Source organism: Sapajus apella, unplaced genomic scaffold, assembly GCF_009761245.1.
Source record: "Sapajus apella isolate SASKATOON/1434 unplaced genomic scaffold, GSC_monkey_1.0 scaffold1, whole genome shotgun sequence".
NCBI classification, from domain to species: domain Eukaryota; kingdom Metazoa; phylum Chordata; class Mammalia; order Primates; family Cebidae; genus Sapajus; species Sapajus apella.
In genome coordinates this window covers 8,169,236-8,305,781 of record NW_022436941.1, presented here as the reverse complement: position 1 = coordinate 8,305,781, position 136,546 = coordinate 8,169,236, and the positions used below count along the sequence as shown (strand labels likewise).

The 136,546-nt window shown below is 40.6% G+C and overlaps 3 protein-coding genes and 1 long non-coding RNA gene across 7 annotated transcripts; 2 read left to right on the top strand and 2 right to left on the bottom strand.

Annotated features, from left to right (window-relative positions):
- Nucleotides 1-3,090: 3,090 nt before the first annotated feature.
- On the bottom strand, nt 3,091-5,530 carry IL5 (interleukin 5). Its single transcript, XM_032256878.1, has 4 exons — nt 5,322-5,530; nt 5,083-5,115; nt 3,690-3,818; nt 3,091-3,584 (listed from the first exon to the last, which is right to left on the bottom strand). Exons 1-4 carry the CDS (start codon nt 5,463-5,465, stop codon nt 3,486-3,488), a joined length of 405 nt encoding a protein of 134 aa, XP_032112769.1. The 5' UTR covers nt 5,466-5,530; the 3' UTR covers nt 3,091-3,485.
- A 12,153-nt stretch (nt 5,531-17,683) lies between these two features.
- On the top strand, nt 17,684-108,998 carry RAD50 (RAD50 double strand break repair protein). Of its 3 annotated transcripts, XM_032256533.1 has the most exons (25): nt 17,684-18,204; nt 19,696-19,779; nt 40,622-40,773; nt 43,796-43,981; nt 44,342-44,546; nt 53,703-53,831; nt 54,075-54,240; nt 55,432-55,625; nt 56,381-56,587; nt 57,982-58,164; nt 58,626-58,783; nt 61,946-62,121; nt 62,644-62,881; nt 69,626-69,815; nt 70,839-70,965; nt 71,725-71,918; nt 74,465-74,575; nt 74,967-75,059; nt 75,134-75,247; nt 81,921-82,048; nt 84,012-84,236; nt 102,835-102,920; nt 103,782-103,924; nt 106,657-106,790; nt 108,176-108,998. In XM_032256533.1, exons 1-25 carry the CDS (start codon nt 18,076-18,078, stop codon nt 108,360-108,362), a joined length of 3,939 nt encoding a protein of 1,312 aa, XP_032112424.1. In that variant the 5' UTR covers nt 17,684-18,075; the 3' UTR covers nt 108,363-108,998. The 3 variants fall into 3 exon arrangements, with proteins under 3 accessions (XP_032112424.1, XP_032112498.1, XP_032112575.1); XM_032256607.1 differs by lacking the exon at nt 108,176-108,998 and having other exon boundaries at nt 106,643-106,750; XM_032256684.1 differs by lacking the exons at nt 106,657-106,790; nt 108,176-108,998 and having other exon boundaries at nt 103,709-103,920.
- On the bottom strand, nt 90,943-98,466 carry LOC116535594. Its single transcript, XR_004262288.1, has 3 exons — nt 98,454-98,466; nt 97,093-97,094; nt 90,943-91,171 (listed from the first exon to the last, which is right to left on the bottom strand). It is a non-coding gene; the product is annotated as an uncharacterized LOC116535594 (long non-coding RNA).
- Nucleotides 108,999-120,941: 11,943 nt separating the features above from the next.
- IL13 (interleukin 13) lies at nt 120,942-126,628 on the top strand. Of its 2 annotated transcripts, XM_032256417.1 has the most exons (4): nt 120,942-121,364; nt 124,796-124,849; nt 125,100-125,204; nt 125,527-126,628. In XM_032256417.1, exons 2-4 carry the CDS (start codon nt 124,817-124,819, stop codon nt 125,632-125,634), a joined length of 246 nt encoding a protein of 81 aa, XP_032112308.1. In that variant the 5' UTR covers nt 120,942-121,364; nt 124,796-124,816; the 3' UTR covers nt 125,635-126,628. The 2 variants fall into 2 exon arrangements, with proteins under 2 accessions (XP_032112308.1, XP_032112216.1); XM_032256325.1 differs by lacking the exon at nt 120,942-121,364 and having other exon boundaries at nt 122,864-124,849.
- The last annotated feature ends 9,918 nt before the right edge of the window (nt 126,629-136,546 follow it).

Below are 136,546 nucleotides of genomic sequence, written 5' to 3'. Positions count from 1 at the left end.
TCTCTCTCTCTCTCTCTCTCTCTCTCTCTCTCTCTCTCTCTCTCTCTTTTGAAACAGGGCCTCACACTGTTGCCCAGAGTGGCACAATCAGGGCTCATTGCAGCCTCACCTCCTGGACTCAGGTGATCCTCCCACCTCAGCCATCTGTGTAGTTGGGACAACGGGCATGCACCACCATGCCCGGCTACTTTTCTTTCTTTTTGTAGAGATATAGTCTTGCTATGTTGCCCAGGCTAGTCTCGAACTCCTGGACTCAAGCGATCCTCCTGCCTCAGCTTCCCAAGGTGCTGGGATTACAGGCATGAGCCACCACGCCTGGCCTGAACATCTCCACAATTAATGTTTTCCATGTAGAACACTTCTTCATATAATGTGTCTCTCAATACAATGCTTTCCCACCAATATTTATACTGGAAAAATATTTATATCCCCAAACATAACACATTTTTTAACAAAGTAATGGGGGAGTCAATGGATAAAGTCTTTAGGTTTTTTCCAAATACAGTTGGTAGCAAATCAGAGTTCACAGAAGACAATCGGAAAGGCTCTGTATGTTAACGAAGGGGACATGCAGCGCTTTATACAGACAAAGCAACATTATATTAACTGCTGAGTGATCAGGAAGTACTGTTTTAAATATCTTATCTCCTCATTTTACTACAATTAAATAAATGAATGCAAAATATTTGTTTAAATTTTTACACCCTAATGTGTTTGTTGCTTATATATTTACTAAGTTTTATATGCTTTAAGAAGTTGGTTGAAGAGTTTGGGTTGAGACATAATGCATTAAAATTTTTACCACTTAAAATGATGGGAATGAGGCACCTGGTTAATATTTTCTTACCAAGGATGTTACGTGGACGATGCTGGTATTTCTGTATGGCAGAGGTTAGAGGAGGCAGAAGTAGGCCTTGAATGACCTGTGAAGGAGCCTGGACTTCGATGGCAGTGAGTCAGAGGTTTTTATGCACAGCAGTGACATGTGGACGTGTGTGTGTTGTCAACAGGCTTGACACGAGTTTGAGTCGTTTTATTTCAGTTAGTTACAAACAGCCGTGGTTGCTTTTAGCTTCTCTGGTACTTAGCAGATTGGTAAGGGCTCATTAGTGGGAATTTAGATGCGATATTCCAGTCTTGTTTTGTTTGTTTGTTTTGTTTTTGAGTCAGAGTCTTGCTCTGTCACCAGGCTGGAGTTCAGTGAAGGCAATTTCGGCTCACTGCAACCTTTACCTTCTGGGTTCAAGCAATTCTCCTGCCTCAGCCTCCCAAGTAGCTGGGACTACAGGCATGCACCACTACACCCAGCTAATTTTTGTATTTTTAGTAGAGATGGGGTTTCACCACGTTGGCCAGGATGGTCTTGAACTCCTGACCTTGTGATCCACCTGCTTCAGCCTCCCAAAGTGCTGGGATTACAGGCATGAGCGACTGTGCCCGGTGAAAGCAGGGCATAACTTTTTTTTTTTTTTTTTTTGAGATGGGAGTCTCGCTCTGTCACTAGGCTGGAGTGCAGTGGTGTGATTTCGGCTCACTGCAACCTCCATCTCCCGGCTTCAAGCGATTCTTTTGCCTCAGCTTGCCAAGTAGCTGGGATTACAGGCGCCCGCTACCACGCCCAGCCGATTTTTTGTATTTTTAGTAAAGACGGTTTCACCAGGATGGTCTCAATCTGCTGCCCTCGTGATCCATCCGCCTCAGGCTCCCAAAGTGCTGGGATTACAGGCATGAGCCACCGTACCCAGCCCAGTAGTCCAGTCTTAAGTCCTTATTAACTATATTGGACCCTTATAAGGAAGAGGGAAAATGAACTTTTTTGAGAGAATATAAGTGTACAAGGGAAAGGATTTTGCATTTTATTCACTGTTGAATCCTAGCCCCTAGAATAGTCCTGGAGCATACTGGAACTCAGAATCTGCCGAATTGAATTAAGTTGAGATGAAGTCTTTTTGCCAGTTGAGTTTCCTGTTTCTGTCTCCTGCCTTTTTCTAGAGCAGTCAGCATGGTGCTGGGCTCATCCACTTCCTCCCTCACTGGCTCTGCTCCCAATCCTGGGGCTTGGTGTGTGCACAAGTTGGAGACCTGGTGCATGGTCCTGACCACCATGCCTGGGTGTCTGCTGGAAGGAAAACACGTCTTTTTCTTTGGAAGAAGTTGCATTCTCCTGCCTGGGAATCTGTGTCTGACTGCTCAGGCCCCTCTCCCGTGGCCAGAAAGAGCAGGAGCAATTGCTTCACAAAGCAGTGGAGCCCAATACTGCTGCAATCCATTCAGATAAAGCCCAGGCTAGGGGTTCTGGCCTCTAAGGACCTCCAGCACAGGCCCACAGCTGCATCCCACACCCAGCATAGAGCCTGTGATCAATAAATATTTGTTGAATGAAAGAATGACAGAATGGACGATATAGCTGAATATTGGTACTGGGTCTCTTCTCTGGGTCTATATCAGTTTTAAAATATTTTAAAGAGCATATTTTCCAGATCCTTGAGAAGTTTTCTCAAACAGAGGAATCTCTAGTGATGCTACTGATAGTTGTAAGGAGGCAGATTGGAGTGTTGCATGGCCTGCCCCTGGGAATACAGAACTCAACCTTTCTAATGGGACTGCCTTACCAGTGTCTTTCTGCTCCTTTTGTTGTGCTGCAGGGTCAGGTGGGGTAAGAACCTCTGTAGGCCTTGCCAGGGGGTTTCTGGGGTCCTCTCTATACTGGCAATGGGATTGGTCTGCCAAAATTCTTCTCATAGACTCGGAGGGAACCCAGTTACAGGTTCCCACACTGACCTTTTACAAGGGAAAGCCTTACAACTCATTTTAATTCTACAATCAGTCTTAGAAAGCACATTCATTAATTTTTTTTCCCTGCAATTTACCCTGTACCATCCCAGGTTCTGAGTCTACTGTAGAGAGGAAACCAGGTTCACCTCCTGCCTGTGTCCCTGCTCTCCACACCCCCACTAAGTCCTGCTAGATCGCTTCCACCTCTGGTGTGCTTTATAACCCCAAGACTTTTCCAGGGAGATGGGGATGCTCAGCCACATGTGCTCAGACCCTCCCTCCAAACTGGGCATGTGTTCAATGGACCGTGCTACCTTCAACTGCTAAAGCAGAGGCCAGCAGCAAATTGAACAGTTGTCTATTTTTATTTTATTGGAACACAATATAACATGAAATAAATATTAATTTACCAAATTCTTAACAATTTCATAAATATTATTAACAGGCATTTTACAGAATGTTAAGTTAAATAAGAAAAAAAGTATATATCAATTTTCCCTGGAGGAAAATACTTCAATGATTCTGATATCTAAAATATATTTTAAATATTTTATGTTTTCTGGCAAAGTGTCAGTGTGCCTGAAATGTTTACTTTCCCTCTGAAGTTTAATTACACTGAAAATTAAGGCCTAACCCTTCATTGGTCATCATTCTCATTGCCGTAAAATGTCCTCCTCCAAAATCTTTGTCTACAACAAACCAGTTTAGTCTCAACTTTCTATTATCCACTCGGTGTTTATTACACCAAGAAACTCTTGCAGGTAGTCTAGGAATTGCTTTACTCTTCGTCTTTCTTGTCCACACTTTTTCTGTGAAAAAAGAAAAATGACAGTAGGTATTATCAGAAACTGTCAGTTCCATAGAATTAGGCACAGCCAGACAAATACAGCTTCCACTGAATGTGTATAACTTACTTTTTGGCGGTCAATGTGTTCCTTTATTAAAGACAAGTTTTGGAATAGTTTTTCCACAGCACTCCCTTGCACAGTTTGGTTCTCCAGTGTGCCTATTCCCTGAAAGATTTCTTCAGTGCACAGCTGGTGCTAAATGAGGAAAATTTTAAAAATACAAATAATCAAAACAAGGTATAAAGATATGATCCATTGGCCATTCTACAATAAATATATATTTCAAAACATCATATTGTACACAATAAACATATATACATTTTAATTTATCGATGAAAAAATAATTATTTAAAATAATTTGGTCCACAAATTTTGGCTTTGTTTGTGGTATGAATTCCCTTCTCCAAAGAGTTTTTTGTTTGTTTTCTAGGCAACAAACCACCACATAATCAGGCTGGGTGTGGTGGCTCACACCTGTAATCCCAGCACTTTGGGAGGCTGAGGCAGGTGGATCATGAGGTCAGGAGTTCCAGATCGGCCTGGCCAACATGGTGAAACCCTATCTCTACTAAAAATATAAAAATTAGCAGGGCATGGTGGTGGGTGCCTATAATCCCAGCTGCTCAGGAGGCTGAGGCAGGAGAATCACTTGAACCCGGAGGCGGAGGTTGCAGTGAGCCAAGATTGTGCAACTGCACTCCAGTCTGGGCTACAGAGCAAGCCTCTGTCTCAGAAGCAACAATAACAACAACAAAAACCACCACATATTGAGATAAAATTTTCAAAAAGTAGATGAAGCTTGTATGATTACTGAGGAGTTTTATAAAGGATATAACTTAATTATGTAACCAGAAAAAAATGTTTTGGAAGTGTAATACATTATGCATTAAACTCACCTCAATGTGATTTCACAGTTCTAGCCACTGATTTTATTCCATTTAAACTAATAAAATTATATATTTTACATTTTCATATGACCAGGGCATATTCAAATGCATACAATATCATCATATAGTTATAATTAAGTATGCAGAAATTATTAATATAGGGCATTTGTTATATATTTCAATGTCTACTGCCCATGGTTCTAAACATATAGTTCTAAGTTGCTAATACTTTCAGAAAGACATTACAATGAGGAAGACCAGAGTCAGAACTGCACAGAGACTAGCAGGCACCTCTTACTCAGTGTGGAATCCTTCTGGAAAGAATCCCTGACATGAGGCTCTTTGCGAGGCAAACTAACAACATCCCCAAAGAGCCTAAACCACTTGTTGAAAGGATTCTACTTGTTAAAAAGCCATTCCTCATATTTCTAAGTATAGACATTCACAACCACCCATATGAAAACAAAAGTATAGAAAATTAAATAGCTCCAATCATAACTAACGATTTACAGCTTAAAATAGGAAATTTACTTATTCATGCAATCATTTTATTGAATCATAATTTAACTTACATTTTTATGTGCAGGAACAGGAATCCTCAGGGTCTGAAAAGGAAAGAAAATATAATCACTTTTTATAGCACACTGGCATTCATAACTTTTAATGGAATGTTGGCTAATGATACACTTATCACCCATGTACTAACATGCTCAGAATTTTATTTATAACATATCTCTCTGTATAGTAAAGGAACCATCACAAATGATTACCTATGCACTTTAAAGACTGTAGGAATCAGAAAGAAAATTACCTCATTGGCCATCAGCAGAGTTCGATGAGTAGAAAGCAGTGCCAAAGTCTCTTTCACCAAGGCACTTGTGGGACGTGCTGTGGGGTTGGCACACACGTGGGCAGCTCCAAGAGCTAGCAAACTCAAATGCAGAAGCATCCTCATGGCTCTAAAATGTTCTGCGTTCGCCTTTGGCAAAGAAAGTGCATAGTACAAGCCTGCATCCCCAATCAATTTATTCTCTGTCTGTCTTTGAGGAAATGAATAATTTCTAACAATCAGATAGAGAGTGCCTAATAATGGCATATTGTGAAACTAAATGTTTCCAATGCCTTGTATCTTAAAAAATAAATTTACTTTTATCTTTTAATAATAAAAATCCCTATTTTTCCCCTTTAAAAACATTTCCTATTACAAAGAAAATCTTTGGGTTAATACATCATTGCCCCATTTGCATTTCTTAAAATCGGAAGATTGAGTTCCTCTTAAAAGATGTGTACAAAAAGGAGAAGTATAAGGTAAACCACTAAACAGAGTTTTATGCTAAAATATGTAAATATTGGGAATGTTTTTTCAGATCGTCTATGTTCTACCATGACTGTAGCTAGATTAATCTGTCTTAAAAGAAATTGAAAATACTGATGGGAAGATAGTAACTAAAACGGAGACTGCCAAGCCTTGGCAGGGTCAAGTTTGGTTCAGTGGGGTCTTGATTAGGATCCTGTCTGTTGCCAGTGACTAGAAACCTAACCTAAAGTGGTTGAAGATAAACAGGGAACGTATTGTGTCATAGAATCAAACAGTCCAGAAATGGAGGCTCTTTTACATTTTGATGGCCTCAGTGACTCTTCCTTGACTCCATTCTTGGGCAGCTTTCCCACTGAGGTCCCAAGATGATGTCCAGACTCCTAGATCTATATGTATTCTGTTCATGAGCAGCAGAAAAAAGTAAGCTGTGCTTTTCTGATTGTTTAATCAAAAGCTTTCGAATTCAGTCTCTTTCTGACAAGGGTCACATGTTCATCCTTGAACTTTGATCAGGGTGATTAGCTCTCCCTGGAGCTAGAGGTGACCCTCATCTCACCTCAACTGCATAGCTGAGAAATGTGGGGTTCCAGGTAGTAGTAAGACTGACAGATGCTGGGAAGGCAACCAATAAATATCTGTCACATATTCATAACACATGGACATGTCCTCTCCTTTATGTCTCACAAGCATGGGGGTGTCCTTTCACACCTTGGGCGGGCCATCAAATTAGGGGAATCAGCCTTTGTTCCTTAGGCTCAGACCTGTAATCCCAGAAAGGTGCAAATGAGGTCACCTCCTAGACCACACACTTCCTTTTTCCCTGGCCTGAGCAGACATGATGGAGGTGTATGTGGGCCACTGTTTTTAATAGAGTGCTTCTCTGAGCCTCCCAGAGTGGCTCTGTGTTGGCAGCCTAGAAGCCTGACTTTAGGCCTGTCTTGAGTATCGATAACAGATGACACCAAACACAAATTGTTGCCCAGAACACTTTTCCAAAGCTAGGTACAGTTCTGTATGAGTAGAGGCAGCTGGGAAGTAGACACACCTTTAATATACATGCAATCCTAGCTCTGCACTGGAAGGATAGAGATAGTCTTGGGTTTCGGTGGCAGCCTTCTTGTACCATGTCTGGTTTTGTTTGTGCTGAAGTTTTGGGTTCTTGGTTAGACGTGTCTGATTTGCACATTTGAGAAATGTTTTCCTTGAGATTGCAGAAGAAGAAAATCTGTCAGGAGTGAGGTAGGAATCACAATAGGCTTGATCAAAGTGCTCTTAAAATGGTGTTCTCAGAAAAGAAACAAAGTTCTGGCAGGAGCCTTTTCTTCCCAGAGAATATGAGAGAGTTCGCTCTGATTCCCCCTCACACCTTTGTGTTACACTGAGGAAGTTAGAGCTTAGGTGAAAGTTTCAGAGGAATTGCCAAATAACTTGTTCTTTTAGTACCTTAAATACACAAAGTTCTGAATGCTTAAATTATACCGTAGGAGGCGGGGCAAGGTGGCTCCTGCTTGTAATCTCAGCACTTTGGGAGGCTGAAGCAGGAGGATTGCTTGAGCCCAGGAGTTTAAGACCAGCCCGGGCAACATAGTGAGGCGTCACCTGTACAAAAAATTAAAAATTAGGCTGAGCACAGTGGCTCATGCTTATAATCCCAGCACTTTGGTCAACCCAGGCAGTGGATCCCTTGATTTTAGGAGTTCAAGACCAGTGAGTGAAACGGGCAGGGTGTAACACATCAAAGCTGGTGGGGGTCACGTGAAACCACAGTATGCATGATCGGTCTAAAGGTGGCAAGTGCTGCTTAGCTCCAGCTGATGCTTCCCAGGTGACACCCTTGGGCTTACATTACCAGATCATTCAATTTTTCAAAGAAGATTTTACAAAAATTAGCCGAGCATGATGATGTGTGCCGAGTAGTAATCCCAGCTACTCGGGAGGCTAAGGCAGGAGAATTGCTTGAACTCGGGAGGCAGCTTGCAGTGAGCTGAGATCGCACCACTGCCCTCCAGCCTGCACAAGGGTGAAACTCTGTTTCAAAAAAAAAAAAAAGCCTGTTTATTATATATAAAATCTCTGGTACATTTTTTTGCCAACATTTGAAAAATGTTGGCAACTGTATAATGTACCATTTTACAGCCTCTGTTTTATAGTGAAACTGTGGGCTCTTATTGGAAGGCTAGTTATAAAAAATGCTTCTTATTGAAAATTGTATTTCTTTTAGAAATGTTTAATGGTGGCAAAATACACATAACATAAAATTTACTATCTTAACCATTTTTTAAGTGTTACAGCTCAGTAGCCTTAAGTACATTTATAATGTTGTGTGACGAATCTCCAGGATTCTTTTGTTTCATCTTGCAAAACTGAAACTCTGTACCCATTAAACAACAGCTCCCAACCCCTGCCCTCCTTCTCCCAGCACCTTGCAACTACTATTCTACTTTCTGTCTTTATGAATTTGATGACTTTTGGTACCTCATATACGCATACAGTACTTCGCTTTTTGTGACTGGCTTTTATCACTTAGCATAATGTCTGTTCTCAAGATTCCTCCATGTTGTAGCATGTGTCAATTTCCTTCCTTTTAAAGGCTGAATAATATTTCATTGGATGTCTATATCATGTTTTGTTTATCCATGGCTTGTCGATGGACACTAATGTTGCTTCCATCCTTTGGCTATTGTGAATAATGCTGCTATGAACATGGGTGCACAAATTACATTTCTTATAAAGTTGTCATATTATTAACTTTTCCTCTGTAAGTCTGATCTCCCCAACCAGACTTTACACTATCTCAGAGTTGGACCTGTAAAATAATGTATTTGAAAGAGCTTTATTAATGCCAAACATCAAATAAAAGTTAATGATTTTAAACTTCCATGCCCAAGAATTAAAAATAATGTATGTAGCTTCTCCACCCTCAAGGAGATGGAACACAACCCCCTTTCCGTAAGTGTAGGATACACAGAGTGAATTTTTTTTTTTTTTTTTAAAGAGAACTATATGGAAAGGGGAGAATGAGAGGAGTAACTTCACAGTGGAGAAACCTGATCAACGCTACCTCAGCTAGGCGATCCAGGTCAACGGTGGCAGTGAAACATCATGTTAATAGCATGTACCTGGTGACTCACGCCTGTAATCCCAGCACTTTGGGAGGCCAAGGAGGGCAGATCACGAGGTTGGGAGTTCGAGACCAGGCTTACCAACATGGTGAAACCCCGTCTCTACTAAAAATACAAAAAAATTTGCTGGGCATGGTGGTGCATGCCCATAATCCCAGCTACTCAAGAGTCTGAGGCAGGAGAATTGCTTGAATCCAGGAGGTGGAGGTTGCAGTGAGCCAAGATCGTGCCACTGCACTCTAGCCTGGGCAACAGAGTGACTGCCTAAAAAAAAAAAAAAAAAAGCATATACCTTCGATATGATGTGATAAGAATGGAACTTTATCTCTGTCATCTTCCTCTCCCAAACCAGTAGCCTCTGCCTAACCGTGAGACAAACACTACGCATACTCAAATGGAAGGACAAAATGCCGACCAGTGCTCCTTAAAACTGTTAAGGTCATCAAAAACAAGCACAGTCTGAGAAACTGACACAGCCGGAGGCCTCTAAGAGACATGATGACTACATACAATGTGGTATCAAGGATAACACTCAGAAACAGAAAAAGGACAATGAGCACAACTAAGGGAATTAGAAAAAGCCTGGAGTTTAGTAATATACCAATATTAGTAACTTAGTTGTGACAATTTTACCATAGTAATGTTAACAACAGGGGCACACTGGAACTCTCTATAACAGTCTTGAAACTTCTCTATAAAGGTAAAATTACTTAAAATAAAAAGTGTATTAAAAATAATACTGCAGCCCGGCGTGGTGGCTCATGCCTATAACCCCAGCATTTTGGGAGGCCAAGGCAGGCAGATCACAAGGTCAGGAGTTCGAGACCAACCTGGCCAACATGGTAAAATCCTGTCTCTACTAAAATACAAAAATTAGCTGGGCATGGTGGCTGGTGCCTGTAATCCCAGCTACTTGGGAAGCTGATAAAGGAGAATTCTTGAACCCAGGAGGCAGAGATTTCAGTGAGCCGAGATTGCGCCACTGCACTCCAGCCTGGGCAATAGAGTGAGACTCCATCTCAAAAATGATAATAATAATAATACTGCACACTGAAAAAAGTTAATGATTGTTTTTACCATTATTATTAAAAAGGCTTTGTTCAGGAGGCTGAGGCCAGAGGGTCAATTGGGCCCAAGAGTCTAAGACTATCCTGGGCCACATAGCCAGACCCCATCTCACAAAAAAGACTTTGAATTCCATGAGTAAAATGCAGTTGGCACTTTTTTATTTTACCAGTAGATTATGAGCTCCTTGAGAATAAGGTTTTTATTGAATTGATCTCTTTATCCTTGAGGACTAGCCTATTGGAGACAGTAAAATAAAGATTTGTTGAGTAAATAACTGAATGAACAAGCAGGCACTTACAACAGCTGTATTTATCTTTTGTTGTATTCCTTGAACAAATTAATGTGAATAGAGCAGGCCCTTGAATAACTTTGCTTAGTTCTATGTCATTTTATTATATTGTTGATAAGAACAGCAATTGCTTCCCAGCCAAAGCCATTGTCTATGTGAAGTTCGCACAACTTCCCACATCCCAAAGATGTGCACACGAGGTGAATTGGCATGTCTACACGGTCCCAGTCTATGTGAAAGTGTGTGTGTGTGTGTGTGTGTGTGTCTGTTTGTGTGTGTGTCTGTGTGCCCTGCAATGGAATGGTGTTCTATCCAGGACTGGTGCTCACCTTGTACCTCGAGCTACTGGGATAGGCTCTGGTCACCTTCAACCTTCAACTGGAATAGTTGGGTAAATAATTATGTATGTATAGCTCATAATTGTTTCATTGTTTAATAGTAGACATGTTTGGTCTTTATTTAGAAGTTTAATAATGTTTTTGTTACCAGAAATATGCCATAGGAACATAACCTTCATTCATATCAATTCGCCTATGGTAAAATTGGTTTTGTTATACTTTCTTTCCCTTAAAGTTTGTTTCCAAGAACCTATTGATCACATTAAGTGAGGATTACCGTACTGTGGAAACTCAAGAAGTCTTTTACTTGCAGCTGGGAGCCTGAAGTAACAAAAACATCTTTAGCACAACTCCCGGGCGAAAGAGAGCAAAGCTTTAAAGTTCAGAGGCAATGTGAACTACCATTTGGATTTTTAAAAATCCATGTTTTTATAGAGAAATAGAAAGAAATAGGCAATCAGTACTCTGATTTTTAAATAATTATTGGTAATTTTATAATTTAGAAAAAGGACTTTGAATAATATTGAAAAGTTATATTGGTGGGTAACATCCATCCTTTTGTCCTAAAACCTTTATCTCTATTAGCGGGTAACACATTGGCAACATATTTTTAAAACTGATAACTGTGGTTTTTACTGTGCAGTCCTTAAGGTCAAATGACTCTTCCATGAACTGATTCTAATCAACTGGGGATGATGCCCCAAATTATTCATGGTAACTAAATGTAAATTGATAATATCTCTTTTTCTTCTTGACTCTATTCAAACTTCTACACTTTCAATCTCCCTTTAATATGATTTTTTTAATTGAATAAATAACATTATAGGAAAACACAGAACCTCCTGATATAGCAACTATCAGTTTTTTGAAACATCTTCCAATCCATAGTAACATATAGACAGTTTTACAGAGTTTTAATCAGTGAATATATGCAGTTGTATTTCTTTTTTACTTAATATTTCTCTTTCACATATCTATACAGCTTTCCCACTTATTTTAGTGATTACCTGCTATTAGGTGAAATTGATGGCACCATAGTTTCCATCAACATTTCCCAACTTGCAGGCACTAGGGGGGGTTTTAGCATTCCACAATTTTAAACAATGCTACTATAAACACCTGTGTAAAATTTTTAAAAATTTCTTTATGCTAAGAAACTTGTATAATCATTTTTATAGCTTTTGTTACATTTTACCAGATCACTCTCTGAAAATATTCAATGCAGAAAAAAGGAATCTTATATTTTCACAGGGTTTTATAATTTATAAAGTGCTTTCACAAAAATTGTTTTGTTTAATCTTGATATCAGCACTGGGAGTAGATTTCTTTCCCCAAAGGTCTGTTAGCACCAGGCTTTACAGGTTTTTCTGGGAGAGCAAATGAGCCCAGAAGGAAGAAGTGACGCAGAAGCAGTGGGAATCAGTTTGATAAATATGCTGGTAAACCTAAATAAATAATACTGGCTTAAAAATAAATGATTTCACTTATTTTCTTTCTTATTTGAAGACAATGAGGAACAAAAATACTAAACAGTGATAATGTGGAAGGTTGAGGGTGATCAGTTGGCACATTTTACAGTTCTTTTTCAGAAGAATACTAACGATATTAACGTTAGACTTCAAAATGGAAATGTGAAACATATAAGAGTGCCCACTGAAAGAACAGATTGTGTCTCTTCCAAACCAGTAGAGTAAAACAAGGAATAAAGAAAGATCAGTTATTTTACAAAGCAACAAAGGAGACAAAGAAGCAAAGAAAAAGCACAGGAATAAGACATAAGCCTAAATTTACCAGCAATCACAGTAATTGAAAACAGATTAAAATCGTTTATTAGAAGGCAAATACTATAAAATTGCGTTAGCAATCTTCTATCAGCTGTTTTCAAGAGGTACACAACGCAAAATGACATAGGAAGGTTGAATGAAAATCAAGGGAAAGATATATAGTAGGTCAGCCAGGCACGGTGGCTCTGACCTGTAATCCCAGCACTTTGAGAGTCTGAGGCCGGTGGATCACGAGGTCAAGAGATCGAGACCATTCTGGCTAACACGGGGAAAACCCATCTCTACTAAAAAAAAAAAAAAAAAAAAAAAAAAAAAAAAAAAAAAATTAGCTGGGTGCGGTGGCACACACCTGTAGTCTCAGCTACTCAGGAGGCTGAGGCAGGAGAATTGGTTGAACCTGGGAGGCAGAGGTTGCAGTGAGCCAAGATCACGCCACGGCACGCCAGCCTGAATAACAGTTAAGACTCTGTCTCAAACAAACAAACAAAAAAGATATATAACAAGTCCTAGAATAAGTATGTTATAACTTTCATGAGAAAACAATTACTGATTCTTGGCCAGGCCATTGTCTTCGTGGAGTTTACACATCTCCTGATGTCTGTGTGGGATTTCTCTGGGTACTCCAGTTTCTTCCCATATCCAAAAGATGTGCATGTGTGGTGAACTGATGCATCTACACGGTCCCAGTCTGCGTGACTGAGTGAATGAGTGAGTGAGTGAGTGAGTGTGTGTGTGTGTGTGTGTATGTGTTCTGTGATGGAATGGCATCCTGTTCAGGGTTGGTGCTCACCTTTCACCCTGAGCTGATGGGATAAGCTCCAGCCACTTGCAAACTTGAACTGGAATAGCTGGGTAAATATTTATTTTACTTGCTTTTATGACTCTTTCTTAAATGTATCTATTGCTCACATTTGTTTCAATGTTTGATATTGAATAGAAGTGTTTTCATCTTTATTTAGTACTTTAATGATGTTTTTATGACCAAAAATACGACCTATGAACTTGTCTCGTTTATATCAACTAGCCTATGATAAAATTGGTTTCACTTCCCTTAAAATTGTAATTTCCAAGAGCCAATCCATACTATTAAGCAAGGACTTACTTTTGTACTAGAAAAACACTAGTCAAAAGAAAGCTCATGTACCAATATTAACATCAGAAAAAAGGCAGAATTATGTTAGAAAGTATTGTAAGAATAAAGAGGGTCTCAGGATGGGCGGGGTGGCTCACGCCCATAATCCCAGCACTTTGGGAGGCCAAGGTGGGTGGATCACGAGGTCAAGAGATCCAGACCATCCTGGCCAACATGGTAAAACCCCATCTCTACTAGGAATACAAAAATTAGCTGGGCGTGGTGGTGCACTCCTATAGTCCCAGTTACTTGGGAGGCTGAGGCAGGAGAATCGCTTGAACCTGGGAGGTGGAGGTTGCAGTGAGCTGAGATCGTGCCACTGCACTCCAGCCTGGCGAGACTCTGTCTTAGAAAAACAAACAAACAAAAACAAAAAAAAGAGACAGCGAGCGAATAAAGAGGTTCCCTATTAGGTATAAAATAGTATCTCCATAGTAGTTTTATTTTTCATTTCATTAATTTTAGTACCAGTAAAACCAAATATTTTTTGGAAGTAGTAGTTTACTAAGAAGTAGAGACTTAACTGATTTGCCTTTTTATTTTAAGGATTAATCATTTTGAGTACAAATCTTTTCCACCCAGTCCTAGAGCTTTTATCTTAGTTTTATGGTTTCCACAGTTACAGAGTTGAAATTTTGTTTGCAATGGAAACTGGTTACCTTGTCATGTCCATTTTTTTCTTTCAATTCACTTTTTTTTCCAAACTATTTAAAATTACAGACAGCATGATGCACTATCACTAATACTTCCAATGCATCTCAAAAAAGATCATTTTCTTACATAGCAAAGTATTATCACACCTAATACAATAAAATTAACAAGAATTTTTTATTATCTAATTTCCAGTATACATTGAAATTTCCCCACTTATCTCCCAAATTTCCTTCATATGTCTATGACCAAACCGAGTTCCAAAATAGGACCATACTTTCCATTGGGGTGATATATATCTCAAATATTTTAATTTGCAACAATATGTTTTTTAATAACTCTTTTAAAATCTACAACAGTCTTCGCTTTTATGATAATGGTGTCTTGTAAGAGTTTCCACTTTCTGGATTTGCCTTTTCCAACCCTGTAGTGCTGTTAGTTTAATCCTTGTAATTCCTGTGAACTGAAAATTACATCTAAAGGTATGATTAGATTCAAATTCAACTTTTTTCACTTTTTAAAAAAGCAAAACTGCATAAGAGATGATGTTGGGTACTTCATACTGAGACCAAAGACAAGCAATATGTTGTCTCAGTGATTGCTAGTTTTTTCCTTTTCTTTCTTTCTCTAATTTTTTTTCTTTTGAGACAGAGTCTTGTCCTGTCGCCCAGGCTAGAGTGCAATGGTGGGATCTCAGCTCACTGCAATCTCCACTTCCTGGGTTCAAGCGATTCTACTGCCTCAGCCTCCTGAGTAGCTGGGATTACAGGCACCCGCCAACACACTCAGCTAAGTTTTCTTTTTTTTTAAATCTTTTGTAGGGACGGGGTTTCACCATGTTGGCCAGGATGGTCTCAAAGTCCTGACCACATGATCCACCCACCTCTGCCTCCCAAAGTGCTGGGATTACAGGCTTGAGCCACTGTGCCCAGCCTGTGATTGCTACTTTCTTATGCAACTTTGGGTCATAAAATTCTCCTTTAAAAGTAGAGGTAATTACATTTCTCACTTCTTTTATTGCTTTCAGAAATACGTTTCTGAAATTTTATCCGTCAGAACTTACAGTGGTAAGTGAAATAAAGTGTAGATTTGCTTTTTTTCTTCCTATTGATATTGAAGTATCCACAGTATTTATTTAAATGGTCTTGGTGGTTTACACAAATGTTTATATTTGTCAAAACTCATGGAATTGTACCCTCGAAAAGGGTGAATTTTACTGTATGTCAATTATGCTTCAATAAATCTGGCTTTAAAAAAATGATCTCTGCTTGAATAGACAATTCTTCCAAGAAGATATACAAATGGCCAATAAACACATGAAAAGATGCTACTAATCATTATTGAAATGCCAATCAAAATTACAGTGAGATGCCACTTCACACTCATCAGGATGGCTACCATCAAAAAAACATAAAATAATAAGTGTTGGCAAGCATATGTAGAAATTGAAACCCTTATGCACTGTTGGTGAAAATGTAAAATGGTACAACCACTGTGGAAAACTGTATGGCAACTCCTCAGAAAATTAAAAATCAAATTACTGTATGATCTAATAATTCCACTTCTGGATATATGCCCAGAAGAACTGAAAGCAGGATCCAGAAGTGACATTTGTATACCCATGTATATAGCAGCATTATTCACAATAGCTAAAACGTGAAAGCAACCCAAATGTCCACCAACAAATGGATAAGCAAAATGTGATGTTAGTAATGAATCTCATTCAACCTTAAAAATGACCAAAATTCTGATATATGCTACAGCAGTCCCCAACCTTTTTGGCACCAGGGACCAGTTTCATGGAAGACAATTTTTCCACAGATAGGGCTCGGGAGGGTGATGGTTTTGGGATGAAACTGTTTGACCTCAGGTCACCAGGCATTAGACTCTGTGAGGAATGGGCGACCTAATCCTTCTTACAGGCAGTTCAAAATAGGGCTTGTGCGCCTATGACAATCTAATGCCCCCACTTATCTGAAGCCCAGCTTGGGTGGTAATGTTCACTCACCCATTGCTCACCTCCTACTGTGAGACCAGGTTCCTAACAGGCCAGGTATGCCTACCCATCAGCCGTCCCCCATCAGCCATCTGGGGGTTGGGGACCTCTATGTTACAACATGGATGAACTTTGAGGACTATAAGTGAAATGAGCCAGTCACAAAAAGATATATATTGTATGATTCCACCTATATGAGATATTTAGTAAGAAATTATAGACAGTAAGTAGAATGTTGGTTGCCAGGCACTGGAGGATGTGGGGAGGAGAGGGTTATTGTTTAATCGGTAGCATGTTTTGCAAAATGAAAAGATTTGTAGAGGTGAAAGGTGGTGATGGTTGTACATGAGTATACTTAACATCACTGAAATGTACACTAAAAAATGGTAAGGATAGTAAATTTTATGTGTATTTTACAATTTTTAAAATGGAAAAAAAGGTCTTTAGTCTTTTCCCATTGTTTTACTACATTTGCTTTGCGAAGTAAGACATTCCTATATAATTTTAATGTTTTGTTCCATTAGTTATTTTAAGTATTTGTAATAACTGACACTTTCAGGTTTTTTAAACCTGGTACAGCAAGAGACTATTTCTCACTTGTCTTCCCCACTTGCATCATTATTTGCTTGGGATTGTGTGACTGGAGAAAAATTTCCTACATTTTTCCAAGACAGGCAGAGGCAAATTATACCACTACATTAATTCCAAGTTTTTGTTTCATTTAACTGTCTTCAATAAAACTTTACCATTGTTTTAGTAATTTTTATACACGTTCCTTTAGGCCCTTGGATGTGATACCCCTCCATTAAGTTTGTTTCCAAGAAAGCAATATTCTTAGTCACTCCTGAGACAGGTAACTTATTTTCCCCTTATTTTTAAAGGTATCTATTGCTATCCAGTGGCAGCGCTGATCGGAATGGATTACCTCTACATTCTTCCTATTTGCAGAATGCTTTTAGTTTTAGTTCCCAGACTTTAGATCTTAAACGCGCCTTTACACTCAAAAATTACCGAGGACCTCAAAGAGCATGTATGTGTTATAATTATCAACATTTACTCAATTAGAAATTAAAATTGATATTTCTAAGTGCAAGAATACATATGCACACATTCCATTAACCACCACTGCAATGGCGTCATCACATGCGATCACTGGAAATTACCACAGGAACATTAGAGAATGAGAATGAAAACGAAAATAGTTTCGACGTGAACGGACCCCTTTCTTGGGTCTTCAATCCATCCCACCCCTTCTCCCCATTCTAGGAGTCCCAGGATCAAGCTTTGAGAAGCGCCATCCGTCACAGGACTTGATCTTCCCTGCCAAAAGTCAGTGCGTCTCCAGGCTGCCCATCCCCAGCAAAGACCCGGAAGTCTGCGGCCACAGGCGGCAGCGCACGACACCAAACCCTCTGCTAGGCCGTACCGCACCCGGAAATCGGAGCTGCGCACGCACAGCGGGGCTTTGACTTCCTGGCGTGCTCCAGGAGTGCGGCGTGGACCTGCGCGGGTTAGAGGTCCACGTGACCCGCGGGGCGACCGAGGCGGGCGGCAGTGAGTGCGCGTCGTTGCGGGGTCGCTTTGCGGCTACGGCTTTGCGTCCCCAGCAGGCAGCGCGGGGCTCGTCCCCGCCTCCGTTTTCGCCATCTGCGAGAAAAGCAGCTAGTGTGGGAGGAAAGGCTCCATCCCCCGCCGCCCTCCCCCGCCGTTGTCCGGCCGGATCTTTTGGCAGTCCTGTGGCCTCGCTCGCCGCCCGGATCCTCCTGACCCTGAGATTGCCGGGTCCCACGTTCTCTGCACGCCCTGCTTCGGCCTCAGTTAAACCTTAGTGGGCTCCAGGGCCCTGGTGAGATTAACGTTTGCAAACATGTCCCGGATCGAAAAGATGAGCATTCTGGGTGTGAGGAGTTTTGGAATTGAGGACAAAGATAAGCAAATTATCACTTTCTTCAGCCCCCTTACAATTTTGGTTGGACCCAATGGGGCGGGAAAGACGGTAAGTTTACAGGTCGCTACATCTTTCGGAGAATAAAATGTCTGGGGAGTTAAAAACTCTCCTTAGAAACAGAAGCGTCCCTATGTCTCCACAGGTGGAGGCTCTTAAAGTGCTTCGGGGCAGGCCTCGGCGACCTTAGGAGTTAATCTGAAGCAGTACCGGAAGGGTGTCCGGGCATGTCTTGGGTACAGGGTATGCTTAGAATCCCGCGAGACCGGGAGCTGTCGCCACCCACTCACAGTTCACGTCCTACTGGATGGCCTTTGGTCTGTATTGATGTTTTTTAACGCTGTCTCCTTCCTTTCAGAACAAAGCATTCACTTCCCAGTAGTTGTCCCATGCAAGATTTCCTTAAAAAGTTATGATACATATATGACTAAAGAGTTTTTAAGTATGCCAACTGTCCAAGCGTAATGCATGGAAAATAAATGGCTTAGCTTTAAAATGTAACTAATGTAGTGGGGCTGAACTTGGAAAACTTGTTAGGATGTTTTTAAAACCCAGTCAAAAATTTAAAGTTGGCGCACGACTGACTGACTGTGATTATTATTGTTTTAAAAATCCTGGGAATATTTAGAAATTTGAGTGGAAAGAATAACCAAGAGGTGTTCTGGTCAGGAATGGTGACTTAAGAAAAAGCAAGACAATGTCAGTATAGCAGGGAGAAGAGTCTAAAGGAAGGATTTGTGAAGAGCGTAGAAAGAGAGAAGGTTGAGAATTGAATGCCGAACTTGTTTACTTTAGTTTTTGTAAAAATGTTATTTGTTAAATGTTTGTTATGTACTTAGCATTGTGCTAAATACTACCAGAAGGGAGAGTAGTACTGTATAATGTTTATGAGGACTGGCTGCCTCGATAAAATTTTTTGCTTCATCATTTATTAGTTGTCTGACTGTTGGCAAGTGATCGCACTGCTCTGTGCCTTAGTTTTGTCATTTATAAAATGGAGATTAAAAATAGTTTCCGCAGGCGGGGCGCGGTAGCTCACGACTGTAATCCCAGCAGTTTGGGAGGCTGAGGCTGGAGGATTGCTTGAGCCCAGGAGGTCGAGGCTGCAGTAAGTAAGCCATGATCATGCAGCTGCACTCCAACCTGAGCAGCAGAGTGAGACGCTGTCTCTTAAACAAACAAAAAGCTTCTACAGCCTAGAGTTAATGCGAGAGTTGAATAAATGTGTGTAAGAGTGCTTAGTACAATTCAGTACTTAACTGTTTGCCATTCTTATTGAATTAGTTTAAAGGGTTCCAGTTGCAATTTTTTTCCCAAGCAATAATTCTTTATATTAGGATAACTTCTTAGTTATATAGCATTTCTGTGAACTTACAGCAATGATTCTTTAAAAACTTAATCAAATCTTTATTACAGGTTTTATAATGTCAGATTTTATCTTTTATGGTTTCCCTGATAAATAACATTTTTGTAATGAATTCATATTTTATGATAAACTGTGATTCTCTTTTAATGAAATAATATAATTTTCTATTTCTTTAGACCATCATTGAATGTCTAAAATATATTTGTACTGGAGATTTCCCTCCTGGAACCAAAGGAAATACATTTGTTCATGATCCCAAGGTAATGGTGCTAGTAAAATTTTGCATTTTTATAATCATAAAAGTGATAATAGCTTATTGTAGAAAACTTGACATTGGTGAAGTATAAAGAGAAATGCAAGTCAGCCCCACACAGTTTTAGCATCCAGGGATAACCGTGGCTGACATTTTCACGTACAGTATTTTCCTTTTCCTTTAAATACTGTTTTATATACCTGAGGTCATACTCTTAATTTTGTATTCTGGGTTTTTTTTCCCCACTTAACATTATCATGAAGTCCCGTGTCATTAAAAAACCATAATCTGGGTGTTTGGCATTGAGTGCTTCTTTTAATCTTTATACTGTTTGTATATTGGAGATATTAAAGTTTGTGAACACTTTAGTAGTTCTATAATTTTCTTACATTAGATTGCTTTCAGTTTTTCATTAAAATGTACCGTGATAAGCCAGGCATGGGGGTGTGTGTCAGTAGTCACAGATACTCTAGAGGCTGAGATGGGAGGATCACTTCAGCCCAGGAGTTCAAGACTAGACTGGGCAATATAGTGAGACCCACTGTCTAGAAAAAAAGTACCATGAGAAAAATCTTTGTGTATGAATCATTGTTTGAATTATGGTGTTTATACTATTAGTGTGTGTAAAGGTCATAGAATTGGATCTATAGGTTTTGTTTTTGCACATATAGAAATGAAACAACAATACGTATATATATTTGTTTGTTTTGTTTTGTTTTGTTTAGTGGGGTCATGTGCCTCTCTCGCAGCTCCCTGACCCCATTTCCACTATGTTACGAGTTCATTATGTATTCTTCCAAGCTTTTTTCTGCTTATAAAGCCATGCCTATGTAAGGATATAAATATATTTCACACATATATATTTTAGGACATTAGTATAATTTTATACTTCTGTTTTATTGTTTTTAATTACTAAATTGTATTCCATTGAGTTTATATCCTGTAGTTTATTAATTGATCCCCTGTTGATCATTATTTATTTCTACTTTTGTGGGATTAAAGTTAACTCTGTAATTTTGAAAGTATTTATAAATTTTCCTCTAATAGTATTTAGTACATTTACTGAGGCCTCTTTATAATAACTATTTCCCACCTTCTCTCTCCTTAAATCTACCACCTACTCTTCTTAATTGATGATCTTGCTTTGTACTTTATTGAGAAATAGCAAGAATCAAATGAAGATTCCCTCATTTTCCAATTATCAAATCTATGAAAGTACTGTACTTATGTACCCATACTGTTTTTTTCTTGTCTGTTAAGAATAAATTATTTGTTGTTTTATCTAAACATCAATCAGCTCCTTGGAGGCTAGATCTCATTGATCCCTCTTATCCACCCAGGGCTTTTGCCCTTTAGTTTTTCCTTCTCTTTCCTGCATCAACAGTTTCTCTTGATGAATCATTCATATTGGCATATAAACATTCTCTGGTAGCTCTAGTCTTCAAACAAAAAACTCTCCCTTCACTCCAGTTCACTCTTTAGTCATTACCTTTTCTCTGTTCCAATATGTAGCAGAATTCATAAGATTTGTATGTACTCATTTGTGTTCACTTCATTGTCTCCCGTTTTTCCCCCAGTCTACTCCATTCATGTTTTCTTTTTTTCCTCCACTAAAAGTGCTCTTGTAAGGTCACTGATAATTTCCATGTGCCAGATAGAGGGGTCAGTTTCTAATTCTCATTAACATCTTTTCAGATTTGATACAGTTGGCTATTTCTTTTTTAAAAAATATTTCCCCCTTGGCTTTTGTGACACTGTAATATCATAGTTTCCTTCTTTCTTACTGGCTATGCATTAGTCTTTGTTGGGTCTGCTTTTGCTTGATTTTCTTTTCTTTTTGAGACGGAGTCTTGCTCTGTTGCCCAGGCTGGAGTGCAGTGGCACGACCTTGGCTCACTGCAGCCTCTGTCTCCCGGGTTCAAGCAATTCTTGTGCCTCAGTCTCCCAAGTATCTGGGATTATGGGCGTGTGCCACCACATCTGGCTAATTTTTGTGTTTTTAGTAGAGACGGGTTTCATCATGTTGGCCAGGCTAGTCTTGACCTCCTGACCTCAGGTGATCCGCCCGCCTCGGTCTCCCAAAGTGCTGGGATAACAGGTATGAGCCACTGCGCCCAGCATGCTTGATTTTTAAAAGCCAGTGTGACACAGGAGCTGGTCATCTTTGTACTAACCCTTTTCCCTATCTCTCTTGGATGAGCTTATTCAGTCTAATGGCTTTAAGTACTGGTATGTGCTGATAACTCCCATATTTACATATTTGACCCTGACTTCTTTCCTTAACTATAGAGATATATGTCTAGCTGTTTGTTTGAATATTTAATGGCATCTCAAATTTAACGTTTTCAAAACACTACATTCTCAACTCTGTTACTACCCGAGTACTTCCCCCCACTGCCAGTTTTGTAAATCATGTCATCATCCATACATAAGCAATTCTTACCTACCCTTTTAAAATACATTCAGAATTTGTCTACTTCATTCCATTGGCCAATGTGTTCTTGTTCCAAGCCACCATTATATTCCCTTTCAATTATTACAGTAGTCTCCTAACTTGTTTTTCTGCCCTCATTCTTGAAGCTCTCTTTCACAGGGTAATTAGAGTTGTCTTTTAAATATTCGTTCAAGAGGGAATGAGTTGTTCACAATCTGGGAGGAAAACATTCCATTCAGTCTAGGTGCACAGTCCCTGAGCATGGTTGGTGTGTTCAAGGAATCACAAGGAAGAACAAGGGAAAATGGTAGAAAATAGAGTTAGAAAGATAGAAGGGACTAGATCCTGCACGTCCTTGGGTTCTAGCCTTATTTAAGTAGCAATATATCTGTTGGGAGATTTTGAGCAGGGAAAGGACATTATTTGATTTAGGCTTTTAAGCGCTCAGTCTGGTCGCTGAGAAAGACTATATGTAGGTAGCAAAGGTAGGAGGGCAGAGAAATTAAGAGGATTTTATGATGATCCAGGTGAGAAGTATAAGTGGCTTGATTAAGGTAGTGGTACAAGTGGTGAGAAATGTTTGGATTTAGGATGTATTTTGAAGGGAGAATCAACAAATTAGCTAATGGTTTGGATAATGGTGTATGAAAGAAATAAAAGCATCAAGCATAACTCCAAAGTTTTTGGCTAGAACAACTGGATAAAATAGTTTTGCCATTTACTGTAATAGAGACACTTTGGAAAAAGAGATTTGGGTGGATCTGGTTTAAACATGTAAATTAGGGATATGTGTTAAATATCCAAAGGAGATGTCTAGTTGGCAAACAGAATTCTGTTCAGGAAAGAGATTAGGGCTGGAGAAAGAAAATTAGGAATCATTAATGTATGCAGGTAGTTCTGCTTAATTTTTAAAGCCTAATGACATCAAACAGAGAGTAAATATGGAAAATATATTCAAGACCTGAACCTAGAGCACTAGAGCTAATGCCTTTAGAAATTGGGAAGAAGAGGAGACGCTAGCAAAAGATAGTAAAAGAGCACTTAGTTAAGTAATGGAAACTGAGAAGATGGTGTCTTAGAAGACAAGGGAATAGGCTGGGGATGGTGGCTCACACCTGTAATCCTAGCACTTTAGGAGGGCGAGGTGGGTGGATCACGGGGTCGGGAATTCATGACCAGCCTGGCCAATATGGTGAAACTCCGTCTCTATTAAAAATACAAAAATTAGCCAGATGTGGTGGCACATGTCTGTAGTCCCAGCTACTCAGGAGGCTGAGGCAGGAGAATCACTTGAACCTGGGAGGTGGAGGTTGCAGTGTGGCAAGATCATGCCACTGCACTCTAGCCTGGTGACAGAGCGAGATTCCATCTCAGAAAAAAAAAAAAAAAAAAAAAAAAGAAGAAGACAAGTGTTATAAGAAGGAAATAATCAACTGTGTCAAGTAAGTTCATAGCTCAAGAAAGAAGAGGAGTGTTTGGATATGTGGAATCCGTTGTTGCTCTTGACAAACCCAGTTCTGGTAATCAGAGAAAGGGTAAATGAAACCATTATTTTATGAATTTTGTTATAAGTAGAAACAGATAGGACAGTAGCTGATTAGGTTTACAGGATAAAGGAAAGTTTTGTTGTTTTGTTGCGTTTTTAAAGGTGGGATATACTGGAGCATTTATAGACTGTTGGGAATGACTCTGGAGGGAAAAACTGATTCAGGAGAGGGGATAATTACAGAGCAAAATTCTTGAGTAGGCAAAAAGAGATAGGCTCCATTGCTCAACTGGAGGGGATACCAGGAACATGCACGGTTATCCAGTGTAACAGGAATGGCAGGCAGAATATATGATTGGAAACTTTAGTGGTAAAAGAATGAGTAAGTTCTCTTTTGATGCTTCTGTATTCTCAATGAAAAAAAAGAAATGTAATTACTGGTTGAGAATGGGAGAAGGGATTGATGGAGCCTAGGGAACAGGGTAGTTTTTAACCTTGTGAGTAAATTCATTAAGGGAGATGTTCTGGGATTACTTGACAGTGTCAGGGGTTTTGTGAAAATTTAAAAAGAGACCAGCCATCATGGTTATGTATGTTTTTTTGGTCTTGTTCAGGCCAGCTACTGAATAAGTTGGAAAGTTCTATTTATCCACAGTTGGGTATTTGCCTGGTAAATACAATGAAGGTAATGAGAAGCAAGGAATTGAGTTTTGATATGGTTTGGATTTGTGTCTGCCCAAATCTCATGTCGAATTGTAATCTCCAGTGTTAGAGGAGGGGCCTGGTAGGAGGTGATTGAATCATGGGGGTGGTTCCCCCCTTGCTGTTCTTGTGATAGTGAGTTCTCATGAAATCTGGTTGTTTAAAAGTGTGTAAGACCTCCCCCATCACCCTCTTCCTTCTGCTCTAGCTATGAGTTGTGCCAGCTTCCCTTTCGCCTTTTGCCAGGATTGTAAGTTTCCTGAGGCCTCTGCAGTCATGCTTCCTGTACAGCCTGTAGAACCATGAGCCAATTAAACCTCTTTTCTTTATAAATTACCCAATTTCAGGTACTTCTTTATAGCAGTGAGAAAACAGAGTAATACAGGAAGTTGGTACCAAGAGTAGGGTATTGCTATAAAGATAGCTGAAAATGGGGAAGTGATTTTGAAACTGGGTAATGGGCAGAGGTTGGAACGGTTTGGAGGGCTCAATAGAAGACAGGAAGGTGAGGGAAAGTTTGGAACGTCCTAGAGACTTGTTAAATTGTTTTGACTAAAATGCTGACAGTGATATGAACAATGAAGTGTAGGCTGAGGAGGTCTCAGATTGAAATAAGGAACTTACTGAGAACTGGCATAAAGGTCACTCTGGCTCTCTGGCCATGGTTTAGCAAAGAGACTGGTGGCATTGTGCCCCTGCTCTAGGAATCTGGGGAACTTTGAACTTGAAAGATGATTTAGGGTTATTTGATGAAAGAAAGAACATTCAAGAAGTGCCCTGGTTGCTTCTAACAGCATAGGCTCATATGAATGAGCAAAGAGATCTGAAACTGAAACTTAGATTTAAAAGGGAAGCAGAGCGTAACAGTTTGGAAAATTTGCAGCCTGACCATGTGGTAGGAAAGAAAAACCCATTTCTTGGGGAGGCATTCAAGCTGGCTGCAGAAATTTGCATAAGTAAAGACTGTTAATAGCCAAGACAATGAGGAAATTGGCTAGAAGGCATTTCAGAGACCTTCGCAGCAGCCCCTCCCATTACAGGACACTAATCCCTGCGTTTCAGCCACTCCAGCTTCCTCTTACCTCCATCTCAATGCTAAAACCCTTGTCCAGGCTGCCTTCCTATCTCTCCTCAATTACTCCTGCTTCATGTCTTGCTTCAGTTCACTCTGTTCATCCTAAAGACAAAGTAATTCTTCTAAAATGCGTATCTACTTCATGCAGTTCCCCTGGTTCAAGCCCTTTTGTGGCTTGCCTTAAGTCCAAAAGCCTTACCATGTTTAGAAGGTAATTTTTGAAACATTTTATGTACTATACATAAAATGGTACTTCTCTTTTCACTGTTTTCACCCCAGCCATGGCTAAAAAGACCCCAGATACATCTCAGGCTGCTTCTCAGAGTCTGCAAGCTATAAGCTTTGGCAACTTCCATGTGGTGTTAAGCCTGTGGTTGCGCAGAGGACAAGAGTTGAGGCTTGGGAGCCTCCACGTAGATTTCAGAGTAGGTATGGAAATGTCTGTATGACCAGGCAGAAGACTGCTGCAGGGTCAGAGCCCTCATGGAGAAGCTCTAGTAGAATAGTGCAGAGAGGAAATGTGGGGTTGGATCACCCACACAGTGTTCCCAATGGGGCACTGCCTAGTGGAGCTGTGAGAAGAGGGCCACTATCCTCCAGACCCCAGAATGGTAGATCCATCAACAGCTTGCACCGTGTGCCTGGAAAAGCTGCCGGCACTCAACACTAGCCATTGAGAGCACCTATGGGAGCTGACTGCTGCAGAGCCCACCTCTTGCGTCAGTGTGGCCTGGATGTGAGACATGGAGTCAAAGGAGATTATTCTGGAGCTGTAGGATTTAATGACTGACCTGCTGGGTTTCGGACTTGCATGGGGCCTGTAGCCCTTTATTTTGGCTGATTTCTCCCTTTTAGAACAGGTGTATTTACCCAATGCCTGTACCCCTGTTGTATTTTAGAAGTAATAACATGTTTTTGATTTTACAGGCTCATGAACCAAAGTGACTTGCCTTGTCTCAGATGAGACTTTGGGATGTGAACTTTTGAGTTAATGCTGAAATGAGTTAAGACTTGGGGGACTGTCTGGAAGGAATGATTGTATTTTGCGGTATGGGAAGGACATGAGATTTGGGAGGAGCCAGGAGCAGAATTATATAGTTTGGATTTGTGTCCACCCAAATCTCATGTAGAATTGTAATCCCCAGTGTTGGAGGAAGGACCTGGTGGGGGTGATTGGGTCATGGGGGTGGATTTCTCCCTTGTTGTTTTTTTTTTTTTGGAGACGGAATCTTGCACTGTCACCCAGGCTGTAGTGGAGTGTCACGATCTCAGCTCACTGCAGATTTCACCTCCCGGGTTCAAGCACTTCTCCTGCCTCAGCCTCTTGAGTAGCTGGGACTACAGGCATGCACCACCATGCCCAGCTAATTTTTTTGTATTTTTAGAAGAGATGAGGTTTCACCATGTTGGCCAGGTTGGTCTCGATCTCCTGACCTCATGATCCCCCCACCTCAGCCTCCCAAAGTGCTGGGATTACAGGCATGAGCCACCTCGCCCAACCCCCTACCTTTTGCTGTTCTTATGATAGTGAGTGAGTTCTCATGAGATCTGGTTGTTTAAACATCTGTCACAATTCCCCCTTTATTCTTTTTCTCCTGCTCCGGCCATGTAAGATGTGCCATCTTGCCCTTCACCTTCCGTCACAATTGTAAGTTTCCTGAGGCCTCCCCAGTCTTGCTTCCTGTACATCCTGTGGAACTGTGAGCCAATTAAACCTCTTTTCTTTGTAAGTTACCCAGTTGCAGTTATTTCTTAATAGCACTACAAGAATGTCCTAATACAACTATAATCTTAATGCATTGACTTATTTCATCAATCCTCCTGTATGTAATTAATCTCTCATTACTGCATCAGGGCTCTAGCACCCCATATGGGCTGACTCCATCCCTGTATGCCAGCCTTCCTTACCCTGCATAGTCTCTGACTCTTCAGTCTGACTCTCACAGGATGCTTTCCCATTCCGTGTAGGCTTTGACTTCCGGTGCTGGATCATGTCCTCATTCCCCACCCTTCTCTGATACCATGTGGCCTCCTACAGTGATGCCTACTCCACTCTGTGACCTAAATCTCCCAAGATCTGAGTCACTGAGAGCATCACTCTTCTCAGTCTGATAGTTTATACCAGGTGGCTTCCTGCAAGAATGCCCTCTCTACTCTATGATCTCACTTCCCCCTAGCAGACTTATCCTTCATCTGGACCCCATTCTCATCATTATCAGGCTCTGAATCCCCACGTTATTCCCTGGTGTGGACACTCTGCTTCTGAGCTGGATCCTCCCTATTCATGAATTCCCCTTTTGTCCTGCTGGAACCCTGATACCATTGGACTCTTGAAACTCTGTCTGTGCCAAGCTGTTTCCCCATGAGGGTACCCTTCTTAGCCTATTCAAACTCATTTATTTCACTATAGGCTGAGTTATAAGTGCTTTAACCTTCAGCTGGCATGAGCACACACCTTCTTCTGCCCCACCTAATGATTTTAGGACTAGATTGTTTGGAGAAAGAAGAGTTTTTCTTATTTTTTATTTTATTCTTTTTGATAGAAATTGTTCTGAAGTGTAATACACATTTCTTGTTTTAATAACTCAATCTAAATTACACTTTTTGAAGTAATTCTTCAATAATAGTGTCAGCCACAATATAGTGATAGAAATGCTACAGGATAGCCCTTGCTTGAATTCCATTTACTAATTTGATGTTTGACAGGCAGCTAGGTCCTACAAAGGTAGATGCCACGGAGAATGAAGAGAATGAATATGTATATTTGACTTGCTAGTTAGGAACACTATAAACAAATTAATTTTTTGCTGCGTAGATACATAGTTCCTTAGTTTAACTACTGTGGATTAAACCTTCAGCAGATGTTCTCCTTAGGATGAAATGACAGAGTCAAGTCTCTGGGCTTTCAAAGCTTTGTACTGACCTCTGGCCACCTCCTCATTGAAATGTCTGTATCCTAAGACGCTGTTTCTGAATAGCTAGTTCAGCGACTTCTTCCTCTTTACCTCCATCCTCAGTGTTAAAACCCTTGTCCAGGCTGCCTTCCTATCTCTCCTTGATTACTCCTGCTTCATGTCTTGCTTCAGTTCACTCTGTTCACCCTAAAGAGTAAACACTTTTTCTAAAATGCGTATCTAGCTTCATGCAATTCCCCTGGTTCAAGCCCTTTAGTGGCTTACCATCACCTTAAGTCCAAAAGCCTTACCATGTTTAGAAGGCTGTTAATTTCTGGAACATTTTAGGTACTATACATAAAATGGTACTCTTTTCTGCACCAAACATTTAAAATTTCTGTAGTCATGTAGTGACTCAGATATTTTCATCTGGTTAAATCCTACTCATCTGTCAGGTTTCATTTAAACATTCACTTCCTTTAGAATACCTTCCCTGAGCTCTCCTAGATGGGTTAGATGCCCCTGCTTTGTGCTCTCAGATTATCCTGTACTTCACTTATTATGGTGTTTAGCGCACCTTCTCTACATTTAACTTAGCTTTCAAAGCTCCAAAGGAAAAAAAGTCTGTCATTTTGAACCTAAACAACACATGAAACCTATAAAGTGCCTGTAAATATTTTTTCAATGATTAATTGAATTAATATCAAAGTTAAATTTATGCCAAGAAGTTATTAAAAAGTCAACAAAGGCTATTTTATGATTTTTTTTAAAAGCAGAATCATATAATTCTGATTTGGGTTGCAACAAAGTAATGAGTATCACCCTTATACTCTCAAGATGAATAACTGTAACACTGGAAAAGTATGTGAAACAACTATTTGCTGGCATTGGACAACAGATAATTCAGGGCTGTATACTTTGAGAAAGGAGAAACATAAAAGGTGATTCTGCATTCACTCCAGCTTTCTACCCAGGAACATTTTGTAAACTTTGGCACGTGGAATCCAACAGAGAGCTGGGCAGAACTGGGCATCGCTAGGCAGATGAAACAAAGATAGGATTTTAGATTTGCTAAAGTGACTGGCAATTGTGGAGCTGAGTACTGAAGTGGGGTTGCTGTGCAGAGGTGGTATACCAGAAATCTGCATAAGGATCTTTTGAGTCTTTGGCCAAATACTAAGCTATCCATGTAAAGGATAAGATTTAATGAGGGCTAGCAGAGAACAACTACCAAAGTGGGAAGTGGGGCTGTGAGCTGAATGGTGTATCTTAAAGGTCACCCAATGCTGGGAGACATTTGAGTCCTGATAATGCCAGAATGGAGCAACCTTGTAGAACTCTCCAGTATTCACTTGAGACCTCAGAAAGGCCCACCTAACAAATACTGAAACCAAGTTTTGGTAGAATCAAGCTGAGTTACCAGTAAATTAACTGGCTGTTAGAACAAAACTCAAGACATTTTAAAGGAAGTCTCCATAGTCCAACCTCTCAATATAGTGTCTACAATGTGTAGAATACAATTTTTAAAATTAATGGGAATATGCAAAAGAAAATGTGATCTATATGTGAGAAGGGAAAAAAGTAAGTAGAAACAGATCCAGAGATGACAGATTTTGGAATTAGCAGACAGGATTTTTTTTAAGCTCTGATAGAGAAGCTCAAGGATTAAAGGAAAAGATGGACATAATGTGTGGGAAGACATCTAAACAGAGTAAAAAAAATTATAGAAAAGACCCAAGAAGCTGAATGCATCACAAGCAGCATAAACATACCTATGTTGCACATTACATTCAAATCGCTCAAAGCTAAAGATAAAATCTTGAAACAAGCGGAGTAAAAAGTAAAACATTATGCAAAGGGAAAGAAAAATGAGTATGATTACTTCTTAGGAAAACCATCTAAGCCTGAAAATAGTGAGACAGCATCTTTAAAGTGCTGGGGAATGAAAATTAAACTTCTGTATACAGCAAAAATATTCTTTGAAAATTGAAGATGAAATGGAGAACATTTTCAGATTTAAAAAAAATGGTAGAGGTAATTTGTTACAGACAGGCTTACACTATAGTAATTGTTAGAGGAACTTTTTGAGAGTGAAGGAAAATGATTATAACTTAGTACTTCAGTAAAAGCTGCTCTAGGCCCCCCTTTACAAACCCTAAAAACAAAGGTTCAAAAGAATCCACCTGTTGCTCAAAAACTTAACCGCATGCCAGAACAAAGTTCAATACTCATTAAAGGAATAAAACAGTCTTTCACCCAACAATACAAAATTTACAATAAAAAATTAACAAGCATGCAAAGAAGCAGGTAAATAGGATCCATAACCAGAGAAAAACCAATCATATGACAGAAATAATAGAATTAGAAGACAAGAACCCCAAAACCTTATTATAGATCTTATAAATATGTTCACAGGTATAAAGGAAAACATAAGCATAATAAGAAAAATGGAAAATAATAAAAGTAAATAGAATAACTGTTTTTATATATAATGGTACAAATAGGTTAAAAGTGAAAGGATGGAAAAAATATGCTGTGCCAACTAATGAAAGAAAGCTGAAGTGACCATATTAATACCAGACAGAAGATCTCAGAACTAGGTAAAATGAAGCAGTTTATGATGATAAGAGGTTAATTTACAGCAAGGACACAAAAATAAACTTCCAAATATATGAGGCAGAAACCTATGGAACAGAAAGGAGAAATACACAAATCTGCAAGTTTAGTTGGAGATTTCGATACCCCTCTCAGTAGAGAAACAGAAGCAGATGAAATATCAGTAAGGATATAGAAAATTTTAACAACACTATTAACCAAATCAACCTGATTGACATTTATAGGATGTTCCATTGAACGACAACAGAATGCACATTCTTTTTTTTTTTTTTTCCGGCTATTTTGTATTTTTTTAAATTAATTTATTTACTTTAGGTGCATATTATATCTGGCATTTCTCCCCATGTTATCCCTCCCCACCCTCCCCACCCCCCGCTGTCTCTCCCTACCCCCTTCAACTGCCCCCAGTGTGTGATGCTCCTCTCCCTGAGTCTGCATGTTCTCGTTGTTCAACACCCACCTGTGAGTGAGAACATACGGTGTTTGGCTTTCTGTTCTTGTGTTAGTTTGCTGAGAATGATGGTTTCCAGGTTCATCCAAGTCCCTACAAAGGACACAAACTCGTTTTTTATGGCTGCGTAGTATTCCACGGTGTATATGTACCACATTTTCTTTCTTTGCCCAGTCTATCATTGATGGGCATTTGGGTTGATTCTATGGAAGTCTAGTATTTCTTTTGTTTTGAGACAGCATTTCCAGTTGACACTCAGAAACAGGTTGTTCAGTTTCCAAGTGGTTGTGTGGGTTTGTGTGTGTTTCTTGATCCTGTGTCCTAGTCTGACTGCGCTGTGGTCTGATAGACTGTTATGATTTCTGTTCTTTTGCATTTGCTGAGGAGTGATTTGCTTTCAATGATACGGTCAATTTTAGAGTATGTGCAATGTGGATTGCACATTATTTTCAAGTGCATATGAAACATTTTCCAAGATAGACCAACATTCTGGACCATAAAACAAGTGTCAATACATTTATAAGGAGTAAAGTCATAGATAATGTATTCTGTGACTACACCAGAATTAAACTAGATATCAGTAGCAGAAACATATCTGGAAAATCCCCAAATATTGGAAAATTAAGCAGCACACTTCTAAATATTACATGGATCATAAAAGGAATCACAAGGGAAATTAGAAAAAAAAATAAATGAATCAAAAGTGTAGTATGTAAAAATTTGTGGGATGCAGCTAAATAATGCTTAGAGAGATAATATAGAAAAATAAAAAACTAATCAGTATAATTTGCCACATTAACAGATTAAAAAAGAAATATCATATGAGCATCAATAGATACAGAAAAAGCATTTCAATTTAATACACATTCATGATAAAAACTTGCAGCATAACTAATGGAGGAATATTCATTCCTGAATAATTCAGTCCAGAATCCATTAGGTGTGACTGAGTGAGGAAGCCATCCACAAAAACAAACTGTGACAGCCTGGTGGGGATTGAAGCCCAAGTAAGGAGCCCATGAGTTCATACTGATACAAGAAAATGGGAAAAAAACAGAGAAAGTGCAAAGCCTCTTCTTAAAGTAGTATAAAAGGAATAATGAAACTGGAAAATTACTATAGGCATACCCTTAGATATTGCAGGTTAAGTTCTAATGGAAGGTTGTTTTGTCTACATTGAAAATCTATTGTGTAGTGTAGCTACCTTCATCGATTCTCTTAGCTAGATCTTGTGGATATCTTGCTGCAGCTTCTGCATCAGCACTTGCTGCTTCACTTTGCACTTTTGTGTGACAGAGATAGCTTCTTTCCTTAAGCCTCATGAACCAACCATTGCTAGCTTCCAACTTTTCTTTGCAGCTTCTTCACCTCTTTCAGTCTTCACAGAATTGCAGAGCTAGGACCTTGCTCTGAATTAGGCTTTGGCTTGAGGGAATGCTGTGGCTGGTTTAATCTGTCCCAACCACTAAAACTTTCTCCATATCAGCAGTAAGGCTGTGTCACTCACTTATCATTTGTGTGTTCACTAAAGTAGCACTTTTAATTTTCTTCAAGAACTTTTCCTTTGCCCTCACAACTCAGCAAACTGGTACAAAAGGCCTAACTTTCAGCCTGTTTTGGATTTTGACATGCTTTTCTCAACTAAGCTTAATCATTTCTAGCTTTTGATTTAAAACAAGAGACTTTTGACTCTTCTTTCATTTAAACACTTAGGCCATTGTAGGGTTACTAATTGACCTAATTTCCTATCATCGTGTCTTAGGCAATCAGGTTCCAAGGTGAGGGAGAGAGACAGGGGAATGGCAGGTCAGTAAAGCAGTCAGAAAACACATTTATGGATTAAGTTCACCTCTTATGTGAGGATGGCTTGTGGCACACTAAAACAATTACAGAAATAACATCAAAGATCACTGATCACAGATCACTTTAACAGATATAATAGTAATGAAAAAGTTTGAAATATTGTGAGAATTACTAAAATGTGACACAGATAGGAAATGAGCACATGCTGTTGAAAAAAATGACACCAATAGACTTGCTAGATACAGGGTTGCCACAAACCTCTGCAGAGCACAATAAGATGGGGTATGCCTGTATTTGATAGTTATTTTAATAATTCATTCAGGTAAGAAACAGTAGATGCTAAAACTGATGGAAGAAAGTTTGATGAAGTATGGGATAGTTATATGGTCTCAATATATTTCTCCTTCAAATTATTAATTAATTGTAAAGTAAGAAAAATTTTTTGGTAGAAAAGCTAGGAGATACACCTTTATCAAGAGATTGAAGTTAGCTTAGGCAACATGGTGAAACCACATCTCTGTAAAAAATACAAAAATTAGCTGGATGTGGTGGTACGCACCTAGAGTCCCAGCTACTTGGGGGTCTGAGGCAGGAGGATCGCTTGTGACTCGGAAGTTGAGGCTGCAGTGGGCTGTATTCATGGCACTGCGCTCCGGCCTGCGTGACAGAGTGAGACTCTGTCTCAAAAAAAAAAAAAAAAAAAAAAAAAAAGGATTGAAATTAATACCCTCAGTAATTAGATAAATGGAAATAATGTCCTATCTGATGAGATGCAGTAAAAGGAACTCATCCTCACTTGTATAATATTCCTGCCAAAGATATGTAACCTGATTCTAGTCATGAGGAAATATTATAAAGCCAGATTTTGGGAGATAGTATACAAAATAATGGTCTTTACTTTTCAAAATTATCAGTCATGAAAGTCAAGGAAAATCTGAGCAACTATTTCAGGCTGAAAGAAAGTAAAGAGACATAACCACCAAATACAAAATGTAATTCTGAACTGAATCCTTTTGCTATAAAGGGCATACTGGAACAATTGAATTAGGCTGTAGATAAAGAGAAAAACAAATTGTATAATTTGCCACATTAACAGGTTAAAGAAGAAAAATCATATGAGCATCAGTAGATACAGAAAAAACATTTCAATGTAATCCTCATTAATGATTAAAAAAAACCTCTCAGCATAACTAATGGAGGAATTGTTATTCATTTCTGATTAATTCAGTCCAAAAGCCATTAGGTAGGACTGAATGAGGAAGGTATCCACAAAAACTACCCTAGAGATGAAATAGATGATAGAATTAGTAGATAAGAACCTTAAAATATAAATAGAAACAAGCATGAGAAAAATGGAGCACAATAACCAAAAAAACCCCAAGTAAAGTAAAAGGAATAACAGTGTTTTTATATATAACAGTACAGATGGACTAAAAACAAAAGAATGGAAAAAATATACTGTGCCAACTAATCAAAAGAAAGCTGAAGTGACCATATTAATATAAGACAAAAGACATTAGAAAAAAGTAGGTGTTTATGTGATGTTTGAATGTCTGTTCATTGTTAGTCTTTTAGGTATGTACGATGATGGTCATTTTTACTAGTTTAAGGGAGCATATTAAATTCTTTTCAATAGACTTTAAGCTTTATTTTGCAGAGCAGCTTTGGGTTTATAGCAAAATTGAGCAGAAAGTACAGTTTTTGTATACTCCCTACCCCTACACACACAGACTCCTCTACTATTAGCATCTAATTTTTTTGTGGATACTTTGCCTCATTCAAATAATTTAGGATAATCTTTCTACGTTAAGATCAAGGATTGGCACCCTAGTTCCATCCATCATATTAATTCTCTTTTGTCCTGTAATGTAACATTCACAAATTCAAAGGATTAGAATGGACATCTTTGGAGAGCCATTATTTTATATGCCACAGCTGAGTCAATAAGTAATTTGTCACATATTGGAACAACTGGCAAAACTTGAATGGGATTTGTGGACCATGTGGTAGTAATGTATCTATCAGTTTCCTGATTTTTGTGGTTGAAATTGTCCTTGTTTTGTAGGAAATACTGGTGTTGGGATGTCAGATCAGCAACTTACTGTCATGTAGTTTGTGGGGCAGGAAAGCTATGTATACTGTAGTTCTGTGGATTAGTCCATTTTCACACTGCTGATAAAGATATACCCAAGACTGGGCAGTTTACAAAAGAAAGAGGTTTAATGGACTTCAAGTTCCATGTGGCTGGGAAGGCCTCACACAATCTTGGCGGAAGGTGAAACGCATGTCTCACATGGTGGTAGACAAGAGGAGAGCTTGTGCAGGAAAACTACCCCTTGTAATAAACATCAGATCTCATGAAACTTACAAGAATAGCATAGGAAGGATCTGCCTCCATATTACAATTATCTCCCACCCATGGGAATTCAAGATGATATTGGGGTGGGGACACAGCCAAACCATATCATTCCACCCTGGTCCCTCCCAAATCTTATGTCCTAATATTTCAAAACCAATCGTGCCCTCCCAACAGTCCCCCAAAGTCTTAACTCATTTCAGCATTAACTCAAAAAGTCCACAGTCCACAGTCTTATCTGAGACAAGGCAAGTTTCTTCTGCCTATGAGCCTGCAAAATCAAAAGGAAGTTAGTTACTTCTTAGATACAATAGGGATACAGACAGGCATTGGGTAAATATAGCCATTCCAAGTGGGAGAAATTGGCCAAAACAAAGGGGCTACAGGCCTCATGCAAGTCCTAAATTCAGTGGGGAAGGCAAATCTTAAAGGTTCAAAATGAACTTCTTTGACTGCATCTCACATCCAGATCACACTGATGCAAGAGATAGGCTCCCATGGCCTTGGGCAGCTCTGCCTCAGTGGCATTGCAGGGTATAGCCTCCTTCCTGGTTGCTTTCACAGGCTGGTGTTGAGTGCGGCTTTTCCAGGTGCATGGTGCAAGCTGTCAGTGGATCCACCATTCTGGGGGAATCTACCAGTCTGGAGGACAGTGGCTATCTTCTCACAGCTCCACTAGGCAGCCCCTCCATAGGAATGCTGAGTGGGGTCTCCAACCCCACATATCCCTCCCATACTGCCCTAGCAGAGATTTTTCCATGAAGGCCTTGCCCTTGCAGCAAACTGCTGCCTGGGCACCCAGGTGTTTCCATACATCCTCTGAAATCTGAAATCTAGGTGGGGGTTCCCAAACCCCAGTTCTTGACTTCTGTGCACCCACAGGTCAACACCACATGAAAGCTGCCAAGGCTTGGGGCTTCCACCCTCTGAAGCAACAGCCCAAGCTGTACCCTTTTAGTCACAGCTGGAGTGGCTGGGACACAGGGCACCAAGTCCCTAGACTGAACACAGCAGAGGGACCCTGTGCCTGGCCCACAAAACCATTTTTTCCTCATAAGCCTTCAGGCCTTTGATAGGAGGGGCTGTTGCAGAGATCTCTGACATGCCCCTGGAGACATTTTCCTTATTGTCTTGGTAATTAACATTTGGTTCCTCCTTACTTACACAAATTTCTGCAGCTGGCTTGAATTTCTTCTCAGAAAATGGGATTTTTTTTCTATCACATTGTCAGGCTGTGAATTTTCCAAACTTTTATACTCTGTTTCCCTTTTAAAACTGAATGCCATTAACAGCACCCAAGTCATCTCTTGAGAGCTTTGCTGCTTAGAAATTTCTTTTGCCAGATACTCCAAATCACCTCTCTGAAGTTCAAATTTCTACACATTTCTAGGGCAGGGGCAAAATGCTGCCAGTTTCTTTGCTAAAACATAACAAGAGTCACCTTTGCTCCGGTTTCCAACAAGTTCCTCATCTACATCTGAGACCACCTCAGCCTGGATTTCATTGTCCATATCCTTATCAGCATTTTGGTCAAAGCCATTTAACAAGTTTCTAGGGAGTTCCAAACTTTTCCACATTTTCCTGTCTTCTTCTGAGCCCTCCAAACTGTTCCGTCTCCTGCCTGTTACCCAGTTCCAAAGTCACTTTCACATTTTCAGATAACTTTAGCAGTGTTCCACCCCTGGTACCAGTTTATTGTATAGTTCGTTTTCACAGTGCTGATCAGGATATACCTGAGACTGGGCAATTTACAAAAGAAAGAGGTTTAATAGACTACAGTTCCATGTGGCTGAGGCCTCACAATCATGGCGGAAGGCAAGGAGGCGCAAGTCATGTCTTACGTGGACAGCAGTAGGCAAAGAGAGCTTGCGCAGGGAACTCCTTATAAAACCATCATGTTCGTCAGACGTAGTGGCTCACACCTGTATTCCCAGCACGTCGGGAGGCCAAGGTGGGTGGATCATGAGGTCAGGAGATCAAGACCATACTGGCTAACATGGTGAAACTCCATCTCCATTAAAAATACAGGTATTGATCGACTTACGACCTGTGCAACTTACGACCATTTGACTTTACGACCACAATCGCTAGCCATGACTGCTCTGCGTCTGGCAGTGCAAACGTTGCCCAGCTGGGCGTACGACAGTGCGGACCAGCTTCCGGCAGCACTACCATCTCCACCTGCACCATTTCAACTGTTATCCCAGACTCGGTACAGCAATTTGTGTTTTGTGTCTTGGATATTTTTCATCAAACCCCTCCCAAGATGCCTACCAAGAGGAAATTGTCTTTGTCTACGCCTCAGCCTGCCAAGAAGGAAAGAAAGGCCATCGATCTCGACACGAAAATCAGGTAATTAAGCAGTACGAAGGAGGAAAGAAAGTGATCGCACGTGATACGAAGGTATCACACTCGACTGTGTCGACGATTTTGAAAGATAAAGAATTCGTGAAGCTGTGAAAGGTTCTGCACCCATGCGATCAACAGTTATAACAAAGCAACGAAGCGGGCCCATCCACAAAATGGAGAAATTGCTACATATTTGGATGGAAGATCAAATTCAAAAACAGACGCCATTAAGTCTTTTTACTGTGCAGATGAAGGCGAAAAGTCTATTTCAGACTCTGAAGGAGCGTGCTGGAGAAGATTACAGTCAAGAATTTGTAGCAAGCACTGGCTGGTTCCAGAGAATCAAGAAAAGATTCCAAATGCATAGTGTTCGAGTGACTGGAGAAGCAGCGAGTGCGGATGCTCGGAGCAAGGAGCACGTAAGTTTGTTGATAGTTTGGATGAATTAATTACAGAGAGGGATATCTAGCAGAACAGATTTTCAATGTTGATGAAACTGGACTATTTTGGAAATGGATGCCAGCACGCACTTATATTCACAAAGAGGCCAAAAGCATGCCGGGATTTAAAGCATTTAAGGATAGGCTAACTCTGCTGCTTGGCGGGAACATCACAGGGTTTAAGCTGAAGCCATTCTTAATTTATCACTCAGACAACCCGCGTGCGTTGAAGAATGTTAACAAGCACACACTGCCCGTCTACTTTCATTCTCAACGTAAACATGGATGACACAAGGATTGTTTGAAGACTGGTTTATGAACTGTTTTATTCCTCAAGTTCGAGAATATTGTTTGGAGAAAGATATTTCTTTCAAGATTTTATTGCTACTTGATAATGCGCCTGGACACCCACCACATCTAGGCGATCTCCATCCAGATGTAAAATTTGTTTTTCTTCCGCCAAACACGACTCCACTCATCCAGCCTATGGACCAAGGTTCGATTGCTACATTAAAGGCCAACTATCTCTGAACCACCTTAGCTCAAGCAATAATCTGCTATAGATGCTGACTCAGAACTAACATTGCGAGATTTTTGGAAACACTACAACATTTTGATGTGTATCAAGAATATCGCTACCGCCTGGGAGGCTGTGACGACAAAGTGCATGAATCGCATCTGGAAAAATTGTGTTAAGCACTATGTTAATGATTTTGACGGATTTGACAGTGAACATGAACTTGAAACGATTCGGGAAAAAATAGTAAAACTCGCTAAAGCCCTTTCTTTGGAGTGTGAAATGGAAGATGTCGAAGCGTTGCTAGACAAAGATTCCGGAGAACTTACAAATGAAGAGCTAATCGAACTGGAAGAAGAAAGTGGCGGAAGAAGAAAGAAGAGAAGCAGAGAAAGAAGAGGAGGAGCCAGAAAGTTAGTTCACCGCTAAGGGATTATCAGACGGTTTATCTTTACTGAATAAACTTCTTATACATTTCGAAGCAATGGACCCAAACATCGAACGATTTGAACGGATGGCGCACGATGTGTTTCGTCCGTATCGTGAAATTTATGAAGAAAAAAAGAAACATACAATTCAGACAAAACTCACCATGTTTATGAAAAAACCAACTCTGGTAACCCCAACTGCTGCCTCAGATGACAACATCAACGATCCGCAGCCAAGCACCAGTGGCCAATAAAATGTTTCGTACATGTTTATATATTTTGATATGTTTTGCAATTGGGAAAATGTTTCCTATGGTATTTTTTACACCTGTATTTTGTATTTTTATATGCACCTGTATTTTGTAATTTTGTATGTTTTGCAAATATTAAACCAGTTGTACTGGTAATGCAGTGTTTTACTTAAACCTGATGAATGTAAAAATAAGGAACAAAATGGTGTAGAGATGATACAAATGGCATAAAATGAACAAAGAAAATTATATATAACAATGAAAGAAAATTATGATAAAATATGACTTAAAGATTTTTATAACATCATTTCACAGTACTGTATATATAGCCTACTCAACTTAACGACCAAATTGTGTTACGACCGGCCTGTCGGAACCAATCATGGTCGTAAGTCGAGCACTAGCTATACAAAAATTAGCTGGGCATGGTGGTGTGTGCCTGTAGTCTCAGCCACTCGGAAGGCTAAGGCAGGAGAATTGCTTGAACCCAGGAGGCAGAGGTTGCAGTGAGCCGAGATTGCACCACTACACTCCATCCTGGCGACAGAATGAAAGTCTGTTTCAAAGAAAAAGAAAAAAAATCAGACCTCATGAGACTTATTCACTGTCACAAGAACAGCATGGGAAAGACCTGGCCCCATTGATTTAGTTACCTCACACCGGGTCCCTCCTGCAATACTTGGAAATTTAAGATGAGATTTGGGTAGAGACAAAGCCAAACCATGTCATTCTGCCTTTCTATAAACTTGTGATTTTTAATGATAAGAAACATTTGTGATGCTTAAAGAGATAAAATTCATTTATTTGAAAAATCTGCATACCTGATCTAGTGATGCTGAATAAAGGAAGTAGATAATATATCATTTTTATAAATTAAATAGTATTCTTTCCTTCTACATGTTGGATAGAATGTAAAAATGTCACTCACTTAGAATATTTGTCTTTTCTGTCATTGTGGGCAAGTAAGATTGCTTATGCGTTTTTTCTCAGAAGCAACACTCTGGTGCATATTAAAGTAACATAAGTTTTTTCTGTTTTCCTTGAAAGGTTGCTCAAGAAACAGATGTGAGAGCCCAGATTCGTCTGCAATTTCGTGATGTCAATGGAGAACTTATAGCTGTACAAAGATCTATGATATGTACTCAGAAAAGCAAAAAGACAGAATTTAAAACTCTGGAAGGAGTCATTACTAGAACAAAGTAGGTGTTTATATGATATTTGAATTTCTGTTCATTTTCAGTCTATTAGGTCTGTAAATTGGTGGTGGTTTTCTACTGCTTTAAGTTTAGAGGAGCATATTAAATTTTTTTCAACAGACTTTAGACAGTTTTTTTTAGAGCAATTTTGGGTTTATAGCAAAATTGGGCAGAAAGTACTGAGCTTCCATTTTCTCCCTACCCCTGCACACGCACACAGCCTCCTCCACTATCAACATTTGATTTTTGTGGATACTATTTATCAGTTAAATAGAATGCTCCCATTAAAGACTTAGGGTTATGTTCCGTTCTCTTGAGTAATTTCTGAACAATTGCTGAATGACAGTGCGTAATCACTCAAATACAGGTTGAATGAGTAAGAAATTCTAGTGTCATGTGTAAGAATGGGTGAGATGGGAAGCAGACAGATAGGAAAGAATGATAAATTGTTCCTTTCAACCATTATTATTCTGTTAGAGGCAGGTATCATTTTCTAATGGGTATGGATTTGGGGATTAGGCTGCTTTAGATTCAAGTCTCTGTCTTTGTTGAGCAAATTACTTGACTGTTTAGCTTCTTCCCTTCCCCTTATTAAGTAATTCCTTTATTTAACCAAAAATGCGCATCTAGTATGTGCTAGAGGCATTACACTAGCTTCTCAATTAGGTTTTCATCATTGACATTTTAACACACTCAAGTCTGTCTTAGGCCCTGGGATTTCATTCCAAACTCCAGTTACTGCCTGTCTCCTTCTTCCCCTTTATAGCCAGTCTTCTCAAAAGAGTTTTTGATGCTGTCTCCATTTCTTTACCTCCTCTTCACTCCAGCTGCAGTCCCATTTGTCCTCTGAAACACCACTGACTAGAGTTACTAATAACTATTTTTAATTAGGGTAATGCTACACTGCTATACAAGTAGACCTAAGAGTAAGCCCCTGTTTATTTCATTTAGGCATCCATTGTCACTGTACATATCTTAGCAAGATGTTGTCAAAGTTGAGCTAATGCATATAAAATGCTTAATATGTAGTAAGAGTTTATGAATTAGTCTTCTATGACGGCTATAACAAACCACAAACTTAGTGGCATAAACAATACACATTTGTTATCCTACACTTCTGTAGTTTAGAAGTCTGAATTGGGTCTCACTGGGCTAAAACCAAGATTTTAGCAGGGTTGTGTTCCTTTCTGGAGGCCCTAAGGGAGAGTAAGTTCCCTTGTTCTTTTCATCTTTTAGAGGCCACCCATGTGTTTTAGCTCATGACCCTCTTACTCTGTCTTCAAAGCAAGCAATAGTGACCATATTTCTTCTCGTATCAAATCACTGTGACCTCTTCTTCTGCCTTCTTCTGTCACATTAAAGGACCCATATGATTACATTTGCCCCATCCAAATAATCTAGGATAGTCTATTTTGAGGTCAAATGATTAATACCTTAATTTTATCTGTAATCTTAATTCTCTTTTGCTGTGTAACATTCACAAATTCAAGGGATTAAAATGTGAACATCTTGGAGGACCATTGTTCCATGTACCGTAGCTGAGTAAATGCTAGTTTATCACTTCTTATTTGAAAAGTTCTTTTTCTAGACCTTTATGATACATCATTGTTCTCTCTATCATAGCTAAAACCTACTTCATTTACCCCATCAATATAGGTTGGAAGTCTCATTAGGCTCAGTCCTATATCTTCTCCTTTTTTTTTTTGCTCCATATTTTCTTCCTAGGTAATCACATTCTTATCCATAACTCAGACTATTCTGTGTTCATAGATGACTCACAGATTTATATCTCCAAACCAGACGTCTGTTTCCAGACTCATTTATCCAGACCTTTTTACCCATTCTCTGATTTTTTACCAGTTGCTTCAAAGACAGCTTAGATTCAACATGTCCAAAACCAAACTCACAGTCCTTTCTCTCTGACTTTCCCCACTTAAAAAACCTGCGACAACCTGGTCTTATGATATGCCTCACCTTGGCGAATGACACAACTATCCATCCAGTGACAAAAAACAAGAACCTAAGTCTTGGTATCATCCTTGCTTTCCATATTCAGTCTATTACTAAGACCTGTGGATTTAATCTGAATGTCTCTTGAATCTGTTTCATCTCTACAAAAACCATTCTAGTCCAAGCTACTATTGTCTTTCTATGACCTAATGTGATAACCTATTGATCTCTCTGTGTCTATTCTAGCCCTCTACAAAGCATTCTTAATATATCCAGTGCAATATTTTCTTTTTATTTTTTGAGATGGAGTTTCACTCTTGTTGCCCAGGCTGGAGTGTAATGGCATGATCTTGGCTCACTGCAACCTCCACCTCCCGGGTTCAAGTGATTCTTCTGCCTCAGCCTCCCAAGTAGCAGGGATTACAGGCGTCATCTACCACACTTGGCTAATTTTTTTGTATTTTTAATGGAGACGGGGTTTCACCATGTTAGGCTGGTCTCGAACTCCTGACCTGAGGTGATCCGCCTGCCTTGGCCTCCCAAAGTGCTGGGATTACAAGTGTGAGCCACTGTGCTTGACCCAGTGTAATATTTTCAAAATACAAATTGGAATGTATAAAAAACAGTAAAGACAGATAATGCCTCTGCTCCTTGAAGCAGTCTGCTACTGAAGAAAGAACTCTGTTCTAAGATGTTTTTAACTTACCTTTGCCTGTCTACTGTTGATCATCATGTTCAGTTTTATTCTTTAAGTCTCTTATTTTTAAGACAATTAATACTACTGTATGTATTATCTGTAAGTATTCTAAATTATTGTATTTAAAAGTCCAAATATGTAAAAAATAAATTCTGGCTTCCTTTCCTGAACAACTTTGTTTTACATATCTTTTCATCTGTGAAAGTTAAATAGTTTCAGAGTTACAGTTTTTAGCATGATGAAGCCATTTCTAACAGAGGATAGGTGAAGAGCCTTTTTTTTTTTTTTTCCTAAAGAAGTACAGTATGAATTGATTAAACAATAGAATAGGTACAACTGGTTTATTTTACATATGTTCTTGATTTTCATTTTCTGTAGGCATGGTGAAAAAGTCAGTCTAAGCTCTAAGTGTGCAGAAATTGACCGAGAAATGATCAGTTCTCTTGGGGTTTCCAAGGCTGTGCTAAATAATGTCATTTTCTGTCATCAAGAAGATTCTAATTGGCCTTTAAGTGAAGGAAAGGCTTTGAAGCAAAAGTTTGATGAGATTTTTTCAGCAACAAGGTTTGTAACCCTTAAAAAGACTTTGTAGTCCATTAAGTTATTGAACCATGTTTACAATTTGGATGCTTCTTTTTAACAGAAGAAAATTTAAAAAGCAGAATGATCATCAATTATTACCTCTCATCCAGCGGCAACCATTGGGCATATTTTGTTTCACTTGTCTTTCTGTGCATATATTTATTTACCTGATTGACAGTATAAATGTAATTTTTTTCACTTAGCATTATGCCATAGGCATTTTCCAAGTTATTAAAAACTCATTGTAACGGTAATCTTAGTGATACCATAATATCCCAGTGTATGAATATATACCATAGTTTACTTTGCCGGAAATTTGATTTTTATTTTATATCTTCAAAGATACATTAAAGCCTTGGAAACACTTCGGCAAGTTCGTCAGACACAAGGTCAGAAAGTAAAGGAATATCAAATGGAACTCAAATATCTGAAGCAAAATAAGGAAAAAGCTTGTGAGATTCGTGATCAGATTACAAGTAAGGAAGCCCAGTTAACGTCTTCAAAGGAAATTGTTAAGTCCTATGAGAATGAACTTGATCCATTGAAGGTAATTTGATTTTATTTTTAATTGACAAAAATTATATATCTTTATGGTAGACAAGGTGATGTTTTGATGTAAGTGTACATTGTGGAATGGCTAAATCAAGCCATTTAACATGCATTGCTTCAAATTTTTTTGTGGTGAGAACATCTAAAATCTCTTTTAGCAATTAACAATGTTATTAACTAAACATAACTAAAGTAATGTTATTAACTAGGTCATAGTGATATACAGTAGTTAATTTCTTGTATACTAAAGAGTAGTCTTTTTTTTTTTTTAACTATGGTAGCATTCACCCCTTATTTGTATATGAAATTGAATGGCATGTATATTTCTTCAGTTATCAGGGAGCTAATGTTTTAGATCTATATTAGTCTTTAAATTGCTCAAAGAGTTTGGATTTGAAAGAAAACAAATTTGTAGCATCACACTAAATAAGTAGTATAGACCACTAGATGTTAAATAGCAATATTATCACCCAAACTTACAGTCCTGTATTAAGATTTTTAAAAAATTCACAGTTCTAGAGAATTTTTAAAATTTGTGGGATGTTTCTGAAACATTTAAAAATTACGCAGAATTTGGAATTGATCCATAACATGTTGATATATTTGCAAATGAATATAGCTTTTTAAACCCTGTGATTTATATGAAAGGCCTACAGGAAATTCCATTCATTTAATGAGCATTTATAGGGTTCTTCTTTGTGCCAGGATATACTGTGCTTGGGTACAAAGAGGATTACAACAGCACCCCTGTCCTTAAGGTATTCCCAGCCTGAGTAAGTAAGAGCATTCTTAAAAATGGTTGTTTTCTAGGTTTTAGATTTTCAAAAGTCATTTAAAAATGTATTGATGAGAGAGATCCAAGATGGCTGATCACTAGCAGCTCGGGATTGTAGCTCCCAGTGAAAGTGCAGAGAACGAGAGGGAGCCACACTTTCAGACGAATTTTTGTTGCTCACGCACCAGGAGATTCCCAGCGAAGGAGCCCCATGGGTTGCCAGCGCAATTCTTGTGGCCGGCGAGGCGGTTTTGCCCCTGCCTTGGTGCGGCAGTTCTTGTTGCAGAGTCAGAAAAGCACCATCAATCATAACGCCGCTGTTTTGGCCGGCGCAGTGGGTTGCTCAGATTTTAGCACTGGGAATCAACAAGTTGGAAGTCCACTCAGAAACCCAATTATAAAGACCACAGATGGATAAATCTATAAAGAAGGGAAGAAAACAGCCTAAAAAGGCTGAGAATACCCAAAATCAGAATGCTTCTCCCTCTACAGGGGATCACAGTTCCTCATCAGCAACGGAACAAGGCCTGATGGAGAACGAGTGTGTTCCATTAACAGAATCAGCCTTCAAAAGGTGGATGATAAGAAACTTCTGTGAATTAAAAGAACTTGTTCTAACCCAATGCAAAGAAACTAAGAACTTTGAAAAAAGGTTTGACGAAATGTTAACAAGAATACACAATTTAGAGAGGAATATAAGTGAATTAATGGAGCTGAAAAACACAACACGAGAGCTTCGGGAACTATGCACAAGTATTAACAGCCGAATTGATCAAGCAGAAGGAAAGATATCAGAAGTCAAAGACCAACTTAATGAAATAAAACGAGAAGACAAGATTAGAGAAAAAAGGATAAAAAGGAACGAGCAAAGTCTCCAAGAAATATGGGACTATACCAACCCAAATGCCCATCGACGATAGACTGGATAGGGAAAATGTGGCACATATACACCATGGAATATTATGCAGCCATCAAAAACGATGAGTTTGGGTCCTTTGTAGGGACATGGATGAACCTGGAAACCATCATTCTCAGCAAACTGACAGAAGAGCAGAAGGTCAAACACCGCATGTTCTCACTCATAGGCGGGTGTTGAACAGTGAGAACACATGGACACAGGGAGGGGAGCACTACACACTGGGGTCAGTTGGGGGGAAATAGGGGAGGGACGGTGGGGGGTGGGGAGCTGGGGAGAGATGGCAAGGGGAGAAATGCCAGATGTAGGTGATGGGGAGGAAGGCAGCAAATCACACTGCCACGTGTGTACCTATGTAACAATTTTGCATGTTCTTCACATGTACCCCAAAACCTAAAATGCAATAAAATAAATAAACGGGGAGAATAAATAAATAAATAAATATGGGACTATGTGAAAAGACCTAATCTATGCTTGATAGGTGTACCTGAATGTGACAAAGAGAATCAATCCAAGCTGGAAAATATGCTTCAGGATATTATTCAGGAAAACTTTCCTAACCTAGCAAGGCAGGACAATATTCAACTCCAGGTAATACAGAGAACACCACAAAGATATTCCTCAAGAAGACCAACCTCAAGGCATATAATTGCCAGATTCACCAGGGTTGAAATGAAGGAGAAAATACTGAGGGCAGCCAGAGAGAAAGGTCAGGTTACCCATAAGGGGAAGCCTGTCAGACTCACAGCAGATCTCTCAGCAGAAACCCTACAAGCTAGAAGAGAGTGGGGGCCAATATTCAACATCCTTAAAGAAAAGAACTTTCAACCCAGAATTTTACATCCAGCCAAACTAAGCTTCATAAGCGAAGGAAAAATAAAATCTTTTGTGAACAAGCAAGCACTCAGAGATTTCATCACCACCAGGCCTGCTTTACAAGAGCTTCTGAAAGAACCACTACACATAGAAAGGAACAACCAGTATCAGCCTTTCTAAAAAATAATAAAAAGTAAAGAGCATCAACATAATCAAGAATTTACATCATCTAATAGGCAAAACAGCCAGCTAACATTAAATGGCAGTATTAAACTCACATATATTATTATTAATTCTAAATTTTAATTGACTAAATCCCCCAATCTAAAGACACAGACAGGCAAAAAAAGACAAAACCCATTGGTATGCTGCATCCAGACCCAACTCACATGCAAGGATATACAAAGACTCAAAACAAAGGGATGGAGAAAGATTTACCAACCAAATGGAGAGCAAAAATAAATAAATAAAAAGCAGGAGTTGCTTTAAAGCAACAAAGATCAAAAGAAGCAAAGAAGGATATTACATAATGATAAAAGGATCAATGCAACAAGAAGAACTAAAGATCCTAAATATATACACACCCCATACAGGAATACCCACATGTATAAGACTTATAAAGAGACTTAGACTCCCACACAATAATAATGGGAGACTTCAACATCAATATTAGACAGATCAATGAGACAGAAAATTAACAACGATATCTAGGATTTGAACTCAGATCCGGAACAAGTAAACTTAATTAATGTTTATAGAACTCTCCACTTTAAATACACAAAATATACAGTCTTATCAGTACCACATCACATCTGTTTACAGGTTTCAATGAAATATTGGTTGGCTGCTTGTTTGTTATTTTCTTCTCTCATTTTTTTTTTCATGTCTCTATTATTAAGCACAATTATAGGCATACCCATTTTTAGACTGCATTCTAGCCCGGGCAATAAAGCAACACCCTTGTTCTCTCTCCCTCTTCCTCTTTCTCTTTTTTCCTCTCCTTCATTCTTTTTTTTTTCTTTCTTTTTCTTCTTCTTTTTTTTTTTTTAGAAAAAAAAAAAAAAGTATTGATTTGGTTTTTAAAAACTCCCCTATAAATACTAGTATAGATCTTTAAATTGCAAAGTAGAAAAAATATATATTTTTAATGATGGTCATGCATAGAAATATATTGCAAGGGCTTCTGGGAGGAGGCAGGACTGAGATGGGCCTTGAAGAATGGGAAGAAATCAAATCAGCTAACTGGAAGACATTTTATGTATGTTTGTATTTATTTTGACTTTTAAAAGTAATATGCGCCTACAGTGAAGAAGTTATTATATGAAAAGTATGTTAGGTGAAAAGTAAAAGATACTCTCCATTTCTCATCTGTGGCCTTCCAGAGTATATTCTATCTGCAGCTTTTTTTAACTGCATGCATACAGTATATATGTGTATACAAACATTCACTTGTATGTATGTATATATTTACATGTACAAGCTTAAACAGAACAGGATTGTGAGAGGAAGAGTATGTGTTAAGTAAATTAGTATAAAAGGAGTAATGATCAGTATGAATTGGGTCAGATTATAGAGAGCTAATGCATTTCAGACTTAGTTCAATAGAAGAGTGGAAGAGTATGTTACATTTTAGGATGAGTTGTCCTGACAACTCTGTGTGGGTACTGTGGTAATTACTAAGATAATGGAAAAGATTTTTTTTCTTCTTCTTTCCCCCTTCCCCTACTCCACATTTTATTTTCTTGAGAAGCATCCTGGTTGGAGAGATGACAAGCATATGTAATGGTAAGGCAGAAAAAAAAACAAGACCTGTAGGAGCTCCGAGGATAAAGGAAGAGAATTTCTGTCTGAGGTAGCCAGAGAGGATTTCACAGGACTGAATTTGGCCATGACTTTGTTGATCATAAATGAGTAGGTCATTGGAGACATAGAGACAGTGAAATGCAAGCTATCTTTGAACACTATCAAGGAAATCCATATTATTGAAAAGAAGCATTTATGTTAGCAATGATATCAAGGAAGGGCTAAATGATAATACCTAGGATTTAGTGAGTGGTGCCAATATTCTAACCAAGGCTGTAGCAGAGGTTGAGGTATTTATGTACTTTTTGTGTTTAATTGTGAGTAATTATCCAAGGGTTTAATATTCTTTGCTGTATCCTCAGAGCCTAGCCTAGTGCCTGGCACATAGCAGGTGGTTCAATAAATATTTATTAAGTAGATGACTTCCGAAGTCCTTTTTTATCTCTGACTTATGAAGGTTTTTCTCTTCATAGAACCCAATTAAAGTTTGGGTTCACCTTCCCAGAATAGACTGCTTCCTTTCAACCTTGCACTGGAATGCATCCTTTCCAATTTTTTTTTTTTTTTTGAGACGGAGTTTCGCTCTTGTTACCCAGGCTGGAGTGCAATGGTGCGATCTCGGCTCACCGCAACCTCCGCCTCCTGGGTTCAGGCAATTCTCCTACCTCAGCCTCCTGAGTAGCTGGGATTACAGGCATGCACCACCATGCCCAGCTAATTTTTTGTATTTTTAGTAGAGACAGGGTTTCACCATGTTGACCAGGATGGTCTCGATCTCTTGACCTCGTGATCCACCCGCCTCGGCCTCCCAAAGTGCTGGGATTACAGGCGTGAGCCACCGCGCCCGGCCATCCTTTCCCATTTTTACTGATTCCCTCCATCTTCAGGGATTCTCACTCTCTCATAAACGACTTTATTACAGTCCCACCATATCCTGCCCTCTTTTTTTGGCCTACTTAGATCTGTTTTCCTTTCTTGCCTTAAATGGAAATTGCTAGAGGAATATGTTTCTAATTTTTTTTTTCTATACACAAGTTCATGGTCCTTCTATACTTGACAGCCCAGCGGCTCTATTTTTTGGTCTTATTTCACACAGACACCTAAGCTTTAAACACTTGGCTGTTTTTGTCGTTGTTGTCTGTTGGCTTGTCTTAGCTCCTTTTACTAGGTGTGTATTCTGGGGATAGAACCTATGTTTTGTGTTCTGAGATTAGAACCAAAACACAGATGTCAAAGAAGAAATCCAGGGGAATCATCTGGTGACTGGCTGGATTTAAGGAATGAAGCAGGTAGAGATGTCATGAAAGATCCAAGTCTAGATGTTTATCATAATGTTTGTGCTACCAAGAGGCAGTGAAAACACTGATGGAGAGAAACTGAGCACTTTACAGAGTATCATAGTGGAGCTGTCAATATTCATTGCTCTTAAGTATCCATCCAGTTCTCTTTGTTAGAAAATAAGTACAGAATTTTTTTTCCACAAGCAGTGCATGTGGTCTCATTAATTGAATGTTTACTGCCTAACACTGATCCAATTGTTTTAAAATGTATTGTGTAAACCCCATAGGAACTCTGTGAGGTTGCATAGGCAAGAAAACTGAGGCACAGGTGTTCATGGTGGAAATAAGGGTTAGGATTTGAGTCCTCTGGTTCCTAAGTTTATACTTTTTTTTTGAGACAGAGTCTTGTTCCGTTGCCAGGTGCCAAGCTGGAGTGCAGTGGCACGATCTTGGCTCACTGCAACCTCCACCTCCCGGGTTCAAGCAATTCTTCTGCCTCAGCCCCCTGAGTAGCTGGGACTACAGGTGCATGCCACCACGCCCAGCTAATTTTTGTATTTTTAGTAGAGACGGGGTTTCACCATGTTGGCCAGGATGGTCTCGATCTCTTGACCTCGTGATCTGCCCACCTCAGCCTCCCAAAGTGTTGGGATTACAGGCGTGAGCCATCATGCCCAGCCTACTTTTTTTTCTTTTTAGGTCAAATTTATTAAGGTATAATATGTATATGGTAAAATCCACCCTTTTTAGAGTATAAATTCTATGAGTTAGGACATATGCATACAGTAGCATAACCAGCACTACAATGAAGATGTAGAATATTTCAGTCACCCCAAAAAGTTCCTCTCAAAATCCTTGCAGTCAGTCCTCTCCCCCTGTTTTTATCCATAACAAGCACTGATTGTTTTCTGTCATAATTTTGCCTTTTCCATAGAGTGGCACATATATAGACTCATACAGCATGCAGACTTTTATGTCTGGAATTTATCTGTGTTGCTGCATGTGTGAATAATTCATTCTTTTTTATTGCTGAGGAGCATTCCTTCCATTGTATGCATATATTATAATTTTTTTCTTCATCCATTGCCTGCTGATGAACATTAAGTTGTTTTCAGCTTTTGGCTGTTACAGATTAAACTGCTATAAACTTTTGTATACAGTTCTTTGTTTGGACTTGTTTCTATCTCTTTTGGATAACTTTAGGAATGGAGTTGCTAGGTTGTATGGTAAGTGTATGTTTAACCTTCTAAGTTGCCAGATGGCTGCACCACTTTGTAATCCTACACTTTCTCATATGCTTCATAGTGTATGAGATTGTAATTTCTCTGCATTCTCATCCACACTTAGTACTGTCAGTCTTTTTCATTTCATAAGGCTAAAGTGACATAACTGTCACTTTTAGCCATAATGGTAGGTGTGTAGTAGTATCTTATTGTGAGGTTGTAGTTCTTTATAGTTTTAACTTGTGTTTTCCTAGTTGATCAGTCAGTCAATTGATTGACTATTGATTTTGGGCATCTTTTCATGTATTTGCCATCTGAATATCTTTGGTAGTAAAATATAAAAATCTTTTGCCTACTTTTCAATTTTATTTATTTATTGATCTTTTAATTATTGATCTGTGAGAGATTTTTTTTTTTTGTTTTTAGACAGGGTGTCTGTCGCTTTTTCACCCAGGCCTGAGTGCAATGGTGCAATCTTGGCTCGCTGCAGCCTCTGCCTCCCAGGCTCAAGTGATCCTTCCATCTTAGCCTCCTGAGTAGCTGGGACTAGAGGCACACACCACCACACCCGGCTAATGTTTTTTGATTTTTTTGTAGAAGCAAGGTCTCACCAGGGCTCAAGTGATCCACCTGCCTCAGTGTCCCAAAGTGTTGAGATTATAGGTGTGAGCTACAGCGCCAGTCAGAGAGTTCTATGTTCTGGATACATGCCCTTTATCAGATACTTATTTTGCAGATATTTTCTTATCTGCCTTTCAGAGGACAGGCATTTTAAATTCTGATGGGGTACAGTTTATCAACTTTTTTCTCTTATGGTTTATGTTTTTCGTTTCATATTTAGAGAAGTCTGACGCAGTGTCACAAAAATATTCATCAGTGTTCTCCTCTAAAAGTTATATAGTTCGGGTTCTTAAAATTAAGTATATGCTTCATATCAGATTCTTAATGTGACATAAGGTAAATGCTGATGTTTACTTTCTCACATTTAAATGTCCACTTCTAGCATCCACAGTCTAGTAATGATACCCTGCCTCCAAATCTTATCATTATCATCTTATCTCCCAATCTTAACTATATGATTTTCTACAAGTCAGTTAAGTTGTTTGAGTCTCCTGCTTAGTATATAGTTTTGTGAGGATTAGAGAGAATTTATAGCAGCATCTAATACAATATTTAGAACATAGCAGGCATTCAATCAGTGATAGCTGTGACTGTTGTTCTTGGTAAAATTATTTGTTCCAAATCTCTCTTTTATTCAGCTAACATTGAACACCTATTGCATGTTCTGGGGATACCTTAGGGAACAAAGTAAACAAAATTCTTGTTTTTAAGCCATTTACATTCATATACAAATCCTAAGGTATACTATTAGTATAATTTTAATAAACTATTTTAAAGTTGAGGATGCATTTTGGTGCAGTTATGAAAGTTTGCAATTGCTAGCTAAACATTCCAGTAACTTAATATGTTAGTTTAAAATTAGGTTCTGCTGGGCATGGTGGTACATACTTATAGTCTCAGCTACTTGGAGGCTGAGGTGGGAGGAACACTTGAGCCCAGGAGTTCAAGTTGTATTACACTGTTATTGTAACTGTGAATAGCCACTGCACTCCAGTCAGGGCAACAATGCAAGACCCTGTCTCTGCATTTAAAATAATAATAAAACTAGGTTCTAAAAATGTCTTAGAAGAAGAGTTGATCAGCTTTGGAATCATAGAGGCAAATACTGAAAGAATATCCCTAGCATCAACCAGTAAGAGAATGCCCCGAACCAGATCCCAGTATTCCTAGGAGATGAGGCAACCAGCTCTCTCTGGAAGCTAGCCTCAGAGCAGGTCACTGAGCTCATTTGTTGTACTTTACTTGCTCAGAGTCCTCTGTGGTTGAGCAAGCTTTGGATTAAAGTATACTCTTTATGTAAATTTACCTACAGGCTCAGAGTACACTGGTAACTCACTATGAGTTTCTAGCCCTCTCAGTAGTACTGACTTAAAAAAATACATTAAATAGTTACATTCTTAAAATGTGCGCTTTACATATTGTAACTCTAAATGCCCAATGAATGAATGACTTTTGTGGGACATGTTGAGGACAGGGCGTGGTGTTTGGAGTTAGAATTGTAATTTAATTCCTGCTTCTGTCTACTAGCTGTGAGGACTTGGACAAGTTACTTAATGTCTCTGAGCTTCAGTTTTTCTAGGCCTGCTTTACAGTGTTATTGTTAGCATTAAATGAGATCACTTTTACTACATGCCTGGACCTGGAGTATCTTATTTGTCTTCATCTATCAGGCATGTAAGCTATAGTGAGTTTTATTTATGTAGTGTTTCTTTATTTTCAGAATCGTCTAAAAGAAATTGAACATAATCTCTCTAAAATAATGAGACTTGACAATGAAATTAAAGCCTTGGAGAGCCGAAAGAAGCAAATGGAGAAAGATAATAGTGAACTGGAACAGAAAATGGAAAAGGTTTGTGGTGGTAGAATTTTGTTCTACTTCAGAATTTTGGGATTAATGTAATGAATTTTATCTGAATCCATTTTGCCATCCACGTTGGGAAAAAAACAAATACAGATCTTGATCTTTGTATTACTTCTGTGTATATGTTAAAATGAAGGGTATAGAATAAGGTTTGGTTCATATTTCGTACCTCAGAGTGATCCTATTTTCTTATGTTTGTACATTAAAGCTTTTTATTTTTGTGTTACACAGGTTTTTCAAGGGACTGATGAGCAACTAAATGACTTATATCACAATCACCAGAGGACAGTAAGGGAGAAAGAAAGGAAGTTGGTAGACTGTCAGCGTGAACTGGAAAAATTAAATAAAGAATCTAGGCTTCTCAATCAAGAAAAATCAGAACTGCTTGTTGAACAGGGTAGGACAGAATTTTTATTTGGTCTGTTTTCCTACTATCCTATTTTACATTTTCTGTATGAATGAAGAATCTCCAAGAACTTACGCTGACTGAAAAGCCAATCTTAAAAGGTTATACACAGTATGTTTCCATTTATATAACACTATTGTAATGTCAGAATTTTAGAAATAGTGGAGAAATTAGTGGTTGCCAGGGAGACTGGGTAAAAGAAGGGTCAGGAGGGAGATGGGTATGGTTATGATTAGAACAAAGAGAGGGTTCTTATAGTGTTGGAACTATTCAGTAACTTGACTGCCATAGTGGATATATGAATCTTCACAGGTAATGAAATCATATAGAACTTAATACATACACATACACAGGGATACAAATAAAATAGGAGAAATTTGAATAAGATTGATGAATTACATCAACATCAATATCCTGGTTGTGATATTATACTGAAGTTTTGCAGAATGTTATCATTGGGGAAAACTGTGCAAAATGTATAAGAGATCACACTACATTTTTTTTTTTTTTTTGAAATGGGGTCTCCCTCTGTCACCCCGGCTGGAGTGCAGTGGTGTGACCTTGGCTCACTGCAACATACGCCTCCCAGGTTCAAGTGATTCTCCCGCCTTAGCCTTCTGAGTAGCTGAGATTACAGGCGCGCGCCACCACAGCCCGGCTTATTTTTGTATTTTTGGTAGAGATGGGGTTTCACCATATTGGTCAGGCTAGTCTCAAACTCCCAACCTCAAGTGATCCTCCTGCCTCGGCCTCTCAAAGTGCTGGGATTACAGGCATGAGCCACCATTCACACCTGTAATCCCAGCGCTTTGGGAGGCCGAGGCGGGCAGATCACAAGATCAAGAGATCAAGACCGTCCTGGCCAACATGGTGCAACCCCATCTCTACTAAAAATTAGCCAGGCGTGGTGGCATGTGCCTGTAGTCCCAGCTACTTGGGAGGCTGAGGCGGAAGAATCACTTGAACCCAGGAAGCAGAGGTTGCAGTGAGCAGAGATTGTGCTACTCTGCTCCAGCCTGGACAGAGCAAGACTCCGTCTCAAAAACAAAACAACAACAACAACAAAAAAACAGACGTGAGCCACCATACCTGGCCTGCATTATTTTTTATAACTTGTGAATCTACAACTATCTCAACTTTTTAAGCACCAGTTGAAAAAAAATTATTGGATTTTTTTTAAAGGTCGTCTACAGCTACAAGCAGATCGCCATCAAGAGCATATCCGAGCTAGAGATTCATTAATTCAGTCTTTGGCAACACAACTAGAATTGGATGGCTTTGAGCGTGGACCATTCAATGAAAGACAGATTAAAAACTTTCACAAACTTGTGAAAGAGAGACAAGAAAGGGAAACAAAAACTGCCAACCAACTGATGGCAAGTATTTTGAAATACAATGTTTGTTACTTTGTTTGCATCAGATTCTCTACTTGAATTGTTTTAATTTTTGGTTGGACCCTATTTTGGCATATTTTTAGATTAGTGTTAGGATAGAATCTCCACGGCAGAAAAACCTTTATTGAAGCAAATGTTCTAAAGTGTATAAGAATACAAATATGAAGAAAATGTAGACCTACATTTTTTATTTGGTTTTAAGTAAAAAATTTTTTAAAAGCTAATTGCAAAGAAAGCATTTGCTCACAGTTAATGATTATCTCTGGGTAATGGTTTTGACAGTTGTTAAACTATAGTCTTGTACCACATGTTGTGATCGGTGATGGACCACATATTTGACATTGGTCCAATAAAATTATAATATTGTATTTCACTGTATGTTTTCTGTGTTTAGATATGTTTAGATAGGTAAATATTTATCATCATGTTACAATTGCCAGAGTATTCAGCACAGCCATATGCTGTATAGGTTTGTAGCCTGGAAACAATAGGCTTATACCATATAGTCTATGTGTAGTAAGCTATACCATGTAGGCTTATGTAAACACATTCTGATATTCACACAATGATAAAATTGCCCAATGATGCATTCTTGGAATATATCCCTGCTGAGCAATGCATGACTGTACTTTTTAATATTTTGTATTCAGTGTACATATATTCCTTTTGCAATTAAAAACCTTTTTCTTAAATTGTTTATTAAATTGTTAATGCTCATTCTTTACATATATATTTAGAATGACTTTGTAGAAAAAGAGACTCTGAAACAAAAACAGATAGATGAGATAAGAGATAAGAAAACTGGACTGGGAAGAATAATTGAGTTAAAATCAGAAATCCTAAGTAAGAAGCAGAATGAGCTAAAAAACGTGAAGTATGAATTACAGCAGTTGGAAGGATCTTCAGACCGGATTCTTGAACTGGACCAGGAGCTCATAAAAGCTGTAAGATATTGTTTGAATAATCTAATAATTTTAAGCTATAAGACATTTAGAAGTATTTTGTCTATTTTTAATCCTAAGATTATGGCATTTTAATAAAAACATCAATTTGTCTTGTTCTTATGTAAAATGGATTCATCTGAATATCTTGATCTTCTGAGTCTGGTTCTACAACCTGGTAGGTTGAAAATTAGAATCGCATAGGGAGCTTTAAAAGATACTGTTCTTAGACCTTAAAGCTTCAGACCTTCCAAATCAAAATCTCTGAGAGTGGGGCATAGAGATGTATGTTCAAAACACAACACAACTAGGTGATTCTTATGAGCACCTTGGTTAAGAACACTTACCAGGCCGGGCACAGTAGCTCACGCCTGTAATCCCAGCACTTTGGGAGGCCAAGATCACCTGAGGTCAGGAGTTCAAGATCAGCCTGGTCAACATGGTGAAACCCCTTCTCTACTAAAAATGCAAAAATTAGCTGGGCATGGTGGCGCATACCTGTAGTCCCAGCTACTTGGGAGGCTGAGGCAGGAGAATCACTTGAACCTGGGAGGCAGAGGTTGCAGTAAGCTGAGATCATGCCACTGAAGTCCAGTCTAAGTGACAGAGTGAGACTCCATCTCAAAAAAAGAAAAAAAAAAAAAGCCAAACTTTTTAAAAAGCAAGTATTTTTTCTGTAAGTCACACACATTGTAATTCTATATGATTTTTGCTGTATTATTACTTTTTCTGTGGTAAAAGCTTTCTTAGCCAAACTTTTCAAGTATTTCCAAATTTTCTTTCTCGCTTCTAGTCTGTTCTCTTTCTTCACATCTTTATCACCAAAGTAAGCATTCTAAAGCCTGGCAAATCTGATAAAGCCAATCTTGATTATCTGTGTAAACATTTTTTTTGTTGTTTCCTAACTCACCATTGTAGCATACATTTTTGTCAGTTTAGCATTTTATCACAGTGTTGTCTTGGGGTGAAGAGACACTGGTTGGGGACCACATCACACTATTTTTATAGTTTGTACATATCAGGCAATATGGTGAATTGCATGGGGACTTAATAAATATTTAATTGTTGACTGAGGACTTACTAATCTATATACATAGATATATGTTTCCTAATTTTTCACTAATTCTCACTTTTCTGTTTGGCCCTTCTAGGTTTACTTACTAATTCTCTACCATTATAACCTAGCAAGGTCACTTTAGTAAGATTTACCTTAAAGCATGTATAGTGCCTTGTGTTTTTTTCTCTTGTTGGATATAAAAAGTAATATTTCTGAAGAGTAGTTAATTTCTAATACACTTTGTCATTATTTTATTCTTGCACAAAATATATACACCTTTGTCATTTTAATTCTTACACAAAATAAATACACCTTTGCATTTATTTGAATTATTGACTAGGAACGTGATTTAAGCAAGGCTGAGAAAAACAGCAATGTAGAAACTCTAAAAATGGAAGTAATAAACCTTCAAAATGAAAAAGCAGACCTAGACAGGACCCTGCGTAAACTTGACCAGGAGATGGAGCAGTTAAACCATCATACAACAACACGAACCCAGATGGAGATGCTGACCAAAGACAAAGTATGATTTTTCTTTTTGTTCTAATTTTACTGCCTGGTATTTAAAATAGCTTACCTTGAATTCATAAGTTATAGACTATAAGGTATTAAGTTGGTATTTACTTCATATTTTAGAGGCTAAGTGAGCTTAGTACTCTATAAAATAGACTTTCAAGCTTAAAAGTTACTGTTTAATTACAAAAAGTTAATACAGAATTATATATATGTATATATATACACACACATACACATTGCTGTTAACTTTTAACATACAGAATTTTTAAAATTTTATATCTTTAGACATGGTACTCTAAGGGCTTAGAAAGGCCATCCCCACTTGAAGACTTTAAGAAATTTCATATTTTATTTTCATACTTTTATAGATTTAAGCTTAGAACTTTAGTCAATCTAGAATTTATTTTTGTTCTTGATGTAATGTGGAGACATTAGACTTTATTTTTAAAAGATGTTTTGTACTTATAGGCTGACAAAGATGAACAAATCAGAAAAATAAAATCTAGGCACAGTGATGAATTAACCTCACTGTTGGGATATTTTCCCAACAAAAAACAGCTTGAAGACTGGCTACATAGCAAATCAAAAGAAATTAATCAGACCAGGGACAGACTTGCCAAGTTGAAGTAAGTTGCAATATTTGGAGATGCAATAAAAATCTCTTATTTCATGCTTACTTGTTTAAATGTTTTAAAAGCATTTATTGTCATGAAATGGTATGTTTTATTGATAGACTTTAGTTCTTGTATATAAGGAGACTTCAGAAAGTTCATGGAAAAATGAAATTAAAAGATGAAAAATAATAAGCTGTATTTCTCAACATAAGCTCCATTAAATTCAGGACACTTCTAAGTGATGATAGCAGCCATTTAGTTCAGTTCTGAAGAACTGAGGGTCCTGGGAATTTAACCATGTTGGTGTCATCTTTTTTACTTTATTAGCGTAAAAATGAGTGCCTTTTGAAGATTTTTTAAGATTAAGAAACTAGAAGACAGGAGGAGCCAAATCAGGACTGTAAGGTGGATGCCTAATGATTTCCCATAGAAACTCTTGCAAATGGCCTTTGTTTGATGAGAAGAATGAGTAGGAACATTGTTGTGGTGGAGAAGGACTCTCTGGTGAAGCTTTCCTGGGATTTTTCTGCTAATGCTTTAGCTAGCTTTCCTAGAACACTCTCATAATAAGCAGTTGTTCCATTCTTTGGCCCTCCAGAAAGTCAACAAGCAAAATGCCTTGAGCATCCCAAAAAACTATTGCCATGACCTTTGCTCTTGTCTGGACCACTTCAACTTCTTGGTAGCCATTGCTTTTATTCTGCCTTGTCTTCAGGATTGTACTGGTAAAACCACATTTCATCTTCTGTTGCAACTCTTTGAAGAAATGCTTCAGGATCTTGATCCCACTTGTTGAGACTCTCCATTGAAAGCTCTGCTATTATCTGCAGCTGATCTGGAAGTAGTGGTTTTGGCATCTATCAAGTAGAAAGTGTACTCAACTTTAGTTTTTCAGTCAGAATTGTGTAACCTGAATCATTTGAGGTGTCTATGGTGTTGGCTATTGTTTCTGCTCTTAATCATTGATCTTCAGTTGGGGCATGAACAAGATGAAATCTTTCCTCACAAATTGATGTAGATAGTATGCCACTATGGGCTTCATCTTTAACATTGTCTTATCCCTTCTTAAACTGAGTTATCCATTTGTAAACTGCTGGTTTCTTTGGGGCATTGTCCTCATAAACTTTTTGTAAAGTATCAATGATTTCACCATTCTTCCACCCACCCATGCCTCATCATAAATTTGATGTTTGTTCTTGTGTTAGCCAATTAGTTTTTGTTTTAGCTCTAACTGGGGCTCTTTTCAAACTAATGTCTTAGCCTTGTTAGTGCCTCAAACTGGATCCTATTCAGACATGTTATAACAAATTAGAATGAGTGTTTTTCAGTGCAAAACCTTTTGAACTTTATGCATAGTTTTTTCATAATACACATTTTTCCATGAACATTTTGAAGACCGCTCATATTTCACAAATTAAGTAAAATGGTAATGGATAGTAATTTGTGCCTCCTGTCCCTTGAAAATTGGTGGACCCATGAAGATTAAAATGTAAAAATTATCTTTTCATTTCTATGAGTAATCTATTATAAAAAGTGATCCTGTTTCTCAGATGTTAACCTTGGGTGGTGGTTGAATAAGAGGGTCTAAAATTCCACACAGATTTTTGAGGAAAATAGTGGACTTGGCTTTGGTGACATTTAATCTGTGTTTCCTGTGGAAGTGTCTGTGAGGGAATAGATTATTGGAGTTTGAAATTCAGGAGATTGGAGTTGTTGCTATGTAAAGCATATTCAAAGTCGTTAGCATGTCACCTTGACAAGAGTTATGCAAGAGAAGAAAGGGTAGGGTTACAGTTAGATTCCCGGGAAGCACCAACATTTAAAATGTTAGCAGGCCAAGGAAGAGGAGCAAGTGAAGGAATCTGGGATGTGCCCTGGGAACCAGGGTGAGAGCCAGATAGTGGTGGTATCTGGGAGCCTTGGGAAAATACTCTTCAAGGAGAAGGTCAACAGTGTTTGGTGCTACCTAGAGGTAGAGTAAGATGAAGACTGTACTTGGCAATTAGGTCATTGGTGATCTTGATGAGAAGTTCTCAGTAGAGTCTAGGATAATGAAAGTATCATTTGTATTCGTTACTTTTTCCCAAAATTTTATGGTGACTCATGATGGGTAGTCATGATGAAGAAGAATGTGTGCAGTCACACACATTTATCTGAAACAAATTTCTGAAAGTAGTACGTGTGCATATAGTCTACTCCAGTATATTACAATCTGTTTTGTTTCATTTAAAAAAATATGCTGAATACAATACATTAAATTAATTACATGGCTAGCTAGTGCGTCAAAACCTGCAAATTGAAAAACCCTGTTATGTATGAATACTGAGGTTGGCTAGAATGATGTTTAAGAGTTAAAGTGGAGGCTGGGTGCAGTGGCTCATGCCTGTAATCTTAGCACTTTGGGAGGCCGAGGCAGATGGATCACCTGGGGTCAGGAGTTTGAGACCAGCCTGGCCAACATGATGAAACCCCATCTCTGCTAAAAATACAAAAATTATCTGGGTGTAGTGGTGCATGCCTGTAGTCCCAGCTGCCCAGGAGGCTGAGACAGAATTGTTGGATCCTGGGAGGCGAAGGCTGCAGTGAGCCGAGATCAAGTTAGAATGAGTTTATTTTACAATTGCCACTTCTCTCCAGCCTGGGTGACAGAGCAAAATTCCATCTCAAAAAAAAAAAGGGTTAAATTAAAGTGGAGATAAATTGTACTAGTAAGCAAAATCTTTGATGAATGAGAGGGAATGACTGATGAGGCGGCAAGTGGGTGACAGCAATAACGAGGGGGAGGATACAGAAAAACAGTATTTACAGGAGAGTAAGGAAGTCGTATTTGTGAAAGGACTAAAGGGAATTAGGGGAATGTTCTCTGTTTTCTTCCTATCCAGTAGTCCCAGCAGGCATCTTGCTGAGGCTTAACCAGGGATCAAAGAACCCCCAGAAACCAGGCAGAATTCTGTGTACATTTTTCTGGGAGCAGGCCCATGAGCAGGATTGGCAGGTGAGTCAGTTTCCTAGGGGGAGAGTTAAGGCAGAAGCGGACTAGTCCCTCAACTTCCAAAAAAAATTATTTGGTCATATCAAATAATTGTTGGCAGAATTTGTCTTGTTTGCCTACTCAAACTTTCAAACTCATTTCTCCTGTTTTAAAATGAAAATCCCTATTTGTTTTTATTTTAGCAAGGAACTAGCTTCAGCTGAGCAGAATAAAAATCATATAAATAATGAACTAAAAAGGAAGGAAGAGCAGTTGTCCAGTTATGAAGACAAGCTGTTTGATGTTTGTGGTAGCCAGGATTTTGACAGTGATTTAGACAGGCTTAAAGAGGAAATTGAAAAATCATCAAAACAGCGAGGTAAGTTACCTACTTTATATTATCAGGATACTTTGACATCTTTGAATTTTCATTCACAGGTAACTGTTAAGGATGGGAAATTTAAAACCTGGTTATGGGGCTAACTGGCTTAGATTTCAGTCCTGGCTCTGCAACTTACTCATTGTGTGACTTTAGGCAAGTTATTGAAACCTTCCTGTGTTTCATCTTTTGTAAAATGATGATACAACTACCTACCACCTTGTGGTATTGGAGAGTGAATGAGATTATAGTTGTAAAGCCCTTAGAACAGTGCCTGGCCCATAGAAAGCTCTCAGTAGACATTTTATTATACTTAAAATGTGTTACCAAAAAATATTTATACAAATCTGAATGTATTGTGCTCTTTAGAAGACAGCATCAGAATTTTAAGTATCAGGATTTTTATTTCTTTTATAATATGTTTATAAAGCAAGAATTATCTATTTATAGAAAAAGACCATATTGGCAATACTGTATTTTATGTTTTTCTCCTTGGTGATATAATTTATTTTCTTAAAACAGCCATGCTGGCCGGAGCCACAGCAGTTTACTCCCAATTCATTACTCAGCTAACAGATGAAAACCAGTCATGTTGTCCCGTTTGTCAGAGAGTTTTTCAGACAGAGGCTGAATTACAAGAAGTCATCAGTGATTTGCAGTCTAAGCTGCGGCTTGCTCCAGATAAACTCAAGTCAACAGAATCAGAGCTAAAGAAAAAGGAAAAGCGGCGTGATGAAATGCTGGGACTTGTGCCCATGAGGTAAGAATAGGGATTTACCTTCACTGAACATGTAGCAGCACACTGTAAAAGATGCCCATCTCATGCCTGGGCAGTTGGTAGGTACTCAGTAAGGACTCTGAGCTTCTGAGCTACTATGCCCTGTCTTATGTGATTTATATGATAAGAAGAGTCAATTATTTTGTTTAAAGGTAAGCTTATTTCTTTTCTTTTCTTTTTTTGTTTATGAGGCAGAGTGTCTGTGGCATGATCTAGGCTCATTGCAACCTCCACCTCTCAGGTTCAAGTGATTCCCATGCCTCAGCCTCCTGAGTAGCTGGGATTACAGGCATGCATCACCACGCCCAGCTAATTTTTGTAATTTTTAGTAGAGATGGGGTTTCACCACATTGGCCAGGCTGATCTCGAACTCCTGGCCTCGCAAAGTGCTGGGATCATAGTCATGAGCACCGTGCATGGCCGGTAAGCTTATTTCTTAAACTATGAGGTAGATACCGTTTTTATGTTCTTTTGTATGTTTGTTTAATTCCCAAGACTTAGCTTGCGGATGTAGATTTTGACAGATTTAGGACTGTTTGTTGATATGTCACTTTCTGAACCCAGCAAAATAATTTAAGTACTGAAAAGTTCTCCCAAAAGATGGATTTTAAACTATATTTTTAATGTCTTTTCCACTTTCAGAAAGAATGAATCATAGGTGATTTTCAGTTTATATTTTCCCTCACTTGTACAAGAAATTCATGTTATGTTCTGTTTACAAATAAAAGTCAAGTCAGGAAGTATGTGATGATTGCCTTAGTGTCTCCCAGAACATAGAGAACAAGGCTAGTCCCAGAGACCTAAGACATGACCCTCCAGGAGCTAATGGTCCCATTAAGGAGACAAGCTCTCAGAATTCATCATTTAGAAAGCTAGGCTTAATAAAATGCTTAAAAAAATGATTTAAACCAATGTGTTAGTTAAGACAGGAGAAGCCAATGGATACAGAAGGAGATAAGTATTTTGAAAATGAGGCAGGAAGAGGAATATAAGGCCTGGAAAGGGTTGTTCATCTCAACTGAGAGGGGACAGAAATCAGAACACGGTGCAAAGGGAAGAGGAATATGACCTATGCTGCAGTAGAAATGTTATCTGGGGGCTGGGGAATTACTTATAGGGATTGAGTCCTGTACATTGGGGAAATAGGGCTATATTATGTTCAGGCCTAGTTATAACTCTTTCTGATAGGTGATGAGGAGCCAACCTAAGGGATTCAATGAAAGATGTATTTTAGGAAAATGAATCTAATAGTTAATATATTGTCTGAAATAGACTGAGAAGAGCTCAGGAAGCAGAAAAACTAGGAGAGTGAAAGTGATTATCCTGGAGAAACAAGGAGTTGTTTCAGGAAAAGGAGAAAGAAAGGCCTAAGAAGATGGAGTTTGTGGCAGCTAACTTCTAAGATGGTCCCTAGTAATCTCTGCCTCTTGGTATTCATTCTCTTGTATAGTCCCCTCTCATGCCATTGCAGGATTGGTCTGTATAACTGATAAAACAGGGCAGAAGGATAGCATGGCCTTTCCAACATTAGGTTATTTAAGGTACTGTGGCTTCTTCTGTGCTCGTCTCGTATACACATGTACCCTCACTCGTGTGTGCTGGCTCGCTCTCCCCCTCCTCCTCCCCTCTCTTACCCACTCTCTCACCCATCTGAGAGAAGCTAGCTGCTATGTTCCAAGCAGCCCTCTGGAGAAGCCATATGGCAAGAACCTGAGGCCTTTGAGCAAGTGAGTTTGGAAGCAGACTTTGTAGCAGTCAAGCCTTAAGATGACTGCAGTCCTGGCCGACAGCTCGATTGCAACTTCATGCGAGACCCTGAGTCAGAAGTGTATCTCCTGATCCTCATATCTCTGAGAAATAATAAGTGCTGTTATTTTAAGCTAAGTTTTGGGATACTTGGTTATGCAACAATAGTTAAGGAATAAAAGCATCAAGGATGAAAACCAGATTTATTGGGGCCACAGAGATGAGGAGACAGAGGCAGTAGTTTGAGAATAAAAAGGAAGGAAAGGAATAAGGTAGTATCTTGAAAAGAAAAAGATCAAATGAATAAAATTTGAAATTGATAGAAAGTACACATAGAGGAAACGTGAGCTTAGTTGTGTGTTAGACTGTTGTACAATAAGTGGCAGAAATTAACACGGTATTACTTTAGGACCCTAGCTGTCACAGTTCACCTTCTAAGAGTAAGGGGCATTGTTGTATCTCCATATTTCCTTGTATGTTGTAACTTCGATAACTATTTGCTGAATGAATGAGAACTGTAGTGTCTGTTCCAATTATTTATTGCTGTGTAACAAACCTCCTCAAAACTGTCTCATGATAATTAATTTTTCATGGTTCTGTGGTATGACTGGGCTCAGCTAGTGGGCTCTGACTTGGGGGTCTTATGATTGCAGTCAGGTGTTGGCTGCAGTCATCTCAAAGTGTAACTGGGCTGGATGTTTTTGATGGCTCACATGGCTGACACTGATGCTGACTGACTGTTGTCTGGGAGCTTAGCTGGGGCTGTCAAACAGGACATCTTCACATGGCCTTTGCATGTGTCTTGGGCTTTTGGCAGCATAGTGACTGGGTTACTAAGCAGAGTATCCCAAGAGTAAGTATTCGAAGAACAGAAAGTAGAAGCTGCAAGTCCTTTAAGGCCTAGGACACTTCATTTTCTGTTGGTCAGAGTAGTCACAGAGACTGCCAAGAGTGAAGGAGAACACTCTATCTCTTGATGGGAAGACTATCAGTACTTACGGCAGACTTGAATCTGCATAACCCTATATCTGCAGCAGCTACTGTGTGTCATTCTGGTTACCTACAGAGTAGGTAGCCACACATTTGTATATTGTATATTTTAACTTTGATAACTATTTGCTAAATGAATGAGAACTGTAGTATCTATTCCTGTTATTTATTGCTGTGTAACAAACCTCCTCAAAACTGTCTCACAGTGATTAACTTTTCATGGTTTCATGGGATGACTGGGCCCAGCGAGGTTACGTACCTGGCTACGTTAGCCAGGTAAATGTCTGGTTACCACACATTTTAAGAGAACCTGAAGCTAGAAAAGGCCTAGAGGAAGCACTAAAAATGGACCAAGATGCTGGCAGGGCTGCTAAGTGAGGACACATGTGTGCGGAAACCATTTTCATAAAGGAACCAAAACTTGAAAACCCAAAGAGCAGGCAAATGATGAATCCCTGTTTGTTTAGCAGGCTCTAACGGAATGTCGGTGGGCCATCCTGGAAAGCTGGAGAAGGATGAGTTTGGGACAAATGAGAGAGGAAGTCTTCTTTCAGTAGTAGGAAATAACATTATAAAACACATATTTTTTTTTTAAGTTTAAAAAAATCTACAAATGAAAGGTCAATAATGAATTAAGAGGACTTAATTTATTTAGAGACAGGATCTTGCTTCTGTCGCCCAGGCTGGAGTGTAGTGATGTGATTGATTATAGCTCACTGAAGCCTCTAACTCCTAGGCTTAAGCAATCCTCCTACCTCAGCCTCCCAAAGTGCTAGGATTACAGGCATAAGCCACCATGCCCAACCAAGAGGACTTTTTTTTTTTTTTTTTTTTAAATATGGGGAAGCAATTGCCTAGGAGTGTAGTCAGGTTGATTTCTAATTTCAGCTCTGCTGGGTGACCTTAGGGATGTTACTTAACCCATCTGGGCCTTAGTATCCCCCACATAAAGTGAGGGGCTTGACTTACATGATCATTAAGCTTCCTTCCACCTCTGGTTAGGACACTACTCTCAGATATCCCCTGGGGTTACTTTCAGAGACATTGTGGAGGTCTGTTTATGATAGTCACCTAAGTGGAAGGTTACTGGTATTGGTGAAGAGTGGTAAAGTGACAAGATTAAATTTATCTGTGTGCCGTTTGCTTTTTTACCTTTAGAATATGCCCTTGATGGCCAGCACTACCATGAGAACTGTCTGTTCATGTAGCTAATATAGGCAGTCTGCTGGAGTGCAGGTACTACAGCAGTAAACAAAACAGACAAAGTCCCTGCCCTTATGGAGTTTATATCCCAGTAGGGAGGAAATGGATAATAAATAAGTAAATGTACACCAGGGAATGATCAGGGGCATCGAGAAAAATACAAGTTAAGGGAATAGGGAGTAGCTGAAGGGTGGTACGAGGAGACTTGATGAAGGTGGCATTGGAGTGGAAACTTGAGAGAAGTGAGGGAGCCAGTCATGCAGTTGTCCAGAAGAAGAGTATTCCAGGCAGTACAAAATCTCTGAGACATATTTGACCTGAAGGTCCAAGGGAAAAGTTGTGGAAGATGAGCTCAGAGAGGTAGTAGGGAGCCGTTTCTTGCTTATCTTCTTTGGGAAAAATATTATCATTTAAAGCCTCAAATTCACCAATACCTAATATGAAACTAACATCATGAATGAGATCTCAGCTGAAAATGTACCTGTTTATCATTTTGTCTAGTACTGACTCAGATTCATTTAATATAGCACCTCATTTAAATAACTCAATTAGTATTCCCCCCACCCATTTCTCCCAGAGGTTTTTTCAGTATCATATCTGTGTGGGTCTTTTTACACACAATCTCCTTAGAAAAGGTATGCTGTTCAAAAAATAGGTGAACTGAGTTTCTGAAGAAAAAAATTCCAAAGAGTAAATTTTAAATGTCTGTCTATAAAAAAATGATAGGTAAACAAGGTAATAGATATGTTAAGTCACCTTGATTTAATCATTGTACATTGTGTACATATATCAAAACATCACATCATACCCTATAAATGTATACAATTATGATTTATCTATTGAAATAATTTTTTAAAGCCTTGTGAACCTTAAGAAAAATTCTCTTGAAAATCAAAAATAAAATGTCATAAAAAAACAAAGAAACCCAGAGCACCCTAATAGGTCTCACTAGTCCATTCTCTAGGGAAGTTTCTCTGCTTTTTCTTAGAACACTTCTTTTTGAGACAGAGTTTCGCCCCTGTTACGGAGGCTGGAGTGCAATGGCGCAATCTCAGCTGACTGCAACCTCCGCCTCTCTGGTTCAAGCGATTCTCTTGCCTCAGCCTCCCATATAGCTGGGATTACAGGCGACCTTCACCATGCCCAGCTAATTTTTTGTATTTTTAGTAGAGACAGGGTTTCACCATGTTGGCCAGGCTGGTCTTGAACTCCTGATCTGAGGTCGTCACCAGCCTCGGCCCATAGTGCTGGGATTACAGGCGTGAGCCACTGCACTTGGCCAGAATGCGTCTTTTAACATCTTATGTAATCATCAAAAAAGAAGGCACCAAAACCTGGACCATACTGATGAAAGATTTTGTGTGTATGAAAATGTAAAAATAGAGTTAAAATTGTATATATACCTATAGTTCTTCACAGAGATGTCCCCAGTTTAATAAATGCTTGGCCATCATTAGGCTGTCATAGCAGTGTCACTTTTTAGATATTGGGCACATTACTGATGTGACTACAGTGTTTAAGAGGTAACATTGGCATGGAATTACTCATAATCTGCATCCTTCATATTTATTATACTCATGTATGAAAGAAGAATACCTCCTATTTCTGTGGTATAAAAAACTATAGGTCTGTTGCCACAGGTTGGTTCAGGTTGGCATTCCTTGGTCATAGTTTGCATTATAAAAAAAACATTAAGTAATAACAGTATTTAAGAGCTAACCCTCAAGTTTCTGGTTATTCTTTTAGTTTATTATAAGACTCCCATTAGAGACCAGTTTAATTTATTATACTGCTTTAACTTGCCATATTAATATAGTATAATTTTAAATAAGAACTTGGAATATTTCTGAAGTAAATTTTTTTAAAAGATTGAATACATTTTATTGCTTCAGAGGCATCAGCAAAAATTATTGTTAGTACCTGCCATAGAGGCAGTAATTTCATTAGCTAAAGTAGTGAGTACTAGTAAAAATGGGTTGACATTTTGTTCCTTAAACTTATGTAGCATTTGACTTAGTGTCTGGCTTCTTTCCTTTTTCCTTGTAATTAAAAAAAAATTATTTTGAAACAATTTTAGGCTTTTAGAAAAATTATAAAAATAGTAAAGATTATTTACATATATCCCTCACCTGGCTTCTCCTGATGTTAACAGTTTATGTACTGTATTATAATACAGTTATCAAAATCAGGATTAACGTTGGTATAATGCTACTAACTAAATTACAGACCCTATCGAATTTCAGCAGTTTTCCCACCAGTGCCTTTTCTGTTTCAGGGTTCCATGCAGGATCCCACATAGCATCTAGTTATCATTTCTCCTTAGGGTCCTGCAGTCTGTAACAATCTGTCTTTATCTTTCATGACCTTAACACTTACAGTGAATATGACCAGTTAATTAGTAGAATAGTTCTTAGTTTGACAAATACCACAGTAATAATTATTGCAAGCAAGATCTATCAGTAGATACTAAAATCAGTAGGCAGAAATTTGAGGAGAAACAAGATATTTACATAGTCTTAACATTTCTCTCCTCAGATACTTATTAATTACAAAGAGCAAAATAGTAACTTTACAGTGGAGAAACCTGGCTGACACCACCTAAACCAAATGAATAAGGATTAACATCACCGGTAATAAGACATTGATAGCATAATTCTGTACCCACTGATATGATGCCCTGACAAGAACACAAAGTCACTTCTGTGGTATTCTTCCTAAAAATACATCACCTCAGTCTAACTATGAGAAACATCAGATACTTTATTTTTAATTGTGTTTTCTATTAAGGCAAAGCGTAATTGATTTGAAGGAGAAGGAAATACCAGAATTAAGAAACAAACTGCAGAATGTCAATAGAGACATACAGCGCCTAAAGAACGACATAGAAGAACAAGAAACACTCTTGGGTACAATAATGCCTGAAGAAGAAAGTGCTAAAATGTGCCTGACAGATGTTACAATTATGGAGAGGTTCCAGGTAAGTTTATTGTAGTTTAAGGCAGAATAAAACTTGTTCCATGGTAGCTTGAATTTGAAGTGTGAGAGTTAAAAATAGTAGCTGGTATTCAGGTACAGGTTGTGTTTAGAATTCCCCATCCTGAATTTCAGATACCCTCAGGGAGCAAGTGCTTAGTTTACATCCCTGGGTTTAAATTTTTAAATTCATAAATATAAAAATTGAGACAGTTCTATTTGTTTTTCATTTTTAGTCACCTTCCTTTTGTTTACCTCATTTGAACTGCTAAGAATTAATTTCACTTTTATCCTATTAAACTTTGCTAAAATTGTATCTGGAAATGGTTTATAAGTAGATTTAAAAAATAAATGATAATAGCAATTTTTTTTTTTTTGAGACGGAATCTCACTCTGTCGCCCAGGCTGGAGTACAGTGGTGCAATCTTGGCTTACTGCGACCTCCACCTTCTGGGTTCAACCAATTCTCCTGCCTCAGCCTCCTGAGTAGCTGGGATTACAGGCACCCACCACACCTGGCTAATTTTTTTGTTTTGTATTTTTAGTAGAGATGTTTCACCATGTTGTTCAGACTGGTCTTGAACTCCTGACCTCGTGATCCACCTGCCTTGGCCTCCCAAAGTGCTAGGATTACAGGTGTGAGCCACTGCACCCATCCCAATAGCAATTAATTTTTATTTGTTTATTTTTTAAACGGAGTCTAGCTCTGTCGTGAGGCTGGAGTGCAGGGGTGCAATCTCGGCTTACTGCAACCTCCGCCTCCTGGGTTCAAGTGATTCTCCTGCCTCAAGCTTCCTGAGTATCTGGGATTACGGGCTGCCATGCCTGGCTAAGTTTTGTATTTTTAGTAGAGATGGGGTTTACCATGTTGGCCAGCCAGGATGGTCTCGATCTCCTGACCTTGTGATCCACTCACCTTGCCTTCCTAAAGTGCTAAGCCACCGCACCTGGCCATAGCAATTATTTTTTAAAGATTTTGAATAATCAATACGTTTATTAAAGGAAATAATTTTCTTATATTCTTAAGATGGAACTTAAAGATGTTGAAAGAAAAATTGCACAACAAGCAGCTAAGCTACAAGGAATAAACTTAGATCGAACTGTTCAGCAAGTAAACCAGGAAAAACAAGAAAAACAACACAAGTTAGATACAGGTAATATAGCATATGTCCTTATGTACCCATAAAGACTTTGACATTGCTAGCACATGCTTTTTACAGTAAATTGTGTAACTGTTACATGGACAAGGAAGTTCTTTCCAGAGCATTGTATATTCACTCTTTTTTTCTGAAAAGCATCACTTCTCTTTGTTCTGTTACTTTGCACAACAGATTTTGAATAGGAGAGTATCAAATGAGCTGTCATCGTCATCGTCATCTTTTTTTTAAGATGGAGTTTCACTCTTATTGCTCAGGCAGGAGTGCTGTGGTGCGATCTTGGCTCACTGCAATCTCCGCCTCCTGGGTTCAAGTGATTCTTCTGCCTCAGCCTCCTGAGTAGCTGGGAGTACAGGCACTTACCACCACACCTAGCTAATTTTTGTATTTTTTTTAATAAAGACGAGGTTTCACCGTGTTGGTCAGGCTGGTCTCGAACTCCTGACTTCAGATGATCCACCTGCCTCGGTCTCCCAAAGTGCTGGAATTACAAGCATGAGCCTCTGTGCCTGGCCATGAGCTGTATTCTTTCTCAATCATACCTGCTCTGTGAGCTTTCCCTGTGAGTGGCCAGAAGGGAACATCAAGCAGATTTGGGAGCTAGCAGGGTTCTTGTTATATTTTTGTTGCAGTGAGTGGGGCCCACGTAAACTCAGTATTTGTGGATTCCATAGACTGATAAAAATGGGAAGGATGATACAAATAGTATTTTCTATAACCTTATGTTAATTATCATGTTAATATGTTTTTGTGTAGTTTCTAGTAAGATTGAATTGAATCGTAAGCTTATACAGGACCAGCAGGAACAGATTCAGCATCTAAAAAGTACAACAAATGAGCTAAAATCTGAGAAACTTCAGATATCCACTAATTTGCAACGTCGTCAGCAATTGGAGGAGCAGACTGTGGAATTATCCACTGAAGTTCAGTCTTTGTACAGAGAGATAAAGGTAAGAATATCCATACATGTTTTTTTGTAAAATTAATTTATTTTTTGATTTTTATGTTATTTTTATTTTTTGAGACAGAGTCTCACTTGTCTCCCAGGCTGGAGTGCAGTAGCACAATCTTAGCTCATTGCAACCTCCATCTCCTCGGTTCAAGCAATTCTCCTACCTCAGCCTTCCGAGTAGCTGGGATTACAGGCATGCGCCACCATGCCTGCCTAATTTTTGCACTTTAAGTAAAGATGGGATTTTGCCATTGGCCAGGCTGGTCTTGAACTCCTGACCTCAGATGATCTGCCTGCCTTGGCCTGGCAAAGTGCTGGGATTACAGGTGTGAGCCGCCACGCCCGGCCTTATTCTTATTTTTTAGAGATAGAGTCTTGCTCTGTCTCCCAAGCTGGAGTGCAGTGGCACAGTCACAGCTTACTGCAGCCTCGACCTCCTGGCCTCAACCAATCCTCCTGCGTCAGCCTCTCAAGTAGGTGGGACTACAGGCACACCCCACCATGCCAGGCTAATTTTAAAATTATTTGTAGAGACAGGGTCTCACTATGTTGTTCAGGCTGGTCTTGAACTCTTGGCCTCCCAAAATTACAGGCATACATCACCTCACGCAGCCTATGTTTGTTTTTAAAACTAAAATATATGAAATGCTCTTTGTTAGTGTAAGGTTTGCTATTGTGAGGTTCAAATGAAAATGGCATAATAATTCTTTGTGTGGTTCCTAAGTAATAGAACTTGTACTAATAAGTAAAGATTTCTGGAAGAAGGAGTTTGCCATAATAAGGAAGAACTGGCTGCCTGGTTAAGTAGTGAATGTTATTGGAGGTGGTCAGGTGGTGGTTGATTAACTCTGTATAAGGATTCCTGCTGGTTTGTCTTGTCTACAGACCCTTTATCTATGGCAGACACTCTCAGTGATAGCACTCTTTCCATTTGATTCCAGATGTGGTCTCAGAATCCTTATCAATACAGTGAGCAGGCACTCGGTTGCCCCTGGAATGCATTTGACTTACCTCATATAGATTAATCACATCTAAGAGTAAACCAGTTATAAACAGTTTTAGAAACAATCTTACCTAGGTTTACATAATTATGTATACTCATTCAATAAGCACTAAGTATATTATGGAATCATTACTATACATTTTTATTTCTTAAATTATTCTGGATGACAATACCAGAGGCTCAGAATATGACATAAAATAGTACTGCTTGGATGTTTATAATTTTTTGCTGTTTATAAAGCACTTGGACATTAAACCATCCAGTGCCTCAGCAACCCTATTAAGATAGATGACAAAATCTCTTTATAGAAAAAGAAATTGAGATTTATAAATGTCCCATGAGTGCCTAAGTTCATGTAGCTAATAGGAAGCGGAGTTGATTTTCAGATAGATCTTCTGATAGTGAAGGCATTTGACTTCCTAACACACCATACCACTTCCCAGTATGATAAAACAGACCTATATTGAAGTAATAATAATTGTATCCACATCTGTCGATTCACTCAATACTTCAGAATCTTAAAGTGCTTGAGGATCATTGTTTTGAACTGTGGTTATCATATAACTATGTTGTATAGTGTTACAAGGCTAAATAATGGGGACCTCTGTTTGGCAAAATAGTTGATTACTTGAAAGCCCCCTTCCTTCCAGAATAGATGAGGAGACACCAATATTAGTGTAACAGTATGCTTTTATTACCATTAAATATCTGCATATCCTTATCAGGCTAAGCCTAAGAACAAAAGTGTTTTTACCATCATATTTTTATCTCTAAAAGAAGAGTCTGGACTGAATGAGCTTTCCTATTCTTTGATCATGCAGAAGTGTCATGAGCTATAAAATCATGAAAACTCATACTTAAAGCCACACGCTAATATAATTGGGAGCACACAGCCTAGATTAAGATTAACATTAGTGATTGAGGCAGGATAGCATGCATAGTGGTTAAGAGGGTGAACTCTGGAGCTGGACTGGTTTAATATCTTGACTGTTTCATTTATGGGCTGTTATGACCCCGGACAAGTCATTCTCTGTATCTGTTTGCTTGTTTGAAATATAGGGCTGAAAATAATGGTTCTTTCCTCATAGGGTCATTGAAAGGAGCAAATGAGTTGACTTTTACAGCCTGGCACATAGAAAGTGCTTTTATTAAGACTGTGAAGTCTGACACCTAAAATAAGATAATGGAATATTATGTAAGACTTCATCGCGGGCCGGGCGTGGTGGCTCACGCCTATAATCCCAGCACTTTGGGAGGCCGAGACGGGTGGATCACGAGGTCAAGAGATCAAGACCGTCCTGGTCAACATGGTGAAACCCCATCTCTACCAAAAATACAAAAATTAGCTGGGCATGCTGGCGCGTGCCTGTAATCCCAGCTACTCGGGAGGCTGAGGCAGGAGAATGGCTTGAGCCCAGGAGGCGGAGGTTGCGGTGAGCCGAGATCACGCCGTTGCACTCCAGCCTGGGTAAAAACAAAAAAACTCTGCACCAAAAAAAAAAAAAAAAAAAAAAAAGACTTCATCTTTTTTATATTTTTAGGATGCTAAAGAGCAGGTAAGCCCTTTGGAAACAACATTGGAAAAGTTCCAGCAAGAAAAAGAAGAATTAATCGACAAAAAAAATACAAGCAACAAAATAGCACAGGATAAAGTAAGATTTCATTTATATATTTACTTATCAAATATCTATATTAAAGTTATGTTTGTAGCATTATGTCGGACACTATTATTTTACCTGAAATTAAATAGCATGATAAATAGTATTTTCAGTTTCATGGTATACTTTTTACATTAGAAATTCTTGTTAGAACAAGGATTAGACATAAATTATTTTGCTGCTTGATCTAAAATAGAAATTAAGAATTGAGACTAATTAATTCATTCCTATGGGTGATAAAGGGACTTGTCTGAGATCATAAAATTCGGTAGTGGTGGAAACTGGAACCCAAGGTTCATAACTTCAAAGCCAGTGTTTTACTAAGCTCTTCTGTTACATGCCCTTAAGTACAACCAGTGTAAATTTAATAAATATTTTTCTACAGCTGAATGATATTAAAGAGAAGGTTAAAAATATTCATGGTTATATGAAAGACATTGAAAATTATATTCAAGATGGGAAAGACGACTATAAGAAGGTAATTTAAAACTTAAAAATATTTATTTGATTATATTTTTATTTCATGTGCTTAAAGAATTTTCTTTTTCGTAGCAAAAAGAAACTGAACTTAATAAAGTAATAGCTCAGCTAAGTGAATGCGAGAAACACAAAGAAAAGATAAATGAAGATATGCGAATCATGAGACAAGATATTGATACGCAGAAGGTAGGTCTGTTTTGCTTATGGTATCACTTACACCTACAACATTTATGACATTCTTCTATAGTTTTATTTTCAATAGAAGAGCCATTGAATAGAAATGCAAAAAGTAAAGAGGCCAAGCGTGGTGGCTCATACCTGTAATCCCAGCACTTTGGGAGGCCGAGGTGGGTGGATCTGTTGAGGCCAGGAGTTTGAGACCAACCTGGCCAACACGGTGAAACCCTGTCTCTACTAAAAGTACAAAAATTAGCTGGCCAGCGCACACCTACCTGTAGTCCCATTACTTGGGAGGCTGAGGCATGAGAATCACTTGAACCTGGGAGGCGGAAGTTGCAGTGAGCCGCGATTGCAGCACTGTACTCTAGCTTGGGCGACAGAGTGAGACTTTGTCTCAAAAAAAAAGCAGAAAGTAAAGAAAAACAATTCCAATAACATTCTTATTTTATTTCTTTTTCTTTCATTCATTCATTTCATTCGTTAATTTCTTTTATTTCATTCATTTATTCATTCAGAGACAGAGTCTCACTCTGTTGCCAGGCTAGAATGCAGTGGTGTGATCTTGGCTCACTGCAACCTCTGCCTCTCGGGTTCAAGAGATTCTTCTGCGTCAGCCTCCCGAGTAGCTGGGACTACAGGCGCATGCCGCCATCACACCCAGCTAATTTTTTCTTTATTTTTCATTTTTATTTTCAGTAAAAGACTCGTGATAAAAGTTTAGACATAAAGGCAAAAACAAAAAGTGTCTCTCCCCTTCTCCTGATTCTCAGTCTCAGTCCTACATGTCATTAACTGTTACACTTATTTGTTCTTAAAGTTCTTTATTCATATCCCAGCAGATAGATAGGTAGATAAATTTAAGAGAGAGAGAGAGTGTGTGTGTGTGTGTGTGTGTGTGTGTGTATATGTAAATACATATATATATATACACATATATATACATATACATATATATATATATATACACATATACACACATATGTATTTAAATTTACTTTTATGGATGGGGTCATATATATTCTGTACCTTTTTTCACATAATTTGATTTTACAGATCAACTCACAGATATATCACATTCTTTTGAATGATTATAGAATAGTTCATTTTGTGTATATACCAGAACTTACTCAGGTTGATTTAATTTCCATGTCACAAACTATTTGACAGTGAGTATCTTTAGCATATATCTGTATCTTTTCTTATTCTGACATATCTTTATATAGCATAAATTCACAAAGAGGGATTATGGTTTAATCTTGAAAGTTATCTGTAAGGAAAATGTTTATATATTAAGTCATTTTCTGGTTCATTCCAATATCATTTATTGTCTCCTAAAGAAATTTCTACAGTATAGTCAAAATCATATCAAGAAGCTACAATCACATGCTTATGCAAGCATGGTAGTTAATGCCTTTAAAAACTATACCTTTTCTCTGCTCTTACTCTTTTAAGCAAAATTTACTACTTGAATGCTTTATCAACCATTGGATTATAAGTGATTGCTAAAAATCATTTGAAAGATTAGTTACATTAGTATTCTGCTGGGTCTATTTCTATAGCACCAAGAATTTCAAATACGTGAAATATCAGTCAAAGGGAAATCAAATCTCTTCCTGTCCTAATACATGCTGAATAACTGTATAAATTTATGCTACATATATAACAAAATAATTATCACTAGCTTTTATGTGGTTGCCTATATAAAATCATAATCTGTAAATTCGTAATAGCTCTCTTTATACATACACGAAATTGTTAAGATTTACCAATCGATGACCCCTTTTAAGGTGATGGTCTAAATTTAGTGGATCTGATGGTATTAGTTTACTTTGTAACCTTCCTTGTTCCAGAAATTATTTACTTAGTTATATACAGTAGAGCAATGTTAAATATGTTTCAAATTAATGGGAAAACGAGGCAGCGTAGAAATAAGGGCAAGAAAATAATGAAGGCAGGAGAGAAGTATATAAAAAGTATGCATGAGGTCTCATGTGCTTGCTAAAGATTCTAGTAATCAAATGAAGACAGGAGGCCAGGCACAGTGGCTCACATTTATAATCCTAGCACTATGGGAAGCCCAGGCAGACAGATAACCTGAGGTCAGGAGTTTGAGACCAGCCTGCCCAACATGGTAAAACCCTGCCTCTACTAAGAATACAAAAATTAGTTAGGCATGGTGACACGCACCTGTAATCCCAACTACTTAGGAGGCTGAGGCAAGAGAATCACTTGAACCTCAGAGGTGGAGGTTGCAGTGAGCTGAGATCATGCCATTGCAATCCAGCGTGGGTGACAAGAGTGATCCTCCATCTCAAAAAATAAAAATAAAAAAAATGAAGAGAGGAAGTCACAATTAGTCAACATTCACGTTGTGTCAGTGCTAAAAGAGAATCAGTTCCTTGTACTGAGACTAGAGGAAAATGCCTCTATTCATACAAAGGAAGACTTGTATAGTCTTCAACAGACTTCTTAGAGCTTAAAAAAAAATAGAGTGTATCTCAGCATCAATATCCCTTGATATGAGGTTCTATAGAAGTTGATGTGATTGAAACCTGGAATATATGTTAGAATGTTTAGAAAGCAAAGGTTCTTAGCTAGGGGCACCTGTAAATCATCTGAGTTTTTTCTCTCTAGGTATAAAACTAAGAAAATTGAAAACATATGTTCCCACAACAACTTGTAGAAGAATGCTCATAGCAGCATTATTTATGATAGCCAAAATATGGACATACCCAATGGTCATCACCTGATGAGCAGATAAACAAAATGTGGTATACCCATACAATGGAATATTATTCAGCCATAAAAAGGAGGATACATGCTACAACATGAATGAACCCTTAAAACATGCTAAGCAAAAGAAGCCAGTCCCAAAAACCACATAATTTATGATTCTACTTATAATAAATGTACAGAATAGGTAAATCCAGTGACAGACAGCAGGTTAATGTTTCCACAGGATAGAGGTGAGGAAAGAATATAGTGACTGCTGATGAATATGAGGTTTCCTTTTGGGTTGATCAGATGCTCTGGAATTGGATAGTGGTGATGGTTGTGTAAACTTGTAAATAAACTAAAACCACTGAATTATACATGTTTAAATGGTGAATTTTGTGGCATGTTAATTACATCTCGATTTTTAAAAATCACTTAGGTTACTAAAAATACATATGTGGCTGGGTGCAATGGCTCATGCCTATAATCCCAGCAATTTGGGAGGCTGAGGCAGGCAGATTGCATGAGCCTGGGAATTCCAAACTATCCTGGGCAATAAGTGAAACCCCATCTCTACAAAAAATTAGCCAGATGTGATGGTGCACACCTGTAGTCCCAGCTACTTGGGAAGCTGAGGTGGGAGGATTGCTTGAGCAAAACTGCAGTGAGCCGTGATCGTGCCACTGCACTCCAGCCTGAGCAACAGAGCAAGACCCTGTCTCAGAAACAAACAAACAAGTCTGTGTCTCCAGTCCATACCAGTAAATCAGAATCCTGGGGGTTTGGGCAGAGATACGTGTGTTTTGTTGAAATTCCTTAGAGGTTCTGATGTGTTCTTTTAGCTGTCAATAACTGAGCCATCACTGAATGGAGTGCATAGCTTTCAGGCAGTCTTCTAGAAGTGGTGTTATTCCCAGCTAGACTTTTGGTGGACACTGGACTGTAATCTGTTCAGCATGCCACTCTCTCACAGGTATCTAGAATGCAGCTAATTTTTGTTTCCATAGGTGACCAGCTGCATGTATTAACTATCATCTGAGTTGGATGATTGGGGTTAATATTTAAAAGCTGAGGAGCCTAATAATCATTTTGTACATACTGATTTAAGCCCTGCTAAATTTAGTCCACAGAATAAAATAATTTGGAAACATAATAAACTGCCTTTCTCATTTTTCAGATGAAGGATATATGAAGGGAACTGGAGGTGACCTGACTTGCCCAAGGTCACAGAAAGTAACAGAGGTAGAACTTGAATACTATCAAATTTCTAGTAGAATGGAAAAACAGTTGTGGTATACTATTACTGCATCTTTTTCCCTTCCTTTCTCTTAATATTTTATATTTTGTAGGCTATAATTGGAATTCTCATTGCTTAAAGTATAAAGGACAAATTTGACCCAAAAGTCATTTTATTAGCAATTATTGAGCCAGGGACTATACTGATTACATACACTGATCCTTTAATCTTCACAAAAGTTTGGGTTTTTTTTTGTTTGTTTGTTTGCTTTTTGAGATGGAGTCTTGCTCTGTCACCCAGGCTGGAGTACAGTGGCACAATCTGAGCTCACCACAACGTTTGCCTCCTGGGTTCAAGTGATTCTCCTGCCTCAACCTACTGAGTATCTAGGGCTACAGATGAGTACCACCACGCCTGGCTAATTTTTGTATTTTTAGTAGAGATAGGATTTCACTGTGTTGGCCAGGCTGATCTTGAACTCTTGACCTCAAGTAATCTGTCTGCCTCAGCCTCCCAAAGTGCTGGATTATAGGTGTAAACCATCGCACCTTGCCACACAATAGTTCTTATGATTGGTGGTAGTATAATCACCCATTGGATAACTTTGGGCGAATAAAATTCTCTGAACCTCAGTTTCCATGTTATAAGGAAACTGAGGTTCAGAGAATTTTATTCGCCCAAAGTTATCCAATTTAAAAGCAGTAACACTGTGATTTGAGCCTAGATGTACCTGACTTCAAAGCATTATACTCTTGATGTGGTAGAAATTATAGTGTTTCAAAACTAGAGGAAGAATAATGGAAGCTGACCTAAAAGAAAGAAATGCCTAGCTTTCTGGTAACAATGCAGGTAGACAGACCAGCAACAGTTTGTGCCAAAAATCAATCTCATCTAAAAATGTGATAGCACTTTAAGGAGTCCGTTCATGCAATCGTGAAAGCAAATTCAAATGTTACACAGTATTAGATGAAAGTAACTAGTAGCACATTCCCTTGTTCCTAATAAAGAAAAACTAGCATAGTCCCCCACGAAAGAATCTTGGTAAATCACAGCAGCTACAGTGATACATTAGATTGCCTTAGCAACAAAGGACATTTATAACGATATTATTTTAGTCACTTTTAACCACCTATAATAATGCCTTTAGTAGATATGTATTCAGTTGTCTCAGTGTCTCTGGGGGATTGGTTCCAGGACCCCGCAATACAACAGATACCCAAATGTGGGATGCCCAAATCCCGTATATGAAATGGCACATGTAGTATTTGCATATAACCTATCCATATCCTCTGATATACTTTAATCTGTAGATTGCTTATGATATTAATATATAAATGCTATATAGTTATATTGTATTATTTTAAATTTGTATTTTTGTATTGTACTGTTATTTTTTTAATGTTTTTTCCCCCAATATTTTTGATCCATGGTTAGTTGAATCTGTAGATATGGACCCTGTGGATAAACTGTATGTTTATATTATTTCCAGGAAAAATGAAGGTAGCCTTACTTTCTGACTGTTAAAAATGAAAAAGATAACTCTAAAAATGGTCATGCATACCTGGGCAGGATTGGATATGAACATTAAGCATGTGAGAGAAATCCTTGACTTCCCTCTCCCATCTGCCAGTCCCTGGCTTTTACTGTTGGGGCAAGATAATGCCACAGATCTGTCCATCTCTCCCACTTCCCATGACACTGAGTTTAGCTTAGCTGCAGGGGCTATTGCAGGAGGGTCCCAGCTCTCTTTTTGAGAAATCCTGACTCCAAACTTGGGATAAGTTTTCTACACACAGGATTTGTGGGCCAAACTACCATTCTTTCTGCAGGAATTTATTTGCCGTTAAATTCCAAAAAATCAACTTACAAATTGTTTTCTAATGATTGTCTCTTGACAACATAGTTCATCTTAATCACCAGGAAAATAATTTTGTTGTTGCTGCTGCTGCTAAGTGTGATTGAGTCTCATTTGAGGGACAAAACTACTCAACAAGAACAGCCAATTATTTGAAATTTCATTTCAGTGGCTAAGAAAGTATGAAGTTCATAGACACATACTACTCTGTGGCACTTCTTACTGCCTTATGTGCTTATTATTTGTCAACCTAAAGGTAGAAGTTGTATGTGGCATATGACTAACAGGTTCTAATAGTCTTGGTACTTGTTAGGAGACAGAACGGGGAAGAAAAAGTTGAGGATGACTTCAATAGCAGTATTTGATCTCTTATGATCTTGTAGGTCGGTAGGCTTTGTCACTGGTGTTCCTATGCAAAATGATCCTCTAGGGATGTAGCTATTAAAATATCTAGTTATATTTTTAATTTTACCATCTAAAATTTCTGTTTTTTATGTTTTTAAGTGAATACAATTTCCTAGCATTTTTGCTAAATATTTTAATACTTTATAAGTAAATAAGTACACAGATATATGCCCAAATCATTATGAGACCCCCCATCAAACAGTAGACCCGGTTTTTAGATTATGGTCATGAAAGAGCAGTAAAAGCTGTGCTACAAGAGGTATAACACTCGTGACTGTGGATGGGGACGGGCCATCCAGATTGCCCCATACCTAGGGATTCCTTCACACTGGCTTATTCTCCTTCTGTTGAATTTCACATGATTCTAAGTAAGACAGAAATGGCACTTCCTGTCAGCAGTTGCCTGTTATGGATCTCATGTTAGTAACTTAGTTATTTTTGTTAACTAATTTAATGTTTACCTTTAGATACAAGAAAGGTGGCTACAGGATAACCTTACTTTAAGAAAAAGAAATGAGGAACTAAAAGAAGTTGAAGAAGAAAGAAAACAACATTTGAAGGAAATGGGTCAAATGCAGGTTTTGCAAATGAAAAAGTATGTTTTTAAAATAATCTTTGGTTTAAAGAAAGGTCTTTATTATTGGAATGTGAAGGATATTAAATAACTGTTTTAAAGGAATTTTAGCCTCAGTCTAGTATCCTTTGAGAGTTACTAGAAGGTGAACAGTGTTTTGATACAATTATATTTCATGGCCTTAAGAACTGAATTACCGAAGAAGTAATACAGAATTGTTGATCACACTGTAGTGATGGGCCTTAGTTACTCAGTATTGAACATGCTTAGTAACCATATATCTGCTAGCCTCCTGCATAGAATAGTGGTACTAAGCATAGAGAATATGCGCCTATGGACCTTGCATGGGTCAGAGCTCATACTGTCTGTAATATTGTCAATGGAGTTGTTGCCACAGTGATTTGTCAACAAAGATTCATTCTAGATTTTCTCATTTGTAATTATGCATCCACCAGAGCATAAGATGAGCCTCATTCTTACTTTATCTGGTTTTATTGTTACTTATGGTAGTTGCTACCTTCCAGGTACAGCAGAAAAGATTTTATTCCTGCCTTGACTGCCTTAGAGTTGTCTTAGGAATTCTGTAAGAACCTGGTTGGTGCTAAGGCACCAGACTGGTGTAAAAGGTTGTACTAAGCAAATACTTAGATTGTGAACCACCTCAGCTGGTTAAATCTAGGCCACTCATTTCTTAAACCCTTCCTTGTAGAGTTTTTATTTGTCATCTTGAATATATACAGAAATCTGAATGAATGAATGCTTAGGTTTTTCTAAAGGGTATAGTAAAGTGAAGTTTAACTTAATTTATAAAGCCTAACAAATGGTTAATCCTGTGTTATCGTTGAGTACTCTTAAGTTTAGCTATTTAAAATCTCTCTTGTATCAGGGAGATCAGATTTTATAAATAGAAGACCTTGTCATCTTTTTTGAAATGAAAGCCGTCATTTTTTATGCCTGAAGACACTGAGACCCAGAAAAATCACGGAGGAAATTATGATGAAAGCCAGGAATGTGACCTTAATATCCTAGTTCCCAAGCTTCAGTTGTTTTACATTATAATGTTAGTACTTTCCATGGCAAGTTGGAAAAGTAATGCTTTTAGAAGAAACTTTGAAGTGAAATAATTTATACTTGGCTGCTAAAGACCAAAACCAGATATTTAAAAAATTTCTTCTGTGATTGGTACATAACAATACTTTTTACATTCATTCACATTACTAAGTACAACTATTACTCAAACCTTTCTTCAACCAGGACACAAAACAAATGTCAACAAAACTTCTAATCCGGTCAACACTGTAAGATGCCCATACATTTGAGAACAGTGCCTGGTACATAAGAAGATGCTTAATAAGTGATTGTTAAATAAATGAAGATTTTTAAAGCATTCATTGAAATTTGTAAAATCTAAATTATCAGAAAAGTTTGAATATTTTACTTCTTGTAAAATATTATTATTATTTATGGTTTTTATACTTGTGCAAGAGAAATTTTGTTTTCATGGAGGAATCCAAATTTTTAATAAGTATTACTGCAGAAAATTAATATATGATTTAATTCAGATAAAATTCTATTGTGCCTTTGATATATTATAAGCAAAATGATGAAGCCTGTTACTCGTAACTTCTTAGTGTTGATAATTGTGCATTCTCAGTTCACAGTCAGAAGTTTGTGAATGTGTAATATTAATCACCAGAGTGCTTTACTTAGTGTCTAAAGGCCAGGAACTTTATCAGTGATCACATGCTATGAGGGTTTGCTATTCAACACACAAAATTAGCTGTTTAGCAACCTATGTGGGGCAGAGAAAGAAGAGAGGGGTTTTATTAGTACTGAAGCCTTAAATAAAAAGCAAGGAGAGACTCTGTTATACTGATTGCCAAGGAGAATGATATTTACCTATCTAAAGATATCTATGACTTTTCCACTTGAGTTTGTCAAAAGCTAAAAAATGGTCCTCATTTGTCATTTTTCTTTTTTACAGTGAACATCAGAAGTTGGAAGAGAACATAGAAAATATAAAAAGAAATCACAGTTTGGCATTAGGGCGACAGAAAGGTTATGAGGAAGAAATTATTCATTTTAAGAAAGAACTTCGAGAACCGCAATTTCGGGATGCTGAGGAAAAGTATAGAGAAATGATGATTGTTATGAGGACAACAGAACTTGTGAACAAGGATCTGGATATTTATTATAAGACTCTTGACCAGTAAGTGTTAAACTGAGGATTTTGTTCCCATTGCGGTGAATATTGACTAACATATTTTAGTAATCTTTTCCCTCAGTTTTTTTTTTTGAGACAGAATTTCAGTCTTACTGGCCAGGCTGGAGTGCAGTGGCACAACCTCAGCTCACTGCAACCTCTGCCTCCCAGATTCAAGTGATTTGCAGCCTCCTGAGTAGCTGGGATTATAGGTGTGAGCCCTCGCATCTGGCCCCTCATTTCTTCTTTCTAAATATGATATTTTATGTATACCACAGAATGGAAAAATACATGTATGTATGTAAACACACTAGCTTAAGTTATGAAGTTAACATATAAAGCATATTAATATCAAGGAGTATTCATCATTCTTGGATTGGTAACCAATCCAAGAATTCTACCATTATCACTAATTGGCATCCACTTAGATGCTCCCTTCTTATCTCAACCTTCTGTCCTCCCTGCTCCGTGTAACCAGTGACCAGTGACAAAGATTTTTACTTTCTCTGCTTTTTTAAAAAAAGTTTCATCATATATATGTCATATTTTGAGCTTTAAAAAGATATGATATTCTAGGATTTGCTTTTTTATTTGGGTTTGCTTTTGTTTATCCATGTTATTTATAGCCATAGTTCATTCGTTTTCACTGATGTACAGAATCTACTATGGTAATAGACCACAGTGAATCTATTCTCCTATAGATGAACATTTGGGTTTTTTTCCAGGTCTTGTCATGTCTTCTGGATGAAAGGTATAAGGTTTTATTTGTGGGAGTGTGTTGCAGAATTTGCTTCATTTTACAAAATAATGTCATTTTCCAGAAATGGCTTTACTGATTTATACTACTAGCCATATATAAGGGTTTTTTGGATGGACCCTTTGACATTGGATTTATAAATTTATTAATCTTTGCCAACCTTATAGGTTTAAAATGATAAATCATTATGCATACATTAGTCTTGTATTTTTGTTTGTTTTTGGGACAGAGTTTCTGTTTGTCACCCAGGCTGGAGTGCAGTGGCGTGATCATAGTTTGGTGTAACCTCAAACCCCTGGGCTCAAGCAGTCCTCCCACTTCGGCCTCCCAAAGTGCTGGGGTCATAGGCTTGAGGCACTGTTCCTGGCCCTGTTGGTCTTTTCTTATTGATTTAAATGTCTTCTTTATCTCTTCTGCATTTCAGTTCCTTTTCATTCAGTTATATGTATTACAAATGTCTTTTCCAACATAATGCTTATCTTTTTTACTTCGCATCTTTTGGTGACACTGGATTTGATTTTGAGTTAGTTGAATTTAGCAGCCTTTTCTGGTTAGCTCTTGGTGTGTCTTGTTAAGAAATCCTTCCCTACTCCTATATTTTAGTCTAAAAGTTTTAAATTTTGCCTTTCACATGTAAGTACATTTAAGTATTCTAAGTTGAATTTTTTCTGTTATGAATAACCAGTTGTCATGGCTTAATTTATTGATAAGCTATTCTCTTCTCAATGACCTGTAGTGTCATTTCTGTCCTATTTCAGAATTCCATATATTCCTGAGTTGGTCCTGGGTTCTGTGTTCTACTTCACTGGTCACTTTGTCCATCTCTGTGCCATTTCTCACACCATCTTAATTACTATAGCTTTATAATATATTCAACATATATCAGAACTTTATCCAGTGTATGTCTGTCTTTTAACCAGTGAATTTAGTCCTTTCATATTCATTGTGATTATTCAATAGAATTGAATTTATTTCTGCCATCTTTTTTTCCTTTCCTGCCTTTTGGAGATGGATTTATTTTTCTTGACTCTTCTTTTTCCCCTTTTTTGTGTTACATGGTTGACCATATAACATGGGGATTAGGGACACTAAGCCCCCACACAGTCAGAAATCCACATGTAACTTTTGATTCCCCCAGAACTTTACTAATAGCCTACTGTTGACTGGAGGCCTTACTGATAACAAAAACAGTTGATTAACATATATTTTGTATATTATATGTATTATATGCTGTATTCTTACTATAAACTAGAGAAAAGAAAAAAAATTATAAGAGAAAATATATTTTCTATTAAGTGGAAATGAATCATCATAAAGGTCTTCATCCTCATCCTCTTCACATTGAAGAGGAGGAGGAAGAAGAGGAGGGATCAGTCTTGCTGTCTCGGATGGCAGAAGTGGAAGAAAATCTGCGTAAATGTAGACCAACACAGTTCAAACCTGTGTTTAAGGATCAGTTGTATTCTACTTTAGTTATTTGAGTGTTTACCTTTTAATTTTTAACATACTTATTTGACTTATAATCATATGCATTAATTCTCAAAGTGGTCCTGGAACACCATTATCAGTATCACCTGGAACATGTTAGAAATGCAAATTCTCAGCCTTTACCCCAGACCTGGATCAAAAATTTGGGAGGTATGGCCCAGCAATCTATTTTTGACAAGCGTTTTGGGTGATTCTGATGCATATTAAAGTTTAAAAACCATAGCTTTAATGTGAATTGTTTTACCTTCTCCCTGAATACTAATTATCTTCTTCTATCTGCATTATTTTTGTTGTCTAATATTTTAGTTTTACCCTGTTTTTAAATTATAACAAATGAGTAATAATTATTGTGGTGGTTTCATAAGCCCACATGTTTAGCAATTTCTTTGTTCATTCTTGCTTTTTAAATCCCACTCCTCTCTTCTTTAGGTTCAGTTTTCTTTTTTTTTTTTGAAGTATCCTTTATTAGTTTTTTTCAGTGAATAACTATTAGGGGTAAACTCTTTATCAGTCTTTGAGAAGTTTTTGCCCTTAATTCGATAGTTTAGCTGAGCACAGAGTTCTAGTTGACAGTTTTGTTCTCTTGGCACTTTGAAAATATTCCATTTTTTGTTTGTCTCTATGGTTACAGTTGAGAAATCATTTGAATTATTCCTTTAAAAGTAATCTGCCTTTTTCCTCTGGTTCTCTGAGGATTTTCTATTTGTCTCCAGTGTTCTGTATTTTTATAATAGTGTGTCTAGACTCAGTTTTAGTTCTTCTGCTCATGAATTGGCTTTTTGATCTGAGGATCGATATATCTCATCAATTTTGGGGATTTTTCATGCATTATCTCTTCAAATATTATTCTTTCTCCATTTCTCACTGTTTTCCCCTTCTTCACTTTTTTATTAGCCATAACCTCCTCTTCCCTCTCCATTGCTTAGTCCCTTCTGCATATACTGGACTCTGGGTATATACCTTGCAATTCATAAATTATTTAGCTGCCACTTATACTGCCTATTGAGTTGTTGTTATTGTTTTTTTTTCCCCTTCATTTTTTTCTATAAGTTCTATTTTGTTCTTGAAACTTACATTGTTTTTTATAATTTTTTAAAACAGAGTCTGGCTCAGTCGCCCAGGCTGGAGTGCAATGACATGATCTCAGCTCACTGCAGCCTCCACCTCCTGGGTTCAAGCAGCTCTCATTCCTCAGCCTCCCAAGTAGCCATAATTACAGGTACATGTCACCACCTGGCTAATTTTTGTATTTTTAATACAGATGAGGTTTCATCATGTTGCCCAGGCTGGTCTTGAACTCCTGGCTTCAAGCAATCCTCCCACCTAGGCCTCCCAAAGTGCTAGGATTACAGATGGGAGCCACCTCGACAGGCCTGTGATGTATGTTCTTCCTTAGTGTTTTGATTCCTTCTTGAATGTGTCTTTACTCATTTTAACTATACATATTTTATATTCTCTTTCAGATTATTATTTTTTAATTTCACATTTGAGGAGTCTGCTTCTGCTGTTTTGCATGCTGATTCTATCCCCTAGTGAAGTTTCTTTGTGTGTTTTATTAACATTTAATTGTGTGCTTATCTTTAGTAGCATTATGTTTTTCTATGAGACTCCCTTGTGACCTTTTCTTGTGGATGTCCATCCACAGAGAAATTTTAGTTTTATATTAACTAGAAGCTCTAGAGAAAACATTGGCCTGCATGTAGGGTTTTCGTTAATTTCTCAAGTGGTAGGTTCCTGGACTATACTCACTGGTAGCATAACTTTGAACCCCAAGCCTATATAAAGCATTTACCCAAGACTTTGAATTTTCAGCTTACTAATTTTCCACTCTTTCATTGAGGATTGACGTTATAGCTCTTAAAGAGTCCCATTTGTTGTGCTGGGAGTCACTTCTAATCCTCTTCCTCACTTAAGTCCTATCCTTCATCTTCTGTCCTGGGTCATAAGAACCAATCCCTAGGATATAAAAAAAATAACCCCAAGTTCATGGCTGGGCATGGTGGCTCACATCTGTAACCGCAGCACTTTGGGAGGTCGAGGTGGGCAGATCACTTGAAGTTAGGAGTTCGAGACCAGCCTGACTAGCATGGCGAAACCCCGCCTCTATTAAAAAATACAAAAATTAGCTTGGGTGTGTTGGTTCATGCCTGTAATCCCAGCTCTCGGGAGGCTGAGGCAGGAGAATCGCTTGAACCCAGGAAGCAGTGGTTGCAGTGAGCCAAGATTGCACCACTGCACTCCAGCCTGGGCAACAGAACGAGGCCCTGTCTCAAAAATAACAATAACAGAAATAGTAATAATAATAACCCTAAGTTTAGTTTGTCTGTCAGGTTACATACTAACTGTTCTGGTTTTCAGTTCTATCTTTGTTTCTGTTATGTAGGGATTTCCCTTTCTTTTTTGTGAGCTCAACTATGAATTTAAAATAATTTTTGTTATCAATATACTTAGCAGTTCTGTTTATTTGTGGCAGGAGAATTATCAGTTACTTTAGATTTTGGTGGTGTTGGTTTTTTCTGGAATGGCAAATATCTTCCTTAGCACTAAGAGAGTTACACAGAGAGGTTCTCTTCTCTTCTGAGACTCTGGTCAGATACAACATAGTCAACAGACCAACCTAAACAGTGGCATTCCGACCACAGGGCTCAGGAAGACAGGAGAACTCTGGTTTCAATGTGAGGACTTTTTTAGTTAGTGATGATAACAAAGGTGGCCCCAGAATTGCCTTGGTGTATTTTTGGCATATACAAATTTTAGGAAGTATGTAATTATATAAGTCAAATTAGATTCATTTGCTGTGAAATAGTGGGAGTGAGCCAATTATTTTACCTTTTTAAAAAATATATATACTAAGATTTTTGTTAGATTAACTTTTAAAACAGTTTTTTGAGAATATTTCATGGATATATCTTTTGTCTCATTTCATTGTAAGTGGGTAGGTTAATGTTACAACGCTCCCTGGGTCTAAAAAGGCTCATAGAATTGTATGCCTGCACGAAATGAGAACTTTTGTTTTTTAACCTCTTTGAATGCAGCCAACAGTTTAAAGTGATTAGTCTTGGAATTTAAGGTTTTGAAACAGGAACATAAGCAAAACTTAAGGAATTCTTCCCAGTAGACTATACATATATATATTTGTTTTTTGTTTTTAATTTTTTTGCCTTTAATAATTCTTTTTAGTCTTCTCAGCTACTGAATTTATGCCTTTAGGGGACTTTTTAGGTTTTTTTTTTAGTTCTTTAGCAACAGACGCTATGTATCCAATAGACTTATCAAACATTCATTGAACATTAAGGAATAGGGGATCCAGAACCTTCTGGCAAGGACAGGTTTATTTGAAGAGACACAAATCAAAAAAGATTTTTTGTCAATAAAAATACATTTGGCCAGGCACAGTGGCTCATACCTGTAATTCTAGCACTTTGGGAGTCCAAAGTGGGTGGATTGCTTAAGTCCAGGAGTTTGAGACCAACCTGGGCAACGTGGCAAACCCCATCTCTATAAAAAAATAGAAAAGTTTTCTGAGCATGGTAGCACATACCTGTAATCCCAGCTACTCAGAAGGCTATGGCGGGTTGCAGTGAGCCAAGATCGTGCCACTGCACTCCAGCAGGGGTTACAAAAAGAGACCCTGTCTCAAAAAACAAACAAGCAAACAAACAAAAACTTCTATTTAGAATAAGATAAGTTGGTTGTGATGAAAATGGGTATTATAAAGCAAGACATTGGACTTTGTATAAAAATTCAACATGATAAGTTTTACCATTTTTAAAATGCCTCAGAAGTCCATAATACATGGTTAAAAGTCTCTGAACACTACACATGTCCAGATTTTGAATCCTTTTAAAAAAATTTTTTTAAAAATTTTTATAGTAGGTATATTTATGTGGTCCATGAGATATTTGATGCAGGCATACAATGCATAATAATCACATCAGAGGCCAGGTGTGGTGGCTCACCTGTAATCCTAGCACCTTGGGAAGCCAAGCTGGGCAGAAGGCCTCAGTTCAGGAGTTCGAGACCAGCCTGGGCAACATGGTGAAACTCCATCTCTCCTAAAATACAAAAGAAATTAGCTGGGTGTGGCAGTGCGCACTTGTAGTCCCAGCTACTTGGGAGGCTGAGGCAGGAGTATTGCTTGAACCCAGGAGGCGGAGGTTGCAGTGACCTGAAATGGCATCACTGCACTCCAGGCTGGGCAACAGAGACTCCATCTCTATAAAAAAAATAAAAATAAGGCCAGCATGGTGGCTCACGCCTGTAATTCCAGCACTTTTGAGAGGCTGAGTTGGAGAGATCACAAGGTCAGGAGCGCAAGACCAGCCTTGCCAGCATAGTGAAACCCCGTCTCTACCAAAAATACAAAAAGTTAGCCGGGTGTGGTGGCAGGCGCCTGTAATCCTAGCTACTCGGGAGGTTGAGGCAGGAGAATCACTTGAACCTGGGAGGCAGAGGTTGCAATGAGTGGAGATTGTGCCACTGCACTCCAGCCTGGGCGACAGTGCGAGCTCATCTCAAAAAAAATAAAAATAAAAAATAATCATATCACGGTAAATGGGTATCTATCACCTCAAGCATTTATCGCTGCTTTATGCTAAATACATTCCAATTATACTATTTTAGTTATTTCTAAATGTACAACAAATTGTTACTGACTGTAGTCACCCTGTTGTGGTATCAAATACTAGATCTTATTCTGACTATATCTTTGTACCCATTACATCTCCACTGCCGTTCCCAGCCTCTGGTAACTGTCCTCTCCACTGTCTTCATGAGTTCAATTGTTTTAATTTTTCACTTCCACAAATGAATGAGAACATGCAAAGTTTGTCTTTCTGTACCTGGCTTATTTCACTTAACATAATGTCCTTCAGTTCTATCCGTGTTATTGCAAATGACAGGCTCTCATTTTAGTTTATGGCTGAATAGTACTCCATTGTGTATATGAATCACTGTTTGGTTTTTTTTCCTTTGTCCCTCCCCGCCCCGCCCCCGCCTGCCACTGAGACAGAGTCTCTGTTGCCAAGGCTGGAGGTCAGTGGTATGATTTCAGCTCACTGCAACTTCCGCCTCCTGGGTTCATGCAATTCTTCTGCCTCAGCCTCCCGAGTAGCTGGGTTTACAGGTGCCTGCCACCACACCTGGCAAATTTTTGTATTTTTAGTAGAGACGGGTTTTGCCATGTAGGCCATGTTGGTCTTGAACTCCAGACCTCAAATGATCCTCCCTCCTCAGACTCCCAAAGTGCTGGGATTACAGGCGTGAGCCACTGCCCACACCTGGCCAGAACCACATTTTGTTTATCTATTTATTTGTTGATAGACCTTCATATTGCTTCCAAATCTTGGGTATTATTTATAGTGCTGCAATAAACATGGGAGTTCAGGTATCTCTTCAACCTAATGATTTCATTTCCTTTGCATAAATATCCAGTAAGTGGGACTGTGGAATCATATGGTAATTCTGTCTTTCGTTTTTTTAGGAACCTCCATACTGTTCTCCATAGTGATGATTTTGAGTCCTGACTGATGATATTTAGCAAATTATTTAGACACTGAGTTTTTGTTTCCTCATCTTTAAAGTGGAATTTTAAAAAATCTATACTATTACTCAGTATGGAGTCAGAAAAGCTCAGAGGCGATTTAGTCCAGCTTTCTTTGTCATGTTCCATTCTTTAACATAAGTTCTTAAGTTCTCTATTCTTTAATAGCACTAAAGAACTAAATTTGTTAAGAAAATGTAGGTTTCTGTTATTCCAATTTAAACATTCTTTGAGGTTGACGGCTGTGCATAGAAGACACTAATATCAATTGAATACTTCATGATAGCCATAATCAATTTAATTATTTTATCTAACCCTGTTTTGAAGGACAAGTATCAGAGAGATTAAGCAGCCTACCCAAGATTACCTAGGTAAATGGTAGAGATAAAATTAGATCTCAGAACCACTGTGACATGCGGCTACCATAGTGGCCCCCTGGCTTTTTTTTTTTTTTTTTTTTTTGAGACGGAGTCTCACTGGTTTTTTTAGGCTGGAGTACAGTGGTGTGATCTCCGCTCACTGTAACATCGCTTCCCAGGTTCAAGCGATTCTCATGCCTCAGCCAACTGAATAGCTGGGATTACAGGCGTGTGCTACCACACCTGGCTAATTTCTGTATTTTTAGTAGAGACGAGGTTTTTGCCACGATGGCCAGGCTGGTTCTGAACTCCTGGCTTCAAGTGATCCGCCCTCCTCAGCCTCCCAAAGTGCTGGGATTATGGATGTGACCTTTTTTTTAACCATTAAAAAACTAGTATTAATATAAAAGCATTTTAACTGTTACTTACACGTCCTGGTTTGGAACCATAAGTTATTTCTATATATTTTATAACTCTTCAGTGAGATATGTGTACATAAAGTACAGTTATATATTAGGATTTTGTTCAATAAAAATTTGAGTACATATATGCTTGATACTGTTCTAGATACGTGTACAAGGATGAAGAAACAAAATTTAAAAATAATAAAATGGCAAGTAGTAGTAGGTATTACAGTGAAAATGAACAATGTGAGAGTAATGGAGGGGCCTTTAAGCTGGGACCTGATGAGAAGGGAGCAAGATATGCAAAAAATGGAGGTGCAGGCATTCTGGGTAGAGAGAGTAGTTAATGCATCAGCCAAGACCAGTACAAACAGAAAGTGTCCAAGGATCAGGAAGAAGGCAAGCATGGCTGGAATATAGTCAGAGATAGACAAATCCCAGAGTATGTCATGCCTTGCAACTGTGTTAAAGTTTTATTTCATTCTGACTGCATTGGGAAGTCACTGCTGGGTTTGAAGCAGGGAAGTAATATAATCTGATTTCTAGTTGGAAGAAATTGCACTGGCTGCTGTGTGTGGAGAATGGATTGTAAAAGGCAAGAATAAAAGCAAAGAGACCAGTGAGGATACTTGTAACCAGGAGATAATGGTGGGCTGGATCAGATGGTAGCAGTGAAAATAGAGGGAAGTGATAGACTTGAGATTTGTTCTGGAGAGAGAGTTGACAGGCCTTACTTCTGAATTGAGTGTAAGGGAAGAAAAGAAAAGAACAAAAGTTACTCCTAATATTTTTACTTGAACAACAGGATATTGGGGGAACAAGTTGCCATTCCTTGAAATGGGTATGACTGGGGAGAGAAAATCTGTAGTTCTGTTTTGTACACTTTAAGCTTGAAGTGCCTGTAGACATCTAAGTAGAGATGTCTATCAGGCAGTTGGGTATATACTCTCAAGTCTGGTTCAAGGGAAAGGTGTACATTGGGGAGTCGTCAGCATATCCTTGGCATTTAACCTGTGGGATGAGGTCATATGTGGAATGAGCATAGAGAAAAAAGGGAACGGTCCCAGCACTCCTTATGTTTCCAAATTCAGTAAATAAGCAGCTGACGAGGTGGGAAGAAATTTTAAAAGATGTGGCATCTTGAAAACAGAGTGAAGAAAATATATCAAGAATCTAATGCTATTTGGGGTCAAATAAGGACTAAGAAGTGGCCCTTGAATTTGACAAAATGGAAGTTGTTAATGACTGAGGAGCAGTCAGAGGCACAGTCGGAAATGAAGCCTGGTGGAGTTGGGTGGGGAGAGAAGGGGAGGTAAGAAATGGAGATAGCGAATGTAGATAATTTTTATAACAACCTCTCCTGTGATGAGGAGCAAGAAAAATGGGGCAATAGTTAGAGTGGACTGAGGGACCAAGTTAGATAAGCAGGTTGGTTTTGTTTTAAATTTTACTTGTAAGTAATCTGCTGCAAGGTGCGCTCTTCTCTTACTTACAAGCCCATTGACCTGCAGACCTGGGCTTTCACATTAACTGAATGGAAAATCATACATAGGAGCTCTCCTGCATACCCTGAGAACCAGTGACAGGAATAAGAATTCCCTTCACTTCCAAGATTAAGCTAAAGGAGAAAAAATAAAGAAGAATTCAACAATCCCCGCTCTGCCCCTTTCTTGTCCGGCTCTGGGAAAACAGGAGTATCATACCCTGTCCCTCCTGCAAACTGCTGACAGTCCAGTGGGGGAGACCTTGGTAGGTGCTCAATAGTCTGTTTTTGATGTGGGCCTTGGATAAGAATAAGGGCTTTTTGGCAGAGAAAGGGCCCCCAATCACAGAGGCATCATGCTGAGCAGAGTGAGGACCTGTGAGGGAGCTTGGTGGAGCCAGGCAGGGCTGGAGATGTACAGGAGTGCTTTCTAGCAATTTAGGCTTGCTTAAGAAACAAAGCCAGGCTGTTTACTGAGTTTTGTTACCTGGTAATCAGATGGCTTCTTCTATTTAAATAAAAAGAAAAGAAGTGATACAGATTTCCCCAAAATTGAGTCTTTGTGCACTTATACTTGCAAACAGTGGCCTTCTCAAGGTTTATACTGTGAGCTTAAATTTGCCTTCTCACCCAGAAGAAAGTAAGGTCCAAAATTTCCCTCATTGTTTCACCTCTTAGAATAAAGCGTGCAGTCAGTGTAATCGTTGCGTTCAGCTGTCTATTTAAGGTAACACAGGAAATTAGCAGTGCATTTTCAAGAAAAGCTGATTACCATCATCTGTTATTAGTAATCATCTAAAAACATCACTAAGTATAGACATTGGCAATGGTCAGAGACACATAGATGAAAAGGGGGAAATTATCCATCATTTGAAATGTATTACTCCACACTATTAGAATATACCAATTTAAATTAAATGATTTTAGAATATATCACTCAAGTTACGGTGTTCTACCCTATGCCCAAAATGTTCTACTCTCATCTTTCCCCAGATGGGGAAGGTTGCTTATTAGGTTATACTTCCTTTGAGAATGATTGTAAACACACAATCTTTACAGTTTTGCATCCAAGGCAGCCAGCTTTCTGTGAGGCTGTTCAGAGCCTGGGTCCCTGCATTCAAGGGGAACTTCAGATGAGGGCTTTATTCAGGTCTCACCTTATAGTCACCATCTCCATCATGACCATGGATGCAGTAAGGTTTCACAGTAGCTCCTGCAGCATCAAGAGGGTAGATTACAAAACCCAAAGATAGCCAGTGGTGCTTCACACCTAAACAGATGTCTGTCTTGCCATAGTGGTTGAACCATAGGCTGAATTGTAAAAGCTATGTTTGGGAGTCTAACTAAAGAAAATTAATAGGCTTAAGGATTTTAGGAAATTTAATAGTTTAAAGGGTCTTATCTAGAAAAAAAGGTCACTTTTAAAGTAACTTAAGTTTGGCAAATTAGGGATTTTGAGTTTTGCTACATAATAAAAGTCACTGTTGGTTTGGAACATGATACTCAGTGGAACATACCATTTCTTATGCAAGAGGAGATCCACTCACCCAAATGTAGGAAGACAAGAAGTTCCTATGGTAGTTAAGTACCTAGGTTGGGAAGAGTATCCAATGCAATAAAAGATAACAATGGTCATGGCAAAATTTTCAGCAACCAATATATGTCTCAAAGTTTGGTACAATTTTAAATACAAGGATGAGGATAATACATGGTTGAAAAATGTCTTTGTAAGTATTATATAATCTTCACTGCTTTTTTCCAACTTGTTTAAGACTTTTTATCATGCGTCTGAACTAATATTTTTAATTAGGAAAAAAGCACATGTGTATTTGGCCCTTCCAATTAATATTTTATTCAATGATAGCTTGAGACTATAGGGAAATCCAGTTCAAGTTCACCTTTTTATATACACTTCTGATTTTGAGCATCAGTTCAGATTTTCCACAGTGATAGCTAAGCTTCCTCAGTGGCTTGGGTCTTAGACATGGTTTAAATAGGGAAAGAAGCAAGAGCTAGACGGGTCCTCTCCCAGAAAGTGAGCTGTTGGCCTATGGGGTGACCAAGGGAAGGAATCCAGTCATGGGTTCTTAGCTTCTGTTTCTGGTTGGGCCAGTAAAGCCTCTTCCTCATCCCTGTTTTCTCCTTATCACTAGAGACAGAAACTAAAAACCATGGCTTCAGTCTGCTAAAAGCCTAAAACAAAACAGGACAACAATAAGGCAGGCTGGACAAGGTTGTTAAGACTTCCATGGATTACCAGAAATATAAATGCCACTAAAGCCATCATTTGTCCTCATAAGATGTCATCGATTGTTACCGAAATTTTTAATGAAATCTTTCAGACTCTTAATGAGTATTTAACTATCAGACTAAAGTAATTTATACATCATTATTTTCTTAGATCTTAGAGCTTCTTACTTTCTTTCTCTTTTTGAGACAGAGTCTTGCTCTGTTACCCAGGCTGGAGTGCAGTGGTGCAATCTCGGCTCCACCTCCTGCTTCAAGTGATCCTCCTGCCTCAGCCTCCCAACTCCCAATTACAGGTGCCCACCACCACACCGGCTAATGTTTGTATTTTTAGTAGAGCTGGAGTTTTTACTGTATTGGCCAGGGTGGTCTCAAACTCCTGACCTCAAGTGATTTACCTACCTCGGCCTCCCAAAGTGCTGGGATTATAGGCGTGAGCCACCTCATCCAGACTCTCACTTTCTTTTGAGAACCAGTTTTCACAAAGAAATCATACTACTTCACATAAATTAGTATATGCATTTAACTGAGAGATGTGCATATTCCAGGTAGATAGTGGAGCTGATACGCTAGCCAGATGACTACTTAACCATAACAGTTTGCAGCCCATGAAATTCAAATCTTTGCCTCAGCAGACAGTCATGGACTTTCAAGATCATTCTTTAGTTTATTTGATGTTAAATGCCTGTAAAGTCCAAGTGATAAAAGTGTGTTAATCGGGCCACTATATGTCACTCAGTAGCTCCTATAGGATTCTTTTACAGGATCTCACTTTGTCACACAGGCTGGAGTGCAGTGCTATGACCACAGCTCACTGCAGCCTCGACTTCCTGGGCTCAAGCGATCCTCCTGCCTTAGCCACCGTGCCCATCCCAGAACTGCTTGCTTTCCATGGCTTCACCCTAAGTAACTCTCACATATTACCATGGTAGCTTTCCACCTCTTCCCTCTTACCTTCCTTCCCACCCCCACCTCCACCTCCACCCATTATACTTCCAGCTTAATTTTCCTAAAGCTGGTGGTCCCTATTCCCCTCTAATTTTAGGAAAGACTTCCATACCTGGGCTTTCCCATTTCAATTCTTGATACCAATTGTGTTCTAACCAAACAATTTTGTTCCCTAAAGATGTCCCATATTTTCCTGTGCTATTTCTCCTCCTTGGAATGTTACCTTGATGAAGCCCTTCCCAAACATATGTGACTTTTTCCCCCACCTTTGTATTCCGTAATATTTTGTACCACTTATACAACTAAAGCCATTGAGCATTGTATTACAGATATTTGGGCTTTCCCCATACTCCATAACTCAAATCACAGAACACACTTCAAGGTAGACTTAGGTTCATTTCCATGACAATGTCTAAGTTTCATTCAGCCCTTAAGAATTATTACATTTGTGATGTATTTTCATTTCTCTCACAATGGCTCTGCACGTAGTACACCCAAATACATCTTTTTTGTTTCTATGCAAGCATTTTCACAAAGTAGGTATTTTTCTGAGGTTTTTTTTTTTTTCCATTTAACATGTGATAATCTTTCATGTTCATATATTCAAGTACCTTTTATTTTTAATGGCTGCATATTCTGTAAAATGCATGATACCTACTTTAGCCACTATTGAACATAGTAGAAAGCTTTTAAAATGTGCTACTACAGATAATGCTGCAGGGTGTGTCTTTGCACACTAGAGCAGATATATCAAAAAGATAGCTTCCTAGAAATGGAGTTACTGGCTCAGAGGTTATGTATACTTTTTACTTAGTACCAAATTACCTTCTAAAAAACACTTAAGAAATTTCCACCAGTAGTATATCAAAATGCCCATTTCCATGTCTGGATTTTGTTACTGACCATTTTATGGGTTGCACAAAAAAGCGCTTGCACTTTAATTTACATTTCCCTGTCTGCTAGTGAAGTTAAATGTCTATTCATATATTGGCTACTTGTATTTCTTTAAAAATTACCTATTCGTATCTCTTTGCCCGTTTTTCTCCTAGGTTGTCTTTTTCTTGATTTGTCACATTTTAATAGATTCTGGATGTTAATTCTTTTCATATACATTTCAAGTACCTATTTCCAGTTGTTTGTTGTTGTTGTTGTTGTTGTTTTGACACAGAGTCTAGCTCTGTCGTCCAGGTTGGAGTGCAGTGGCATAATCCCTGTCTCCTGGGTTCAAGCGATTCTTCTGCCTCAGCCTACTCAGGCATGCATCACCACACCTGGCTAATTTTGTATTTTTAGTAGAGACAGCATTTCACCATGTTGGTCAGGTTGGTCTCAAACTCCTGAGCTCAAGTGACCTGCCTACCTCGGCCTCCCAAAGTGTTGGGATCATAGGCGTGAGGCACTGTGGCCAGCCGCATCAACGTTCTTTGTGGTATCTTTTGTAACTTTTAATTTTTACATAGTCAGATCTTTAGTCTTTTGATTTATGGCTTCTTAATTTTGTTCCTTATTTAGAAAGGGCTTTCCAGTCCTAAAAATTATCAAAATGTTTTCTTTTGATAGTTTTATTTTGCCTTAGCTTTTTTTTTTTTTTTTTTTTTTTTTAAGACAGGGTCTCACTCTGTCACCGAGGCTGGAGTGCAGGGGCTTGATCACAGCTTACTGTAGCTTCAGCTTCCTGGGCTCAGGTGATCCCCTCACCTCAGCCTCACAAGTAGCTGAAACTACAGGTACTTGCCACCATACCCGACAATTTAATTTTTTTGTAGAGATGGGGTCTCACTATGTTTCCCAGGCTGGTCTCAAACTCCATGTTCAAGCAATCCTTCCACCTCAGCTGCCCAAATACTTTAGGTTTAAATCCTTTCATTCATTTGTATTTTATTTTGAGGTTGGACAAAGGGTAGTAATATATATTTTTTAATTCTTTGCAATACTATTGAAACCTTTCCAGTTGATTTGAACTGTTGTAGTTATAAACTAATGTTGTATATGCCTTTGGGTTTATTCTGGATTTTCCTTTGTCCACCAACTTTTAAAATTTATTCCTGTTTCACTGAGATTCTTCTTTTTCATTATCTCTTCTATATGAACTTTAGAGTCAGTTTGTGGATTCTATTAAGCATTTTTTAAATCTTACTGGGATTTTTGTTTGGATTGCATTTATGGATTCTTTGGGGAGATTGAACGCCTTTATAATATAGAATCTACCATTGTGGACTCCTGCTTGTGCATCTTCTACTCAATCATTTCCATTTCTCCTACTGTAAAGTTTTACAGCTTTTTCTTCTAGCTCCTATACCTTGTTAGACTTATACCTTGGCATTTTATGGTTTTTATTGATGATTAGGATCCTTTTTTTCTATTGTCTTTCCTATTGGCATTTGCCTCTAGATAATAAAACTTCATTTTTATATATTTATTTCTGGCCACCTCATTAGTCTTAATAATTTTTCAGTTGATTTTCTTGGATTTTCAAAGTGTACAATTCTGTCACCTGCAAAAACAATGACAGGCTTTTCTCTCTTTTTTCATTTCTTTTTAGTTAAGAGATTTGAATTGTGAAATCCCTGAATCATTAGGGGTTTCCAGGACATGATTTGAGAGCAGCCATAATAGGAGGCATTTTTATCTTCTTCTTAGTTTTAAGAGGAACATTTCTATATATTTTCAATTAAATTTGATGCTTGCTATGGATATCTGAGGGAGTCATTTTATCCAGTTAAGAAAACGTTCTTCTATTTTTCACTTAGGATATTTAATCAAAATTCAGTGTTCTAGTACATGAAATGTGTTTTTGACATCTATTGAAATTATTTTTTCTTTTTAATCTGTTACTACAATTATCTTGATTTTTTTTTTTTCCCAATTTTCCTGTTTCTTTCTTTGTATAAACACTACCTGGTCATGATATATTCTTTTTACCACCCTTACTACTAAATTTGGTTTTATTTAGAATGTTTATATTCATAAGCAAAATAGACATGTGCTTTTTTCCCCCTCCTTTTACTATGTTTCTCCTTGCTGTGCCATATGTTATATACTTGGGAGCTAGGTGTACCTTGAAGATTTGGTAACATTCTCTCATAAAACTGAGTCTGGTGGCTTTAAAAGATGGAATTTTGACTGCCTTTTCAATTTTAATTATTATATTCAAGGACTATGAATATCCTAGCCACTTTTCTCTGATCTCGAACAAGTTACTGATTTCATTGAACCTCAGTTTTGTTCATGGTAAATGGAGATAACAGTATCTAACTCCCAATATTGTCATAAGGATTAAATGAAATTGATTATTTAGCATAGTTTTGTCTCACATATGGTAAATGGTCATCATTAATAACGATTATCATCGTTATTCCCTTCTGTAGATTACTGTAGTGACCTTAGTCATCCCCATCTCTTACGCAGTACAGCTGTAAATTCCACAGTAGACAGATAGGACACAAAGATGTGCTAATGGTCCAGCCCACAGTGGTAGTCATCCACTCTATGGGACATACCCTTTGGTGGGTCTAGACCTCTCCCTCAACTAGAGCTTTTTCCCACAACTTTATCTCAGCAGACCTGGCCATGGGCCAGGATACACCACCTGTATTGTATAAGGGAGCCAAGGCAGAGACTGCATGTATGCACCTTGGCTGCCCCTGCCCTGTCTGGAGCTCATTCTTCACATTAGAATGCTTATGTTAGTTTTTGAAGATTTTTAACTTGAATGGAAAGGTAACTTTTTTTTAATGTCATTTGAAAAATCAGGATCTTAATATATAAGCGATGGGAAGGCAGTCTATGTGATTGGTCAAACATTCCATGAGTTTTGTTTTGAGGAAATAATCAGATGTTCTGTCTCCTTTTGAAAGGAGGATAAAATGTTAGGCCGAGTTAAATGTATAAGGTAGAAAATGGAGACTTGTTGCATTCTCATCAACAAGCAGAATATGGTTTTTTCCAGTCTTCTACTACTTCACAGTCCTTCATCTGATATTTAAAATGTATTTATGTTGAGTCATTTCTTTCTCTCTTGCTGGTGAACCAGAAGATCATGAAATGATTCTACAGAGGCAGTAGCATTATGTTCAGTTTCTTTTTTTGTATGCATCAGATAAGAGGCTTGCAAATGGAAGTAAGTTGCCTCACATCCTTTGTAGGGTGATCGCAGTAATGTTTGCCTTTTTACCACTAGTGCAACATTTTTATTAGTTCATAAACCCCCTTCCAAAGAACCTAAGGGCTTTTTGGTGAAAGGTGACTGTGGTGGGAACAGTGTTAGGTTTTGACAGGCTACTTTTGTTTTTACAAACATTTCTTCTCTTTAGTAGTTTAGAAACTATTACCTTAAAAGAGAATTGAGGACAGGGACACGACTGGACTAATTAGGAAGTTAGTGCTTAGAGTTAGGATTTAGAATGTAAATATGGAAGTTAATATTTAGAATTAGGATTTCTGAATCTGTGAATAGAAAGGTAAAATAAAATTTTGAGGTCAGTCCAGCTTAAGCCTCTAAGTCGTACTCACTGAACCAAAGCTTCCAGTTGGTAAAAATCTAAGATCTGAGGAATCAAAATAAGAAGCTGGCTTTTGGTAAACCTTAATAGTGATAGAAGAGGGACAAGGTGGCAATTCCAGAGATTCTCCCCTCCCCTTTAACTCCCTCTCGTCCACTCAACAGGCCTTCCTGTGACCTGTGGGTATCAGTCGAAGCAGTCCCTCTAAGTTACCACAGCCTAAGAAAAGAGTCTACTAAAAAATTATGTTCCCATGGCCGGGCGCAGTGGCTCATGCCTGTAATCCCAGCACTTTGGGAGGCCGAGGCGGGCAGATCACGAGGTCAAGACATGGAGACCATCCTGGCCAGCATGGTGAAACCCCATCTCTACTAAAAAAAATACAAAAATTAGCTGGGCATGGCTGTGCGCACCTGTAGTCCTAGCTACTCGGGAGGCTGAGGCAGGAGAATTGCTTGGACCCAGGAGGCAGAGGTTGCAGTGAGCCAAGATCGCACCACTGCACTCCAGCATAGCGACAGAGGAAGACTGTGTCTCAAAAAAAAAAAAAAAAAAGTACATTTCCTGAATTTTTCACAGTATTCAAGTATTTACTTAAAGGAGTATGTGTTGTATCCTAGATAGTGAATATGGAGAAGGGTAACCCTGGATCACTAGAAATAAGCCTGCTAATTTTCAGTACCAGCCAAGCAGCAAAGTCTTGGTGATACTTATTTTTTTCTAGCTCTTACTATATATTCTTTTACCATTGAAAATATTGAGGACGTTATTTATATTTTTGTTATATACATTATAAATTTTATGTATTTTAATATTACTATTACACATAATTATATATCTTTTATATAAAGTACAAATGTCTGCTTCTTCCCAGAGCAATAATGAAGTTTCACAGTATGAAAATGGAAGAAATCAATAAAATTATTCGTGATCTGTGGCGAAGTACCTATCGTGGACAAGGTGAGTACTGTGGTGTATCACAAATGCTCTTTCCAAAGACCTCTCTGCAGCTCTTCCCCTTGTAACCTCTCATCATGCCAGCATTACCTCCCTGGACCCCTTTCTAAGCATGTCTTTGAGATTTTCTAAGAACTCTTATCTTAGCAACATCTTGTCGCAAGAAAATGTAGTTTTCTGTTCCAGAGCGTAACAGGATTTACATATTTGGCTGCAGTAGGTATTAATTTAGCTGATGACATAATAGGTTCTTTCATAGTGTAGACAGGATAAGCCAAAATGTGATAAGAAACCATCCTTAGGAAACTTTTTTTTTTTTTTTTTTTTTTTGAGATAGAGTCTCGCTCTGTTCTGTCACCCAGGCTGGAGTGCAATGGTGCGATGTTGGCTCACTGCAACCTCCGCCTCCTGGGTTCAGGCAATTCTCCCACTTCAGCCTCCTGAATAGTAGCTGGGATTACAGGCATGCATTGCCACGCCTGGCTAACTTTTATATTTTTAGTGGAGATGGGGTTTCACCATGTTGGCCAGGCTGGTCTCAAACTCCTGACCTCAGGTGATCTGCCCGCCTCGGCCTTCCAAAGTACTGGGATTATGGGTGTGAGCCACTGTGCCTGGCCCAGAGGAAACTCTTAACGGAGAAACTAAGAAGAGTTGAGGCTGAGGGCTGGGGCATCTGGGTTGCTTCTGGCCAGACCACCAGGCTCCTGAATCCTCCCAGTAAGACAAAGAGGTTCCACACCAGCCAATGTTTTCCCCCTGGTAATGTCAGCCTCATCTGTTGTTCCTAGGCTTACTTGATATGTTTCTAAATGACAAAATGCTGCAGAGCATAGGTTCCTCTAAAATATTCTTCTGTGTCAGATATTGAATACATAGAAATACGCTCTGATGCTGATGAAAATGTATCAGCTTCTGATAAAAGGCGGAATTATAACTACCGAGTGGTAATGCTGAAGGGAGACACAGCCTTGGATATGCGAGGACGATGCAGTGCTGGACAAAAGGCAAGTATCTGAAAAGCCTGGGGAGCCAACTCACCCAAGTAAGTGGAAGAGAGAAACATCAGTACAGTGGAAGCACCCAAGGCTACACCTGGATGGTGGGGAGCTCTTTGCTGCCACATAAAATGAATCAGACTCAGCTACTGTTATTACACTCTCCTGATGTTAACCAACATTTCCTGCAACGTTATGTAAAGTAGACTTTTCAGAGAAGGGCCTGTAGCATTCTCACAGGATAGGCTGAATGTAGAACAAGAAGCTGAAGACCCTTAATTTTCATGGCACTGTTTGTCAGAATAAGGTCACTGTATCATCAATTATAAGATGCACCACTATTTTATGTGCCTGCAGGAATGAAAAAATGCAATTATAACCATAAGATGTTTCAGAATCAATGACATAATAGTATTGCAAACCAGACTGGCTTAAGCCAGAATGAAGCATTCCACTACATGAGGGAGTCTCATTAAGAAAGTAGCCCCTCATAGGGCTAAGTCCCCACCACCACATACACAAAAACTTAGCTGCTGGGTCAGTCCAGCTGGCATCAGGTGAGGCTCTGGGAGGACAGCCTACATTGGAAATCAGGAAGAGAAATGACGTTTTAAAGAGTCAAGAATATGGCATCCTTGGGGAACAAGGCTGGGTGTCCTTCTTTGTGCACAGGTTTATAACAAAGATGTCACAGATTCTTGAGCTTTCTGCTTTTAGATTAAGGCAGAAGATTAACTCCTCTAGGTCCTTGATTTTCTTTTTTTTTTTTTTGAGACGGAGTTTCGCTCTTGTTACCCAGGCTGGAGTGCAATGGCGCGATCTCGGCTCACCGCAACCTCCGCCTCCTGGGTTCAGGCAATTCTCCTGCCTCAGCCTCCTGAGTAGCTGGGATTACAGGCACGCACCACCATGCCCAGCTAATTTTTGTATTTTTAGTAGAGACGGGGTTTCACCATGTTGACCAGGATGGTCTCGATCTCTTGACCTAGTGATCCACCCGCCTCGGCCTCCCAAAGTGCTGGGATTACAGGCGTGAGCCACCGCGTCCAGCCCTGATTTTCTTAATAAAATTCTAAAATCATAGAAATAGATGCTCACATTATCTATGTTATTTTCATAGTTTGCAATTTTTGCTTAAAGAACATGTCGTGTGGCCGGGCATGATGGCTCACACCTGTAATCCCAGCACTTTGGGAGGGGGATGGATCACCTGAGGCCAGGAGTTTGAGACCAGCCTAGTTAACATGGTGAAACCCTGTCTGTATTAAAAATACAAAATTAGCTGGGTGTGGTGGGAGGTGCCTGTAAACCCAGCTACTTGGGAGGATTCATTTTAACTGGGGAGATGAAGGTTGCAGCAAGCCGAGATTGCACCTCTGTACTCCAGCCTGGGCAACAGAGCAAGATTCCATCTCAAAAAAAAAAAAAAAAAAAAAAAGAATATGCCATGCATATATGTATAATGTTGTCAGGTAGACAGCTGATACCAATTTAAAGAATCTGCAGATTACTATCTAAATCATAGTCTATAAAAATGACAAACTTGTGACCTATAATCAGTGTCCCTACTGGCTTTGGTGATTTTTAGTGGTAGTTATGCGAAAATATCAAGTTTGAAACATGGTTTCATTGGATTAAAAATACCTCAGAAATACTTTGAGGAAAAAGATTTTCTGTAGCTATTCTGAGTTATGAAAGTTTATTAGCAGTTCTTGCTTCCTTGGTGTGAGGGGAGAGAACAAATAGTTTGATGGAGGTGGGTCTCCATCCTACCTAACACTGGCTTTTGCTGAGGCCCTAGAAGCCCGCCAGTGGCTCTGCGTGTGAGTGGGTGGTGGTAGAGTTGACAGCAGTTTGGATTCAAAGACAGGAAGGAAATGCCTGTCCCTCTAAGGGCCAAGCTGTGGCCGTCTTCTGCAATCTGCTGGCTTGCCTAGGCATCAAAGAAAAGATGTAAACTATTCTGAAATCACCAACTCACAGATATGCTCCCACCCACAAATTCAGGGGGAATGGGGATTTACAGTTCACACCAAAGTAGTTTCTACTTTCCAGAATAGCCCTACACTCTCAATGCTGTGTGTCTGGTATCCTCAGATGGCTTGTGTCTGAGGGTTTTAGTATTTAGTTTCTAGTAACCATGAAAATGCCTAATCCAAGTTCTAGTTACTTGGATTTCCTACAGGTAAGCTTAACTGAAACCACAATTCTATACTCCTGATACTTTGACCCAGGATTTTTAGTCTCTCACTCTCAGAATTATACACAAGAACATGGAAATTTAAAGATGGCTGAGAAAAAGTGAGAGGCTCTAGGAAATGTGTCCAAATTTTCTAACAGATCTCATTGTCAGGAAAATAGCCAGGTCAAGAATTTTTAAGGTTGTTACTCCTACAGCTTTATTAAAATTATTACAGATAGCTGGCATTGTCTCTTTTTCCAGTCTGTGGTCTCAAGTTGGTTGCAGCTGATCTAATTTTTTGTGTGGGAGCATCAGCATTGCTCTGAGCATTTTGTTTTGTGGTGAATGATGGGCTGAGATCATGCAGCTAATGGTTCTCCTTCTGGAGGACCTAAGAATCTGGTCCCAGTGCTGGGCTCCTCCTAACAGTGGACCCGTGATGTAGTGAACCTATGATGTTTCCCACTTTTCCCTGCTATAAAGATCATGTCAGGACTGCTTGCCTGCCATGAGATGAGAAGGTCTGTGCTGTGCTTCTCTCATAGGGGCTTTTTTCCAGGTATTAGCCTCACTCATCATTCGCCTGGCCCTGGCTGAAACGTTCTGCCTCAACTGTGGCATCATTGCCCTGGATGAGCCAACAACAAATCTTGACCGAGAAAACATTGAATCTCTTGCACATGCTCTGGTTGAGTAAGTATCTCACATTTGGGACAGGTTGTGATCATTTTTCAAGACGAAGAGAGTTCTGTGGTGAAAGCGTTCTCTAGTTGTGTTCCCCACTTCTTGGGGAAGCCAGTTGGTGCTTAGCAGCCCCAAATACATCCTACAGCTTCCCACGTGTGTGAATAGCAGCCCCAAATACATCCTACAGCTTTCCAAGTGTGTGAATAGCAGCCCCAAATACATCCTACAGCTTTCCAAGTGTGTTCACAGCGAGAGAGTCACTGTGAGGGGTTCCTGGCCTGGTTTGGTTTTCCTGTAAGCCTACCAGAGGAACCCACATGTCATGCACGGCAAGTAGCATGCCCTGCTAAGACATCTTTAGGTAGTGGTAGTGGGTTTAGGACTGTCTCTCCAGCTTTCCACATGTCAGACAACTGTGAGGAATGACAGAGTTCTTACTCAAAAAGCTTTTCAAGATTAGATAAAATCGGCAGAGTGTAAAATTACACACACCTTTTACCACATTCACCTGAGTTAGGTAAGACTGGATCCAAGGTTGTTAAGCAGCTCTTGCGTAAGGACTATGCTGGCAGAGAAAAAGGCACTTTCCCTGAGGTCAAAGAGGTGTTTCAGGCACTCCTGGCTCTAGACAGACTGTTTCTGGCAGAGATAGCATAGGTAAGGCCAGGAGAGCTGAGCAGCACAGGGCCACCTTTCTGCAGCTATCACAAGTAAGGGCGGGTGCTTTTGAAAGCTCAAGTGCATCCAGCTCCAGGAAGGGGATAAGTGGCTAGCTAAAAGAAAAAGTCTTTCAGGTTTCAGTCACATTGCTGGTTACCTCAGCAAAATGTTCCCAGAACACCCACTCAGGTCCCTGTGTGTCATAGTAATGATGCATCTAGTGACTGGTGGTGGCAGAATTCTAAGTAGACCCAGCTCTTAAGAAAGCAATGTTATTCCCCTTACCTGTAGCTTGTCTTTATTACTTTTAAATTTTTCTTCCAGAGAAAAGTAGTAACAGGTCAGGAAAATCCCAGGCGAAGGAATAAGCCTTCTAAAGTTAAGTAGTTTGGGTATTAAGGAAAACTCAGTAAATTATAGTGAGACCTTCTGATCTGGAAGAAACTAGTTCTTGTATTCTTACCAGTCCCTAAGCCAAACCTAAGTGAGGAGTCAGGCCATGTGTCCCTACTGTCTGGAGAGGAGATGAGACTCCTGCCTGGCTGGCCTGAAGGCATGGGGCCACTCCTCCACTTCCTGCAGGGTGGCTGGGGCCCTGACACAGCACAGAAAAAGCTTGGTTGTCACACACAGCATAAGTTCATGTGTCTCACAAGGTCTGCAGTGACTTTTCAAATAAAAGAAGGGGTTGTGCTCTATAGTAATAATATGTTCTAAATATATTGTTTCAGGATAATAAAAAGTCGCTCACAGCAGCGTAACTTCCAGCTTCTGGTAATCACTCACGATGAAGATTTTGTGGAGCTTTTAGGACGTTCTGAATATGTGGAGAAATTCTACAGGATTAAAAAGAACATCGATCAGTGCTCAGAGATTGTGAAATGCAGTGTTAGTTCCCTGGGATTTAATGTTCATTAAAAACATTCAAGACTAAACTGCCATAGAAATGTAGGTCCTCAGAAAATATTTAAGAAGCTGCTTATTTCTGATTCTGAGTCAATAAGAAAATATGTTCTTTCAAAGGAACATTGGTCTAGGATTTTGGACGTTTGAGAGGTTCTAAAATCATGAAAGTTGTTTCACGGAAAATTGGACGATTTCCTGTTTCTGATTCCCTGCACTTCATCCCATTCCAGGAAGCCTCTGACAGGCCTTCAGGATCCAGCAGCACAGCTGAGACTTGACTCTGTGCTTCCCTCCCCAGTGCAATTGCATGCTCCTTCTCAAAGCACTGTTGAGAAGGAGATAATTAACTGCCTTGAAAGTTTATGGTTTTAGGTTTTTTTTGTTGTTGTTTAAATCAGAGTTAAATGTGACCTCTGAATTTATTTCCTTGCATGTTGTTTGAAAAACTATTAAAGCCTAGTCATTTTAATAACAATAACTGTACCCCTCCAAGATCTCAGTTTTAAGCATCTCACTCTCCAGTAATCCCTTGGTGTCTACAGTTCTCCTGCAGTCCTCAACCCCAGTAATTCTTTGACCCCACTGAAATTTCAATCCATTGATTCTGTGCCTTTTTCACAGGTCATTTCCCTCATGCCTGTACTTCTTATTCAACTTAAATTCCATGGCCCATCATTATTATCACCCTCCACTTTATCGTCCTCAAATTGTCGTGACAATCCCCAGCCCTAATGGGATCCAGCTGTGCCTCCCTGCAAACCTGTACATGCTGTTTCCTTTGCCATTTCCTCTTCATTTCCTTGGCCCCTCGATGTCACGGGGTTTTAGTACTCACACAGAGTCTGCACCTCCTTTCTTCTCTGTGTTCACTTACTTGGTGATCTCATCCAGTCTCATAGCTTGAAATTTTATCTTAGTTCAGGTTCTCCTGGAAGCAGAGCCTAAAACAATGCTTCACGTGAAAGTAATCAGTAGGAAATTGTGTACAAAAGAGAAAGCAACCAATGAAAGGTTTACTGCTAAACCAGCTACGGTAGTGGGCAGTTGGAGTTTGGTGCCACATGGAGACTGGGGAGTTTGGCAAAATACATACCTCAGAATTATCCCACCTGAGGGGCAACAGACATGGAGTATTTATATAACAACTTCCAAGGGTTACTGAATGAGGGTCATTCTAGCATGTGTTATAGTTACTGGCTTGCCATGTGTACCAGCAGAGCTGCTTCCAACAGTTTAAAAAGAAAAAAATAGCCTGAGCAACATAGTGAACCCCCATCTCTACATAAATTTTCAAAATTAGCAAGGCATGGCGGTACACACCTGTAGTCTCAGCTACTCGGCTGAGGTGGGAGGATCCCTGGAGCCTGAGGGGTCAAGGCTGCAGTGAGCTGTGATTTGTGCCACTGCACTCCAGCCTGGGTGGCAGAGTGAGACCCTGTCAAAAAAAAAAAACAGATAGCAGCAGCTGGAGGTTGGCAGGAGCACAATGGCAGTTCTTAGAATCATAGGGTATAGGCTGGGCACCGACAGCTCTTACAACCACTGTCTATACACTGATTACTCATAAATGTTTGTCTCTACTCCAGATCTCTCCTAGATGCTTGACTGATATGTTCAGCTGCCTGTGGATAACTGGACATATGTTCGCACTTGAATATCTATCTAATAAATATCTACAACTTAAAATCACCAAAACCAATCTTTCTCCCAGAACTTGCTTCTCTTCCATAGGCTTTCAACTAATGGCAACTCCATTATTCCAGTTGCTCAGGCAAAAATTCTGGCATTATCCTTGATTCTTTATTTCACATTTCATATCTAATTCATCAGTTTAATACTATGGGTTCAATTTTCAAAACATCTAGAATCTGACCATGCCTCACCATTTAAACCGGTGGTCCTCAACCATTTTGGCACCAGGGACCGATTTTGTGGAAGACAATTTTTCCATGGATGGGTGGGGTGAGGGGGATGGTTTTGGGATGAAACTGTTCCATCTCAGATCATCAGGCATTAGATTCTCATAAGGAGCATACAACCTAGATCCCTCACATGCAAATTTGCAGTAGAGTTTGCATTCCTGTGAGAATCTAATGTTGCCACCAGTCTGGTAAGAGGTGGAGCTCACACAGTAATGCTCCCTCACCAGCCCACTCACCTTCTGCTGTGTGATTCCTGCTGTGCGATTCTGTTTCTAACAGGCCAAGGACAGATAATGGTCTGCAGTCCAGGGGTTGGAGACCCCTGATCTAAACCATCATTGATCTGGTCCAAGCCACTGCCATCTCTAACCTGAATAATCTGAATGACCATGTAACTGCTCCCACTGATTTAGGGCCTGCTCCCCATAGTTCTCAACACAACAGCCAGTGATCTTTTTAAAAAGTAAGAAAAGGTGTTTCTCACAAGGGTGTGGGTTAGTAATTCTAAAACTTTTATGTATATACTAAAGTCAAACAAATACATACCTGTGTTGTAGATAATACGAATTTAGTTTCTCACTGTTGGAAAAAGATATTTGCATATTAGAAAAAGAGGCAATAAAAAGAACCATGTGGTGTTTACTGAATCCAAAGGATAAATTTATAATTTTAGTGTATAAAAGATTTCTACTTCCATAAGGGTGGAGTAAATACCATCCAAAATCTCCTTCATAAAAGCAACAAGGCTGGCAAAAATGTCAAAATCAACCTTTTCAGAACTTTGAAATTAACTAATGGCTAGCTACAAGCCGAGGCGTGTTTATTAAAGGAAAATAGCTGAATCTCTGTAAGAACAGAAAGTGTCATTTTAAGTTGCCCTAATCCTATGCCCCTCTCCCTTGTTCCATGGTAGCCTTGAAAACCAACAGCCTTCTTAGTATCTGTGAAAACCAGCAACCTAGTAACCCCTGGAGGAGGCAGAATGGATCTGGATATCCCCTAGATCTCCAGTGCCAGAGAACTGCCTCTATTTGACTTGGCAGCCCACTAAAAAGCTCCATTTTCAGGACCTGTCTTTATTTGACTTAGAGCCCACTCTGAAAATAGCCCTTCCTGCAGGATAATCAGTGGCAACTGGCTAACACTGTGGCTGCCTGCGGCAGCATTACCAGGTAGGGCTAACAAAAGGCTGACCAATAAACTTAAAAGGAAAAATCTGGGGAGAAGATTTTTCCCATGACTAGAAGTCCATATGCATGTGCAGGGATGTATGCATGTCCTAGGCCCTCATCTCTGGCCAACCTTGAAATTCAATTCATGCCAGAAATGAAGATAAAGGCAGTTTTGTAAACTGCCTGTTGACACATCACTGACATGACTCGACAAACGTGCATGCACACAGTTGACAAAAGCTAGAAAACTTGTTGGTTTGAGGCATTAAAAAGAAATATCTAATTATTAGCTTATGCACTAGGCTGAGTAGAGACTTCAGGAGTCAAATATGACAGAGTATTGAATTTACAGAATTAGTCCAGGAAATTCACAGAACCAACAGCAGCAACAATAAGAAATACTAACAGGTGAAAACCTTGGAGAGAGGGTAATCTGACTTAAATAATTGATACATTATACTATTTAAAACAAGACACAACAGAAACATATGACCCATACCATATAAAGCAATTTAAAAAGCAGTCAATAGAAACAATCTCTGAAGAAGCCCAGATGTTAGACTTAATAGGCAAAGACTTTAGGTATCAGCTATTCTAAATATGTTCGAGGAACTAATGGAAATGAAGTCTAAATTAAATTATGAGACTGATGTTTCACCAAATTATTGGGACTAACAGTAATGAGGCAGACATTATAAAAAAAAGAACCAAATGGAAATTCTGGAATTGAGAAATACAATAATGGAAATAAAAATTCACTAGATGGGACTCAACAGCAGGCTTGAACTGACAAAAGAAAGTTGAAGACAGGTCAATTGAGATTATACAGTCTGAGGAATAGAAAGAAGAACGAAGAAAAATGAAGAGAGCTTCAGAGACCTTTGAGACACTATCAAGTGTACCAAAATACCAGGTATACCAATCATGAGAATCCCAGAAGGGAGGGAAAGAGAAAGGAGCAGAAAGGCTGCTTGAAAAGGATTCATATTTAGATGCATCATGGTCAAATTGTTGAAAAAGATAGCAAACAAAAGAAGCAAATAAAGCTAAGAACTGACTTCTCATAAGAAATAATGCAAGCCTGAAAGCAGTGAAATGACATATTGAAAGTGCTGAATGAAAAAGACTATTAACCAACAATTCTTTTTGTAGTGGTGCAAACATAGCTTACTGTAGCTTTGAACTCCTGGGCTCAAGCAATCCTCTTCCCTCAGCTTCTTAAATAGGACTACCAACATGTGCCACCACACTAAAAAAAAAAAAAAAAAAATTTTTTTTTTTGTTTTTTGTTTCATTTGTGTGTGTGTATGTGTGTTGCTTTGTTTTTGTAGAGACAGGGTCTTGCTATCTTGCCCAGGTTGGTCTTAAGCAGTCTTAGTCTCAAGCAATCCTCTCACCCTGGCCTCCCAAAATGCTGGAATTAAGGTGTGGGCCACTGCCCAGCCTCAACCAAGAATTCTATATCCAGAAAAACTGTCTTCAAAAAAAGCAAAATGAAGACATTCCCAGATAAACAAATATTGTGGTCTTCACCAGACTTGCTCTACAAGAAATATAAAAGGAGAATAAAAGATAAAATGAAACAACTCAAATGCACATGAAGAAATAAAGAGTAAACATATAGGTAATATAAAAGTGTAAATGTATTTTGGGGTGTAACTTTTCCTATATGATTTAAAGGCAACTGCATTAAGAATTTTAACACTGTTGATGGGCATATAATATATAAAGATATAATTTATATGACAATACTACAAAATTGCGGGAACAGAGCTATAGAGGAACTTTTGAAATGGAAATTAAGTTGACATTCATCTAAATTAAGATGTTCATTTGTAATCCCCAGGGTAACCACTAAGAAAATAACAAAAAACCTATAGTAAAAGCAAGACAGTTATTTAAAGAGGACCCAATGTGATGATAACCTGGTAATAATGAAGACACCTAGTTCCAAGACCTTGATTTTAAAACACCCTCTTCAATAAAAGGAACTCTGGCTCCTTGGAGAAGTGATTGATTTCAGGGCTGAGGCAAGGAAAACACAAAATAAGCCTAGAATTTTTTGTGGTGCCAGAAATTAAAATATTTACTTTAAAAAAAAAAGGTGGAGTTTGTTCAAAGAACACAGAACCCAACCTGAAGTAACTCCCAGTGATCAAAGGTGGAACAATTTGAGAAACAAAGAGAGTATTGGATTATAACTCAAAGAGTGAAATAAATATTTGTAAACTTTTATGGCTATCCACAAGCACTTTAACAAAATTAATGAGGGACAAGGACAGCACTTCTTTACAAAATTATAATAACTGTAGAAGGAAAAGAAAAATCTTCACTAGGTAAATACAACAAATCATTTCAGACAAGAGTCATTCATGAAGCTAATACTAATAGGCACAAATCTGAGAAAAAAATTATATAATCTCAAACTATCCCAATATTTTTAATAACTAAAAAGGGAAAGACAGTAACTTTTTCATGGAGGAACCTAACAGAAACCATCTTAACCAAGTGGTCAGGGTTAACATCACCAGTAAGAAGATATGGACATCATGAACCTTGTGACCTGATACTGTGAGAAGACCAGCTTCATCTCTGTGAAAATGCAGAACCTCAGTGCAATTATGAGAAAACACCAGGGGGACCAAACTGAGGAACCTTTAACAGCACAACTCATCAGTATTCCTGGAAAATGTAAGGGTTATGAAAGTGAAGAGTGAGGAACCATTACAGACTGCAGGAGACCAAAGAGAATTAACTAAATGCACTGTGAGATCCTAGGCTGATCTTGAAACTGAAAAAGGACGTGAGTGGAAACACTGGTAGGATTAGAATAGGATCCATAGTGTACTTAACCCATGCTCATTTTTCTGGTTTTGGTCATTGCACTATGATTATGTAATGTGTTACCATTGGGAGAAGCTGGGTAAGGGGGGAATATGGAAAATCTGTACTATTTTTGTAACTTTTCAATAAATCTAACATGAATTCAAATTAAAAGGGTTTTTGTTGTTGTTGTTGTTGTTTTTAAAGAAAAAAAGGTAAGTCATGTCACTCCTCTGTTCAAAACCTCCAGTGGCTCCCTCTGTCACTCATCATGAAATCCTCAGTCCTCTCAGTGGCTTACCAGGCTCTCTATTCTCTGGGCATTTCTCTGACAGTATTGTCTCCCATGCCTCCCCTCACTCCTTCTGGCTTTCCTTGCTAATTCTCAGCACCATGGGCATTTTTCTGCTTTGGTCCTAGGACTTCACTGTATGTTTCCTTCCAAAATTCATACGTTGGAACTTAACCCCCAAGGTGATGGTGTAAAGGAGTGGAACCCTTAAAAGGTGATTAGGCCATGGAGGAATGGGATTCATGCCCTTGTAAAAGGGCTTGAGGGAGAGAGTTTTTCCCTTTGACCCTTCTACCATGTGAGGAAGCAGCAAGAAGGCACCATTTTGGAAGCAAAGAGCAGCCCTCAACAGACACCAATTCTGCTGGAACCTTGATCTTGAATTTCCCAGCCTCCAGAACTGTAAGCAATACATTTCTATTGTTTATAAATTACTCAGTCTTGGATATTCTGTTACAGCAGCATAAACAAAATAAGAAAAGGGCCTTTGCTCTTGCTTGTGCCTTCAGCTTGGAAATTCTTCCCCCAAATATCTGCATGGTCAGTCCCTCTTGTCCTTTTGCTCAAATAACACCTCAGTGAGGCCTTACGGTGTCATCCCATATATAATAGTGCACTCACTCCATTCTACTTGCCCTCTTTTTTTTCCCTCTCCACTGCACTTTCCACTGTCTAACATATCATGTATTTGTTCATTACCTCCACCCACTAGAATGTATCTCCCAAGAAGACAGGGACTGTGCCGTTTTGTTTAGCCCTACATAGTAAGCACTCAATAAACATTTACTTAATAAATGTATAACTTATAATTGTTGTGGGAATTATTTGTAATTGTTTTCCAGGGGTTGGCACAGAAACGTATTAGATTAAGCAATAGGATGCACAGTGGCTGATGCCTGTGATTCCAGCACACCGGGAGGTCAAGATAAGAGGATCACTTGAGCAAAGGAGTTCAAAACCAACCTGGGCAACAGGAGAAGGTTGGTGCTACTATGATTTGAGTGATTATGAAGTGGGAGTTTATGTTCATTCCATTGTTTTTGCTTGGAATTTATATTTTTAATGTAGAGAATTTATAAACAAGACAAGCAGTAAGAGCAAACACTTATCTTGCGCCTCTTTGACCTGGTATTAGTTAAACCTTGGTATCTAGAGGTTTAACCCTATCTCTACAAAAAAATTTAAAAACTAGCCGGTGTGTATGGGCGTGATGGTGCCTGTAGTCCCAGCTACGCAGGAGGCTGAGGTGAGAGGATCACTTGAGCCCAGGAGGTCAAGACTACAGTGAGCCATGTTTACACCATTACTTTTCAGCCTGGGTGTCAAGAGTGAGACCCTGTCACATCAAAAAAGTACTAATAAAATATGTCATCCGGGCATAGTGGCTCACATCTGTAATCCTAGCACTTTGGGAGGCAAAAGCAGCAGATTGCTTGAGCCCAGGAGTTCGAGACCAGCCTAGGCAACATGGCGAAACCTGGTCTTTACAAAAAACACAAAAAGTAGCCAGATGTGGTGGCTCGCCTGTAGTCCCAGTTACTCAGGAGGCTGAGGTGGAAGGATTGCTTGTGCCTTAAAGGCAGAGGTTGCAGTTAGCCAAGATGGTGCTACTGTACTCCAGCCTACATGACAGAGCAAAAATCTGTCTCAAAAAAAAAAGTTGTTTCACTTTTATTTTAGGAATAAAGTACTTAACCTACACATATCCACATACCAGCATGACAAATACCAAAATATTACAGTGATTATTATCTCTGGATGCTGGGATTATGAAGCTTTTTATTCTTTGCATATCTGTAATTTACACAGTAATATTTTTGTGTAATCTTTTTTTAAATGCAGAATACTGACATTGGAGAATGCTCTTCATATATTTTAAGTGAAAAAAGCAAAAACTATATAACGAGTTATCCCATTTTTGTAACAAAATATAAATGTGCATAGCAAAGATACAGAGGTATTATAGTGCCAGGGCAAAGGGGTGCAAGATTAGTGTTTGCTTATTGCTTGTTTATAAATTCTATATATTAAAATATAAATTCCAAGTAAAAACAATGGAATAAACAAAAACTCCCACTTCGTAACCAACTAAAGTGACAGTAACTGAATTTTCTAGTTTTAAACACACCAAAATGGGAGAAAGGGATGACAGAACCAGCGTTTGAAAGGTGGAAAATGGATGGGCAGTGAGCAGATTACTTGGCTAACCCAAGAAAACTGAATCCTAGGCCAGCTGAGACCTACGCTGACTTACAGAATCCCGAAAACACTCAGGAACTGGGAGAAGACCACAGACCTTGGGAGGGAAAGGGGTATAAATAAGAAAAGTTGTTGAAACTCAGTTTAAGAAGCAGTTAGATATCCATTTTTGTTCCTCAAAGTTGAGTGACTCTCCTCCAGCAGGGTTTGCTCTGGATAGGATATCTGGACCAAGAAACACCAGACACAGTGGAGGGCAGCAGAAATATGCTGAAATCAGGAACAGTCAACAGATCCTGAGGCCCCCACCCCAGCCCTCTCTCCACCCTTGCTGCCACAATGCTGGGGACAGGGAGAATCATTTCTGGGCAAGCTGACCTGCCTGCCAAAAAACAGCAAAGAAACTGGCACAGGAGGTTCCCCAAGTGAAACAGTCAGCCACCCGCCCTATAGCAAACAGCCCCCTCCCACACATTTACTCTCAGAGCTTCCTATCTGCTTTAACATGCGCAGGCAATCCAGGATCACCTAACATGCAAGGGAAGCCTGTAACATAAAAAAAAATTTTTTTTTGAGACAGGGTCTGGCTTTGTCACCCAGGCTGAGCACAGCGGTGTGATCACAACTCACTGCACCTTCAACCCCCTGAGCTCAAGTGATCCTCCCACCACAGCCTCCCAAGTAGCTGGGACTGCAGGTAGACACCACCATGCCTGGCTAAGGTTTGTTTATGTTTTGTAGAGATGGAGTCTCCCTATGTTGCCCAGGCTGGTGTCAAACTCCTGGGTTCAAGCGATCAGCCTCCCAAAGTGCTGGGATTACAGGTGTGAGCCACCATGCCCAGCTCAAAACAATTTTTAAAAGAAAACTTGGAGATAATACTGTATGAAAAAGGAAACTTAGAAGATATCTCATCAATGAAACAAGAATGCAGTGTTGTTAGTGTGTATATGCACACACTCGGGGAAGAATAAAATACCCTCAGGAAAGCTATGAGACTATCCAAGAGGAGAGAAATTTTTTAAGTGGAAAACAGAATAAAAAGAAAATTCAGGCACCAGTTCAAGGGGTATATAGTCAAAAAATGTTAGTTCCAATAAGAGAGAAGAGAGAGAATGGAGAAGGAAAAGTCATAAAATGTCCCAATCTAAGTATGAATACAAAAATATATTACTTTTGTAAGTGGGGAAAAAACAGTGTGCAAAAGTGTATATGATGCCACCTCACCTGTAGGGACAAGGGAAAATAAGACCATACATCCACAGTTGCTTGTATTTACATACACTCTGATAGGATACCAAAAAAACAAACAAAAACATCTAAGAAAAAGTGATTTGTGAGGGAAGGTGGAGACATTCCACTGAATTTTTTACATACACAGTTGACCCTTGAACAGCACAGTTCTGAACTGCACAGATCCACTTATCCACAGATTTTTCCCCTGCCTCTGCCACCCTGAGATGACAAGACCGACCCCTCCTTTACTTCCTCCTCCTTGGCCTGCTCAATGTGAAGATGGTGAGGCTGAAGACCTTTGTGATGTCCCACCTCCACTTAATGAATAGGAAATATGTTTTTCCCCCTTCCTTGTGATTTTCTTAATAACATTTTCTTGGCCGGGCACAGTGGCTCATGCCTGTAATCCCAGCACTTTGGGAGGCCAAGATCACCTGAGGTCAGGAGTTCGAGACCAGCCTGGCCAACATGGTGAAACCCCGTCTCTACTACAAATATAAAAATTAGCCAGGCGTGGTGGCACATGCCTGTAATCCCAGCTCCTTGGGAGGCTGAGCCAGGAGAATCACTTGAACCTGGGAGGCAGAGGTTGCAGTGTGCTGAGATCATGCCATTGCACTCCAGCCTGGGTGACAAGAGCGAAACTTCATAACAAAACAAAAAACATTTTTTTTTCTTTTTTTTGAGATGGAGTCTGGTTCTGTTGCCCAGGCTGTAGTGCCGTGGCAAGATCTTGGCACTGCAACCTCTGCCTCCCAGGTTCAAGTGATTCTCCAGCCTCAGCCTCCCAAATCTGGCTAATTTTCATATTTTTAGTAGAGACGGGGTTTTGCTATGTAGGCCAGGTTGGTCCTAAACTCCTGACCGCAAATAATCTTCCTGCCTTGGTCTCCCAAAGTGCTGGGATTACTGGCATGAGCCACCGCGCCTGGCCAACATTTTCTTTTCTTTAGCTTACATCACTATAAGAATACAGTATATGATACATATACAAAATACGTGTTAATGGACTTTTATCAGTAAGGCTCCCAGTCAACGGTAGGCTATTAGGAGTTAAGTTTGAGGGAAGTCAAAAGTTATACAGTATGTGGATTTTCAACTGCATGGCCAGGGGCTTGGGGAGCTGGGTGTTCCTAACTCCTGTGTTGAACAACCAAACAAGAAACAATATCATGTACAACCCAAAGAAGTGAGAAGGGAGAAGTGAGGAATAAAGAGTGTATACAGTTTTCATTTTTGCACCATGTGAATGGAATACTTATTCAAAGATAAAAAGTAAAAATAGGGCCAGGTGTGGTGGCTCACGCATGTAATCCCAGCACTTTGGGAGGCCAAGGCAGGCAGATCATGAGGTCAGGTGTTCGAGACTAGTCTGGTCAATATGGAGAAACCCCGTCTTTACTAAAAATATAAAACATTAGCCAGTCATGGTAGTGGGCACCTGTAATCCCAGCTATTCAGGAGGCTGAGGCAGGAGAATCACTTGAACCCGGGAGATGGAGGTTGCAAGGAGTTGAAATGGCGCCATTGCACTCCAGCCTGCACAACAGAGCGAGACTCTGTCTCAACAACAACAAAAAGCAAAAATAACAGAGGTTTTTCAAAGAAAGAAAATCTACCAGAACTTAATGTTTTCAGTTTGAAAGGGCCCACTGTGTGTCTGGTACAGCAGATGAAAACAGAACTATACCAAGGCACATTGTTATAAAATGTGGAGTGTGAGGACCAAGAAAATTTCCAGAAAAGGAGGAAAGATCTAGTTTCAAAGTGGTTCTAGATTTCTGTACTTCTCGAAGACAGGAGGCAATGGCACACGCCTATATAATTCTGAGAGAAAAGTATTTCCTGTCTAAAATTCTATATTTAACCAAACCATCAAATTCAGTTTGAGGGTAAAATATCTATTTTGACATGCAAGTTCTCAAAACATTTACCTTCTCCACAGCCTTTATTTGAAAACTATCAGGGGATGTGTTTCCCCAAGAAAGAAGGAAGATCAGAAACTCAGAGAACCACGCATAGTGGCGAAGGGAGTTCCCAGGGCAGTGGTGACAGACCTGGGGATGACGGCTGTGTGGCAGGTTGGGGCAGTGCTAGATCAGAGCAGGCCAGACGGCCTGACCTCCTGGCTTGCTTAGGAAGATGAACTGTGAGAAGAACTCATCAAATTTCTTGAAAGTAGTTTTATATACGTGGTCAAGAGTTTAGGGTTCAGTCGCTGAGAGGAACATAGAAAACTAAGAATATGGAAAAACATGGTAATTATTAACTCCAGAGGTAAAATGTTTTGAAGAAAAATAAAAATAATCATAACCAACCATGTCTCACCTGTGAATATATTAGTATAATGAGGCAAATGGTATACAAGGCTTTTGACTGACCCAAATTATGATCTGTATTGGTAAGATGAGTAGAAAGGAAAGATGCAGGTGGAGGAAGGACAGCAAAAAGGAAAGAATGAAATATTCACTGTAGACAACTCCTAAATCTGCAAAATCAAGAAATAGCAACATAGGTTTAATTTAGAAACATGGAGGGGGATAAAGAGGTTTCCCTGGATAAGAGGCTGGAAAGGGGGAGGTTGATTGTCAAAAACGGAGAGCTCTGAGTTTTTACCCTACTTACAAGCTAACAAGCCAGCATGCCACACTTCACAGTTTCGTGGATGCTGGTGGAAGACACAGGATTCTTGCATCAAAGGCAAAGATGTTTATTATGCACAGTAGCAGTAGAGCATGAACATTTTTGTTCCCTGAATCCCAGTTCTCACAGGGAGATGCAGAGAGGGCCAGCGGAAGCCTGTACAAGTGGGTTACTTTACAGGAGAGGAAGCATGAGCTCAGGGAATCTTAAGTTTTATAATGGGCAGTAAGTGCACCCGAGGAGGAAGGTGCTATCTCTCCCAAGCCTGTTTGCAATATAAACAGCCTTTAAAAGACATAAGGGACAAAGCAGGGCAATCAGTGCCTCACTCACAAGAGGAGCAGCAACGCTAGGGACCTATAGAGCACGGATTCCCAGCGCTGCGGTTTTACATAATCAACCTTCTCGATTTTTAAAAGTATCTGCATACGTCACTTTCCTAAAAATAAAAATCTAAAAAGTTAAATCGTTTCACTTACTAAAACAACTCTCTCATGCCTTACTCCTCCTGACTGTGCATCATGTCTTTGCCAAAGGAGACCCAGAGTCCGGGTAAACCCGAAAACGCAACCTCAGCTTTCCTGACTCCTCATGCAGGGTGAGCTGGTCCGCAGGAAGGGCTGTCCCAATCCCAGCGCCTCGGGGCCAGAGCGAGGTGGGGAGGCTCCCCACGGCCCTGAGCGGGTTGCCCAAGCGGCGCGTTGCAGGCAGGTGCGAACCACGTGCGGTAAGTGCCCGGAGCAGCTCTTTGGTAGTTAAGTGTTAATTACAATTACCCGCAGGTGAGTGGAGCCCCGTTGACAATCTAGAAACAAGCAACAGACCCTCTGATGTACCCAGCTGGCCCCGCCTCTCCGCATGGCCCGCTGCGGTCCCCGGAGGCCACCCTTGTGGGCAAGGGCTGCTGCTCGGTCGTGCCCCCGGGATCCTCCGGCCTGGCACAGCCGGTGCTGGAGCTGAAGTGCGCGCCTCGGCCCCTTCGCCACTCCCGCCCCTCTCAGATGCGCACGGGCGCTCGGGGCGCCGTGGGCCCGCGTGTCCAGCCAGCCCCTGCCCTGCCTGGTGCTTGGACCACCACTTCCACCTTTGCCGCCCCCACGGCGGCCTCCGCAGCTTCCCGATGGGCGGGTCTGCGCGCCTATCTTTGCCACTGCCGGAGGCCGCGGAGGAGGGGGCCCCCAGCCGTGCAGATCCCGCTTATCGGGCCCATCTCGCGTTATATAAGGCCGCCCCACTATCTCCACGGGCCATCGCCACCGCAACCGCCGCGCCAGCGCCTTCTCCCATGCGCGGGGGCGCGCCTGCCCACCGCTCCTGGCAGGGCTTTTGGTGGCCGTGGGGAACAGGGGGGCGTTGACTCACCCGGGCTCTGGGAGTTGCACAGCCCAAGGTGGATCCCCCATCACAGAAACCCTATGGGAGATCCCATGGGCTCTCTACTACAGATAAGAAAGCTGAGGCCTGCAGAGGGGTCACACAGCCAAGTAGTGGCAGTCCAAGCATGGGTGCCCTCGAAAGGAAGGGGCAGGCTCTGCGAGTCAGGGCCAGCAGCTGGGCTGGGAAGCTTCAAGTGTGGACAGAGAGAGGGTGGGAATGATGTTCCGTGTGGGAAGAGAGGGTGGTCAAGGCTGGGGTGCCCCTGAGTGGGCATCCAGCATCCCCTGTGACAAGGGTCACAAGCACACCCTGTGAGGAGGTTGAGCCACATTGAGGACAGGACAGAGGGAGCCTGAGCAGGCAAAGAGGGGAGCTGAAAGGGGAGGCGCTGGCTGGGGAAGGAAGTGGGTAAGGGAGAGATCTTGACATCAGCACTCAGCAGGCAAATGCTGTGGCCTGTGTTGTGGGGGTTTCTGGAGGACTTCCAGGAAAAACAAGGGAAGAGCAGGAAAAGGCCACATGCCTGCAGGGTGGGCTGCAGGGGCCAGGCCCAGGAGCTGCCCTCCACAGCACTCATTCTGCAGAAAGGAAACTGGAGGCTTCCAGAGGGCAGGGGCTGGTCCTGCAGAGACTGGTGGGCAAACGGGATCACCCCAAGTCCCAGTGGCACTAGGAACACTTAGAATCTCTGACCTGGACTAAGGTTGCCAGCCTGGCCCAGTTAAGAGTTTCCCAGCAGGATGGCCCATGCACTTTAAATTAAAGGGGCAGACACAGGTGCACACTACTCCCAGCCACTCTGGAGGCTGAGGTGGAGGGATCGCCTGAGTCCGGGAGCTGGAAGCCAGCCTAGGCAGCCAACATAGTGAGACCCCATCTTCAAAAAACAAAGAAACAAATGGAAAACACCAAAAAAAAGGTCCCAGGAGGACCTCTGAATCTGTCTGGATCTCTCAGTGGAGACCTGGAAATCTGAACTTTGACAATCCTTCTCACAGTAGGACCAAGGAGGAACTAGGCAAGCCAAAAGAAGTGAACTTCACTCTTCTATTGCCTGCTTGAATTTTGTATCCAAGCAAGTATCACTTAGGTAATTTAGGAGACTGGTTCATTGAAAAAATAAAACCCCCCAAATTCCCACAGCTGGTAGACTGTGGTCACAGCCACAGTGCATGAAGACTATCTGCCCAGCACTTCCGGTGACCCAAAACAGTCTGAGGATAGGAGCTCAGAGTTGGGTCAGCTATCCAGGTTCTCAGGGTGGTCCCAGGCAAAACTGCTGGAACTCAGGCCAGCATTGCAGATGCCAAGCTGCTCTCAGGGCCCCTTGTCTCTCCCCAGAATTAAACCCACCCAGATCTTGGAAACTCTGCCCTGGACCCTTCTCAATAAGTCCACGAGAAATCACTTTCCTTTATGCGACACTGGATTTTCCACAAAGCAAAATCAAGATCAGTAAAGATGTGGTTTCTAGATACTGCCTAAAAATGCAGAGACCGGGCTATGAGGCGTCACCACTGGGCCTATAAAAGCTGCCACAAGAGGCCAAGGCCACAAGCCACCCAGCTTAGACCAGCCTGTGCGTCTGCTCCTCAATCCTCCCTTGTTGGCACTGGGCCTCATGGCGCTTTGGTTGACCATGGTCATTGCTCTCACTTGCCTTGGCGGCCTTGCCTCCCCAGGCCCCGTGCCTCCCTATACAGCCCTCAAGGAGCTCATTGAAGAGCTGGTCAACATCACTCAGAACCAGAAGGTGAGTGTCAGCCAGCCAGGGTCCTAGCTTTAAGGACTCCAGGGTGGGTGTTTCCCAAGATGGGGTCATGAGCAGGCTGGGCCTGGTCCTAGGATGCCTGTAGGTCAGGTATAATCCCCATGGACCAGGACCCGGCCCAGCCATGAGGGAGAGAGGGGTTTAGCACTGTGAATGGACCTATGACGGGGTTTGGCAGAGTCTTGAGGGACCACCTGTTCTGGCCTGGCCCTGCCTCCCACTGCCAGCTCCTCCTCAGCCATTCCTGAACAGAGGACAGCAGAGAAGGGCCAGCACCCTCCCAGAACCATGTGGCATTTGCCAACTGGATTTTGAACACAACGATGCAGCCATGTTCCCCAGCACTGTAGTATGCTCGCTCTTATAGGAGGATCCTTTAGTAGAGTCCGAGCCTTGCCCCACTGGTAACAGCTCACATGTCTGAGCATTGCTTACGCCAGGCCTGGTGCAAATGCTTTACATGTCATTTCAGCACCGCCAGCCGCTTCAAGAGGCAGGTACAATGAACTCATTCTGCTAAGGTGCCGTGAGGTTAAGTGACAGAGGCTGGATTTAAGCCAGGCCTGGCCAACACCAGAGTGCCCATGCTCCTAACTGCAGAAGGCAGGGCATTTAATGTAACAGACCCCTACCACCTCCCATCTGATATGTCCTGGTCCACAGTGACCCAGGCCATCCCTACTTTACTCATCCCCACCCTGACCCTTCCCACAGGCCCCTGTCCTCCTGCCCTGGCTATGGCAAGCCTCACATGCAGCTTGTCCCTTACTAGTGGTGTCACTCATTTTTTTTCTCTCAGCTCCAAGACCCTATACAATGGGTCCCTGCCCCCACGCCCACTGTTCAAAGCAGAAAACGAAGCTCAGGAACGCTGAGGGGCTGCCAGGCCTGCCTCTGTGCCACACCAGGGATGCGTGTGGGGCCTGAGCTGGTATAGACTTGGCCTGGGCTGCCGGGGCAGGCCCATGACCCCTGCCAGCACTCTGCTCACTGTCACTTTCCTCCCGCAGGCCCCCCTCTGCAATGGCAGCATGGTGTGGAGCATCAACATGACAGCTGGCGTGGTAAGGACCCTTGGGTGCTGGGGAGGACGGGGCAGAGGCCTCAGGCCTTGGGCTTATCTTCTCTGAGCCTCCCTCCCATGGCTGGGGGTTCCAAGGAAGCTTCAACTACGCTCCTCCCTTCCCCCATAATCTAGGCCCTTCCCACCACCCAGACTCACCCGCACCAGGCATGTCAGCCCCATATTCCTGCAAACTCACAAAAGGTAGCCACTCAAGCAGGCCCTGACCCCTGGGTGTCCCCTTCCCACAGTACTGTGCAGCCCTGGAGTCCCTGATCAACGTGTCCAGGTGCAGTGCCATCGAGAAGACCCAGAGGATGCTGAGCGGATTCTGCCCACACAAGGTCTCAGCCGGGGTAAGGCTCCCCCCAACCTGCACCCCTTCCCGCCAACCCTGGCCTCACCCAGGGGAAGCTGGCTGAACATCCAAGGTGTGTGTCCACCCAGGGGTGGGGCCATTGTGGCAGCAGGGACATGGCTTTGGGATTTACAGGACCTGGGCTCAAGGGCCTGATGCCTACCTAGGCCTCAATTTCCACAGTAGAGATACTAACAGTACCCACCTCCTGGGGACTTCCTCGAGGACTGAATGAGACAGTCCCTGGGAAAGCCCCTAGTTTGTGTGGGTCATCCCAGTCTCCGGCGTCTCACTCATGCACTGGCCTCTTTGTCCTGCAGCAGTTTTCCAGCTTGCTTGTCCAAGACACCAAAATCGAAGTGGCCCAGTTTGTAAAGGACCTGCTCAGACACTTAAGGAAACTTTTTCACCAGGGAAAGTTCAACTGAAACATCGAAAGCATCATTACTTGCAGAGATGGGACCTGACTATTGAAGTTGCAGATTCATTTTTATTTCTGATGTCAAATGTCTTGGGGAGGTGGGGAGGAGGGTTAGGGAGGGGGTAAAATTCCTTAGCTTAGATCTCAGCCTGTGCTGCCTGTCTTCAGCCTTGCCAACCCCAGGCTGCCCCTTGCCCAGGGCCCTGAGCTCAGTGGACCTGGGGATGATGTTTCTCTACACCCTCCCCTTCCCTAGAGCACACTGCAGCATTACAGTGGGTCCCCCCTTGCCAGACGTGGTAAGAGAGGGACCCACTTCACACAGTGGCAACTGAGGCAGCCAGCAGCTCAGGCACATTTATTCTTGGTCTTATTTATTATTGTGTGTTATTTAAATGAGTGTGTTTGTCCGCGTTGGAGATCGAGAGACTGTGGCTGTTGGCACTTGAAACCAAGGGTTTGTAGACTCGGGGCCCAGCACTAAAGCAGTGGGCACCAGGAGTCCCTGGTAATAAGTACTGTGTACAGAATTCTGCTACCTCACTGGGGTCCCGGGGCCTCATCCGAGGCAGGGTCAGAAGAGGCAGGGGAACAGCCACTCCTGTCTTCCAGCCAGCAGCCAGCTCTCAGCCAATGAGTAATTTATTGTTTTCCCTTGTATTTAAATATTACATATGTTAGCAAAGAGTTAATAATATATAGAAGGGTACCTTCAACACCCAGGGTGGTGTGTGTACACTAGGGGGAGGGGACATTGAACAAGTTGTTTCATTGACTATCAAACTGAAGCCAGAAATAAAGTTGGTGACAAATAGGCCTGATTGTATGTCTTTCATTTTGGCCTTTGGGGACGGTGGTCTGTGGTCTCAAGACTCTGAGGGGATCTTCAGGAGGCTGGCAGGTTGGAGGAGAGGACTCGGATGGATTTCAGCGGGGATGGGGTGTAGTGACCTGGGCTGAGAGCAGAGGTAGCTCCTGGTGGTGGGGACATGGCCTGGAGGAAGTGCTACCTCTGTCTGCTGTGCCAGCGAGGACGGGGAGGCTTGGGCAGGCTGTCAGGGTTCAAGGAGGGCATCAGGAGCAGGTGGGGACCCAGGAAGTCTCACGATCACAGCTCCTGAGGACTGGCCTGGCACCACCCACACATTTATGTCTCCCTCACAACCCGGGAGGCCGATGAGGACTGTGAGTCTCAGAGACCGTGGGCGGTTTGCCTAAGGTCACGTAGCTACTTCCTCACTGGGGTCCTGGGGCCTCAGAGCCTCATCTGAGGTAAAGGAGCAATGCCGAGATTATGACCCCAAACTGGCTCCAACTCCAAAGCCCACACGCTTAACCACCCTGCCTATTTCTGTCCAAATGTTCCCTGGCCTGAATGCAGTTTTTCCCTCTGTAAGACTGTCATCAACTGTCTGGGCCCTCTCACTGACGGGGAGCTCACTACCTATTTTTGAGGGGCAACCCATTGCATTTCTGGATAGCTCTCGCCATTAGGGTGCACACTGGTGCCGCCTCTGTGAACGGGGCTCTGACTAGGCCACTCCTCAGCAGCTCTTGTTGCCTCCCCTTGGCCCTGGCCAGCAGCTGGAGTGCAGGGACCAGTGGGCCTTACCAAGCCACAGTTCCAGGCCATGCCCATCAGCAACGCTTTCCACTGTGACTGTCTGGGAGATGCCCGGGGCAGAGGGTGACTCCAGGATGGGATGCCTTTGAAGTGGGTGGTGGGTCAGCAGGGACCAGTCTCAAACTTGGAATGACAGGCAGGCGCCCTCTCTGGGGAGCCCAGAGCCCCATGGGAGCACGACAGGGATGCTCAGAAGTCCCTGAAGGCAGCCGCCCTCCACTGTTCATGGCTGTGTCATTCGTGTAACAGCAGAGGACATGGCAGGGAGTCGGCCAAGGGGCTGAAGACGGTGGCTAGCTACTCCAGAACCACTCACTTTCCCCATGGAGAGGTGAGGGAAGAAGGTGAACCCGACAGTGCAGGGGCAGGGGACACTTGGCCCAGGGAAAAGAAGACTGTGGCGGTGAAGAGGGTGGTGGTACAGGAGCTGGGTCTCCAGCAGGCTGTCCCGGCAGGGGACAGGACTGGCTCTCTGGTGCCAAGCCTATGAAGTCCCGCCACATTTGCTGAGGGAATACCTGTGGGGGCCACTGCAGCAGACACCTGGGCTAGTGACAACCAAGATACCACATGCTCTCAAGGGTTAGCCCCAGAAAGAACTCTGTAGAAACAACAGAGGGTCTGTGTGTAGAGCGGGCGGGGGGTTGTTTGTCCTCCCTCGGGAGGGCCACCCTCTGGAGGTGAGCAGTGGCTGGCCTCCATGGAGGACGGGAGAGTCTCGGAAGCCAGGGAAGGCGGTGGGAGTCAGGGTCTTTCTTCTCCATCCAGGGCCTAGGGTTGAAGGCCGAAAGGATATTTATGGAGAGCATGACTTTGTCAACAGGACCCAGCAATCCATCCCCTAGTAGCATCATCTTTGACCCACGTCCTCTCTGTCCAACCAAAGCATTGCCCTACCTATCTAGAAAGAAGATGGAAACCCTTCCAGTGGAATTCCACGTGACTCCCTCGAAAACAAAGACTGGAATTGAGGCTGATGTGGGGCAGGGTTCCTCGGGATCCTCCAAGGCCGGGCTCTGAGCCACACATTCAGGACAGCCTGCGAGGCAGGTGCACAGTGCGGATGGCCGTCCCAGGCCCCGCCACTAGGGGTCTGCAGCTCACCACGTCCTCAGCCACTCCACAGCTCCTGTCCCTCACACCTTCCAGGTAGGGGACCTGTGGTCATTGGCAGTGTGCCCTGAGCTGGAGAGGGTGTGGGGCCCTCCAGGGATGAGGGACGCCTCACAGAGTCACATAACTGAGCTGCAGCTGGTGGCCACAGGGAGGGGACCCAGTCAGGAATGAGAAAGGAAGAGAGAACAAGGTAGGGTTAAGTGTCAGCAATTGTGACAGTGGCTGGGAAGCTGGCTCCCTGGGGACTGACCCCCAGCGGTGTTTGCTGGGACTTTTCTCTAACCATGTGGCCTGAGTTCTTTCATCCACAAGGCAAGCCCTTATCAGGGCTCAGAGAGAAGGGGGTTGAGAAGGGAGAAGAATGCTTGGTGAGTAGGAGGAAGACACTGGCCATGGGGCCCAGGGCGGGGAGCCCCTTGGCACCCCAGGAACCCCAGCCCAAGAGGTTTCACTGGAAGAGGGGCTGGGGCTTTTGTGAGAAGTGAGACACACACAAGTTTCCGGTGAACTCCGCACCAAACACCTCAGTTTGCTGCGCAAATGAATTGTCAGAAAATGTTCCCAGTCACTTGGCAGGTTTCTCCGAGGCTGGCCTAGGAGGACCAGGCCAGAATCTTATTTCCTTGTGACCAGGGCAGCACTTGAAGCCTGGCCTTCTCCTGGCCCAGAGACGTAACACCTTTTCATTATGGTCAAAGGGAAATGTCTTCCGTTTATGACCTTCATCTAGCTGGCCCACGGTAACACACTCCAAACCTGTTCCCAGCCTCGCCTGCTTCCCTTCTAAGAAGGCCCGGCCGGGGCAGCCTGACTGCATTCCAGACAGGACAGCCTGGCTGGGGACATGCTGGCTGGCTCCTCTCTAGCCTTTCTGGGGGTCCAAGCTGGGGTCAGAACTGCTGGCTGTCTCCACAGCTGTCCCCCCACACTCACAAAGCCCCATTATCTTCATTCGGTTCTCAGCTCCACCCAAAAGCAAGAGGGCAAGGGTTTGCAACAAACTTTCCCAGATCAACTGATTTCTCGGCAGCAAGGGAGGGCCCCATGACAAAGCCATTTGAAATCCCAGAAGCAATTTTCTACTTACGACCTCACTTTCTGTTGCTGTCTCTCCCTTCCCCTCCACAGTACCTTTTCTCGTAGAAAGTGATTCTCTCACAGCATCATTCAGAAACACCCCCAGCCGTGTGCTGCGTGCCTGGGCAGATGCTGCTCTGTGGTCAGAGGTGACGCAGGCACCAAAATTAAATATAGCAACTCTCATCAGCTCCCTTGTCTGCATCACTATGGACAAGTGTGTGGGGGCTGGACACCACTCCCCCAACCTCTCAAGTGAGGAAGGCTCCAGTCAGCCATGGTGTCACCTGGAGACCCGCAGCCCGATGGCCTGTTGACCACACTGTCCACGACTCCCTCCCCAGACCACAGCCCTGGGCCAGCTGTGGTGATGCCACATTGGAAAAAGCAATTTTTATTTACTCTTCTTTCTTCTGATCTGTTTCACATATTTTCTATAATTAGCATGCATTCATTTTTCCAATGGGAGACAAATTTCATTTTTAAAAAAGCAAAAAGAACATGAATGTGATGTCTGCTCCACGGAGGGAGCAGACTGAGACAGGCCGGTGCGGAGGCTGGACCAGCACCAGCACCCCTCAGACTAGCCTAAGTCCTCCCTGGAGAGCCGGCCCTCTCGGGTGAGGAGGGGAGTCTACAAGGCCTGCAAGGCAGCCCCTCAGCCAGGCAGGCCTGGCATTGCTCCTCCCATGGGCTGGATGCTCTTGGACCCATCAGATCCTGCACTGCCAAAGACAGGAAGGTGCTGTCTTCTTGGAGGCCTTCGCCAGGCCCTGGACTGCCAGGGTACAGGAGCCAGTGGGAGTGGGAAGGGAAAGGGTGGGCCGCCTGTCTAGCTCTGAGGCTGAAGTGACATCCACACTATGGAGACAAATGGAGCATTCCTGCAGCCTCCTCAGCAGCTCTGCCTCTCTTGGGAGAAGGACATTCCACCTGCTTCTGAAAGGCAAGAGAAGCCAGCAGCCTACAGAGCCGCTTCCACACAGCTCCACAAAGCTGGAGTCTACGCCACTGCCTGCCTGCCGCGGCTCCCTCTGCCCTCGGTTCCTGTGCCCTTGGATGGGGCCCTCCATGTGTCTGTGCTCTGGGTCCCATTCCCTCCCCTCTCAGCAACACAGGCAGCACATACAGCTGGGGGCTCAGGGTGAAACCACCTCTACCTTCAAGCCCCAGCTGTGTCCCTGACTTCTAGTGTTGTTACTTCAGCCTAGTCTCATTGGCTCCGTGGAAATGGAGCTCTACTCATTCATTCAGCAAGTATGGATTGATGCCTTGCCTCGGTGCCACTAACCAAACCAAGGTTGCTTCTAGCAGGGGGACAGAGTAAGCCAACAAGAGAATACCCAGTGTGTCGGGCAGTAATAACCACCACCGAGGTCAAGAGCAATCGGGGCTGCACGGCAGGGAGGGCACTGTATTATGCGGGAGGTTGGAGAAATCCTCCCCTTGAGAACAGAGATCTGGATGAAACAAGGGAAGGGGACAGCCATGCACAGATGGGGGCAAAGTTATCCAGGGAAAGGGAACTGCAGGTGTTAAGGTCTTGAGCAAGAGCGAGCTGGGGTTGCCCTTCTCAGCACTCATGGGTGGCCGGCGGGCTGGAGCAGAAGCCGCGTCAAGGGCAGCAGGAGCCCAGCAGGGCCTCAGAGGCCGGGACTGGGCTTCACCCTACGTGGGATGGAGTAATGTGGTCTAGCTCACATGTTAACAAAGTCACCGTGGCTGCTGTGAGGAGAACCTTGCTGGTAGGGGCAAGGATGGAGCAGCAGGATGAGCGTGGAGGCTCCTGTAGAGATGCTGGTGGACAGCGATGGCGTGTGGGGCAGTGGAGGGGAGAGGTGCTGGCCAACTGGAGAGGGCACGCGTGGAAGAGATATGTACACATTATATGGGTACTATATATATCATTTACTTAAACAGAATATTATATAATCTATAAAGTATATAAATGTATAACACACAAATGTGCATATATTATATGTTAATATTATTTAAATTTGCTACACAACTACATTTTTAAAATCTTCTGTAATAGAAAATTTCAAATATACACAAAAGTCACTCCCAGGCATCCACTGCCCAACGTCAACAACGAGCAACTCATGGCTCATTTTGTCAATTTTGTTCCATCTCTACCCCCACCCTTTCCCCACCACCACCAATCTGAGATGTCACATGAGTGAAGGGAGGGGCCTTGGGGTGGCCTGGATGTGGGCGTGTGAAGTTTCCCGTGTTGTGTGTGAGCGACTGCAAGGCTGGAACTGCGGCTTGCTGAGGTAGGGCAGCCTGTGCTTGAGTGTGTCCCATTCAGAACACAGCTGTCAACTACCTCTGCAGCCTGTAGCCCAACACAGCTGCCCTCCCAGATGCCCATACTGAGTTCCACCTCATCTGGCTTCTTCCTGTGTCCCCAGTGCACTCAGATATCTTGTGAGGTCACTGATTATCAACTCATTGCTCCATGCAGCAATGCACATCTGCTCTTATCTAGCCTCACCTACGAGGAACATCACTGTCGCTGACCACTGCTCCCACTCCCTGGGCCTCTCTCATGCCTGGACTCCATGCCCTGCCTCGCCACCTTCTAGTGTCGTGGGAATGCCCTGGCTCATTTCTTGTCCCCTGTCTTCTCTCACCCCTGGCAGTACTGTCAGGTCAACAGGAGCGGAGGAGGGCCAGGGTGACACCATTTTTAAATCAACTCCATCTTAAAACTAGCTAGGTATATTCCTTGCCAGTCACTACCTACGGTCATGAGATGTTTACGCCAAGGAAGCAGTTTAGTCCCGCCTGCAAGGACAAACTCCCACAGCAGCAGAATGTCTGGGCATCCTGCTGCCTCACAACAATATATGCTTTCAAGATAGTTAGAGTAATGCTTTCATGTACTTACACACTAAAATGCCAAGGATAACGTCCTTTAAATCAACAAAGTACTAAATTTTGTGACACCGTCAGTCACCTGCACATAGACATAACTTAGCTTGGTTTTGCATAGACAAGACCCCCATATAAAAAAAACTTTAAGCAAAAATGAGGTGCTCCAGCTCATGCTTTCTGAGGACACCCTGTACCTGAGTAGCTTTCAATAAACCATCCCTTCCTTACTGCACTCCACGACTAGCCTTGAATTCCCTCCTGTGTGAGATCTTGGGGTCTCAATTGGGACCCCTTTCTCCAGCAACAGCAACATGGTGTTCTTCCCCGAGGCTTAGTCACCCTCCCTGTCTACTGCCTCTAGGCTGGACCCTCCCCTGTGCTCAGAGCACCCGCTGGTGGTTCCCACCCGAGGCCTGCCTGCCTCCTCCCCAGCCAGAAACCTGAGGCCACCTGCAACCTCCTGCTCTTCCTCACCCCCATATTCAGTCACTTCTAAGTGCTCTTAATGAGGATGGAGGTGGTGATGGTGATTGCTGGCATTTTCTGAGCACCTGTGATGTGCCTGCCAGTCACCATACCACACACTTCATATTTGTCACCGACTATAGTATTCTCTTGCCCCTGCAATCAGCCCAGTTTTACAGAGAAGGCTGGACAGGGGAACTTTTCCAAGGTCATCCATAGCTGGGATTCAGAACCAGCCAGGTCGTGTGGGCCCTAGGACCGGGTCTTAACCTGGACACTGTGCTGGGCCAAATGACTCGAGAGCCCCCAGTTCTCCCTGCCACCGTCCCACCCGATTCGTGCCAGCTGCCTCTGTCATGGGTGCCTGCGATGCTCTGGCTGGGTCCCCTCAGCCCATGCTCCCCTGTGGGAAGCCATCTCTTCAATGCCCCCGGGGCCTTCCATGTGCTGTGCCCTGCCCACATTCACCCCACCCTGCAGCCCCTGACCTTGGCTAAAGCCGGCTCATCCCTAACTCTGCTTAAGTGCCCCTCCCTCAGAGAAGCTCACCTTTTTCCAAGACTGAGCCTGTGGGGGATGGAAAGCGCTCTTCTGGGTGCTAGCCTGACCAACAGAAGAGGAGGGAGGTGAGATTTGACTGCTCAGGGAGCACAGGGATGGCTGGGACAGCAAGAATCAATGGATGAGGCCCATGGAGACTGGGCTGCATTGCGTGACCTGCATTCCTTTCTCCTAGTTGAGTGCCACGTTTCTGACTCCTTTGAAGTGAGCCTCTGACTTCCCCAATTAGATGAAGGCTGACCAGCTGTGGAGGAGAGGGTGTCAGATGCTATCTTCCTGGCCCTTCAGGCTGGGGGTGTCCTGGAGCAGGCTCACTGTGTGGGGGGTTGGCAGAGGAAGCAGCTTTGGGATCCCAGCACTGCAGCCTCAGGTGTGGCTTGCCGAGTGGGTCAGGTCTTTAGGGTTCTGGGCCCCACCTGGAGCCTGCCCCTCCAGCCTGTCTGACATTTTTATAAGCACCTAGTTTCCTGCATGAAATCCTTTCCTGACTAAAGCACCCACAGCAGTGTCTGTTCTCTGCAATGATCACTGCCGCTGACCACTGCTCCACCTCCTGGGCCTCTCTCACATCTGGAGCCTGCGCCCTGCCTTGCCACCTTCTATCTAGTGTTGTGGGAACGCCCTGGAGGGCTGCAGTGTGTGGACTGTGATCCACCAGAAACAAGGACAGCAATTCAAAGGCTAAGAAGGAGGCAGGTCCAGGAGGAACCTGTAGGGAGGCCCATCTGGCCAGACCTCCACTGCCCTGTCCAGACTTGAGCTTGCCTAATAGATGAAGCATCAGTCATTTCAGCAACTGGAGATATGAGTCATCATCATCATCATAGCAATCACTGTGTGCCAGGCACTATTCTAAATACTTAAAAACATTAATGTAGTAATTCCTCAGAGCCCCCACATGAGACAGGGACAGCTATGACCCCCATTTCACAGATGAGGCTGAGTAGTGTGCCCAAGCTCACTCAGCCAAGAGGCACAGCAGCCAGGCCTGACAGACCACCTGGGTCCAGCGTCTGCTCTCTTAGCTGCCATGTGCTATAGCAGCCTCTGTTAACAGACACCCTTTCTGGATGACACACGCCAAGTACTTTCCATGGAACCACTCACTTGCTCCTCACAAGGAAAAGCTACATTATTCCCATTTCACAGGTGAGAAAACTGAGACCCAAAGAGAGTTAATGATCTACCCATGGTCACAGAGTTGACAAGGGCTCATTTGCTGGACTCTAAACCCGAGATCATAACTGCTATGCTCCAGGGCCTGCAGGGAAAATTCTGCATCCATGGAGGGGCCAGCGCTAGTTCTCACCTCTCACACAAGGGAGGAGGAGGGGCCTGTGTCCAACACACCCAAAGCCTGCATGGTCTTCAATCTCCCTCCTGCACTTTGGTGCCCATCCCACCATACCCTGCCCAGGCACTGCCCATGACCCTGTAGGCTCAGAGGCTCCTTCGCGGCAGGTGGAGACCACCACCCTCCTCTTTGTCCCCGACATTGCAGGCACCCACCTTCCTGATCGCTATCCACCTGCCACATCTGCAGCCGCCATGGTGATGTCCCTGCAGGGGAGGATGGCCCATCTTCCCTTTTTGCCCTCTGGGGAGACTTCTGGTCACTCTCTAATGTTCTGGACAGTTTATCCTTCCATCTTTGTCCTCACTTCACCACTGAAACAAACAAAACAAGCTGGATTCTGCTTCTGAGCTAAAGGTACCCACCTAATATTCCCTTTTCATTCACCAGCTCTGCCCCCAGAGCCTCAAGCCCAGCATCTGCCCTTTAGTGGATGCTTAGAAAAACACCAGCTGGACACATAAAGTGCTGTTCCACTGTCCCCCAGACACTCCAGAACCCTGCCCTCCCCACTATCCCCTTCTGCACCCTGACTGTCCTTGAGAACCTCTTTGGCAGAAGCCCTCCAGTGAGACTGCAGCTTGACGCACTTACCCTGTGTTAACTGGAGCCGCTCTACTTCATTCTGCATAATAGTTCATTGGATTCAAAGTCTCCACCTGCTGTGGAAGCAACCACCTGCTCTTCTCATAACTCTCCCCAGCCTATGCAGTGAAGAATCAAACTCTACCCAAGAAGTCTGGCCTTTGTCCTGGCTCCTGGGAAGTCCCACCAGCTACAAACCCTTGGAGTAAAGAATGTGGCTGGTTGTCAGCAGTTCCCAGGAGGTAGGCCGAAATTCCCAGGGATTTCCCAAGTGATAGGAGTATCTTATTATTCATAGAGGGCCCAAGAGGTTATGTGAGTGAAGTGACTCGTGGTGGGCCCTAAGTAGTTTTTTATGACAATGTAACTGTGGAGGGGCTGGCCACGCCACTGAGATTCTGTGATATTAGCCTGGCCTCCTGAGGTGGACCTGAAAGATGAGTTCAACCCAGTAGCCAGTGAGTCCATCCACCACACCTAGAATAAAAACTGTGGACCCTAAAGCTCAGGTAACCTCCCTGCTTGGAAATAGCATTTAGTCACACATCAAGGTGCTGAGAGGGTGATGCCTCTGATGCTACATGGGGAAGACAACAAGAGCTTTGTGTTTGGGCCCTTTGCCATCTCACCCCTGTGTTTCCTATTTTGGCTGGTTCCGATTAGAATGCTTTTGCTATGATAAAATTGTGGCCTTATGTATAGCACTCTACTGAGTTCTGTCAGTCATCCTAGTGAATTATGGAACCTCAGAGGTAGTGGTAACTCTCAGATTTGCAGCCAGTCAGTCAGCAGTGGGGGTAGGCTGGGGACCCCTGAATGTGCAACAGGTGTCTGAAGCGAGGGCAGTGTTGTGGGGGACCGTACCCCTCACCTGTGAGGTTTGGCTCATCTCAGGTGGTTTGGCATCTGAAGCCACTGCATTTAGTTTGGTAACCTCGTTGCCCAGTCCCAGTGGAAGGATCCTAAACCTTTCTGATACAATTATCCACATTTTCTCCTTCACAGAACTTGAGACACTGCAATAAGATCCAAAGCTATATATACATACATACATACATATATATATATATATATATGCACACACACACACACACACATATACATAGTGAAATACTATGCAGCCTTGAAAAAGAAGGAAACCCTGTCATTTGCAACAACATGGATGAACCTAGAGGACATTATGCTAAGTGAAAAAAGCCAGGCACAGACAGACAAATGCCACATGATCTCACCCATACGTGAAATCTAAAAAAGCCG

What these genes read in the sequence shown, in the direction of transcription:
- IL13 (XM_032256325.1), top strand. Translation starts at nt 124,751, where the DNA reads ATGACCCCTGCCAGCACTCTGCTCACTGTCACTTTCCTCCCGCAGGCC. An exon ending in TCAACATGACAGCTGGCGTG is followed by an intron (nt 124,850 to 125,099) that starts GTAAGGACCCTT and finishes CCCTTCCCACAG; the next exon opens with TACTGTGCAGCCCTGGAGTC. An exon ending in CACACAAGGTCTCAGCCGGG is followed by an intron (nt 125,205 to 125,526) that starts GTAAGGCTCCCC and finishes TTTGTCCTGCAG; the next exon opens with CAGTTTTCCAGCTTGCTTGT.
- IL5 (XM_032256878.1), bottom strand. Translation starts at nt 5,465, where the DNA reads ATGAGGATGCTTCTGCATTTGAGTTTGCTAGCTCTTGGAGCTGCCCAC. An exon ending in CTGTTCCTGCACATAAAAAT is followed by an intron (nt 3,819 to 5,082) that starts GTAAGTTAAATT and finishes TTCCTCATTTAG; the next exon opens with CACCAGCTGTGCACTGAAGA. An exon ending in AACACATTGACCGCCAAAAA is followed by an intron (nt 3,585 to 3,689) that starts GTAAGTTATACA and finishes CTTTTTTCACAG; the next exon opens with AAAAAGTGTGGACAAGAAAG.
- RAD50 (XM_032256533.1), top strand. Translation starts at nt 18,076, where the DNA reads ATGTCCCGGATCGAAAAGATGAGCATTCTGGGTGTGAGGAGTTTTGGA. An exon ending in ATGAACTTGATCCATTGAAG is followed by an intron (nt 44,547 to 53,702) that starts GTAATTTGATTT and finishes CTTTATTTTCAG; the next exon opens with AATCGTCTAAAAGAAATTGA. An exon ending in TGGAACAGAAAATGGAAAAG is followed by an intron (nt 53,832 to 54,074) that starts GTTTGTGGTGGT and finishes TGTGTTACACAG; the next exon opens with GTTTTTCAAGGGACTGATGA.